Source organism: Camellia sinensis, chromosome 2, assembly GCF_055761805.1.
Source record: "Camellia sinensis isolate YWXY chromosome 2, ASM5576180v1, whole genome shotgun sequence".
Classification (NCBI taxonomy): domain Eukaryota; kingdom Viridiplantae; phylum Streptophyta; class Magnoliopsida; order Ericales; family Theaceae; genus Camellia; species Camellia sinensis.
Window position 1 is genome coordinate 170,323,395 of NC_138962.1, and position 144,179 is coordinate 170,467,573.

The 144,179-nt window shown below is 37.5% G+C and overlaps 2 protein-coding genes, 1 long non-coding RNA gene and 2 pseudogenes across 7 annotated transcripts; 2 read left to right on the forward strand and 3 right to left on the reverse strand.

The window, feature by feature from the left end:
* The first annotated feature begins 33,787 nt into the window (after positions 1–33,787).
* On the forward strand, positions 33,788–39,729 carry LOC114298951 (prohibitin-3, mitochondrial pseudogene; annotated as a pseudogene). The gene is made up of 4 exons (XR_014360217.1): positions 33,788–33,911; positions 37,652–38,165; positions 39,234–39,332; positions 39,453–39,729. The product of XR_014360217.1 is annotated as a prohibitin-3, mitochondrial pseudogene (transcript).
* Positions 39,730–47,824: 8,095 nt separating this feature from the next.
* LOC114298960 (NAD-dependent malic enzyme 59 kDa isoform, mitochondrial) lies at positions 47,825–65,707 on the reverse strand. Its single transcript, XM_082916122.1, is given in 16 exon segments — positions 47,825–48,185; positions 49,475–49,589; positions 50,834–50,896; positions 54,514–54,569; positions 54,662–54,720; positions 57,758–57,844; positions 57,938–58,009; positions 58,837–58,906; positions 59,114–59,227; positions 59,611–59,704; positions 59,828–59,934; positions 60,026–60,109; positions 60,195–60,298; positions 62,214–62,274; positions 63,025–63,218; positions 65,592–65,707. Coding segments are annotated over 15 exon segments (1,308 nt in total). The 5' UTR covers positions 63,175–63,218; positions 65,592–65,707; the 3' UTR covers positions 47,825–48,113.
* Positions 65,592–77,553, reverse strand: LOC145820455 (putative disease resistance RPP13-like protein 1). 3 transcript variants are annotated; one of them, XM_082916119.1, is made up of 4 exons: positions 73,164–77,553; positions 71,843–72,033; positions 71,690–71,751; positions 65,592–65,713 (listed from the first exon to the last, which is right to left on the reverse strand). In XM_082916119.1, exon 1 carries the CDS (start codon positions 77,446–77,448, stop codon positions 73,225–73,227), a length of 4,224 nt encoding a protein of 1,407 aa, XP_082772245.1. In that variant the 5' UTR covers positions 77,449–77,553; the 3' UTR covers positions 65,592–65,713; positions 71,690–71,751; positions 71,843–72,033; positions 73,164–73,224. The 3 variants fall into 3 exon arrangements, with proteins under 3 accessions (XP_082772245.1, XP_082772247.1, XP_082772246.1); XM_082916120.1 differs by lacking the exon at positions 65,592–65,713 and adding an exon at positions 68,962–69,589; XM_082916121.1 differs by lacking the exon at positions 71,690–71,751 and having other exon boundaries at positions 65,594–65,713.
* An 8,345-nt stretch (positions 77,554–85,898) lies between these two features.
* Positions 85,899–91,056, reverse strand: LOC114298586 (phosphomannomutase-like; annotated as a pseudogene). The gene is made up of 11 exons (XR_014360511.1): positions 90,989–91,056; positions 90,075–90,119; positions 89,855–89,918; positions 88,743–88,822; positions 88,204–88,240; positions 87,642–87,696; positions 87,460–87,559; positions 87,261–87,350; positions 87,053–87,144; positions 86,807–86,858; positions 85,899–86,345 (listed from the first exon to the last, which is right to left on the reverse strand). The product of XR_014360511.1 is annotated as a phosphomannomutase-like (transcript).
* A 12,266-nt stretch (positions 91,057–103,322) lies between these two features.
* LOC114310497 (uncharacterized) lies at positions 103,323–105,051 on the forward strand. The gene is made up of 2 exons (XR_014362029.1): positions 103,323–103,773; positions 103,931–105,051. It is a non-coding gene; the product is annotated as an uncharacterized LOC114310497 (long non-coding RNA).
* The last annotated feature ends 39,128 nt before the right edge of the window (positions 105,052–144,179 follow it).

Here is a 144,179-nt window from a genome sequence, read left to right on the forward strand (position 1 = left end):
GGTGATTTTTCTGACTTGTTTCCTTCTTGCTTCAAGAGGTAGGGTCTATTTTTTAAACTCAATATGAGTTCGGTGGTATATTTGTGGTGTATTTTAAATATATGGATCCCATTGTTCTTAGATTGATTTTTGATAATTTCTTTGTAAGTTAGGGTTTGTTCCAAATGGGATTGTTGAGGTATGGTTTAGCTACAAAAGTTTATTTTCCACTTACAAAGAATGTATATAAGTTTTTAAATGTAAAAAGCCCTAATTTGGAAAAACCCTAAAATGGTGATCTTTTGGGAAATTGTTGGATTATTTAATCAAAATGTAAATGAGAGGTTTTCAAATGTTTTTTTCAAAAAGGTTGTGATTATGAAATTGAAATTAATATATGTTGAAATGAGCTATTTCTTACATTGAAATGAATTTTCAAAGAGGAAGGGAGTTATGCCCTAAAATATAATTTTTGAGATTGTAAAGAAGAAATGGAATAAATGTTGAGAAATGTGAAATTGAAATGATGATTAATGATGATGGTAGAGTTGGATATGTATTATTACTCCCATTTGAGATTTTAGAAAAGTGTATCTTTAATGAAATTTATTTATCTGTTTAGATATATTTGTTTTAGGCTATCAGTGGAGGATAACTATAATTGTTGTAGAAATTGCATGTGGACTAGGCAAACTGGACTGTTTATAAATCATGCATATCTTGGAGCATGCAATGAATTTTGAGGATTTAAACTGTATGTTTTGGAAAGAGATTTTGGAAACTCTTGTGTTATGTTTTAAGAGCATTTGTTTCATTTTGAAAATCATATTTTGGATCACATATATTGTGCTATTTGGAAAGGGTAAATAAAATGGTAAATCTGGAACAAGGAAACTAATCTCATACCCGTTGTCATTGAATATGGTTATGATTTAATACATTGTAAACGTATGATGTTTAGGAGAAGAAAGGAGATGTACTCCATGTTTGGGAAAAGAAAGGGGATGAACTCCATTGAATTAAGTTGGCTTATGTGTCCATCGAAAAATGCGAGTATATATGGGTGCTGGTTCCCACGGACGAAATTTCCTTAAAATGGCAATTGTAGTGCTTGTATAGCCGATGTTTACATAGGTCCCGTTTGACGTTTCCCACGGACAAAATTTCCGTGAAAGGTTGTATTGGTTTTAGAGATTTACTCATTTTATTTATTATTATTTTGGTTTTGAAAAGAAATAATTTTAAACAGTTTTAGCAATATATTTGTTGTTAGTTAACGATGTATTCGTATTGGAATTGGCAATGAAATTCCCAGTTGGTATTGAGATACCTGGATTGACTTGTGGAAATGGATTTTATATCAAACTAATGTATTGAATTCGGAAAACGTTTTGAATAAACGAAAGGTTTGGAAGATTGGAAAAAAAAGAGGCTTTTATTGAGAAAGCAAATGGATATGAAAATGCATTGAGCATATTATATGTATATGTATTTCATTCATGATCATTTACACTGGTGGATCATATTTAGTTTTTGTAATATTTTCTATTGGGCTTTATGCTCACCCCACGTGATTGAAAATATTTTTCAAGTACGCTTATACGGATGTGAACTTAGACGTTGAAGTTATGTTTGGAACTGTGTAGGGTGATTCCTTTATTTGTCAACCAAGGGCTATTTATGTATTTGTTGGTCGTGTGCCATTCTTGTAAGGGTTATACCCTTTGTATATGATGTACACCTTTGGGCATCTTAATTTGAATTATAACATCTTTGTATGTTTTTATTACAGAGTATCCATTTGACTTAGATATTGTATCTAAGAATGTATAAAATTAGAATAACACATTTACTGTGTGTGCTTATATTATATACATCTGCATGAATGTTGTTAGTGATCGCCTATCGTTTGGCGGTTTACTCACGTGGGTCGGACCTTGTAAATTTGGGACGTGACATGATGGTTGGTCGCCGATAAATAAAGAAGATAAGGATTATGGGGCTAAGGTTAGGGTTTGAATAATGAAGAAGATGAAGGTATTTTTGATAGGATAGGATGTGTATTGAGCAAACCATAAGATTTCAAATTTATTAAGTGTGTGTCTAGAAAAAAGACGTGCATTGAGAGGATTTAGTGTGTGTAAATAAAATTACCCATTTAATAAGGGTGTAAAGCATTAAGTCCAAGAGATATTTTTTATTGATGAAAAGTTCACGTTTTGTGAAATAGTTTGGTGGGAAGTTTTGAAGAATATTTTGTTTTCAATTTTACCCTTTGATTTTTTTATATGTTTGACTTTCGGCTATTTGTTCAAATTTATATATATCTGTTCAAATTTTTTTCTATTTGTTCAAATTTTTTATCTATCTATTCAATTTTTTTCTCCTAAAGTATACATATCTGTTCAATTCTTTCGCTAAATTCTATTTATCTATTCAATTTTCTCTCTAAATTATATCTATGTGTTCAATTTTTTCCCTAAATTCTATTTATCTATTCAATTTGTTTTTTTCCAATTCTATTTGTTATTTTTTTTTTTATCTATTCAAGTCATTGTTATTGAAAATACACCAAGCCACTATATGTTCAAATTTTGAACAGATCTTTCTTTTATGAGAACAAATAGATGATCCATCAATGTTCAATCAGTTTTTATATGTTCAAAATTTCTATCTGTTCAAAATCCCTTAAAATTATTTTTTTTATCTATTCAATGTATAATTTGTTGATTTTTTATCTGTTCAACACATATCTGTTCTATTTGTTTTATTTGTTCATCAATACCAATAACAACAACAACAATCTTTAACAACAACAATAATCAACACCTATACATACACACATACACACACACACAAAAAAGATCTACAGATCTACCAAAAAAAGTAGATCATTTACCGATAAACCCTAATTCCTGCGAGTTACAACATTGATTCAAAAATCTGAACCCTAATTCCTATGAGTTACAACATTGAACAGATCTTTGATTCAGAAATTACAACATTGATCAGAAATAACTCGCATAGATGCGAGCTAGGGTTCAGATCTAACTACTCTAACTCATCACGATTCAAGTTAGGGTTTAGATCTTCGAAAACCATGTTCATCTCCCTTACATGCTGAATTGAGCACTCTATTGCAAATTTCTAATTTTCTCCACAAATTTCTTTAAGGCTAGAGCGTTCATACTCAATTCAGTCTAAGTTCAATCAACAACAGCAATAATAACAACAAATACACCAATATCAACCCTAATTGAACTCATAAGATATAGGTTAAAAAAAAATATTAATTTAGGACCAGAAATGAAGAGAGAGTACAAACCATAGCATGAAGCTTGAAGCTTCAACTCCAAAGTGTGCGTTGAAATAGGGAGACCAAAAGAGTACTTGATCGGTGATGTAGGGTTTGAACTCGGGCCCATCGAATTCCAATTGGAGGGCCAATATCAACACGTCGTCTTGATCGTCGGCTATGGATTCGACAACGACAACCAGTACTGTGAAGCTTACCATCGATTTGATCTTGTCGACCGCCACGACCTAGGGTTTTCAGATCCGACATTCATTTGTCGATCTAGGATTTTACCTTGCATATATCTTGTCGTGATCGTCGTGATCTGGACAGATTTGATCCGTAAAAGTAAAGGACGGTGACGGTGATGGTGGCGGAGGACGACGCACCTAAGGTTTAGACTGCACAGAGAGAGAGAAACATATGGTTTGATGTTAGAGATGTAGAGTTTGATTGTTATATATATATATATATATGGGTATTTTGGTCATTTTGTTTCTGTTTATCCTTATAGACAAACTATTTTTGTACCTGGACCTTTGATCAAAGAAAATATAATTTTGGACTTTTAGCTCGAGCACTCCTTTCAAAAACCCTCTCATTATAGCTATTCATTTTATTAAACAAATATATAACAACATCCAGGAACTAATTGAGATTTAAAACCCACAAAACTAAATTTTTAATCATATAAGTGTAATCAAAATTATTGAATTCCAAAAGACACATCAAATCTCCAAATTTCTGATATATTTTAGGGCAAAATCTTTGAGATTTTTTTATCTCTACAATTGAATATATCTATATAGCATATGTACATACATATTTGTGGTTTATATAATTTTGGGTTGACCGCTAGATAACAGCACAATAAGAAACACTACTGTGGTTGTTCAATGATGATGACAGAAGAATTCGAAATACTACATTCCGTTGGTTTAATGTCCAAAAGGATCATTAGTTTCCTTAAAAAAAAAAAAACATATTTTCCTGGATGTGAAGTTCCTTACGCACAGTAGGGGTGGGCACGGGTCGGTTGCAGTCACGGAACCTTTAATTCGCTATCCGTCTGTCAAATTTGCGGATTGGAGAAAATCAATCCGCATCTGTCCACCAATCCAGCGAATGCAGATTGAGCGGATTGGCGGTTTGGCGTATGGATGCGAATCGGTTTGGCGGCTTAAAATTTTATAAATTTTCAACATAATTCAACTTGTGCACTTCCTCAAAAAAAAAAAAAAAAAGAAGAATATTACAGTCAATAACTTAAAAAAGTATTACAATTATTGCATGCTTTATCCAAAGAAAGAAAGTTTGAAGTTTTAGAATATCACAATCACTGCATGCTTTATCCACATATTACAATCACAGTATGCCTCATCCACATAAAGTATTACCATCTGTTGTTCTTAAAATATAAAAACAATTCAAACCACCAAAACCATGAACAAAGCAATAGTAGAGATTGTATGTTTTTGTATTGTTACACTTATATATGTTTTTGAAAACAAAAACTAACCACTATATATCATATTTTCTATTTATTATTTTTAGAGTTAGATTTAAAAACCAAAAAATATAGATAAATAATACGTTTATTTTTTCAATTCAAAAAATATATTCAAGTTAAAAAAAAATTTCAACAGAATATTTGAACTCTTTTTCAATTGAAAACACAAACAAAATGTTTAAATAAATTGAAAACACAAAATCTAATAAATTACTAAGGGTGCTCGAGATTTGGTGGTTCGGTTGCGGCCAAAGGAACCTCAAATCTGCCATCCATCCGCCAAATTGGCGGATTAGAGAAAATCAATCCGCAACCGTCCGCTCGTCATCACGCATCCGTCCAAAATGCGGCGGTTCGGTTCGGTTCGGTCGGTTTTGGCGGATCGGTATATCCGCTGCTTACCCCTAACACACAGAGGTTACAAGCATATTGAGTTATCATTTAATGGTTTGTATTCTCACAAAAAAATAAAAAAAAAATAATAATAAATTGATATTGATGATAATGGTGAATTTTGATATGGTAGACTGGAATTTTAAAGTGAGGAAAAAAATGAAAAAAAAAAATTGACACTTGAGGAAGAAGATGAAGAGAGTTAAATATAAAAAATATGACCTATTTTGGCAACACAATTAAAAGCTAGTTTTTTTACTTTTTAGTTTTTTTGGATCATATCACCTCTCTATTTTTTTGTAATTTTTTTTAAAAAAATAAAAAAATCAACTTTTAACCTATTTTTCAAAATTGGCTGTGTAAAACGTATTATGAAAAAAATAATATTTTATTTTAAAATTTAATATATATTATCTCTATTAATAAATTTACATTATGATAAAATATGAACTAAAATTTGAAATTTTTAATTAGGCGCAGTGAATTATTATTTGAGTAAAAGAAGTGAATGTCCTAGGTGACTTGGCACATTCTGTGTACTTGGCCTAAAAGGCCCATCCTAACTATTCAAGCCTATTTAGGCTTAGTTTAGTCAGCAAAAGCCCAAAGCCCTGCAGGTGGCTTGGCATCTACCCAAGTTGAATGAGGTATCGTTTGGGAAGTGTGTTGGTTTTTTAATTTTTTAGTTTTTTTTATTATCTTAACCTGCATTAAAAAGCTTAGTTTGAGAAAGATTTTTTGACTTTTTGATTTTTTTAACTTTTTTTGGTAAAAAAAGAGTGTAATGATTATAGGTTGAATGTGATGTGTTTATTTTTTGTGATTAAAATAGCTTATTTTATCTTTTATAGTTAAAATAACCAAAAAAACCTCAAATAACTCTTTCCAAACGGAGCCTGACTCTCAATCTAGCTTTGTTCAAACTTCATTTGGGTTTGTTTAAGAGAACGTTTTTAGTTTTTTTTTTTGTCTTTTGGTTAATTAGCTTGGCAAATTAGTTTTGTTTGAGAAGAATTTTTTGACTTACTTTTTTTGTAAAAGAAAAAGTACAATAATTATAATTTAAATATAATATTTTATTTTATTAATTGATTTAACTTATTTTATCTTTTTGTACCTTTTTAATCCCGACTCACTTCCAATTAAATTGCCAAACGGCAAATTAGCAACAAGGCAAATGTAGACATCAAAACCCAAGTGCTTTATGGGCTTGGTACAATAGCTGGGAGTTTTTATTTATCCAATAAATTTGGCTCATTACATCTCTTTATTTTAATATTTAGGTTATTTTATTTACACTACAAATTTGTCTTCTTATTCCCTTAATTTTCAATTTTTTTTGTTACAATTTTATTTTTACTTAAAATTACTAAAAAGTACTCTAATTTAAAATAATAAAAAATATCAAAACCCTAATTTCTTATTACACACACCTTTTTCACCATCTCTACTAGTCTAGTACCACTATTGCCATCCCTCTCAGGCCATTAGCAAGTGCTGCTACCACCATTTCCCCTTTCCTTGTTTGTCAATCCCCTTCTCCTTTTTTTTTTTTTTTCCCTTATTCTTCTTGAAAATCCTAAATCCCTAACCAAGATCTAGCTAGGTTGTAGTGGTGGGCGAAGGAAGTCACAATGAAAGAAAGAGCATGGGAAATAAATAAGGAAGAGGTTTCGTGGAAAGGGGAACGGGGTTTCAATATGGGTTTGTTGGTGGCGAATGGGGAAGATAGATGACTAGAAGAAGGGTCACAATAGTAAGGGAGGAGGGTTGTAGTGGGAGAGAGTCGGAATGAGGGATCTTTGGGGAAGAGGTCGCAAGAATAAGGGGTTAAAGGGGTTGCAGTGGAAGATAGGCCGTTGGTGGAAGAGGGACTCACCAATAGAGGATATGGGACTCAGTGGAAGTGGAGGTGGAGGAGGTAATGGCAATTGCAATGGTTGAAACGACAATAGTGCTAGCCAAAGTAGTGGTTGGATGGAGGTAAGGTTAGGGTTTAAAAGGTTTTGGTGAAATGGTGAGTGTATGTTTGGCATTACAGTGCGTGTAAAAGAAGAAAATTAAAATTTTAAATTTTTTTATAAGAGTGCAATTAGAATTAGGTTGTGTAAAGAGACAAATTTGTAGTATGAGTAAAGGGTAATTCTACTTATACAACAAAAGAATCTCATTACATCAAATTTCAAGTTGCACAACATAAAAAAAATTTAAGGCTCTGTTTGGAATCGTTTTCAAATTAGTTTTTTACGTGATAGTTTGAGTATGATGTTTGGATGGAGTTGTGGAATTAATTTTTCACAACTCTGCAGAAAGCTCTGTGTATTCTGTTAAACCGAGCGCGAGTTCCAATTTTTTTTTTTTGAAATTTGGCCTAACCGGAATAATAATTTTTTTTTGCAATTAATATGTTAATTTTTATATATTCAAAAAAAATATTTTCTAAAATTTTTAAAATTTTTTATGTGCTTTAAAATAATTTTGAATTGTATGTTTGGTTATGAGTTGTAAATTTTTGTATCAAATATCAAATGTTACATCAAGAATTCTTCACTTAATTCAAAACTCTTTTCAAAACTATTTTTAAAACTCTTTACCAAACAAATTTTCCACACTCAAATCATAATTCCAAACCTCACAAACTCAAAATACTACTCATACTTTCAAATCATAATTATAAAACTCTACCAAACGCAATCTAAAATTTTGATTTTGTCTCTTTATTATTACCATAATACCAACTGTGCCCTCATCTTTACACCCCTGCCTTTCAAACCTTAATTCTACCCACCCCTAACCACCACCTCCAGCACATATTGGTGCCATCTTCGACGACTACTAACTCCATCTTCGACCACCAACCTACAGGCTCTTCCTCACCAACAACCGCCTCCATGCCGCGATCACGTTCCCAAGCCTTTATCTATCGTTGCGACTACCTTTTTAGCCCTTTTTACCATTGCAACTTTCCTTTTTCCCCTTCTCTTTTGTCATAATCCTCTCCATTATGTCCACTTCCTCCACCAATGAAGAAGAAGATGATGAGAAAAGTGGCATGGTGGGGCAGAAAAAGGTTGGAGTGGTATCGTTGACAGTGAATGATGGAGCAAGTAGTGGCAGTAATGGCAACTAGTGGAAATGGTAGTGATGGGGTGGATGGGTTGAGAAAAGTTAGATATTTTAGAATTTTGTGCTTTATTTATTTTTTTGTGGTAATTTTAGATAAAAGTAAAATTATAATTAAAAAAAAGAGAGAAGTGTAATAAAATAAAAGTGTAATGTAAATAGAATAACCTGTAAGTAGAATCACCTTTAATTTTTCTTACAATTTTATTCCTTTATAAAAGGGTGAATTACAAATATACCCATTGATATTTGCGTAAAATATAGATTGTCTCATGCAATTCTAAAAATTACAGATACACCCTTGTTAGAATAACAAAATTGAAAGAAAAAATGAAATTCCTAACTATCCTTTATATAATAATGAAATTATCAGAATTGTTAATTGAAATATATTGTTGATATCATTAAAAACTACTAATTGATTTAGGGATTGTTTGGGATGCACTAAAAAAGTACAATTATCTATCTTTTTATATTTTTTGAGTCACATCATTTCTCTATTTTTCTACACATCTTTTTTGTAAAAAGTTAAAAAGTATACTTATTTAAATCATTTCGATTAATCCCTTAATGGTTGATTAATGAAAGAAATTGTTTGTTATGCAATTAGAAATTTTAAAAAGTGAAATATAATTTTCAAAGAATTACAAATACACCTCATGAGATTTGCTTAAAATATGAATTACACCCTATAATTTGGAAAATTACAAATATCCCTTGTAAGAATTTTTTATTTAACAGAATTAAATGAAAAAATAAAATTCATAATTACTTTTCTATACAATAATAAAATTACCTGAATTATTAATTGAAATAAATTTATAACATCATTAAAAACTATTAAGTGGCTTGATGATTCATTAACAAAATAGGTAATTTGTTATGAAATTAAAATTTTAAGGAACATGATATAATTTTCAAAATCACAAAAAATAAATAATATTTTAAACAAATTTCAAAAAATATATTTATAATTTACCTATTTTCTTTTAAAATTACACAGAGCGATCAGTATTCTATGTTACATTTGTAATTTAATTTTCTTCTAGAATATCCATTTATATTTTTGAACATCTTCCCCGATAAATTTTGGTAGCATTTGATAGAGTTTTCTAAATATAATTTCATAATAGAGTTGTATTTTGAGTTTGTGAATTTTGAAATTATGATTTGAGTGTGAAAAATTTATTTAGTGAAAGAGTTTTGAAAAGAGTAAGGAATTTTTAATGTGACATATGATATATGATACAAAAATTTATAACTCATAACTAAACACACAATTCAAAATTATATTCAAAACTCATAAAAAATATTTTTATTCAAAATATAAAAAATAACAGGTGTCAATTATAAAAAAAAAAAAACAACACTATTCTGATCAACTGACCGAACATCTTGGAAGACGACCGATTATTTCAAATTTTCTCACATTAAAAAGAGTTTTCAAAGTTAAACAAACATCACGCTTAAAACAGGACTGAAATGTGTTTCGAGAGAGAACACGACCTTTTATTTTTGTGAAAAATGAAAGCAGAGACACAAACAAACAAATAACAAACAACAGAATGGGCGCTGAAGGAAAAGCAACAGCACCAGCAGCACCAGCACCAGATGCCCAGCTCTTCAGCCTTCTCTCCAATCTCCTCCAGCAGGTATGATTCCTGACATATATAATATCATTATCTATGTATTTGTACTGTTTTTGTTTGGTAGATATGAAATTATAGAAGTGGCAAAGCATGTGTAATGAATAAGTTCTAATTATTTCTGAATCTTTGATGAGATCTTTCATCTGGGTATTTGAATTTGATAGATTAGGTGATTTGGGTTTTCTCTTTTATTCATCATTGAGTTGGGATTCAATTGTTAGGGTTAGATTCTCATTCTCAATGTTCCTTTTGCTGCCATTTTATTGTTACAATTGAATTCTTGTTGGATTGAAGGATGGTTAATGATTGATTGATAACCTATTAAGCTTATCTTTCTGTAAACTTTACCCTGTGATGTAAATTGATTGGTTATGTATTTTTTGGATGCTTTTATTATTATTATTAATGTTGTTGTTGTTGTTGTTTGGTTATGTATTTTTTGGATGCTTTTATTATTATTATTAATGTTGTTGTTGTTGTTGTTGTTGTTGTTGTTGTTGTTGTTGTTGTTGTTATTATTGCAAAGTAATACACCCAGTAGCTTGAGATGTTAGGGTAATCATTGGCATTGTCAGGCACATAAAAAACAAATGACTCCTAAGAAATCAAAAACTACTATGGACAATGAGCCCAATGAAGAGCTCCTTCGATTCCCAAATTCCATAAGAGAACTCATTACTCCCTTGAAACTAGATGTAACTTTACTCCTAAGCACTATCATTGTCGCCAAAGCAACCTTGGCTTCTACATTCTTGACCTACTTTCTAATGAACTATTCCCATACTACCCACTTGTCAATGGTGAAAACCTGCTCCTTAACCAACCAAAACTCAACTGGACCAATTGGGATAGCAGCAAGAACCCTCTCAGATCATGGAGACAACCAAACTTCACTTTACAAAGTTGTGTGAAGTGAATTGAAGCTCATGACTCAGATGTATGGAAGCATTTAGGCATTAGTGAGGTAATTCGACTGTCGACCTTGAAATTTGACATGAATAAATGGCTAATTACTATTGCTATTTGTTTTTGGCCTCAATCATGTAATTCCATGTTGGATTTTGGGATGATATCCCCAACTATTCTTGATGTAGCCCACTTGACTGGACTTCCCATCCTAGGATTAGAAATCAATGCCTTGCTAGAACCTACACTGGTGACCTTCACTCTCAACACTGAAATGAGTTATACTGAGTTTATTAAAAAGTACATGGGTAATAAGAACTCCCCTATCAGTGACCAAGAAAGGGCTGTTTTTTATTTAGTTTGGCCTTGCCAATTCTTATTTTGTGTTCTTGGTTAGAAAATCACCAAGGAATATCTCCCATTAGCTTTGTGCCTATAAGATGGCCAAGCCATTGCATTAGCCCCTTACCTACTTGCTACCTTATATAAAGGCATGTTTTCCCTTGTTGACAAAAAGATATCTGCCAACTGTGGTGGGCCATTTTGGCTTTTTAAAGCCTGGTTGTATGTTTATTTTCTTGAAGTACAACCCCTAAAACCAAATATTATGATGCTAGTCCATTACTCTTATGCAGAGTATTTCTTGACTTTTGTTAATAGGTTTGAACGTAGCTTCTCTCAATACCTTACCACATTCTTCAATCTTCCATTTGGCAGAAACCGTCTTCGCTTTAGGCCATTCCACCATTGTCAATTCTCTTCTTCTAGGTAGATCATCTTTCCAAAAATCCATCCACTTTGACAACTGGCCAAATAAAGTCCCAAGTTGAAACATGGAAACATGTTCTCTCTTGTAGACATATTCTTGTTGGCTGCTTCATTTCTTCTACAAGAATGTCCAGCTGTAGCTTTGAAACCTATTGTCCAAACCAATGGACAAGACAATTTGGTCTTACCTAATGCACTCCATACCCTTACTTTCATCCCACTATTCATGAGGACATAGGATCAAGAATCAGCATCAAATACCCCTCACAAGCAAGACGGATCCAGGCAGCAAATAAAGACATTCTTAAGAACTTTGGCACCTACTTCTTTATGCGTGTCTCTGATCTCAATAAGGGTTTTGAGCATTGGTGGAATCTCATGGCTGCAGTTATCTTTTCTAAACCCCTTGAAACTTGCCTCAAGGACACATCCATTGATAATCAAGTCTCTGAACTACCACCCCCAAACCTCAAAGTTATAGGTGAAACTTAACTTTTAAGCCATCAAACTCATAGTTTTTTTTTTTTTGTAACCTCCAACATTTTTAATGTATCTACCTTCTTGCAGTCAAAATCACTTCTATGGTGCCTCCTCCGGCTACTGAGACTCTAATTACAGACCGAAGTAAAGGTAAAGCACCAATAGATTCAAATGCTAGACCAGATGCCCTTCCTCCTGTACCTAAACTCATGGGAGACTCCATCACAGCTCTCTAAGCACAAGAACAGAGGAGGGCAAGGACCAGCTAATCACCTTCAAAGGAAGTAAGTGTTAGAATTGGAAATTGTATTGTTAGAATAAGAAATTATATTCTCATATTTTATTTTGATTTGATAAAATGGGCTATAATGAGCTGGCCCATAATTCATGCCTTTTGGCACTCCTGTAATTATGCTTTATTCTTAATATAAAAGGGGATGGGATTTCACTCATTCTCGAACTCTTTCTCTTATCTAAAATCTTTATGGTATCAGAGCCACTCAGACACTAGCTACCCTATTCCGGCCATACATAGCAGCCATACCCAGCCCAAACCAGACCAGACCAGAGCTTCTCTTCTCTTCTCTAATAGCATCTCTTCTTCACTCTTTCCCACTGACAAAGACCAGGCATCCCGACCTCCTTTGCCCAGGCCTCAACAATCCTCCTGGGCTACCTAACACCCTATTAGGGTAAGTCGGCAGCCTCTTTGGCCTTCTAGAGGTCTGTCAGGAGCCCCTCTGGCTCTCTAGGTCTGTGTCGACTCACTCTATTACATCCAGGGCTTCTGTCCGCAAGCCTTTAGGGCTCTTCACCTGTGCCGACAGTCTCTCTGGTCCTCTAGGCCTCTGTCAGCTTGATCTCTTGTGCCGACAGTCTCTGTCTCTCTCTCCTATAATGTTTTCAACCTAAAATACACAAAACACAACCAGAAAAAAAAAAAGGAGTTAGTTCTTAATTCTTTATACTTTCTTTGTGGTAGTTGTGTCTTTACTTCCACTATTATCTTCCGGGTTTGTGATTGGCATTGTGTTTAATAGTTAAATAGTAGAGTATCCATGGCAAATTCCCTTAGTGAGTTCATGACTTCTCAGCCACCTAAGAACGAGAGTTCTATTATACCTCGTACTATGACTAATAACCTCAATCTTGGCCTTAAGATCACTACCTCTTTATTCAATGGTCAGAATTATCTAGTCTAGTCGCAAAGTCTAAATATTTTTTTGAAGAGTAGAGGGAAGATGGGGTATGTTGATGGAAGGATATAGGCACCCAGTACCATGGATCCTAGCTATGACCAGTGGGAGATCACCAACTCCCTAATCATGGGTTGGTTGATGCATTCTAGGTCCTTGAGATTGAAGAGGGCTATTTGTCTATGGACACTGCCCAGGATATTTGGGAGGCTGTAGCTACTACTTACTCTAGGAAGGGAAACTTCTCATAGGCTTTCGAGTTACGTTGCTCCATTGAAAGGTCGATACAAGATGAGATGACTATCCTCCAATATTTTACCTTCCTTAACAATAGGTGAAAGTGGCTTGATAACCTTTAGGATTACAAGCCTATCTGTCCTACTGATTCTTCTGGTTACCAGAAGTTTGTGGCGCAAGAGCGGGTCTTCAAGTTCTTGGAAGGCCTAAATGTGGAATTTGATCTGGTTCAGAGCCGAGTACTTGGCATGGATGTGCTTCCTTCTCTCCAGGAAGCCTTTTCTTTTGTGCAGAATGAGGAGAGTCACTGTTCTGTGATGCTTCCTTCTACTAGTACTGATTGCTCAACCTTGGTTTCTGCACCCCCTCATGATCCTGGTGGTTCTAGTCATTCCTCTGAGAAAGATAATCTTTTCAGTGACTACTGTCGTAGACCTGGACACACATGAGAGACTTGTTGGAAGCTACATGGGACTCTCTCTGGTGGCCGAGAAGACCGTTCTGGTATTCGAGGGGGTATGTCTAGTCAATCTCGCGGCCGCGGGACCAATGTTCGGGCACATCTTTCAGACACTATTAAGCCATCATCTTCATCTCTAGTTGTCTCCTCTACTGCTGATGTTTCAGGGTTATCTGCCTCGAATTTTAAGATTGCTCTTCGCCACTTGCTAGATCATCTAGCCTCCACTTCTGTTACAGGTGTACCCTCTTCTTCCTTTGCCAATTCAGGTAACTTGGTTGTCCCCATGTGCATTGCTATCTCATATGACTGTACCATGGATTATTGATTCTGGTGCTTCCAACCATATGTCTAACTCCTCTAATTTATTCTCATAGTATAACCCCTCCTCAGGTTAGGAAAAAGTGCATATTGCTGACGATACTATTTCGTCTGTGTCAGGGAAATGTTTAATTCATGCCACCTCTTCCCTTCCTTTGTTCATTGTACTCTATGTTCCCAATTTTAGTGTTAATCTTTTATCTTTAAGTCATATTACTCATGATTTAAATTGTAGCGTGGCGTTTTTTCCTGATCATTTGTTTTTTCCAAGACCTTATCATGAGAAAGAGGATTGACAGTGGTAGAGAGGAACCTGGTCTCTACATTCTGGATCAGACAGACAAGCTGGTTCATTCATATATCCAGTTACCATCCACGAAAGAAGACATTTAGCTATGGCATCGTTGCTTAGGACATCCCTCATTTTTATTATTTAAGTATTTATTTCCTTCTATTTTTGAGAAAAATAATGTGTCTGATTTTCAATGTGAGTCGTGTCAACTTGGAAAACAACACCGAGTATCTTTTGCTTCGTCTATTAATAAAAGTTCAGTTCCATTTTCTTTGATTCATTCTGATGTATGGAGTCCATCCCGTTTTGTGTTTTTAAAGTTCAAAAATGGTTTGTTACTTTCATCGGTGACTGTTCCAGGGCCACTTGGGGATATCTAATGAAAGATAAGAGTGATGTGTTTTCTGTATTCCAAAACCTTAGTTGCACAAAGCGGGAGCGGGGGCGGGAGCGGGGAAGCAGTTTCTTAGGTTGGGAGCGCCTCGGGGAGCGGTAATATATATATATATATATATATATATATATATTTTAATACACATTAGAAGGTTTTTCATAAATATTTTTATTTTAATACACATTAATTATTTTTTTATTTATTATATTTTTTAAATAATGTGTTATTGATAATTTTTTTTTATTTTATTTTACATATATGTGTTTGTGTTTTTTTATTAATATGTATAATATATACTCATATATATATATATATATATATATATTATATTTATATGTGTTAATGTTTTTATTTATTTATATATATTATAAATATTATATATATTAATATTTTTATTTTTTTAATTAATGTTTTTTTATTATATATTTATATGTATATATATGATATATATTAAATAATAATGTGTTAATGTTTTTTTTTATTATTTTAAATATATATATTTATATAAAGATTATATATGTTTTATATTATATATATATATATATATATATATATTACTTAGATATAAAGCAAAGACGAAGGAGGAGACGATCACGATTAGCAAGAAGGAGACGATCTGCGAGAGCGAGAGAGAAAGAGAAAGACGATCTGCCAGAGAGAGAGAGAGAGAAAGACGATTTGCCACATAGAGAGAGAGAAACGAACTGCGACAGAGACAAAAAACAAAGAGAGAGAGAGAGAGAGAAACGACCTTCGAAGTGATGAAAGAAGAAGAAAAACGAAGCAAAGAAGCAGGACATACCCAGAGACGACCTTCAGGTTCTTCACCTTCTTTCTCCTCTCTCTTTTTGTTGACCAATAAGCTAGGGTTTTTGTTCATAGCCACCAACGATCCTATCTGGGACAGGATCGCATTTCTCTCTCTACAGAAACGCGATTCTTACACATTTCTTTCTAAGAAACGCGGAATCGCGTTTCTAACGAAGATTCGTCACCTGGTTGCATGATTCCTGCAACTAAGTCCAAAACTTCCATAAAATGGTTTGTACTCAGGTTGGGACAGTTGTCCAAATTCTATGTTCTGATAATTTGGGGGAGGGGAGGAGAGAATATATCGACTCTGGTCTTGCCAATTATTTTACCACTCATGGCATTATTCACCAAACTTCATACATTAATACCCCTCAACAAAATGGTGTTGCAGAACGAAAAAATCGCCATCTCCTCGATATGGCCCGTTGGCTATCTTGTGAGATTCGAGTTTCTTGATCCTATTGGGGGGAAGCGGTTCTCACTGTCGCTTATTTGATTAATTGTCTTCCTACCCAAGTCATTCACAGACAGAGACCTCTTCAAGTTTTGTTTGGGTCTACCTCTTCTGAGTTCTCCCTTTCTCCTATGACCTTTGGCTGTGTTTGCTTTGTCTATAATCATTCACCCACTCGTGCTAAATTCGATACTAGGTCTCTTAAGTGCATTTTTCTGGGTTATGCTGCCACCCAAAAGGGTTATAAGTGTTATCATCCTTCCACTCGCAAATGGTTTGTTTCCATGGATGTCACATTTTTTGAGTCTTAGTCTTACTTTCTCACCTCATTAGTGTCACAGTCATCCCTTCAGGGAGAGCCTTGGTGTGAAGAGATTGTTCTACTACCGCCAGTGGTTGAACAGATTACGGATGATGAACCAACAGTTGTTGTGGAAAAGGAAGCAGGGAAAGTTTATGTCCGGGACAAGGATAGACAAAAAGTCACCTGGATGCAAGAGATTACTTTCTTTCCTTCACTGCTAACTTGTTCTCCGGATGAGTGTCCAGAGTCATCTTCCTCTCCTAAAAACCCAAGTAATTATGATCCTAATGCTCTTATTCCTGAGTTTTTAGATCTTGATGTTCCCATTGCTAATAGAAAAGGGGTTAGGTCATGTACTCAGCATCCGATTACTAATCGTGTCTCTTATTCTAATCTGTCTTTTGTGAGTTTGCTTACCAATTTTCAGGATGCCTTTTCTATTCCTGAATGGAAACGTGTCATGATGGAGGAGATGAGAGCTCTCAACAAAAATAACACTTGGGAGTTAGTAGAGTTACCAAGAGGTAAAAATCCAGTTGGGTGTAAATAGGTATACAATATAAAACACAAAGCCGATGGTTCCATAGAATTGTACAAAGCAAGACTGGTTGCTAAGGGCCTCACTTAGACTTATGGGGTAGTGCTACGTCCGACGATAAAGTATGCAGGCTCTGAAAGTCACTTTATGGGCTAAAGCAATCTCCTAGGGCTTGGTTTGAAAGGTTTGCTTAAACTATGCTGAGATATGGGTTCAAGCAAAGTCAAGCTAATCACACCTTATTTGTGAAACACTCCTTACATGGTATGACCACAACCCTTATTGTTTATGTTGATGATATTGTTCTGACAGGGAATGACGTTGAGGAAATCCCTCGGTTGAAGGAATACTTAACTAAGGAGTTTGAAATCAAAGACTTGGGTACTTTGAAGTATTTCTTGGTTATTTCAGTAGCTAGGTCCAAGGATGGTATCTTCATATGTCAGAGAAAGTATGTACTTGACTTGCTAAAGGAAACTGGGATGCTTAGAGGTAGACCATGTGATATCTAGAATCGTGCCAGAAACTAAGTGAGGATCGAGAGGGAGAGCTAGTGGACTAGGGGAGATATCAGAGACTAGTGGGTAAGCTCATATACTTATCCCACACACGTCCAGATATTAGTATTGCAGGGAGCATGGTTAGCCAGTTTATGCGTGCTCCTATAACTTTCCACTTAGAGGCCATTATGAGAATCCTGAGGTACTTGAAGTCTTCTTCTGGGAAGGGTCTCCATTTCTCAAAAAATGGACATCTCAGTGTGGAGGCATTAACTGATGTGGATTGGGCTGGATCAGTCACTAACAGACGGTCAACTTTTGGATATTGTACATTTGTTAGAGGCAAACTAGTCACATGGCGAAGTAAGAAACAGAATGTAATTGCTAGATCTAGTGCCGAGGCCGAATTTAGGGCTATGACTCAGGGTGTATGTGAGTTGCTATAGATTCGACTATTGTTGGAAGACTTGGGGATCCATCAGATCGATTCCATGAGGTTGTACTATGACAACAAGGCGGCGATCAGCATAACTCATAATCCAGTTCAACATGACAGAACCAAGCATATGGAGATTGATAGGCACTTCATCAAGGAAAATTTCACTAGTGGCACCATATGTACTCCATTTGTGAGGACTGGAGACCAACTAGCAGATGTTCTCACCAAAGAAATAGGGAGCAAACCATTTCATAACATTCTCAACAAGCTGGGCAAAAGAAATATCTTTGCACCAGCTTGAGGAGAAGTGTAAGAATAGAAAATTACATTGTTAGAATAGGAAATTATATTCTCATATTTTATTCTGATTTGATGTAATGGGCTGTAATGAGTTGGCCCATAATTCATGCCTTATGGCACTCCTGTAATTATGCTTTATTCTTAATATAAAAGGGGATGGGGTTTCACTCATTCTCGAACTCTTTCTTTTCTCTAAAATCTTCAGTAAGAACTAAAAAGAGGCAAGAAGCTCTTGATGCCTCATTGCCTAAAAAAAACTTCAATCCCTTTTTCAATGAATGGGATGTTCCACTAAGCCAATTGCTTGGCCAAACAACCCAAAATCCTTCAGATCATACTTATCAAGTACAATTCCTCACTTTTGAGCTCATATCATTCTTTGAAAAACTAACTAAATCGTAACTCCAACTTGTTGTTTACAGAGGAAAAGAAAGAGAGTTCTTTTCTCAACTAATATTGAAGATGAAGAAAGCCCCACTGCATCTCCTAAAGAGACTATTCAAAACCATCCCCAAACTTCTGAGAGTGAGCCAAACATTCCAATCATAGATCAACCTGCCCCACATACTATTCTTGAACCACCCCCTATCAATTTTGGGGATGTAACCCTTGGAGCCTTCTCCACGAAGGTCCGCTATCTTGCAGAAACTGAGCCCATCAAATTTCCATCAATTTTCTCCCAAAATCTCTCTACATCTAATTCTATTGGTTCTCAAGATGAACAACCATAAAGGATTGACCTTGCCCCATCCACAAATGGTGAATCATTTCCCAACAATCCTCACATTCCTTCCAAGGACCAATCAATTAGCCCTCCTCAATCTGAACCACCAATTACCCATGGTAGGTAAACCCTCCATTGTTATTTTATTTTTATCCCCTTTCAATTAATTCTACTAACTCCTTATTTCTCATCATGGAGGTAGAAACATCAATTGAGGAGGCTCCACTTCCTGACCTCAGTTTCACAAATGAACTTGACATGGACCCTAAAGTTGCAAACAAATAAGCTACTCCAAATGTGGATAGGAACATTGGAGTCACTCCCCTTTCAACAACAAAATGAGCCTCTTATTTCAACCAACACTGAACAACCCCAAGTCTCAATAGTTGAACAAATTCCAACTATGGAACCCACAACTCAACCTACACTTATCCCCACTTCTACTGAGGTGCAGGAAATGTTTTTTTTTTTATTTTCTTCTCACATTCTGTCTTTTCTTAACTAATACTTTCTAATTCTTACTCAATTTTGACTGTCGACAGGCTTTAATCCCTATTGCATCAACTCTAAGCATATGGGATGAAATTGTTGCCTTTCAGAAAAGCCTTGAACACATTACACCACTCCCTCAAAGGTTTCATCAATTCAACCCGGAGGTTCAACAACTTCTAGCCTCATTTCTAAACCTCATCAACTCCCACTTGGAAGAAATAGCTTGAACACAGCCTAATGAAGCTTTGGATTGCCTAACTGTTATCCAAAAGCTATCTCTCAATCCTTTCAATCCAAGTCGACTCAAATACTTGGCCAGAATCATTGCTGGATGGCCAAATATTCTAGAGATGATCCAGTGTTGTACTAAAGAGATCCAAGCTAAGAAACAATTTCTAGCTGCTACTTAGACTGTCCCCGACTCTCTAATGCTCACTTGCCAAAACTCTTCTAACTTATCTGAACTAGACAAAGCATTAGCACTTGAAGAAGCTAGACTTGAAACAGAACTATCTCTTGTTAAGTAGAAAAGACTTGAACTCCAACAACAAAAGGACCAACTTGGCCATGAAGCTAGGACTTTGTTGGCAAAGATAGGAAGTAGCCCATCCACCATTCAAACCACCAAGGCAGAACTTGACAAAGCCCAAGCCATGCTTGCAGATGTTTCCATTTATGTTTTTTCTATGTGGTTGCCCTTCCAAGGATTCCAATTGGTATGTTCCTCCTTTGAGGACCTTATGGATTCTAAAAGGCCTTTCCCAATTTGGTGATCACTTGTCAAGTTCAGGATCTTTTGTCCCCAAAGGCAAGATAGTTTTCCAAACCAAGTCACCTTCACCAAAAGTTTTGAACTTGATTTTCTTATTAGAAACTCTCTCAATCTTCTTCTTTTGAGTCATCATACAATTAAAAACATCAATTCTCTTGCCTTCTACATCCTATAATTTTACGAATATGGCCTTATTATACTCATTGACATGAATATCATGATGCCTAGCCATCCTATTAGACCTCACTGTTACCTCAAAGGGTAACACTGCAACATGACCATAAACCAACTCATATAGGGAAGCCTGAGTGCTATCCCTATAACTTGCCCAGTTGCAAACTTTTTAGTTGATTCAGCTACAAGACATAAGATCTTGTCATTCATGGATGGGTATGTTGGTTACAACCAAATCTCTCTTAATCCAGATGATGTTCATAAAACTGCATTTAGATGGCCAGGGGCCTTAGGAACTTTTGAATAGGTGGTGATGCCTCTTGGGCTTCTGAATGCAGGGGCCACCTATCAAAGGGTTATGAATTTTATCTTCCATGATTTGATTGGGAAGTTTTTGGAGGTTTATATTGATGATGCGACCATAAAATTAGATGAGTTTGGTGAGCATTTGGATCATCTTCGACAGGTCTTCCAAAGGAAGAGGACCTATTAGTCAAGGATGAATCCCTTGGGTTTTTGCTGGTGACTTCTTGGGTTTTTTGGTTCATCAGAAGGGAATAAAGGTGGGCCTAAACAAGACCAAAGCCATTAAGGCAACGCAACCCCCATCTAATGAAAAGGAATTGCAAAGTTTCCTTGGACAAATAAATTTTTGAGAAGATTTATTGCTAATTTGGCAGGAAAAGCATTGCCATTTTCTCCCTTACTAAAGTTGAAATTTGATAAGGAATTTAAGTGGGAGAGTGAGCATCAAAGAGCATTTGATTCAATAAAATATTATTTGTCCAAACAATCAGTCTTGATGCCACCTATCAGAGGAAAGCTCTTGAAATTGTACATTTCAGCAGCGGAGCAATCAATTGGTTGTTTGTTGGCACAAGACAATGAGAAAGAGTGTGAGCAGGCTATATATTACTTAAGTAGAAAGCTGAATGAAGTAGAAACTAGGTATAGTTTTGTGGAAAAATTATGTTTGGCCATGTATTTTGCAGCAATCAAGTTAAGACATTATATGTTGCCTTCACAAGTTAATGTGATTGCTCAAACAGATGTGATAAAGTATATGTTATCAAGGCCAGTCTTGAGGGGAAGTGGATACTTGCTTTAATTGAGTATTGTTTTAAGTATGTTCCTCAGAAAGCTATGAAAGGCCAAGCATTGGCAGACATTTTAGTTGAACATCCTTGTAACCTTGTCGAAATAGACTTGTATGAAGTATTTTCAGTCGAAATGAAGCCATGGAAGTTGATGTTTGGTGACTTGAGAAGGTGTAGGTGATGGGGTGGTGTTGGTAACACCTCAAGGACAAGTGTTTCAATCCTCTTATCAATTGGATGAGGCCCAAGTGCAATCAAATAACCAAGCAGAGTATGAAGCTTTGATTAGTGGTTTGGAGTTGGCAAGAAGCCTTAGAATTCCACACTTAAGAGTGTTTGGAGATTCACAACTGGTGATAAGGCAAGTTATAGGTCAATACAAGTGCAATAGTACAGTACTTGGGGAATACCTAGATCAAGTTTTAGAATTGGTCAAGGGTTTTGAATCAGTAGAATTTAAACATATTTTTAGGCTTGAAAACAAAGAGGCCAATAAGATGGCCCAAGAAACATCTGGTTTAAAAATTCCAGATTGTTCTCAAGAAAGGATTGTAAGAATTCGAAAGAGAATGATGCTTTGTGCTAAGTGTCAACAACAACAAAGTGTATCAATTTTTGTTTTAGGGGTGGCAGAGGATGATTGGAGATCATCACTGATTAAATATTTAAGTAATCCAGATGCATTAGTGGATAGGAAAACAAGATATCAGGCCATAAACTATGTCATTTTGGACGATGATTTGTTTTGAAGAACCCATGATGGTTTAGTTTTGTTGTGCATTAGAGAGCTAGAGCAAATACAAGTCATGACAGAAGTGCATGAAGGCATTTGTGGTGCTCATCAAGCTGGTGAAAATATGAGGTGGTTGATTAAGAGACATGGTTATTTTTTGCCTTCAATGAGAAAGGATTGTATTAGTTATGCAAGGGGGTGCCAACAATGCCAAAAGCATGGCAATATATAGGAGGTGCCAACAATGGATTTGCATTCAATTGTTAAGCCTTGCCCATTTAAAGGTTGGGCAATGGATTTGATTGGCCAAATATTTCTCCCTTCATCAAAACAACACTCATTTATATTGGTGGCAACTGATAACTTTACTAAGTGGTTGGAAACAGTCCCCTTGAAAGTAGTAAATCAGTCTCATGTGATTGATTTCATTAAGAACCATGTAGTTCATAGATTTGGGTTGCCACAGACTATCACTGTCGACCAAAGGCCAATGTTTAATGGTGATGAAGTTAAGGTGTTTGGCAAAGTGTATAGTATTAAGATACTTAATTTATCCCCATATTATGCCCAAACAAATGGGCAATCAAAGTCATCAAATAAAACAATTAGAGCCACATTGAGTAAGGTGATAGAGGATAACCCAAGGGATTGGCATTAATGGTTGTCTGAGGTACTGTGGGCATATAGAAATTCTAAGAGGGATAACACTCATGCTTCCCCTTATGAGTTGGTTTATGGTCATGCTGCAGTGTTATCCTTAGAGGTAATAGTGAGGTCTAATAGGGTGGTTAGGCATCATGTATTCCTGTCGATGAGTATAATGAAGCCATGTTCGTAGAATTACAGAATGTAGAAGGCAAGAGAATTGATACTTTTAATTGTATGATAGCTCAAAAGAAGAAGATTGAGAGAGTTTATAATAAGAAAGTTAAGTTAAAAACTTTTGGTGAAGGTGACTTGGTTTGGAAAACTATCTTGCCTTTGGGGACTAAAGATACTGAGTTTGGCAAGTGGTCTGTCTCTAAATTGGGAAGAGCCTTTTAGAGTCCATAAGGTCCTCAAAGGAGGAGCATGCCAATTGGAGTCCTTGGAAGGGCAATCACATAGAAAAAGCATAAATGGGAAATATTTAAAGAAATATTCCCAACTATGTGGGAGAGTTTCAAAAGAAGTTAATAAGGAAAGGCTTGAAGTATCAAAGTATCAAAAGATCAAACATTAAAATTGACGAAATTGTCAAGGATTTACAAGAGCAAAAGAACTTGTCCAAGATAATTACAAAAAGAAAAAAGAAGAAGAAAAAGAAGAAGAAGAAGAAGAAGAAGAAGAAGAAGAAGCTTGAAGCTTGTTCAAAATATTTACAAGAACAAAAAACAAAGAAAAAAAAATGTATGTAGTCTCTTGGAAAAAGTATTGCAAGAGTGCCCCATTCTGATTGGGCATCTGTAACCATGGCTTGGGCTTTGTCAAGTTCTGCCTTAGTGGTTTGAATGGTGGATGGGCTATTTCCTATCTTTGCCAGCAAAGTCCTAGCTTCATGGCCAAGTTGGTCCTTTTGTTATTGGAGTTGAAGTCTTTTTTGCTTGACAAGAGATAGTTCTGTTTCAAGTCTAGCTTCTTCAAGTGCTTATGCTTTGTCTTGTTCAGATAAGTTAGAAGAATTCTGGCAAGTGAGCATTAGAGACTTGGAGATAGTCTGAGCAGTAGCTAGAAATTGTTTCTTGGTTTGGATCTCTTTAGTACAACTTTAGATCATCTCTAGAATAGTTAGCTATCTAGCAATGATTTTGGCCAAGTATTTGAGTTAGTTTGGATTGAAAGGATTGGGAGATAGGTTTTGGATAGCAGTCAGGCAATTCAAAGCTTCATTAGGCTATGTTCAAGCTATTTCTTCCAGGGGGAATTGATGAGGTTTAGAAATGAGGCTAAAAGTTGTTGAACCTCAGGGTTGAATTGATGAAGCCTTTGAGGGATTGATGCAGTAGGGATTGAAACCTGTCGACAGTCAAAATTGAGTAAGAATTGGAAATATTTGTTAAGAAAAGACAGAATGTGAGGGGAAAAAAAAACATTTCCTGCACCTTAGTAGAAGTTGGGATGACTATAGGTTGAGTTGTGGGTTCCACAATTGGAATTTGTTCAATTGTTGAGACTTAGGGTTGTTCAGTGTTGGTTGAAATAGGAAGCTCATTTGTTGTTGAAAGGGGAGTGCCTCCAATGTTCCTATACACTGTTTTAGTAGTTTCTTTGTTTGCAACTTTAGAAGCCATGTCAGGTTCATTTGTGAAATTAGGGTTAGTGAGTGGAGTCTTCTCAATTGATGTTTCTACCCCTATGATGAGAAATAAGGAGTTAGTAGAATTAATTGAAAGGGGATAGCAATAAAATAAAAATGGAGGGTTTACCAACCATGGGTAATTGGTTGGTGGTTCAGATTGAGGAGGGCTAGTTGATTGGTCCTTGGAAGGAATGTGACGATTATTGGGAGATGATTCACTATTTGTGGATGGGTCAAGGTTAATCCTTTTTGGTTGTTCATCTTGAGAACCAGTAGAATCAGATGTAGAGGGATTTTGGAAGAAAACTGATGGAAATTTGATGGGCTTAGTTTCTCCAAGATAGAGGACCTTTATAGGGAAGGCTCTAAGGGTTACATCCTCAAGATTAATAGGAGGTGGTTCAGGACTAGTATGTGGGGCAGGTTGGTCTGTGATTGGAATGTTTGGCTCACTCTCAGAAGTTTGGGAATGGTTTTGAATAGTCTCTTTAGGAGATGCAGTGGGGCTTTCTCCTTCTTCAACATTAATTGAGATAAGAACTCTCATTCTTTTTCTCTGCAAAGAACAAGTTGAAGTTAAGATTTAGTTAGTTCTTCAAAGAATGATATGAGCTTAGAAGTGAGAAATTGTACTTGATAAGTATGATTTGAAGGATTTTTGGTTGTTTGGCCAAGCATGTGGCTTAGTGGAACATCCCATTCATTGAAGGAGGGATTAAAGTTTTCTTCAGAAAATGAGGTAGGAGGAGGTTCTTACTTCTTTTTAGTTCTTCCTTCCTTTGAAGGTGATTGGTTGGTCCTTGGCCTTCTCTGTTCTTGTGCTTGAAGTTTTCTTCAGGCAATGAGGTAGCAGGAGGTTCTTGCTTCTTTTCAGTTCTTACTTCCTTTGAAGGTGATTGGTTGGTCCTTGGCCTTCTCTGTTCTTATGCTTGAAGTTTTCTTCAGGCAATGAGGTAACAAGAGGTTCTTGCTGCTTTTCAGTTCTTACTTCCTTTGAAGGTGATTGGTTGGTCCTTGGCTTTCTCTGTTCTTGTGCTTGGAGAGCTGTGATGAAGTCTCTCACGAGTTTAGGTACAAGAGGAGGGGCATCTGGTCTAGCATTTGGGTCTCTTGGTGCTTTACCTTTACTTTGGTCTCTAATTAGAGTCTCAGTAACAGGAGGAGGCACCATAGAAGTGATTTTGGCTGCAAGAAGGTAGATACATTAAAAATGTTGGAGGTTAAAAAAAAAAAAAACTATGAGTTTGATGGCTTAAAAGTTAAGTTTCAACTATAATTTTGAGATTTGGGGGGTGGTAGTTTAGAGCCTTGATTATCAATGGATGTGTCCTTGAGGCAAGTTTCAAGGGGTTTAGAAAAGATAGCTGCAGCCATGACATTCCACCAATGCTCAAAACCCTTATTGAGATCAGAGACACGCATAAAGAACTAGGTGCCAAAGTTCTTAAGAATGTCTTCATTTGCTGCTTGGATCCTTCTTGCTTGTGAGGGGTCTTTGATGCTGATTCTTGATCCTATGTCCTCATGAATAGTGGGATGAAAGTAAGGGTATGGAGTGCATTAGGTAAGACCAAATTGTCTTGTCCATTGGTTTGGACAATAGGTTTCAAAGCTACAGCTAGACATTCTTGTAGAAGAAATGAAGCAACCAACAAGAATATGTCTACAAGAGAGAACATGTTTCCATGTTTCAACTTGGGACTTTATTTGGTCAGTTGTCAAAGTGGATGGATTTTTGGAAAGATGATCTACCTAGAAGAAGAGAATTGACAATGGTGGAATGGCCTAAAGCGAAGAGGGTTTCTGCCAAATGGAAGATTGAAGAATGTGGTAAGGTATTGGGAGAAGCTACGGTTAGGCTTATTAACAAACGTCAAGAAATACTTTGCATAAGAGCAATGGACTGCATCATGATGTTTGGTTTTAGGGGTTGTACTTCTGGGAAATAAGCATACAACCAAGCTTGAAAAGCCAAAATAGCCCTCCATAGTTGGCAGATATCTTTTTGTCAACAAGGGAAAACATAACTTTGTATAAGGCAGCAAGTAGGTAAGGGGCTAATGCAATGACTTGGCCATCTTGTAGGCATAAAGCTAGTGGGAGATATTCCTTGGTGATTTTGTAACTAGGAACACAAAATAAGAATTAGCAAAGCTGAACTAAATAAAAAGTTGCCCTTTCTTGGTCACTAACAAGGGAGTTCTTATTACCCTTGTACTTTTTAGTAAACTCAGTATAACTCGTATCAGTGTTGAGGGTGAAGATCACTGGTGGAGGCTTTAGCAAGGCATTGATTTCTAATCCTAGGATGGGAAGTCCAGTCAAGTGGGCTACATCAAGAATAGTTAGGGATATCATCCCAAAAGCCAACAACATAGAATTACATGATTAAGACAAAAAACAAGTAGTAGCAGCAATCAACCATTTATTCATGTCAAATTTCAAGGTCGACAGTCGAATTACCTCACTAATGCCTAGATGCTTCCATACATTTGAGTCATGAGCTTCAATTCGCTTGACCCAACTTTGCCAAATGAGGTCTAGTTGTCGCCTTGATTTGAGAGGGTTCTTGCTGCTATCTCAATTGGTCCAATTGAGTTTGGATTGGTTAAGGAGCAGGTTTTCGGCATTGGCAAGTGGGTAGTATGGAGATAGTTCATCTGGAAAGTAGGTTAATAATGTAGGACCTAGGGTTGCTTTGGCAACAATGATAATGTTTGGGAGTAAAGTTACATCTAGTTTCACGGGAGTAATGAGTTCTCTTATGGAATTTGGGAATCGAAGGAGCTCTTCATTGGGTTCATCGTCCTTAGTAGTTTTTGATTTCTAGGGAGCCATTTGTTTAGGGTTGTAAGGTTTGTGAGTTTTGATATGAAAATTATGAAGAAGAGAGAAATGGACTGAAAGAGTTGGAGCTTTTATAGCTTATGATGGGCCCATTACATGGTGTTATTCAAATTAAATAGATATTCATTTGGGCCTAAGAAAGAGATTTGTTTAAGTTAAATTAAACTATTTTATTAATTTAACTTAAACAAGGGGGGCATTATTTACACCTATTTTTGTCAAATTCTTGTCAATAGGTGGATTAACCAGGTGGTGACATGTGGCAAAGTCAATGTGAGAGTCTTTTACCAGTCAAGGGGACATATGGCATTAGAGGAATAGGTCAAGTGCAATAAGTGGTCTAGGTAATGGAGCAGTTGCCAGGTTAAGGTTAAGTCATGGACTTGGTGGATTGTTGTAGAAGTGAGCATGTGCAGAGTAAGGATTTGGCTCTGTCAATCGAAAGTCCAAAGTATTAAGGGACACGTGGCATTATGAAGGGAAGATGGTTTGACAGGCAGAGATGAAGAATTGGTGAAGTTTAAGGGCTTGGAAGTGAAGGAGCAGTTACAACAGTTAAACAAAGATAGTTGCAACAATCAGGGAGAACATGCAATCATGGGCCAGAGAAAGATGGGAAGTTATAAAGGCCAGGAATTGCCAGGGAGAAAGGATATATTAGCTCAACAACACATAGCTCTAGATTTAGTTTTATCGTAGGAGTACTCTTTCGAAATAGGAGTAGTTCATCATTGTAATTTGTAAACTTTTGTGAACTTCAATAGTTTTACTTTTGAAATTCCTTTTTGTTTATTTTGTAACTATCAATTGTTCCAGAGAAGTTCTCATTCCTTTAAGGCATCTGAATCAATTACACAGTTCCCTGGTTATTCTTGTTTGATTGTTTGGTTTGAATTGTTGTTTAATCCTTGTCGATTGGGAATAAGCATAATTTTTACTAACAGCATCTAAATACAGTTTCATGAACATCATCTGGATTGAGAAAGATTTAATTGTAGCCAGCATGCCTATCCATGAATGACAAGATCTTATGCCTTGCAACTGAATCAACTAACAAGTTTGTAACTAGCATAGGATATTCATCTTTAGGTGTAGCCATATTCAAAGTTCTAAAATCAATACAAACCCTTGTCTTGCCATTCTTTTTAAGGACTGGAATTATATTAGACAACCATTTCACATATCTGGCTGTTCTAATAAAACCAACTTTTAAAAACCTTTCAATTTCATCTTTCACTATAAGAGTGACTTCATTTTTCATTCTCCTAGCATGCTGCTTATGTGGCACGTAGTCTGGCTTAATTGGGAGTTTGTGTTCAACCAAAGACCTGTCTAAACCAGGCATCTCATCATAACTCCAAGCAAAACAATTAGAATAATCTGAAATCAACGTAAACTAGCTTGACTTTACATTCATTAGATAGTGAAGCATTTACATAGATAGGCCTCTTATAGGCCTCATTCCCTAAATTAAACTCATCTAAAGGGTCCTGCACATCAGCCTTGAGATCATCAAGCTTTGTAGGAGCTGCCTTTAGATTTTCATACTGCACCTCTTTATAATCTAGAGGGTGATCATCTACCACACATTTCGCCCAAAAACACTAAGGCAATATACCACCTAACCTTCTTTCTAAAAAGAAATTAAAAAAAACCTAATAAAAGTACTCCTAATTACAACTGAATCAAATTCACTTTCACTCATCTTTATCTTCATTGGTAGTGTCTTCAATCAACACTTCATCTATAGGCTTGGTCTTTAAGACACTTGGCCTGGCCAGTTCCTTGTTCATCTGTTGAAAACCCTCTTCAATGAACTTCTAAAATTTGTCATAAGTCAAACCAATTCCCCTTGATCTTAATTCTTCATTTTCCAACACCATAGGCCTAAACTCCTCTGTATACAGCATATCCTCCACATTATGGAAGTGCCTGCTTGATTTTCTTCAATCAACACTTTTGCCTAGAAAACTTCCATGCCCTTCCCTTCCTGGCCTTTTACTGTCAAGAAAATCAAGGTCTGATGAAGAGATGAGGGCACACAATTATTGGAATGAATCCAATCCCTTCCAAGTGGCAAATTGTAGTTTGAGGTGGAGTCTATTACAAAAAATGTTGCTCCCATCATTCTATTTCCAACTTGCAATTGTAGGACAATCACCCTTGTATCAAAAGAACCTCCTGAAAAATAACTCATAGATACATCAGTAGGAATCAAATCATCTACTGACTTACCAATTATATTTAAAATCCTGGTAGGCAAAATATTCATAATAGCCCCATTGTCAATCGAGACTTTTGTCAAAGGACACCCATTCAAGTGGCACTGACATATAGTGACTGAAGCACCACTTTCTCACCATTGCAAGTTTTCACCACCTGGATAGACTTACCAACTTCCTCCCTTGACTTGCTCACTTCTGTTACCATTACAGCACGCTCAGATAAGTCTTTTACATCCCCCTCAAGCTGCTCCAATTGTCCAGGTTTAGCCTTAAACTTCTTAGGCAAAGCCAAGATCATGTTAGATTATGTGTTTGGAGGAAGAGATCTAAACCTAATTGATGCTAACTTCTCACCAAAATCCCTAGAACTCTTCGACTTTGCATCCTCCTCACTGTCGACAGGAACCTCCTCCAACTTACCCGTGACTTTTCATCTTTGTCAACCATTTCCTCATCTTCCCCACTCTCCTCATCAGAAAGAAGAGCCTTAGAAATTTCTTCCAATTGCCTCCTAAGAAGTATCTCCTTAGGTGTTTTACTCATTATTACCTTCTCTGTCTTACTTGTCTCACCAACCACTTTCTGTTCTTTTTTCCTTACCCAAATTAAATTTGTTCTGATCATCTCTGTTTGGATTATCACCCTCTTTTGTTAAAAATCTAGCATGATACTTCCTTTGTTCCCTCATCACTTGTGTTCTAGTTCAGCCCATAGGTCTCCAAACTGACAAAGGAAATTTGGGATGCAAAACACCTTGCCACCCAGCATTTGTAGGAACTGGTGACCTATGAAGCATGGACATGTCAAATTTGATGTAGTGTCGGTGTCGGACACAAGGACACGCCGAGTATACGTACGGGACACGCCAAATGGCGTGTCCTTTTAATTTAATTACTTTTTTGCAGGGGACACGGCGGGGACACGCGTGTCCAAATCTGGACACAAACGGAAAAGAAGAAGAAGAGTAAAGGAGAAGAGAAAGGAAACCCGGTCGGCTTGTCCTTAGAATGGAAGAGAAGACGATGACCTTCGAACCAATCGAACCAGTCGACTTCGATGACCTCCATCCAGTCGCGTCTCTCACTCGATCACGTCTTTGACCAAATCGCGTCTCTCGCCTTCTCTCTCTCTCTCTCGCTCTCGCCTTTTCGTCAGTTTTATCTTATACATCTGTATAAGTGTATAGAACTATAAATGAGATATTCTTATAATATATATATAAGATATAATCCTTATAATATATATAAGATATAATACTTACAATATATATGTATTAATAAAAAAAAATATTTTGTATCTTATATATTTATACATATTAATAAAAAAAAACACATATATAATATAAAATAAAATAATTAATAAGAACACATTATTTAAAAAATAAATAAAATAATTGATGTATTAAAATAAAAATATTTATAAAAAAAATCAAAAAATTTGCCGTGTCCCCTGCCGTGTTTGTGTTCCCATTTTTTCGAAATTGTCGTATCACGTGTCCATATCCGTGTCTGTGCTTCGTAGCTGGTGGCTTCACCATTCTTGGTTGAATTGGTGGATAAGCTTATGGGAACCTCACTCCTTGGCCATTGAATTGACTTGGCCTAAACTGACCCACTCAAACTACTTCTGCTCCATGGAGACAAGGATAAACATACTCCCATTTGAACAAAAATAGGCCATCTTTGTCTCCATATGACCTGTCAATAGGTCCAAAATTCCAAGATCCTGTCCATCGTATAGCAACTTATCTCCATTATAGATTTGAAGATCACCTCTTCCCACGGTGTTGAACCTCAAGCCATAATCTTTCACACTTTCTTTCAGTTTGTCAGCAAGGATTGCTTGCAACTTTTCTTTCTCAATTCCACACCTTGAAAAACAAACATATCTTCATCAACTGCTTGCTTTCTTTTCTCCATTTTCTCTCTATGAATTCTCTCCAAATCTGTCAGCAACACACTTGGATTTGGGGCTTTTCTTTTAATGCTGGTTGCCATCATATGAATTGAGGCCATCTCTGAAAATGGATTACTGTCCACAGCCATCACCCCTTTGTCTTTTTCTGCATACTTTAACAATCCCTTCTGAATCAAATCCTGTACACAATTTCAAAAAGTTACATAATTATTAGTAGAGTGTCTAAAAGTATTACGCTATTTACAATACTCTTTTCCCACCCTATCTTATTCTTTTGGAATTACATGTCCAGGAGAGAAAGTTAAAAACCTGCTAGCCAACAATTCATCAAAAAAATCAAAAGAATACTGCCTAAAGGCAGTGTTAGTATTTCTTTTAGCTGGCTGAGTTGTTGTCATATTCATTGGTTTGTCTACTTTCCTCAAAGTCCAATAAACCACTGGTGTCTTGCCAACTTGTGCCACATCCACATCAATTTTTGTCTCCAAATCCACCTCCTGAAAAATAAGTTCCATATGAATTTGCATTTCTATGCTTTCCCTCTCTAAGTATAGACTCATATTTGATTTTGTTGACTAACTCTCCTCACCATTAAACAAAGAAAATTCAGGAACCCTATAGTTTCTAGGAAAGGGTTCTTCATCAACCCATTGAGGGTAAGGTTTCCTGAACCTTGGCCTCTCAGACCTTCTCACACCTAGACCATACAGGTCTTGGACAATTTGTATAATTTGACCCCTTCAAAAATTATCTATGAGGTTGAAGGCATTTTGCCCCCCAAGGCCATAATTATTAAGATTATTTTTGAAGTAATCTTGTCTATCAAAATGTAAACCCCACATAGGCGGTCTTGTTCCTCTTAGCCTTGGGCCATTTCCAAATGGGTCATAATACACTTCAGGCCTATTCATTTCATAATAAGCCGCAGAATTTTCAAAATTATTAAACCATTGGTTCCCATAACCCAAATTGTGAACCTCACCAGGCCTGACATTTTGGTTTTCAAAAACTTCATTGTAATTTCAAACACAGGATTGTTTCTTGGCCTTACATTATGATGATTACTAAATTCAGTGTTAAACTAGTTCTTATTTTCCACTCCCCTTTGACCATACATAGGACTAGAAAAAGCATGAGGCCTAAATTGCCCCCCCATGCCTAGTCTTAGGCTAATTTTTCAGAATTTTGAAATTTGGAGTTTGAAATACCTCTTGCATTCTCTCCTTAGTAGTTGGGTCCTTATAATGCACTCCTCCAACATTTGAAGACATCTTTTGTTCCTTCACTTCAACTTGGCTTGAATGTCCCATTAATGGACCATTCATCACACTCCTGACTTCTACTAAGAGAATTTGGTTCTCTTAAAGTGACTGGTTTGCCATGGCTTCTCTCAACTATGCAACCAAAACTCCTGTAGGGATTTTAGCATGGCCACTTGTTTGGCCTTGTACACTCAATGCTTGGCCACTAGTATGCCTTTTGGAGCCACCACCTGGCTCACATGTTGAGCATCTCCGCCATCATCTAAGACCAAGTCCTAGTCTACCCTCTTCCTTCTCAAACTCAATAGGCCTCTCCTCCAAATGCTTATCCTTTTACTTCTTTGCCTTAACCATTACTCCAAATTATGATGATGTTCCACTGAGCGTGCCAAAAATTGTTAGTAAAAATTATACTTATTCCCAATTGACAGGGATTAAGCAACAATTCGAACCAAACAATCAAACAAAAATAACCAGGCAACTGTGTAATTGATTCAAATGCCTCAAAGTAATCAGGACTTCTCTAGAACAATTGACAGTTACAAAGTAAACAAAAAGTAATTTCAAAAGTGAAACTACTGAAATTCATAAAAGTTTACAAATTACAGTGATGAACTACTCATATTTCGAAAGAGAAATTACTCCTAAGATAAAACTAAATCTAAAGTTAAGTGTTGTTGAGTTGATGATGCCTTTTCTCCCTGGCAATTCCTGGCCTTGGCGGGGTGTTCCCTCTGCAAGTTAGTTGCTGCGGCCGTAGTTGTTGCTGCATTCATTTCCCGTGGCAAGTTTAGATGGTAGAATAATATTAGGAATGGCGGTGCTGAGACAAAAGTACCTTCGCAACTTGACCGCTGCAAGTGTTGCCTCCGCAACGTAATTGCTTCGGTTTTCTCTTTCCCTTAGCAATTTTAGATGGCGGCGGAACCAACAATACTAGGAATAGCAATTGTATCGACAATACTAGGAATAACAATTGTATCAACAATACTTGGAATGGCGGTGCTGACAAAGTACCTCTGCAACTTGACCGTTGCAAGTGTTGCCTCCGCAACTTAGTTGCTTCAGTTTTCTCTTTCCCTCAGCAACTTTAGATGGCGGTGGAACCGACAATATTGGGGATGGCGGCGTTGAGGCAAAGTGCCTCAGCAACTTGACCGCTGCAAGTGTTGCCTCTGCAACTTCACTTAGACATTTTCCTTAGTGGAGTCTATTTAGACCCTTGGCAGGTCGGACCTGCTTCGACCTACTAGTGGTCCACTTTCTTGGGCTTTAGCCCATGCTCCTTTAGTCATTCCTGGTCGCCTTAAAGGGGCGACCTCACCACTTAGGCCCATACTTAATTTGGAGTTTAATTTCTGACCCTCTATAGTGATCAACCCTTATCTCTTATTAACAAACAATGTTATGGTCCTGCTGCAAATCAAAAATACTTATTGGATGGTGATACCTATCACATAATAACACTGTTACACCCACTATTTACTTAGACTCCGGACAACATTATTAGATTTGGTTTGGAAGGCCCATCTTCTATCTGAAATAACACAACAGCAAAAATCACAACTTTTCCATTACCTAAGGCAGTTTTCGTGCCAATTCCACCGTTAAAACTTTCGAATGTGCATTTTTTTCATTTAAAAAAAAAAAAATTCATTTGAGAATAATATTGTTTAGAAATTTCAGTTTTTGATGTCATTTGTTTTGAAAAGTTTATATTACTTTCTCGTATCAAATTTGAGCCTAAATCCTTTTTTTTTTTTTTTGGAGGTAATTTTTCATCCAACTAGCCACTAAATGGGTGGATACCAACATGAGCACCTTGCTCGATTTGATAATAGTCTTGGATAGAGATTCAAACTGTGTTTAGATCATAAATTTTAGTAGGAATCTAAAAAGAGAAAGAGAAAAGATAGATGAAATGTAATTATATTTTATTCACATTTCACCTAACTTTTCTTCTTTTTTTTCTTTGGGGCAAAATTCATTTACCTCCTTGTGATTTCGGAGCACTTTACCTCCTTATGGTTTAAATATAGTCAAAAAGTTCCCATGTGATTTTGGATTTAAGTGTCATTGTTAATTTTTCCATCCAAACTAACAAAAAGCGTTTGACACACACCATTCTTTAAAGTGAGCCTAATTTTCTTTTTTTTAAAAAAAAGAAGAAGTTGAAAGTAACACAACAAAAAGACAATTTTATCCCCCATTTTCTCCCAACCTAAAATTAGATTAAGATGTTAATTAAAATTAAATTAAACTAAAATATAATTAAAAATTGATCTAAAATATAAAATATAATTAAGGATTGATTTAAAATTTAATTAAATTAAAATATATATTAAATAATAATTAGAATTGATCTAAAAAATAATTAGATTAAAATTAGATTAAGATGTTAGGAATTATAATAAATAATTAAGAATTTATGATTAATTGTGATCTATAAAACATAATTCGATTAAAATTTTAACAATTATTATAAATAATTAAGGATTTAGGATTAATTGTGATCTTAAAAATAATTAAATTAATATTAGATTAAAAAGTTAAGAATTACATTAAATAATTAAGAACTTATAATTAATTGTGATTTAATTGAATTAATATTAGAAATTAAAAATTATGTATATGAGAGAAAAGAGAGAAAGAAAATAACAAAAAAAGCATAGAGTTCGAGGATATTATAAGCATTTCACATCTATAGTTAACAGTGTTAAAGGTTAAACTTTTGTTCAAAATCACATGGGGCTTTTCTGACTATATTGACCAATAGAAGGGTAAAATGTTTCGAGCTCAAACCATAAGGGTTATAATGATATTTTTCCTTTTCAAATTTTTACTCAAATCCATGATCCAAACACAGACTTTGGAGATTATGAAACTAATAGACTTAAGATGGTAAATGCGCCATTTAGGCTATATTTAGATCATGGATTTAAGTATAGATTTGAAAATAAAAGAGAAAATGTGAATAAAATGTAAATATAATTATATTTTATTCACATTTCACTTACATTTTTTTTCTTTTTAATTTTTTATTCAAATTTATAATCAAAACAAAGTGTCAAAATTGGCAAATAACAAGATGAATGGGAAATCGAAGCAAGCAACCATGCTCAAGACTCAAAAAACTTGCTAGGAAAACTTGTAAGGCAAGAGGTGATAGAAATTTAACTCAACTTAATCACAAAATTTTGAAGGAAAATGCCAACAAATGTTTTCATGACATTAGTTAATATTGAGAATGTATAAAAAGTGTAATGAAAAAGTGTAAAAAGTTGTAAAGTATTTTAAAATTCATAAAAAGTGTATTGAATTAATAATAGATGTTTCTGGATCTACATATATTTTGTTTTTTCTTATATCTTAGGAGTACTTGTTAGTAAGACCCAACTTTGAATTGGAATGTTGAACAAGATTTTTTGGAACATTTTTGGGATGGAACTAATATTTTTAAGTGATGAGAACATCTCAAAACAGCCAACCAAATCATTGAAAAAATCAAACAACATTCCTATGTATGAACTCAACCAGTATCAAAGTAGAAAATCTAGACTAGAGTTGTCCTAGACCTTTGCTAATTTGATCATAACATAATATTATCGTTATATTGAAATTTTACTCATTGTGTAGATGGAATAACTCTATTGTCATAAATGTCATATATATATACACTACAACAAAAAAGGCCTATGGTGATGAAAATGCATGATGAAAAAATATTGTCTCCAAATATGCATATTTTAGTGATGAAAATAAGATTTCGCCTCCAATTGTACTATTTTTAAAGACGAAAACCAAATTTCGTTACCAAATGCTTAAAATCAAATAAAATAATAGGTGACGAAATTTTATTCGTCTCTAAATTTTATTTTTCGTCACAAAACAATTTCCCACTCATAGAGAATATGGGGGAAGATTTTGCGCCATTTTGGAGACGAAATTTTTCATCACCATTGTAAAAAATTTTAGAGAGGAAATAATTTTGTCTCCAAATGTATTTTTTTAGAAAGGAAAACCAATATTCATCACCAAATGCTTAAAATCAATAAAAAAATAAAATTGAACCAAGAGATAGATCTCTCTCTATTTAGATGCATCTATTTTACTTTCTATATCTCTCTCTGTCACTCTCTCACCCATCCATCTCCGTCACACCGTCTATCATCTTTGTCGCACCGGCTAACCCACACGTCACCCAACCATCTGTGTGATTATATATATTTATTTTCATCACAATTTCAGGTGTGATTGTATATAATTTTTCAATTTAATTTTCATATAAAATAATTATTCTCATATTCGCGCCTCTTCTTCACGATTGAGATGACCATGACTCTTTGAAACACCTACCAAGATTGAATTTGCTAAACACGTATAGGTCTCTTCTCCAATTAACTTGGAATAAATTACAAATACAACCTTTGAGGTTTACTTAAGTTACGAATTGTCCCATATGATTTGAAAAATTACAAATATCTCCATATCATAATTTTTTATTTAACATAATTAATTAAAAAAATGAAATTTATAACTGTTCACCTATACAATAATAAAATTATTTAAATTATTAATTGAAATAAAATTTTAATATTATTAAAAATTATTAATTAACTTAATAATTTAATAATAAAAAAATCTATTTATTATGAAAATAGAAACTTGAGAAGGTATAATGTAATTTTTAAAATTACAAAAAATAATTTATAATTTAAGAAGAGAGTATGTTTGTAATTTACCCATTAATTTGCTTTGCCTTTTCCTTTTGAAACAAAGCCCTAGCTAATTCGTTCTTATTCACATATCTCTCTCTCTCTCTCTCTCTCTCTCTCTCTCTCTCTCACTCACAAACCCTCATCCCATGGCGCCAAAAGCCTTTCATCTTCGACATCCAAACTTGCCCGCACATCTTCTCCTCCATCTCCGGCACCAAGGACCTCCAAATGGTTAACCTAACCCTCTGTGTCCTCTCTTGCCCCGAGTTCTCTCAACTCCCCCGAATCTTCCAAACCCTAGGCCTCGAATACGACGAGAAAGTCCTTCCTTCGATCAGCAACGAAGTCCTCAAGGCGGTCGTCGTTCAATTCAATGCTGATGAGCTCCTCACCGAGCGTCCCAGCATCTCTGCATTGGTTCGCGAGAGCTTGGTTCGTCGTGCTAAGGATTTCAACATCGTTCTCGATGACGTTGCGATCACGCACTTGTTGTATGGGGCTGAGTTCTCCAAGGCCGTGGAGCAGAAGTAGGTGGCGCAGCAGGAGGCTGAGTTCTCCAAGGCCATGGAGCAGAAGTAGGTGCCACATGAATCTCTCTCTCTCACTCTCTCTCTCTATAAATACATCTGAATTGAACCTTTTCATTTGTGAATTGATCAAGTATTTTTATTCTATTTGTTTGTTTATTGTTTTATATATCTATGTATAAAATATGCGACTCTGTATGTACATCTAAATTTACGTCTTTTGAATTTTGGTGTTCTACTTCAAAATTAGAAAACCTATTTTATTGATTTTTATTTATTTATGCCTGTATTTTAGGAAATTTACTCAACCTCCTCTTGTATGATTCTTTAGTTATTGCTTTTGATTCACAGATAAGAGGAATTGAAGCTAGGGTTTCATAAACTCTTCGTCTGATTACCATTGTTTAGATTCAAAATTATAGGTGTAAAATGGAATTGAATAATCGATGGGATTACAAACACAGTTCAATTGTTATTGAAATTGGAAGTCTATCAGATGTTCTGGTTGGTTCAAGAACTTCCATTCTGCTAATGTATCCCTTGTGCACTTGATGCTAAATTCCTATGCTTCTAATGTATCCCATTCTGCTTATGTATATATCCTATTCTGTTTATTTTATAGGCTGCTATTGTTCCAATTGGTTTGATGCTTGGTTGAACCTAAACTTCATCTATATTCTTCCATGGTCATAGGTTGTGACACTTCATGAATTAAATTGTCTGATTTGTGGCACACAGAACACAAACTTTGGTTTTATTGTAAGGGTCTCTGTTTGAGTGAGCTTTTTGAATTTTTTATTTTATTTTATAAATTTTTTTCAAATATGGTGAAATAAATGGGGAAAAGTTTCATTAATTTTGGATGATTTTCTCTTTTGGGGGGTGGAAATAATTTTTGAAAATTCAAAATTATATTTTTTGGTGTTTTTTATTTATTTATCAAGCTACTCTGTTAATATGCTAATAAGTCCCTTGTTTGGTTATGGTGTAGATGTATATGTCCCAAAATGCAGGTTGCTGAATTTGTTCATAGCAGTGATAGATTTTCTTGTTGGAAACAAGCTCTCTGGCTAATTTTGTGCTGTTATATTTTTGGTTATCTTTACCTTTTGGCAGATTTGGTACTCTGTTCCTAAGCCAGAAGCTCACAAGGAAACTCCCTTAAGTGAATTTTTTAATGTAAGATTTCACAGTCCTACTCTAAAAAGAGCTTAGGTATGTTTCTATCTATTTGTTGAGAATGAATTATTATGCACGTATATAATTTTATATCTATTTGTTGAGAATGAATGATTATGCATCTGTATAAAATTCTTATCATTGATTTAATTGCAGGTTGAAGTTGTGGCTCTTTCTAGTTTTGAAGAGAAAGAAGAGCAATTTAAAGAGCAGGTACACTTGTGCAGAGTACCAGACTGATGTAAAATTATGTCGCTTATTATTGTGAGTAAAGAATATAGAATTATAGAAGAACTCTTGCACACTAGACAAAATCATGTGTTTACCTGTTTTATATCTTTATGTAATACAAAATTATAGAAGTTCAAATTTTTTTTTTTTTGAAATAATCCCATTTCAAATCTGATTTATTATGAACTTGGTGATTTTGATATTTTTTTTCTTTTTTTTTTTTGCATTTCAGTACATTTTTTTTAAAAAATTTCTTGGAAATTCAAATTGAATTAGTTCATATTTTCTAATTACCTTATTCTGCGGCATTGAATTCTCTTAATTTTTTCTTTACTATCCTTGTGAGAGGCTAAAAGACAAAAAAATGGAGTGTGAATATCATTTTACTACACAATATGGAACTCTTGTTGTGAACTACTTGCCTAAATTGTTTTTCTTATCTTCTGCTTCTTTATGCAATTGGCATGATAAGCTGATGACAAATCAATTATTGTACAATCTGTAGCATAACCAAGGACTCCGCATCCGGATTCTTCTGATGTACAGGTAAATCATCTTGGAACACCAAAGAGCTATTTACGATGATCATATCATTCTTCCTTACCATTGCATCTATAAGTCTTTGTTGGGCCAATTTAGTGAAGATATGTATGCTTGAACATAAACAATAGATTAGATCCTCGATTGCTTTTGGGAAAGATTTTAACCTGTCTTGGTCCTCATGTTCCTCTTGGAAATTATGCTACATTTATCCTACAGTTTTACATTGCTTTGCTTGTAAAATTTCTATATCTAAACGGTCCTACATTGGTTTTGCTGTTACCTCATGTGCACTTGAACTTGAAAGTCCTTTCAAAAGTTTGAGTTGATTCCTAGTGCATCATGAAGCTTGGTTTAACACTATAGGTCTTTGAACATGTTTACCTTTGGTGTAAGCACAACTTTGAGTAAAAAATAATGGGACAAATGCTACTTAATCATCAATTATATGACTGAACCTTGAAGTACACATGTCAAGTCAACGTTTAAAATTTTCATGAGGTTTCATTTAGCAGCATTGTTAGATTTGGTTCAACTTGGCTTTCTAGTACTACAGTTAAAAAAAGAAAAAAAAGGAAAAAAAGGAAAAAAAAAAAAAAGAAGGTTGTGGTACATGGGCATTAAACGATGAGGATCAGTAGAGCATTTGAAAACCGAATGGTGTTAATAGATTGATTAAATTAAAAGCTTGAATTGTCCACATGGTTCAATAAAAGTGATGTGATCTAGTTAGTGCCTGTTGAAATGTACACATCAGTTTTAGAAAGTGCTACACCTAAATATTTGGTTTTGTAGGCTAAAGCTTTTAACTGATGCAATGTATGTCTTCATTAGAAAACCTATTTCAATTGTGTAGGAACAATTATTAACTACTGTGAATAATAGGATGCAAATGAAAACAAAATATCGATGTAGATTAAAATCAATCCTGGTCAGGGTATACAACTCGGTGCCTGGGGAACACCTCAAACATCTCGGAAGGGACTATTGTAACTTGTAAAAACTTACAGAACTAGCACGAGACTCCCGGTTGAAAATTAAGTCAAAAAATGTACTTTTCAAACACTTAGGCTTGAAAATAGGCTATCTGGGAGCCAAAATCGTGTAACAGCCACGAGAAGGCCCAGGGAACATCTTGGGAGGGACCAATGTAAGTTGTGAAAACTTACGGAACTAGCACGAGACTCCCAGTTTGAAAATTAAGTCGAAAAATGCATTTTTCCAACACTTAAGCTTGAAAATAGGCCATCGGGGGCCTAAAATCGTGTAACAGCCACGAGAAGGCCCGGGGAACACCTCAAACACCTCGGGAGGGACCAATGTAAGTTGTGAAAACTTACGAAACTAGCACCGGATTCCCAATTTGAAAACTAAGTCAAAAAATACATTTTTTCAACACTTAGGCTTGAAAATAGGCCATCGGGGGCCAAAATCGTGTAACAGCCACGAGAAGGCCCGGGAACACCTCAAACACCTCGGGAGGGACCAATGTAAGCTGTGGAAACTTACGGAACTAACACAGGACTTCCGGTTTGAAAACTAAGTAAAAAAAATGCACTTTTCCAACATTTAAGCTTGAAAATAGGTCATCGGGGCCCAAAATGGTGAAACAACCACGAGAAAGTCCGAGGAACACCTCAAACACCTCAGAAGGGACCATTGTAACTTGTGCAAATTTACGAAACTAGCATGGGATTGCTGGTTTGAAAACTAAGTCAAAAAATGTATTTTTTCAATACTTAGGGCAAGTTTGGGAAGATGCAAAAAAGTCAAAAAGTCAAAAAGTTACTCAAAAAGCTAAAAAGTTAATACTATTCACCAAAAGTCAACAATTACGGCTGCACAACTCCCAATTCAAATTTTTCCCTACAAATCAATTTTTACAATTTTTTATTACACATTTTTCAATAAAAAGTCAAAAAGTTAACCCAAACATCCATATTTTCAACCTCAATTTTTTAGTCCAAAAAGACAAAAAGTGCACTTTTTTAGTCTTCCCAAACTTGGCCTTAGGCTTGAAATAGGCTTTCGGGGGCCAAAATCGTGTAACAGTCATGAGAAAGTTCGAGGAACACCTCAAACACTTCGGAAGGGACCAATGTAAGTTGTGAAAACTTATGGAACTAGCACCAGAGTCCCGGTTTGAAACTAAGTCAACAAATGCACTTGTCCAACACTTAAGCTTGAAAATAGGCTATCGAGGGCCAAAATCATTGAACAACCACGAGAAAGCCCGAGGAATACCTCAAACACCTCAGAAGTGACCATTGTAGCTTGTGTAAACTTACGAAACTAGTACAGAACTCCCGGTTTGAAAACTAAGTCCAAAAATGCATTTTTTCAATACTTAAGCTTGTAAATAGGCCATCGGGGGCCAAAATCGTGTAACAGGCTTGAGAAGGCCCGGGGAACACCTCCAGCACCTCGGGAGGGACCAATGTAAGTTGTGAAAACTTACGGAACTAGCACGGGACTCCCAATTTGAAAACTAAGTCGAAAAATGAATGTTAAATTGTATATTTAATTGATAAGATTATAATTGTCAAACTTTTTTTTTTTTTTTTTCGAGATTAGATATGGGCATGTTTGGTAATCTGGAGAGCAGGAGCTACCTCATTTTGTGTTTTTGTTAATATTACCTTACAGGTATTTTGGTTGCGCTGTAAATTTATATTTTTGTGGGTATTATAGGACATGTTTGGTAATCCGCATTTGATATTATATTTTTGTGGATCTTAGTAGACATGTTTTTTGTGGATATTAGGAGACATGTTTGGTAATCCGCATGCAGTTGATATTGTATTGAAATTCGACTGTGGTGTTTATGAAAATGAATAGATTTTTGTATTGATTTGTAATAGATATTTTATTGAACAGGTTATGGAAATGCGCAGGGAATTTTTGGTGAAAAGAAAAATTTTAATTGAAAATATTACTTCCATTTTAAAAAAAATTAATTATTATTAGCAATCTGGGTTTTAAAAAGCGGCCGCAATCGTTACGTAACGGTTTTGGTGGTTACCGCCACCCGTTACGGTCGCTTTTACAGTGTGATTGAGATTCACAGGTGTATCGGCCGTAGTGGCTGTCATAGCGGTCGTAACGGTGCCGTAACAGCCGTAACGGCCTGTTACGCACCGTTGCGTAACAGTTCTGAACTGTTTCTTTCAAAAAAAAGAAAAAGTAAGTTGAAAATGGGGGAAAAGGGAAGATAAAGAGAGAAAATGGAGCAGCAAGAGAGAGAAGAGAGAAGATGAAGGACATGTTATTGATTTGACCATTTTGTTTGTCTCTATTTATATATTGTTTGATAATAATAATAATAATAATAATAATAATAATAATAATAAGTGTGGTTATTATCTATTTGGCTTGGTTAAAATATGTATATATATATATATATATATATATTTAGGCTCTTATTTATTCTTTTATTTTTATCATTGTGTATCTTATATGTAATAGTTAGTGATTGATTTTTTTGTATAATATAGTCATTAATTATTAAAATAAAATGTAAAAAACTCAGTTTATAGTGATTTAAAAATATGAAATTTATTGGATTATACTTAAAAATTTATAAAAATTAATCAATATTTATTTTAAACCCAATAAATATGATCATGGAAAAAAAAAATATGCGAAAAATAAAAAAATTCACGGTTCCGGTTACCGCAACCGTTACGTTACGGCCTTTACACTCCGCAACCGCGCCACCGCCACCATTACGGTGATCGCAAATGCTTTTCAAAACCTTGTTAGCGACGAAAAAAAAAATATGTTGCTATTAGTTTTCAAACATCATGACAAATAATTGTCATTAATGATATAGTATCAAACAAATGTTTTCGTCACATTTGCTGAATATTTCGTCGTCAAATTAAAATATTTGGCGTCAAAATATTTTTTGTCATTGAAGAATTTTCTTGTGCTTATTTTAGTGACGAATTTTTTTGTCACCTTAATCTATATCATTGGTGAGGAAAAATTTCGCCACTAAAATCTATTTGGTGACAATATTTTGTCGCCAAAACAATTAAAATAAAATATTATCTAATTCGAGTGACGAAATTGATGTTATAGATGACGAAAAATGTAATATTTGAAGATGAAAAATTTCATCACCAAAAATGAAAAATAGGCGATGAAAATATTTTTCGTCACCATGCACTTTCAGTGACAACGTATAGGCGACAAACGTGGTGACAAAAAATTTTCGTCACAGATCACTTTGGCGATGAAAATTTGATGTTTGGAGACAAAAGGCCTTTTTTGTTGTAGTGATAGGTTCAATAAACAAAAAAATTACCAATTTTGATGATATCTTACCAACATTTAAGTGATAATTTCTAGATATGTTTTATAGAACAAAGACTAGGAATTGGCTTTTTACCTACCGTGCCTATGATGTCCGTGGTCGAGTTTTGCTAATTGCGACCTTTCACTCCTGTTGTCAAAAAAATAAATAAATTAAATTTAAAAATATATCCCCTCCCCCCCCCCCCCAAAAAAAAAAAATTTACATGTTATTTAATGGTTTTCTCAATAATTCCTTGAAATTTTTAATGAAGAATATTGAGGATAAAAAGTAAGAAACATTACATTTCAGTCCTAGTTTTAAAAAAAAAAAATTACGAATTCATAAAAAAAGATTACGATTTTAATTATTAAAATTTATAAAATTTATCAATGATTGGTAATTATTAATTATTAATTATTTATGACTGATGTAATATTATTAATTATTAATTATTTATGACTGATGTATTATTTCTCCCAAATAGTAAATAGTGTGGAATGTGGTTGTAATTAGGGATGATCATTTTAACTTGTCCTGTGGGGATCTGTTCCTACTAGATGTACCTAATCTATTGAAGAGATGGGTGATTTTCCCATCTGAAGTGAAGGTAGGGTCGAGGCCAGGGTGGGAGATGCACCATCCAATCTAAACCCGATCCGTATATAATTAATATATAATATATACAATAAAAGATTATAAGTTTAACTATTCAACTTAAAATTGGGACTTATCAAATTAGAAAATGCATTCTATTACGTATTTTTGTGATGAATATTACGTATTTTTTTGATAGAAGTTATGACAATTTGTGATTCAGAAATAAAATTAAGCATTTTATGGTAGTATTACACATTTTTTTTATACAAATATTTTCTAAGTACAAAATGTGTAACAATATCATAAAATACATTATATTATCACAAAAATGCATAACTCCATTCCTGAATCATAATTTTTTATCAAAAAAAATATAATATTTATCACAGAAAATACATTATAACCAGGGGTGGAGATAGAGAGGAGCCAGGGGGTCATGTGCCCCCGGTTTGGGCTTCTTTTTTTGTTTTATTTGTACCAAATATAAAGAAAAAATATATTTTAAATTATAAAAATATTATTTAGAGTGAAATGTCAATGGCATTTTTAAAATTATGAGAACAATAATGGTTGTTTTGATTAAAAATTAAAAGATTACGATAAGTCATATTATTATTTATAAAAAATTTATAATTTTTTTTTTTAATGTAATGGTAATATCTATTATTATTGGCATGCAAGTATAATTAATCTTACTATGAAGATATATAATTTATTAGATTGTTAGTTATATTTGACATGTGAGGTTCACCCTCCACATGTTTCTTTATTATTGGTTGATGATATCACATGTCAATGATGACGTGGTATTACCATTATATTGAATTTTTACTCAAATTTTGTATAAAAAAATTACTTTATCTTTATATAATTTATTTTAAGACTTAATATTCATAGCTTTTTTTTTATATTGTCCAAGATACATTAGTTACGAATAACATTATTTTTTGATCTTTTTCCAAGTCAATCATAAAAATTTATGTAAAATATTTTTGTAAAAAATTTCAATATTATAATTAATAAGTACTCTCTCTGATTTAATTTCTTGACTCCACTATTGATTATAACTAACGTCACAAAAACACATGACGAGATGCTATAGAATTTTCCAAAAGACTAAGGACTTTTCTTCTATTTATAAAAGTCTGAAAGTTTCCTAATACTAACTTGCAAAAGTAGACAGTTGTTTCAAACTTTTACTTTTCTCAATAGAGGCTTGCGACTCTCTCTATCTATGTGTATCAGACTTTTCACTCATTTTCCCCGTTCAGGAATGAGTTATTTTAGTTAATTTTTTTTATAGTTATTTTAATTTGATTACAAAAATTTATTTGGAATAATAATTGACTTTTTTGTAATTGATATGATAGTTGTAAGAGAAAAAATTAGAATAATTATAATTTGAATGTGACATTTTAACTTATTTTGTCTTATGACTAATTATTTTTTTTTTTTTTTTGTCATTAACTATTTTAACCACTAAATTTTGACTTTATTACTTATTCTATTAAGTTGAAGTAACAACTTTGGTTTAGAGAGGGTGTTTGGCATGTGATTTTTTTGATTAAAGTAATTAAAAAATCAAAATATTCAATCGCATCACTATCTCTATTTTTTGTAATTTTTTTTTTGGAGAAAGTATCAACTAAAATAGTCAATTCTCAAACGAGCTTTTAGTCAGATGAACAAGGTGAGTTCAGATGTACAGGGAAGGAAAGAAAAACTCCGCCTGGTAGCGGGAGTGAGGGATGAAATAGGGGTGGTGGTGGTGGTGGCAGTGGCGGGGGCGGGCGTGGTAATAATAAATCTAACAAAAAATGAAAGTAAAATATTTGGTGTGACATTTAGTTTCCCTAGTTGTGACATTTGGTGTGATAAAAAATGAAAGTAAAATATTTTTCATAATTAATGAAAAATAATTTATTTGAGTCGAAAACATTATTCACTTTTTTAAAATAGAAAACATTTTTTAGACTACACACTGGCCAACCTTATCCAACCGCGCTGCATACCCCCAGTGGGGGTCGCGCCCCCACTGGCTGAAAACTTAAAAAAAAAAAAAAAAAAAAAAAAAAAAAAAAAAAAAACAATTTTTTTTTTTGGACCAATCCGGGGCCGACACCTCACTGGGGGTCGACCCCCAGTGGGGGTAGGAAGCATTAATCCAACCTTATCACACAACCATCATCACCATCACCTCTACCCCTACTACCACCATCACTTTCATTACCACCTCCACCACTCCACTACCATCCCACTATCACCACACCAACCCAATAGTTAAAACCACTAATATATTAGTTTTAAGATCACAACCAAACATGTTTGTTTGGATGTTTGATTTTAGCTAAAATAGCCAGGGAAGACAACAAAAGTTAAAATAACGAGTAAGGCAAAATGTTATATCTTATACATCAATCAATTATTTTTTCTCTTCCAACCATATATCTAACTACAAAAAAACCCACAAATCATCCCAAACACACCTTTTTTCATCTCATAAAATAGTCAAAAGCTACTAAAATAACCAAGTTCCCAAACAAGCACTCTGCTTGATTTTGATTTTTCAAATACAGTTTTTAAAATTTTTAGTTTTTATATTTCATATTTTGTTGTCTATAATGAATCTTTTTTATATTTTAATCAAAAATTTTTTTTTTATAAATATTTTTGGATACACCTAAAAGTAAAATATTTGTGAATAACTACATCTAAGTTAGATACATCTAACAGTTTAAAAAAAAAAAAGTAATTAAAAGAATAAAAATGGAGATTTATACAAAAGGACTTAACATTATTTTAAGGTATGATTAAAATTTAGGTTGAAATACCAAATTAAAGTAGGCAAAAAAAAGGAGCATACATGAAACATCAATAAGTTTTTGAAAAAACTAAAAAAGAGACATTTTACATGATGTTCATTACATCAATAAGCAGATTTATACAAAAGGACTTAATTAAAACTGCAGTGGCATTATTTTTCAACTTATACGAGCCTTGTCTCTCCAGTTCTGTTCTTTCACCCATATTACTACTCTAGGCATCAAAACTACAGTTGCATCATGAATGGCTGTAGAACGTTGGGACGGTGTCTGAAGAAAAATATCCTTCCCACGCCCGCGCGCACACACAGAGAGATGGTCGGAACTTTATTTCTCATGAACAAGAGGGCTGTAAACTAGATACAACATGTTGCGTTTGACATATTCCAGTGTCTCCTCCTGCATCCAAAATGAGAAAAGCCATAGATTATTAACAACAGTGGCGGCTCCAGGAATCAATGATTAAGTTCTACAAATTCTATAAGGAATATTTTTCACTCTTATCAATATTATATATAACATTTGTTTTCTATAAATTTTAGTGCATTCATACTATTCTTTTTGTTAAAAAAAATGTAATTACAAAAATTTCTACAGTTCCTCTCAATGAATTTCCTTACTTTGGTTGGAGAAATTTGAAGGATATTTGGTGATTGGTGGAGTGGACTCACTGAATTCGTTTTTGAACTTAGAGAAATCTAGTCATCTTTGGGACTTGAACAAATATATAGATGACCTAAAAAAAATTTAAAGGTATGATACTCTATGCTAAGTGCAATAAGGTCTTTTTTTTATAAGTTAATAAGGTCAATATTATCCATATATGATATATATATATATAATTTTTTTCAGTGATTTTTTAATTTTAGTGGTGTCAATTGACTCATACCAATGTATGTGGTGCGACCTATGGGTGCAACAAACAAATGTATTTTATTTTATTAGCACTGGGGTGTCTGGATCAAAATCCAACTAAACCCCAGGATTGCACAAGCGCTCGGCAAGGAGTTTCCCGCAAGTGTACCAAGCCCCAAGGAATGGCTAGCACTTAAGAGGTTTCGGTGGTGCTATACGCATCAATTAGTATACTAAATTAGTGTACCAACATAGTTATGACATTGTCATTTAAAAATTACAACCCCACCCATTATATAAATTATAAAGACCTAAAGCCTATAAAATTCTGACACATCATCCGTTAGTATACTAATTAGTATGCCAATTGATTCATAAAGCATTATTCAAGAGGTTTCGATTCTTGAATCTTGGAGGGGCACATTCCCAAAATCCAAGACCTTGCCACCGAGCCAATCTCTTGGGGTTTGCAACAAACAAATGTATTGATGCAACCAACAAAGTAATCGGTGCAAATAGACAAAATAAATATTTAAAATATATTTTTAAGCAAATTTTCAAAATTGGCAGATGGGGTCAATTAACCCCATACTCTATAGCGTAGCGCTGTCCCTGATTAACAATGAGAATAACTGAATAACTAACTCGCTTAGTTGAGTTGAGTTCAGTATTTCTGAATTGGTTCATTTTAAGGTTAAATGTGAGGTTGCTTTCATTGTCAAATATTAAAGCTTCTTTTTCTCGTCCAGATGTGCTTGTGTGTGTCATGTCATGGCTATTTTTGCAAAAAAGAGACGCATTTTTCTTGTAAGAAAGTCGAGAACTATCCATACTTTTGACATCTACCTGAGCTCTTTGGGTCCCACATCACAGCGTCCTTCTGCCAGTTCTTCGGCAACTGCTGCTCGAACAACAACAGCTCCAACCTCTGCTGTTATATCTCAAATACTGCAATCATAAGTAGGTCATAGCAAAAACAAATTAGTAGAGGTTACTTTACCTTTATTTTACTAATTCATTCATAGGAAGTCCCCAAATGGAGAAATATTTTCTTTGCAAATTTTACAAGACCTGGTTAGGGATATATGATGAGTAGATCCAATTCAGGGATATATTAATGAGTAGATCCAATCATCCAACCCATGAAATCAGAGGTCTGATTTGTTAATTATGGATACTTTAAATAAAGAGAAAAGGAAACTTGATTGTAGTATTAGCCATACAGTCAAAACAATTTGAAAAGGCTTTGAGGTTCACACACTCCACAAGGTCAGAGTCAGATCCAATATCAGTGGGTATGTCGTTTTTGCATAATGCAAACTAACCTGATTAGTGATTATTGATCGTGCTTTAACAAGCTATATCCAAAACCTATTGACAAGAGAACGACTTTCCGTAGGTAATAGGTTGAACCTTACCCACTAGAAGAAAATACAAGTATATGAGCTAGCTATGAAGCACTGACACATCAAAACAGGTGCAATAGCCGTGTTAGATATGTACGGGACATGGACAGGGATAGGGATGTGGTGGGGACACATATGGGATATGCCACATGACGTGTCCATTTTTATAATAATTTTTTCAGACAACACAACAGGGACACCCAAGGTTTTAATTTAATTTTTAAAGCTAATTTTGGGGGTTATATTATAATCCTTGGAAGTTGGAAACGTGGGAGTTGAATTTTAAAATATAGATAAAGAACTCATATCAAACTATCGACAACGCAATACAGATCTAACCACAAGTGCAAAATTGAGAAATTGGCTTCTAATGATCTTTGGAGCCTAACGCAAAAATATATCTAGTCTATGGATAATTTACATTTAGTATTTCTTTATATATATATATGTCAAATTAGTGTTGGTTTTTATTAATTTTAGTTGTTTGTGAATGTAATATTTACGTACATAGAAAACAAAAATATATAAAACAATTATATTTTTTGGTCGTATTCTCACCGTGTGACCGTGTCTGTGTTCTGATTTTTTTGAAATTGTCATGTTTCGTGTCCTTGTCTGTATCCGTATCAGTATCAGTATCCATGCTTCCTAGTGAGCTAGTGTCGAATTGATTTCTAACTATGTATGAAAAGGTGATCCGTGCTTCCTAGTGAGCTAGTTTACAAGTGACTTACAAATATATATATGAAAATTTTAATGTTCCAATGGAGCTAAGAACAACAATACCTTCTCGTAGGAGGATACAAAATAGCACTCTGAATCTCTTTGTTTGTAATATATGAAGCAAGGCTACAGAGAAAAAATATATTAGCAAAAGTTAGCTGATACTGGGTTCAACACCATGCAAACATTTTTCCTCCTCTATCAAAAATTGAACCAATAACTATATAATTTAATCAACAATAAATAAGCGAGTATAAACCAATAATTACAGAATACAAGTCTGGCCGGAGATGGATGCACCTCTAGCCCCAACACTCTTTTTATAGCACTCAAAAGGACTCTTTTAGACCCGACACACCAAACGAACATATGGTCTTGTAAGTGTGGTAGGTAGAGTTGAGTGTGTTAGGTGAGAGTTGAGTGTGGTAGGTAGATGTAAGTGTGTTAGGTGAGAGTTGAGTGTGGTTGGTAAATATGTTTTTCTCTTCTATATATAGGAGAGTCATTGTATACAAACTGAAATCAATCAATAATACAATTCTCTTTATACATTAAATTTTGACATGGTATCAGAGCAAGGTTAAGAAGCTAATAATTCTGCTTCACCGGCGGGTGGCAGCCTTACCTTGGCCGCCCGCCGGACCTCCACACATACCTTCACTCCGCTGCCACAAATTCCACATCTCTCTCTCAACAGTCAGTGCAATCCCTCTCTCTAGATTTAGTATATACAGAGAGCTATGGAGTCTAAGCCAAGCTTACTGAGGAACATTCTGGTTCGACTCTTTGTCTTCGGTGTTCTCATCATCGCCGTCCGATTCGCCTACGTCGTCACCATCAGAGGCGAATCCTGCGATCTCGGAAGCTTCTGCTTCTTTTCCTCGCCGGAAAATCTCAACCTCGTGATCGGCGTCCAAAATCGCAGGTCATCGGCGATCATTACAAACGACGCCATCAACTCCGGTGGGACGCCGTGGTTGATGATCCTGAAACATCCGCCACTCCATTATTGCCCCGGTCTTGAATGGGCTTATGATGAGTTGAGGCGTATCCAGCAAGAGAGCACGTCATCAAGCGAGGCCTCTTACAGTTCCGAAAGATTGAAGTCCATCTCATCCCCCACTTCCTGTATTACGGAGCATCTTTCATGCCGTGTCTTATATTCCTGTTGTCTGACAACGGACATTGGATGTGTTTGCCTTCTTTATCTAATCTGCTACTGCTGGATACTGCTAGTTTTCTCTTTCTCTCTCTCTATGAGAGCCATGTTTGTTTCAAAGCAAAAACACACACAAAAAAAAAAAAACAAGTGAGTGGATCTGACACTCCACTTCCTTTTCCTCTCCTCTTTTCCGTTGCTCAGCTTCTTCAACCCATTTTTTTCTTTTTATTTATTTATTTATTGTTTTGCTTCTCCCACCGCCCAACTTTTGTCCCCCTCTTTTCGTTTCTTTTTATTTTTATATTATTCCCCCCCTCTTCTTTTCTTTAACAAAATACCACCCACCTCTGCTTTTTCAACTCTTTCTTTTATTTTATTTCATTTCCTACACTGATGTTTTTCATCTAATCCATCTACCAATATTTATCTATTTTCTTTATCTCTTGTTTTCTTTCCTTTTATTTTTATTTTTACACCAAACACTATCAACAACAAAAAAAAAAAAAAAAAAAAAAACAAAACAAAAACAAAAAAAAAAACAAAAACAGAGGAAGAAGACGAACTGCACACCAAACTCATTTTATTCATGTCGGGGCTCACCCCGATCACCATTTTACACCAAAAAAAAAAAAAAAACAAAACAAAAACAAAAACAAAAACAAAACAAAAAACAAAACAAAAACAAAACAAAACAAAAAAAAAAACCAACACAAATCGGCACAGTGGGATTTTTCTTTTCCCTTCTCTACTCTGCCGCCGGTCTTTTCTTCTTGCCTCCGTCTTGGGCGGCCCTTGCCGGTGTTGCCTCCGTGTTTCCCACTCCACTGGGCATGATCACTACTCCCTGCTCCTCCACTGCAGAATATGGCGGACCTCCAAAACGGAACATCACGGTAGCCTTCCGCTTCAGCTCCTTATTTTCCGCCTTTAGCACACTTATCTCTGCTCGCGCATCCTTATACATGCGTTGGAGCAGAGCCAGCTGGGAGTTTAACTACTGCACCTCATTTGCCCTACTCTGCAGCCGGTTCGACAAGTTTGTAACCGCAGTCATGGTTTCCATACATGACTTCAATGTATACTGATTGACTTCCACATCCGACTGCACTGCCATTCTTTGCTCCACAGACCGCATCGGAAAGTTCAACGGAGCAAACTCCGGGGCACTTGGTTGAGGTTCCAGTGCCACCGCACCAGTTCTCTCTCTTGTTGACTCGTTGAGGTCGGGAAAGAGGGTGAGCAGACCGCGGGACGACGAAGCCATTTTCTGGGCAACAGCGTGTTACAGAATATTACCGAGTTTCTCTCTCCGACAACGAAGAGTTTGTTTTTCAGAGTTTTTTCTCAGTTTCTTGTCTCAGCCTCTGCCTCGGCCTCCGCCTCCGTCTTGGTTAAATAGCCGGGGCAGCCACGCGTATCGCGCGCCACTTGACGCCAGACGACAAACGGGCGCGCCAGCCAAGGCACTCACGTGCCTCGCCATCATGTCCGGCACATCTTTTTATGACTTGGGCTCGCCTTTTGATGGCACGCCTTTTTATGGATTGGGCACGCCTTTTGATGGCACGCCTTTTGAAAAATTGGGCACACCTTTTGAGGGTGCGACTTTTTAAGGGTCCGACAAGACTCTGTAAACTGTCCCGACATTGATTCCGGTTAGCTCCTTCATGGGTCCGACAAGACTCTGTAAACTGTCCCGACACTGATTCCGGTTAGCTCCTTCAGGGGTCCGACAAGACTCTGTAAACTGTCCCGACATTGATTCCGGTTAGCTCCTTCAAGGGTCCGACAAGACTCAGTAAACTGTCCCGACATTGATTCCGGTTCGCTCCTTCAAAGGGTCCGACAAGACTCTGTAAACTGTCCCGACATTGATTCCGGTTAGTTTCTACAAGGGTCTAGCAAGACCCCATAAACTGTCTTCTACATCGGTCCGACATGACCCCATAAACTGTCTTCTACATCGGTCTGACACAACCACACAGTGTCTGCTACAACGGTCCGACATGACCCTGTAAACTGTCTGCTACAACGGTCCGACATGACCCCATAAACTGTCTGCTACATCGGTCTGACACGACCATACCGTGTCTCCTATCCTGTTTTATTTTATTTATCAGTTTACTTTCCTGTTTTGTTACTCTCTCCAAACTCAAGTTGGTTAGTTTCTATCCTCCTTGAGTTTGAGGGGGGCTGTAAGTGTGGTAGGTAGAGTTGAGTGTGTTAGGTGAGAGTTGAGTGTGGTAGGTAGATGTGAGTGTGTTAGGTGAGAGTTGAGTGTGGTTGGTAAATATGTTTTTCTCTTCTATATATAGGAGAGTCATTGTATACAAACTGAAATCAATCAATAATACAATTCTCTTTATACATTAAATTTTGACAGGTCTTACTTTATTCTTTACTTCACATGACTCACTTACAACACTATAGATATGGCAACACACATGATGACAGTAACAAGTGCCACCTCATTTAATGAGGGCACAGTTAACAATCCAATAAGAATGGATGAGCACGACACTAATCCATAAAAGGCTATGTTAGAACAAAGAATGAAGCTGTCAAATTGTGTAATATATACCATTTAGAAATTGCTTGCGACATTCCATCTGAAATCAAATGAGCACCTGAGAGGAGCTCCCATCCCAATCCTGAATCAAGTCAAAAAGGTTTACGATAGTAGTCATAAAAAACTAAGCACAATATATCAGTGACGTGAACATTAGCACTAACCCAAGAAATAGATACATGTTATTTGCTTGATTTACATGACCCACTTTTCCATTCCCTGACAACAAGTATATGATTGGCAAAGGTCAGAGTAATTGAACACCACACTAAGTAAGACAGGTCTAGCATTTGTACTCTTTTAAAACATTTGGGAAGTGTATTTGAATCCTTTATTTTATTTTGGGGATCTTTGGTGTCGTTGTAACTTGGTTTTGGGTGAGTGAAAATCGATTTAAACTTGTTGGGATTGTTGGTTCACGCTTGCTTACGTTGAAAAGTTGTTTAGGAACTTAGAAATCTTGTTCGGGGGTCGACACCAATCTTGGTGGTGTCGACACTTGCCTTTTGTTGTTGGCCTTAAGGGTCAACACCAGTTTGGGAAGCGTCGACCCTTGTATATTGCAGAATCTGTGTGTTAGTAGCTGTAAATTAGTGTCACCCTTCCTGTCTAAGGGTCGACCCCCCTTGCTTGCTGTCAGATTGTCTTTTCTACCTGAAGGGTTGACACCTCTGCCTGAAGGGTCGACCCCTGCGTGTTCTTTTTTCAGAATTTTGGGGTTCGAATGGGCCTTACTTTTGGGGGTTTTGGACTTGCCCTTTTTATTTGACTTTAGGGAAATTTTCTACTACTATAAATAGACCCAAACCACTTTCCTCTCATTACTTTTTCTCCTCTTTTCATCTTAAACCGTGATTTCTCTCTTCTCTCTCTAAAACTTGACTTTTCGCACCTAGATCTCTAGATCTACTCACTTAGAGTAATCTTTTCACCATGGTCCTTTGAGAAAGATTGTAGATCTCGTCAAGGGCTTCCTTTTGGTCAGAATAGTTCGTGGTTTCGTCGCCGATGAATTTTGGGTTGTCATCTCTTCACATCAAGAGATAGGGATTTCTTTGCTCCTTTCCAATACTTCGTCTATAGATAGATAAGTGGTAGATTTTATTGCATAAAAATCATATTTATTATGGATTTTCTTGAAAACCAGGAAAAGGGATCTAGAGTTTGATATTTGTGATTGGAGTTGTTAAGTTGTTTGTTATTGGGTTATTTGGGAAATGATTTATTATGTTTGTAAAGAGAGGGAGGAAAGCCCTAATTTAATATTATTGATATAATGGATTTAAAAGGAAGGAAGTTGAATAATCTTTATATTTTACTAATATGGGTTGTATAATTGTGTTTATTTCAAAAGAAAATAAAAGGAGAAGTAACCACGGTGTTGGTATTATTTTAGTCTAATCACGTGAAGTTGAGTTGAGTTATGGTTTTGATACCAATGGAATTGGTTTTGTAAAATAAAGAGGATGGATTTGGTTTTGGTTTTGTAAAATGACGAGAATGAATTCTTAGAAAACGGTTGGAGTTGTGTAGATTGGAAAATAAAGAACAAGTGGTCTTTTTGAAAGAAAATGAAGTCATCACCCTTTATAAATTAATAATGAACTTGAGGTCAGATTTTGAAACCTTTAGATATTATCACTTTTATTGGACTGAAAGTCTTGCGAGAATTGGATTGTTGTCCCACGAGTATTTAATACCTTTACTTAGAGGTTTTGTCATTGGTCATCGGTGGAGGATGACATTGTTGTGTTGAAGAATATCGTGTATGTATTATGGATTGTTGTCCTGCGAGTATTTAATACCTTTACTTAGAGGTTTTGTCCTTGGTCATCGGTAGAGGATGTCATTGTTGTGTTGAATAATATCATGTATGTATTACACTTGTGTTATTATGCATTCTAGTATGTTGAGACAGTTGGGAATGTGCTTGCGCTTCGAATGAGAGGTACCATTACCTTCCAGCTAGCGCCTGGAGAATTGGCCGCGCTTAGAATGAGAGGTACCAATACCTTCCAGCTAGCGCTTGGAGAACTTGGCAGAGGTACCATTACTTTCCAGCCGGTGCCAGGTAAATTGGCATTTCGTTATGGAAAGGTGTATCCTTGGCTTGGCATTTTGTTATGGAAATGTGTATTCTTGACTTGGCATTTTGTTATGGAAATGTGTATTCTTGACTTGGCATTTTGTTATGGAAATGTGTATCCTTGGCTTACCGTGCTTAAGGTAGGTAGAGCGGAACTTGTTTATCATTATTGTCTCAGTATATTTGTGTATATTATGGGTTATGATGGTTATGGTTCTGGAAGGCCGAGTTGCCTCATTTGTTGAGTAGATAGTTGTTGGTTCTTTGTTATTTTCCCTTTGTACTGAATGTATATATGTAAAGACATAAATGTGTTGGAAACAGATTCGTGTTGGAAACGGACGTAAGTACTGTATTGAGATTGTGAATAATGTGAAGGACATCGGATACTTGTGAACATGTTTCAAAAAGGCAAATCAGGTGTACGTCCTGAAAGTGGGAGAAAACGTAATAGGCTTTGTGAAATTGTTTTCAGGAACTTGTTATTGTCATATGAATTTTGAAAAAGGTAACATGAAGAAAGAAAAGTAAAATGCTTATGCTGTTGAACGAAATGAATGATTTGGAGAAAAGTTCCTATATAAGTATATTTCTGTATAAACCGTCACATTATGAATATGATATGATTTAAAGCATTCATGATCATAACTATCTGTATGTTGTTATTGTTTAGGATCATATTGGGATCCCTACTGGACTTTATGTTCATCCCACGTTGGTAATCCTTTTTCAGGTGAACGTTGAGAAGGATTTCAAGATCGTGGATCTTCTTTATGTGTTGGCCACGGGGCCTTTTATTTGTAGGCAGAATGCCATTGATGTAAAATGGTTTAACCCTTTCTTTTAATTTAAAAGATGTAAGCCTACGGACAATTTATTTATTTTTATCTCATGTTGCATTCATTTCATATTCGAATGAGAGAACCTTTAATGATAGTACTCGTTAATGTATTAAATTTCTGCACATGATCTCTGAAATTGTGTTATAATTAAGATTTGATAATGGTATCTGTTGATATAAAAAGTGGGGCGTGACAACAGGTATATAGAAACTACAAAACTGTTGGTTGCATTGGCTACATAATGAGAGAGCAGAGTGAGACCAATTAATTTATTGATACTGTGCAAAAAGACTCCACAACAATTAGCACCAATATAAAGAAACCATACCAAGGTCAACATTTTTGAAAGGGCTCCCGCTTGCAAAAACTATATTTTCTCCAGCATGATTGAAAGCATCAACAGCAGTGCATTCAGCTGTTCCAGTTAACATGGAAAGACAATGTTCAATAGAGAAATAGTGCATTCCACAATAAAATACAGATAATTTAGAGGGCTTGAAAGACAAACCATTCACCGTCAGATTTGACATTGCAAAAATGGCAGGTTTAGGGAAATCTGACTCTCGCATGGCCTAAAGCACTTGATTTATCAAAGAAGACATACCCTTTACCAAGCTCAAAAAGAGGATACACTTTGCCATTGTTGTGCTTAGTGCCTTGCAGCTAGACACTAAGTGGCGAATGGTTTTTCAAACATAACCAGCCATAGTTACTTATCAAGTAATAGGTATTTCAAAACGAGATCTACCTATACAGTAATGGTAATTTAATTATGAAAAAGGCCAAATTTGTGCATGAAAGGATTAGTAAATTAAGGAAAAAACACCCATAAAAATAGAGTAAACAAAGTGTCGTTAAACACAAGAGGATAGTTAAAAACAACGAGGGTTGATGCAGTAAGAAAGAATGTAATTGCCATGGATTTAACTGAGGAATTGCTCTATAGAGAGCATTTTGGGAAAATATTCATGTAGTCAATTCCAAGAGGTTGAAATTAGGTCTTTGTTGAGTTGAGCCAAGTGGGTTTAACTAATAGTGATAACAGCAAATGACATCTTGATGAGGTATGCTCCTTTATCCTAATAATAAATAATTGTAAGTTTTTTTTTGTAAGAATTGGATTATTTAGCAGAAGTTGGGAAAAAGTAAAATGATAAAAGGGTTAATGAAGACCATCTCTAAAAGGTATTGCCTACATCTAGGAAACAAGAACAAACAAACTTGCAAAGCAAAGGAGTTTCGGAGGGGGAATGTTAATGTATTTTCCGCAACTAATACCATTTATCAACAACTAACCAAATAAATAGTACAGAACAACATGCCTTCCAAATAAAACTAAGCCAACTTCACTGGTTCATTATGCTTCATTTGAAAGTAATAAAGAACAAAGCAAACTTAAGGGGCTACCCACCTGCTCATTGAAGATACCGCCAACTCCAGACAAACCAAGAAGCACATGAGGCTTCACTCTTTTAACCTAAACAAAATCCATTCCCCGCAATTAGTTTTTCTAAATTATGAAAGCATACACAATGTTTTGAATGATAACATCAAATATCCTTGAGACAATTGCATGTACCCAAGAAGCAAGCTAAACAACCAAAGGTTTCTTTTCCACACAATATCAATCTATATCAGCCCTGCATCAACATAAGCTGCCAAAAAACACTCCAGTAAGATTTACCACTTCAACGAGATTTGCTCCCTCCCTAAGCCCCAAACCCTTGATCTCCCCAGGGGTTTTAGCAAATGGTGTAGCTGCTGGATCAGCACCCTCCCTTTCCGTTGTAATGAGACCCTGCATTTAAAGCAGTACTTCTCAAAAAAAGATGAACCAAAAGTCAAATGGATGATTCCCCGAAAATGTAAATGAAACAACAAAGTTCAGATTGCCATATTATGAGTTTTTCTTCTCAATCCAATGCAGATTCATTCCCACTATTCATTCAGTTACATGCAGATAAGTAATTGATTATCATTACTTTGAAAAAAAGGTGAAATTCAGTTGATAACACTAAAAAAAAAAATCAAAAAATCTCCTTCTTTACAAATATGTACAAACATATGTTCTCCACATTTTATTAGAAGATAAATACCCAATAACACATAATAAAGGCTAATACGGTAATTGACATTAGGAACAAAAAAGTTAGAGAGCAAGCAATAGCTGTAGAACCACACATCTTTATCAAGTAGGAAAAACTGAGGACTTGCTTCAGCTCCTGCCATTCTTGAAACAGCCTTTGTAGCCATGTTAAAAACATCAAGCCCTGCACTGAAAGACAGAAAAAAGAATAAGAAGATGCAACTCACAGCTGATATTACCAACCACCCTAAACCATAAAAAAGTAACAATCAAACCAGGAGTACAGCCATTACAGTTGAACTTCGTCAGTACCTTCCAGCTCCAACTACAACTATCTTCTGGTTCACATAGTCAGTCAATGCTCGACCTTATGCCCTTACGCTTCCAAGCAGTCCTGCCAGTGCAACACCAGCAGTTCCCTATACAACATGATGACAAGCGACAAAAATGTCATTATAATAGAGTCACCCTTAACAATCTTAAAGTACTTTGTCTTATTATATTCTTCACCTGCATGTCATCATTGAACATGCAGAACCTTTTTTGATACCGTTGCAGTCTTTCAAAAGCCCACTTCATTTGAAAATCCTCAAACTGATAATATTCGCCAAGCATCAAGTAATCAGTATGATATTGGTTACACATCAAACAAGATGGCATATTTCTGAAAGAGTTAAACCTGCACAATAGCCTTGGGCCGACGGGCGTGAATTGCCTCCATAAATTCATCAACAATTGATAGATACTCCTCTCCTTCCAACTGAGGGTGCCGAAGACCCAAATCTGTCAAAGTAAAATCAAGTGAAAATAAATCCTCATGAAGTTTGTTGGAAAAAATGGGTTTACAACCAGTTATGTAGTCTACTTACTCTGCTTAAAGACTTGAAAATATGGAGAACGAAATAGAGTATATTCAGCATAAATGAATGTTAAGAATGGATAAGCATGAATGAACTTCAATGTTTAAAATTGTTGGAAGTCCAACCTAAGGTGTTAGTAATGAAATTTAACAAGGGAAATCCTACTTCATACAAGTAAATAGTCACTATTTTCAAATCTGAGAGGTTCATGATGTCTTTCTTACAAAATGAGAAAAATATGAAAATAATTGACAAGAAACAATTGTAAACAAGAAAAGATTAGACTTGAAACCTTTGTGATGATGGAATTTAAATGGAAATCAATATTACAACACATGGAAGTATAGTCTTTATTTATTTTATTTTATTGTTTGATAAATAATAAACAACTCCATTTGAATGATAATAATTTGGTTGTAATAACTAGACACTCTTGGGCATTATATGTACACTTATGTACAGTCAGATTGTTTCCATAATTCCGTGGTTTCTATTTTCAGTGCATTTTCGTTTCTAGTTTGTTTAGGTAAGGTCATCCTAAAAAACAAAGATATATATGCAGGTACATATCTAATGAGGTGATTCATATTTACATCTCTAGTTTTGTTAGACTTTAACTTCAAGTTCTGTTGGATCTAAATCTGAATTCACACCATAAAGAGTAATATTAAATAATTAAATCTTAGAAGTTTTATCCATGTTAAAGTTGATTCTAAGTATTAATTATGATTATCTTTCGAAAGCACCTCTGGATCTGCAATTAGCACCCTCACAAAATGAAGTGCTTAATTCTATCAGGATACAATGGGTATGCTTGGTTTGTGTTTGAGAGATGTGTTTTAGAGATAAAAAGTACGAAAAGTTGTTTGGTTTGGTTTTTTTCAAAAGATATTTTGAAAAATTATTTTGAGAGAGAGTTTTGGAAAAAGTGATTGATTTGATGTGTGTGAGAGAGAGATTTGTTTGGAAAACTCGTTTGGTTTACAAATTTTGAGAAATTTTTTTGGAAAAATTTGTTTGGTTTGATTACTTTTAAAAACTTATTTGTAGAGAAAATTTCCCAAAAATTTTTCAGAAATACAAACCAAACGAACCCAATGTCTTCTAGTTGAATTTAAGTTAAGAGAAATGAAAAATATACAAAGTGCTACATCCACTTCTATATTTGTTTGATTATATAATCTTTTTCAAAAAAATTTGTATTGTTGCTTTCATCAGCAAGGACTTTAGCAGTTCTACCAAAACCCATTTCATAGTCACTAAACATTTGCTACATCATAATTTTTAATATAAAGTCACACTAAGACAGTCAAATATGGCCTAGGACAGGTTGCCCGACAATCAAATTTTGAGTAATTTTCGGAATGCATTAGATCAATCCATATTTTTCTATTGCTTAATAAACAAAAAAGATCCTATGCTATCCTAGTCACTTTGTCTCAAGTACATTACTCAATCAGGGTAATTTTATTTACGTATATTACATAATCAGCACCAATGAAGCTTTATAGTCTAATTGGCATAGTTCATTTGCATAGTACCCTCAAAAGACAACAAATACTTGTCCAGGCTGACAGCAACTTTATTTGACAAGAATATTCTACCGAGAAAATTTTTCTAAGTTTCATGGAGTTCTCAGAATGAAAAGATATGAGCATGTATATCTCCATCAGCAAAACACTTTTATTGTATAAGCTAGATAATATTATATTTACAAGGGAACAAGCATATTGCTTAAAACATGTGCATATGACGCCAAAATAATCACAGATATTGAGAAAGCAGACAATCAAATGAAGGAGATGCATGAAACTTTAATTATCACAAAGCAACTTCACCTCTCCTCTCTGCATGTGTTAAGAGAGAGAGAGAGGCATCCAGTATTGCAGTATTCAAGGCCTATTACAGTCCGTAAGAGAGATAATAATCAATCATGTTAAAGAGCAAGTGATCTGGTTGAATATATTCAGTCCCAAAAATGCAGCCTTTAAACTTCTATGAAGTATGAAACAATTGAAACAATAAAATATTAAACAAAGAGAAGGAACCACTGAACATAAAATAAACAGCACAAAGTCAATAGAAAGACAGTCTTCAAGAAGCTTTTGATTGTTTGTATACCAACATCAAGCATAACTGGAAGGATCTGTCATAGATGAACACAGCTAGATTGGTATAGAAGAAAGCATAATGAAAGGGTAAATAGTTAGTCCAAAACTGGATATAAATATCATAGTTACTAGTATCTTTGAGATCAGGTGGACGAGAAATTACTGTCAGTTCTCCACGTATCTAACCTTCTATCTCATATATATGCACTTTCATCAATATAATATCCACATTGATGAAAAACAGCCAATAGAAATATGTCTTGCAAAGCATGAAAATATAACAACACAACCAACATATAAGCAAGCATAGGTAACCTTCAACACGCATGATACATGCAATAACAATGTGCTATGATCCATATCAAGCATGGTAAACATCTGTGAGTCAGCCCAGTACTAAATGTGTATTTACTTGTCAGTGTGCGCAGGGGTTTATACATTGACACACACTTGTATACCAAATTTATTTTAGTGCACACCTGTTTGTGCAATGCCTACATGAAACTGTACATAATAAAGAGAGATAAGTAGAGCATACTCTCTGTGGATTGATTCCAGCAGCAGCGACATACATATCAAGATTTCCAATGGGTATTCTAGTTCCCTGGACCCCAAGATCACCCGGACCAAGAATGCGACTACCATCAGTCAGGACAATCATGTCAACCTGCAATACAGAAGAAGTCATATACCCATGATATGTCAAGTGCAATGATGAACATAACCTTTAAGCTGCAAGGAGTGCTGAACCAATTTTCATTTCTAAGCGAGCAAATGTGCTCATTTTGTAATGTATATATTCATTATTCACAGCAAACAATAATGCTACACTGGACACATTTTTTTACCTTGCTTTGTTTACCATCTGATCTGGTACAAGTACAAAGCACTCTTAATGTATCACCAAGAAGTAGGTAAAAGCAATAAAGAGAGCAAAACTATACATTAATGCATTTTAGATTTCCAAAATACCAGATGACCAGGCCAGTTATAGATCATGGACATCATCTCTCCTTTATCTTTTGCACTGAAGTACATTCCCCATGGGCGTCTGAACAACCCTGAATAGTTTTGGCAAACCAATTCTACTGTAGGAGTATATATTATTGGAGCAAAATCTTCAATGTTATCAATAAGGACATGGAGAGAAAAGCAACAGCAATGCGTCATTGCCTCAAATTATTTCTGTCTAGCTAAAGAGAAATTATAATTAACTAAAACTACAAACACAAATTGCATGGTCACAGACAACTTTATTTTCATCTGTGTATTTTTCTTTACTTCAGAAATCAATCTAACCATGGTGTGTTCTCGGCACACTTGGATTCAATTGTAAGAGCGACTACCCGATATAAATTAGACAGAGCACACCTAAGAAAAGTCTGAAACCATACAGCATGCCAAGTTCGAAAACAATCTACTCCTCACCAGCCAAGATTAAGCAGCAAGAACTATGCTTAAGAATTTGGACAGCCAGATGTATTACTTGATTTCTCTTATCTTCACCTTCACTAACAATTCAAGGTGTACATGTCAAGTGCTATGACTCAGACATAATGCACCAAACATCAACATAATGTATACTCTTCTTCCCACAAAATTACGACCGTAAGTTTCATTTCCAGGGTATTTTATTTTTTCATGTTCCATTAGTTAACAATTCATTGTTTACTAAAACCATAGAAAAGAAACCAAATTAATATAGATAGAAGTAATACTGAATTTACATTTTAAAGATCTGTTTCAAGACTCTAGTTGAGATGGAAAAATCTCCTTGCTAGAACTAAAGGAATACAAGACCTTTTACTGGCACATTAGTTCTTTCAAGACTTCTTTGCTGCGTTTTTTACCTCTATTTTTTCAAATTAATCTGTGATCTTTCCTCCATTCAGTAATATATAGATTAATCAATAGTCATTAATAAAAACATTAATTCAACTTATTTATTTTGGAAGAGAGGAATCATAAGCGTTAAATGGTGTGTTTCAAGGCCTACATCCAAGGTTCTAAAAAGCGGTTGCGGTCGCCGTAACGGTGGCAGTGACGCGGTTGCGGTTGCGGTTGCGGGGTGTAAAGGCCGTAGTATAACGGTTGCGGTAATCGGAACCGTGAATTTTTTTATTTTTCGCACAATTTGAAAAAAACTTATCGATACGCATATTTTTTTTTCCATGATCATATTTATTGGGTTAAAAATAAATATTAATCAATTTTTGTAAATTTTTAAGTATGACCCAATGTATTTCATATTTTTAAATCACTATAAACTGAGTTTTTTACATTTTATTTTAATAATTAATGATTTTATATTATACAAAAAATCAATCACTAATTATTATATATAAGATAAACAATGACAAAAGTAAGAGAATAAATAAGAGCCTAAATATATATATATATATATATACATATTTTAACCAAGCCAAATAGATAATGACCACACTTATTATTATTATTATTTTCAAACAATATATAGATAGACGCACACAAACAAAATGGTTTAGTGATAGCAGCTAAATAGAATAGCATAGGTGAAGTAGCTTCAACAAATCAATAACATGTTATTCATCTTCCCTCTTCTCTCTCTCTATCTTTTGCTCCTCCATTTTCTCTCTTTATCTTCCCTTTTCTCTCTATCCCTCTTCCCCCATTTTCAGCCTTTTTTTGTGTGTTTTTTTCGAAAGAAACAGTTTGGAACTGTTACATAACGGTGCATAACAAGCCATTACGGCTGTTACGGCACCGCTACGGCAGCCGCTACGGCGGACACACCTGTGAATCTCAATCACACTGCAAAAGCGGCCGTAACGGGTGGCAGTAACCGCCAAAACCGTTACGTAATGGCGTTACGTAACGGTTGCGGCCGCTTTTTAAAACCTTGCCTACACCTAATATATTATGAGATCCCAAGGAGACAATGTAAATTCCATCATTGCAGCTGCATCAAATATTCTTGGTCCATCGCAAAAAAAGGCCATCAAATTAAGTTTAAGAGCTCAAATCTAGCACTTCATAGAATGTTTGAATGAAGTACAAGATCATTTTTGCCGACCTAAAAGCAAGATAAACTATAAAAGCCAAAACACATGGAGCACGAAAAGTGACCTTTTGGACTCGGAAGCTTTTGCAAGCAGCATGATGTCCCCATAGGAATGAGATGTTTGTACAGTTATAGTAACCAATCAAGACTCAGCAACAATTCAAGACCAGACTAGAGATATGTTGTCCTACAAACCAAACAAGTCAAGTGTTAGTTCAACTTGTTGTAACTGTAAAACCCAAGTTGTGTATAGGATTATTTTATTGGATAGGTTAGTAATTAAATTAATTTATATGGGTCATTTATTAATATCAAAGAATTAGTTATGAGATGACATTATATTTTCTATTACTTAGATGGGTAATTTTGTAACTTTGAGAAATTAGGTTAATAAGTCCACTTGTTATGGCTTTAAGTCTTGGGAAGCAAACAAAACAGAGGCTGGGAATTGCTCCATAGGTGGCAAGGGTTTGAGAAGGTAAAAGAAAAGAAAGAGAGAAGAGAGGTTCAAGTGAGGCTGCAATAGGGATTGGAGGCAGCACATAGGGTGATTTTGGGACACCCATTGGTTGGGGTAAAATCTGCCTTTACTGTTGATTATTGAGTTTATGTTGAGGAATTAAACAATCAATGCATTAAGGGGATTTGAAAGATCTATAGGTGCCTACTTAGGTTTTGAGAATTGGGTGCATTGTGTGAGTGTAACTTTGGGTGGGTAATAGAAACAATGGAGTTTTGTATCATGGGTAAGGGTGTGTTTGGCTATAAAGTTGGGTTGAATGGTTTGATTACTTGGATATTAAAGCAATACATTAATCTAATATGGTGGGGCTTTTGTGGGTCTATGTAACACGTAAAAATATTAATTTATTTGAGATTTTATTTATTAGGTTTGTGTAATTGAAGTGGTGGAGCTGGGTGTTTGGAGTTGGTGTTGGAATATTATTTCTAAGCGTTTAAGGTAAGTAACCCTCTATCCCTGTTGGTACATTTTCATTTCCTATTGAATCGTTTAAAATTATAAGTATTTATTCATAGCCTTCATGTTCTCTTAAAATAAAATATGGGTCAAGTATAAAACAGTATCGAATATTATTATGAAATTATTTGAATATTTTATGGAACTATTATGAAAATTGTACTAAATGTTTATTTTGAAAATATCGAATATTTTATTTAAAAGTTGTTTATTGTTTAAATTTTGAGCATTACTCTAGTCTGATTATGATTTGGACCCTAGCCAATGGGGGTTATTTATTGGCACAGAAACTAGTTTCTTTTGGGGCTTTACCACCGGCCTATGTGTGGTTCTGGGCCTTGTCACGGGTTAAGTGACCCTAGTCTCCACGACTTGGGTTTTGTGAATCGCATCATTGAACCATTGAATATCGAACCATCAATTTTGAACAACGAAATTTCGTTGAATTACCTCATTGTCTTTTCAATTAAAATTTATTGCTACACTGTTTATTTTCAGCTATGAAACCATCTTACAAAATAATTGTTCATTTATTGAATGGTAGCAAAGAATATATTTATTGGTTATCGACTATTTTTTTTTTTATATACTTGATCCAGCTAGCAGTGGTGGTTGGTTATTTACTGGGTTGTCTAGCTTACCCTTATTTTATTTTTTTCAGATTCTGAGGAATAGAGCTGCGTGGGGTTTTTACTTGTGGTAGTGCCAAGAGTAGGACTATGATTTAAGTACTTGGATTTTTTTTTATTTTTTTATTTATTAGTGGACTTGGTGGATAATTTCATACGATGAGAATTATCTATTTGTATGGTTTTTAGCATTATGATATTTAAGGATTTAATTTGAGTATTTTACATTGTTGGTTATGTGTTCAACTCTTAGCCTTGCATGCTCAGTTAAATGAGTGTGCGGTGTTGTCACGGAGCTTGGGGCGTGACAGTAATAGAGTGAGTTAGGTAGATATTTTCATTAGACATTTTGCAAACATGTTGAGTGTATATAACGTACTGTATCTCTGAGTTTTCAATCTAATAAAAATCATTCAGTTTCAATAACTTCTTCATGTGTAAGATTAAGAGAGGTAGCTATAGCATGGCTAGTCTGCATATATCCATCAGGGATGAATTGATAGATTAAAAACTCAATATCCACAAATAACTTAGAGAGAATGATATATATACTCAAGGCAGCTCAAGTGGCAAATCAAGACAAATCCAAAATGGAGTGTGCTGTTAGATATCATCAAGTTCACAAAAATAGGATTCTTCTCCATATTAGTTCTAAGAATCAACCATTGTAGAGCCAGAAACATCCATTAAACAATTCACCACTAATATAAACCTTCAATTATACATAATGTACACTAATAAACTTGTGTAATACACAAAACTGGATCAAGTAATTTATAGTTACCAAATAACAAATACCATAATGAAAGCAAAAACCACAATAGTTAATTTTTACAAAAATCTAATAAATGACCGCTTGCATCACTAATACTAAAATTCTATAAATGCTAATAAAGTTAAACAATTGATTCCATAAATCATAAATGTATAATATTTTCCATCACTAAAATTTTGAACAAATTTAATTCAGATATATCCTTTGAACATAACGTTTGTCTAGTTAATTAAGTTGAAGAAAACAACACCCACTGTGTTTGTTGACAATTCCTTTTTAGGGGGATTTGGTGATAGCCCCCTCACTATCTAATTTGTCTTTCAAAAGGACAAAAATTATATAAGTACTTTCAAAACCCCCTAATATTTTAAAACTTGTTTCTTTTACTATATTACTCTCATATCTATCAGCTCTCCTATTAAGCCATCTTCACTGTGTATTTCAGAGTAAAATTTTACTCTGTATAAAAGTAAAATTTTACTCTGAATAAGACTAAAATATTACACTCTGAAACTAAAAGTAAAATTTTACTCTGTATAAAAGTAAAATTTTACTCTGAAAAACTAGTAAAATGTTACTCTACACAAAAGTAAAATTTGACTCTGTATAAAAGTAAAATTTTATTCTGAAAAACGAGTAAACTGTGAGACTCTGAAGCTAAAAGTAAAATTTTACTCTATATAAAAGTAAAATTTTACTCTGAAAAACTAGTAAAATGTTACTCTACACAAAAGTAAAATTTTACTCTGTATAAAAGTAAAATTTTACTCTGAAAAACGAGTAAACTGTGAGACTCTAAAGCTAAAAGTAAAATTTTACTCTATATAAAAGTAAAATTTTACTTTGAAAAACTAGTAAAATGTTAGACTCTACACAAAAGTAAAATTTTACTCTGTATAAAAGTAAAATTTTACTCTGGTTCTGTCAAATGAAAAAAACAGAGCAATAGAACCAGAGTAAAATTTTACTCTGGTTCTGTCAAATGAAATTAGATCAAAAACAACAAAAATAAATCCAAAAAAAACAAAAAACAAAAACAAAAACAAAACGAATTAATCAACAAATCAACATATCTAATTGAGAAGAAAAACTTCTAAAACTCGATCAATAATCACAAATCTCAATGAAAAGAATACATTTATTCAACAACACTCATACACACAAATATATGTATATATATATATACACATATATTCAAAACTCAAATATGTGTTTAAAAAAATATGTATAACCAAACAACTCCACCAAACATGCCTTTGTCGCCTCCTAGAAGGGAGAGGGAGGAACCGGAGCTTTCAAATCTGTGTTTCAGCGATCAATTCATTGCTCTTCGGAGTAACAGCGATCAATTCAGAGACGATCTGTTTCTCCTCGTAGACGATCTCCTTCAATTCCGGCACCGGAGGACAATTTTCCGGCCCGTAGTTGATTTCGTTCCCGATGTTCTTGATGAGTTCATCGTAGAGATCGGTTTCGACATTATTGATCGTCGGAGTTTCACTTGATAACTGACCGGACTTGGCTAGGAGAGTGATGACGATGACATTGCTGATTATGAAGATGAAGAGAGGACTAAGCCACCGTCGGCGACGGCTTGTCGACGACCTTCTGCTGAAGCTTGGAAGACGCGACTATGGTGATTATGATACAGTTGATGACGAAGCTGATTATATATGCAGACTTTATAATAGTTGAATTAGTTGAGGGTATAATAGTCATATAAAATATTTAAATAATAAATTTTGTCCTTTATGCAAGACTTTATAATTATGAGGGGGTTTAGGAAGTATAATTTTTTTCTTAGTCCTTTTAACAATGAAAGGAAGGTAAAGGGGGTTTATTGCTAAATTTCCCTCCTTTTTAATGTCACAAGTTCCCCTCTCTTTTTTTTCCCTTTTTTTAAAATGTAAGCTCAAATCCTCTCCAAAATAATGCCGTAATGATCTCCTTGGATATTAGGATAATAGTGATGTATAAGGTAGGTAACAGGTGAACATCTACAAAAGAATTCAAAGAAAGAAGAAAATGAAAAAGAATAACTAAAATATTCGAAGGAAAAATGGGGTAACATGATTATATTTTAATCTCTATGCTTTATGAAATTAGTTCATATTTTTTAGTGTACAAGATTGACCTCATTTAAAATAAAATTTTCAAAAAGTCAGAATAATAATTTCAGATTTACAAATCTCCAGTGAGGTCATTTGACCCAACTTTGTTATACATGGTTCTACCCCTAAGAATCAAGACAATACACCAACAGCTACTAAAAGAATACAAAAGGGACAAATTTCCCAAACTAAAGACAGACAATAGGAAACTATTCCTCCAATTCTAATAAGTTAACATAGTGCACATAGAAGACACGAGGGCTGTTGCATGTGCAGTTACACCCAATTTTAATAGGTACCATATGCCATTTGTTTGGAACCAAATAACATGAAAAACGTAGACAACACATGAATGAAAAACTTTTTGACATGGATTTATCTTTAACATATGTGAGGAAAAAAAAATTCGTTTGGTTCCATTGAAATGGCCGAAATGTTTCCATTTCCCAAGAGACCAAAACGAAACACTAATGGAATAATAAAATTCTAGTGTTTTCATTGAAACACATCAAAACATAGTGAAACACACCGAAACATAGTGTGATATACAAAAAGAGTAAATTGTATCTATACAAATTTAGAAATTTTCATCAACATTTATTATTGCTGCTTAAGTAAACTTTTAGTCCTTATTGGAAACTTTTGTTTAATAAAATTGAGTTATTTAACAATACTTAATAATTTTTAGTTCATAGTAACATTAGTTTTTTAATTCTTTTACGTGAATGACTATTTGAATCTCAATTTGTTTAATTAATCAATTATTAGGCTTTTGTACATTTAGATATATTTCAATTTATATTTTCAAACATTTCCATTTTATCTTCATTTCATAAAATATTTCTGAGATGTTTTTGTTTCTGTACTATTTGAAACAACACACCGAAACGAAATTTTGATCTTTGTATATATATATATTATTATTATTTGAAATCCCAAGACCTGGAATCATTAATTTGCTGATTCTTTGAGCACAGATGCGAAAAAAAAAAAGGGCAGACTTTCACACACAAATGCAGTAGACATAACATCACACAAATTCAATTACAATATTTTTATGGTGTGTTAAACATTCACTAGTTCTGAATTGCTCAGGGAGATTAAGCATATGAAATACAAAATCTGTTAATAACATACAAAAAATTAACAAATTGTATGTAATGTGCCCATTAAAAACGTTGATGTATAAGAATATACTTAATATTAAAATATCAACTAAAGCCAACAAGGCAGCAAAGATTAATCAAATAATGTCGATTCACCCTCTGAGTAAAATGGGTAACATCATATTTCTACTAATTTTCAAGGGGTAAAACAATAGGAAGATGCTCGACCTGTACAATTTAATAAATGACTTCATTCAACTTTTTACAACATACAAGTTATCCAGTAACCAAAATTTAAATTATAATTTAGTCAAGGACACATCATATAAATGCATGTACATTTAAGCTGATGAATAATCAGTATTGATGATCTGCGAGAGTGAGTTAGTTATCAAAAGAAAAATAGCAAATTGGGGCATCACTATAACAACCTATATATATGAATTGCCACCTCATACAACATACTACCCAAAAATTTTACAAACAAAAATACTGGGGAAAGCCAAGCTCACTACATTTTCACTATATGCAACTATAGATAAATAAAAAATCACTCAACATACCTCCATGAAATTGTGAAACTATGAACATTTTAAGCATGAGCTTTCCCAAAGCTATATTTCCCCTAAACAAAATGAAAGGCCATATGATGCAAGTTAGGTAAACATATTACAAAAGACAACACCAAAATGGTTTCAACTCAAGAAAATTCTTACCAGGATTGGTCAAAGTGTACATGGGGATAGCGAACAATCACTAGATAGACAGGATATCCAGGGACAAATGCACCAAGTTGGAAAGGAATGTGAACTCTTCCATTTGTTGTGGTTGCCTCATAAATAAAAGCAGACAAGGAAATCTATCGGAAAAAGCCTTTCTTTGTATTCAGATTCTTGAAAGCACATTTCTGTATCAAATAATCCCTCATAGATTGATAAAACTTAATACTCTAAATTTTTCATACAAAAAATGTAACAACTCCAGATATAAAATTAAAATTGCTTTCAGTTTCCGTATTTATTAAACAACTCACAAAAATGAAATTTGGACACCTGATATGCGTATATTTGTTTGTAACTTTTTAAGTTAGCTCTTACAATAGCAATTTTTTTTTTTTTAATTTTTCTAAGCATTTGCAAACTACTTACATCACAACATTTCCTTGTCTTTCTTTCTTTCTTTCTTTCTTTCTTTTCTTTTCTTTTTTTTTTTTAACATTACCCTCATCTGACCGGCCAAAAAATTCTCCCTTCAACAAGAATTTGTACCAGCTTAATCACTTTCAATCTGACTTTTCCCAGTCACTATATAGGAAACAACTTAATAATTTGTAAGTTTCAATCCATATTTTACTGTTTTTAGTGAACTTTTTAAGTATTTAATCAATGTTTTTCAAGTTTTTAGATCCACTCACCTAAAACGTATAAAATTAATGAATTTTTTTTAAAAAAAATCACTAAATATTAACAAATATGCAAATTTAATACATTTTCGTATGTATTTTGTATTTATTAAATTTTTTAAAAAATTTTTAATTTTTAAAAAAAATTTAAGTACATGCTGATTAGATGCATCTAAAAAATAAAACAAATTAGCCAATATATTAAAAAAATACGAATTAAAAATTTAAAAACTTTTTTTTTGAAAACTCCAAAACCAAACAAAATTTTAAAAATTATTTACTCATTCCATAATGGTCCTCCAAATTTAAATTTAACATATTTTTATATGAATTTGCAAATAACTTGCTCATCCAAAAAAATTTGATTAACTTGAAAATATGATGTACTGCATACTTCAACGATCCCTCATTCAAAAAAAATTTGAAAATCAATAAGCAAAAAGACATTAAAAATTAGCAATGCTGGAAATCTTTACTATCAATTAGATTGTTTGATTAAGTTTTTTAAAATTTATAAAAGTTAAAAAAATAAAAATGAAAAAACACTTATTGTTTTTCATATGATTTTTTGTTTTTAAAATCTGAAAATATTTTTTAAATGTTTATATTTATAAAATTAGTTTATGTTTTTATACCTGGCAATTTGAGTGCTTGTAAAACTGCGGTGGGAATCTCCACAACAGAGCTTATCACTCATCAAAAAACATCGACTTGAGGTAAGTGAGCTAAGTGGGGCCAATATTTGCCTTTCCCCTTTTCACACTTCCCTGTTAGTCTGGGACATCTCTCGATTCGCAAGCTTATAAGTGAGGGAGGCAGCCTTTGCACTGGTAAAGATTTGAGCCTAGGGCAACCAACGATTTCAAGGCATTCAAGAGAGGCGAGGTTTTGAAACAACTTAGAAGATAGCTTCTCCAGATTTCGAAAATCCCAGATCCAAAGACAGATCAGAGAGGTGGGCAGCAACTTCCCATCTATCGGAAAGCTGGACCCCGCTACACCTTCTTCTTCATCCTCTGCCACACTAATTGGGCCTTCAATCAACAGTGTTCTAAGAGAGGATAACCTGTGCAAACCAATCTTCTTGAAGTTGCTGTTCCAATGTGGAATATTCATGCACAGTGATTGAAGAGAAGTGAGGTAGTTGATGCTCTGCAATCCGTGTGGTAGGGCCTTGAGTTTTTTGCATCCCCTGATATCCAAATGTGCCAGATTTGTTGCGGAGTGGAACCATCCTTCCAGAATGTACTCCAAATTCTTACACCCACTCAAGTACAATCCACTGAGATTCCTGAGATTATTATTATTATTAGGAAGGGCATCTGGCAAGTATTTGAGCCTATCACAAGACATGATCGAAACAGACTCAAGAGATGGACAGTTAATTTCCATCCCCTCCTCTACTACTAGCAGTGCCTCCAACTTTTTACACCTCCAAATCTTAAGCTCTTTGAGTGTGAGTGGTAGCCCCCCACCTCTGCACGATATCAAGCATGTGAGGGATGGACAATCACGAACATCCAACACTTGAAGATTACTGTCATTAATCTGTGTTAAACACCGGAATAAGGATTGCAGAGCCTCACAACGACGTACCGTGAGTGTTTTCAACGTGCACGGAAAACCTGTCTTCGGAAAAGAGCCGAGACTCGGACACTTATAGACGTACAACTCTCCAAGAAAAGTGAAGTTATGTAGCAGCCATGGTAGTTTCTCCAGCTTTTCACAATTATGTATTGTTAGATGCTCAAGCCTCCTCACTATGCAGGGGAGTCCCTCTTGCTGCTGCTGCGGCTCATGTTGCCCTTTGTTGTCTTCATCCTCATCTTCTTCAAACAATGAAACAAGCTGGGGGCAGCCTTCAATTTTCAAACGTCGGAATGCAGGGAGACAGTGTTGCACTCTCTCCTCATTCTTCCACAGTGTCTTGAGTTCTTCACAGCTTGTGATCTCTAATGCTTCGAGTTCCATCAGCCCATGAGTGACCCATTTCGGCAAGAGCTCGAGTTTCTTAATCATCCCAATGCTCAAGGAAGTTATTGAACTCGGATGCTTAGACTTTGCATTTGCCGATATCACTTCATCATTAACCATACTACTCATCTCAAGGACCGCTTGGAGGCTTGTTAGAGGAACGTCATTCATAGCTATAGAGGTGAGTGAAGGGTGGACAACCCTGGAAACTTCAACTAGCAATTGCGGGCACTGTGTAATCTTTAGATTATTCAAACAAGGTAGATCACTTGGCAACATTCCAACAAGTTTAGGGCAATATTCGATGGAGAGCTCACTAACATGAGTAAATGGTTCAACTTCCTTATCATCTTCGAAAGTATACCAATACTCCCATTCCGGCATATCCTTAAAGCTTAGAGTCTCCAGTAATTGAAAGGGTTTTGCACCACCCTGCCCATAAAACTCACGACCAACATGCTTTAGTACACTCATTCCTTCAATGTAAAGCTTTTTGAGGGACGGTAGTTGTCCTAGTGGTGGCAAGGATGCACAATTTCCACAATTATCTAAACTTAGGTCAATCATATTGGAGAACAGGGGATCTCCTATCCAAGTTGGAAATCCTGTACCAAGATAGTCTTTGATATGGAGCTCTTTTAAATCTTTGTGAGGTTGTAGCATGTCAAGCACTTCTGTTTCAACTCTTCCATCTCGTGAATTATCAGAGTAAATACTCCATTTCATTGATAACACATCTAACCCCTTCTTATCATTTAAATTCGCCTCCCTTGCATCTAATGGAACCACCACATTCTGTAACCCAGATAGGCAAAGCTTCCCCCGAAGATAAATTAAGTTCCCCAACTCTCTTAACTGCTGCCCATTGTTTTTAGTAACAATGAAATTGGACAGCGTTTGAAGACTAGCCAACTTACCTATTCCCAGTGGCATTTCTTTTAAGGAATGTGCATTTGTAATATCGAGATGACGTAGGTCAATTAGGTTTCCCAAGTATGTTGGCAACTTTTTCAGTTTTCTACATTCTCTTAACATCAATGTTTGTAGATTGTAAAGAGAGCCTAGTGATTTAGGTAATTCTTTAATGGAGGTGTAGGATAGGTTAAGATACCGCAGATGTTTCAAATCTCCAACCGAATTTGGAACTTCTGTGATGCGATATCTACTCATACTGAGCACCCTCAAGCGTCTTAACTTTGGCAATAGATTAACGGGAACATTGCTTGCCAAATAACAATTCAGGGCATTTTGTGTGTTAAATGGTAAGAAAGTTCGTAAGTGCATGGCTTTGTCAAAGATCTCAAATTTTTTCATGCCCTCATAGTACTTTTGCATGTAGGATGAATGTCGAACTTTTTTTAGATTTTGGTACTGCTCTGGATCTTTAAATTTATCATCCAATCTTAAACAAGTATCTCTTGCAACAACCTGAGCCAAATCATTGATGAGGTCATGCATCACAAATTTAGAGCTTTTACTCGTACTTGATGGTTGGAAAAAAGACCTTGAAAACAATTCCCGAAAGTACTCACCTCCAACATCTTCCATTTGTTTCTTTCTTTGTTTTTGAATGAAACCCTCTGCCATCCACAACAAGACCAACTCCTCTTCCTCAAATTCATAGTCGTTGGGTATTATGGAGCAGTATGCAAAGCACTGCTTCAAATGTGAAGACAGATGATGGTAACTTAACCTCAAAGCTGGAAGGATGTCACTTTCTTGTGGTAAATCCCATATTTTACTATGCAATACATCTTCCCATTCCTCATCTCGTACTTTGCTGCGTAAAAGGCCACCGAGTGTCCTAGCAGCCAGAGGCAAACCTTTACATTTCTCCACAATTTCCTTACCAATTGATACCAATTTTGGATTTGCATCAATACTTGTATTCGCAAAGGCATGTTGTGCAAACAATGACCAACAATCCTCCTTTGATAGGATCTTAACCTCATGAAGTTCAACAGTTGTCATCATTCCTGCAACTTCTGTGTCACGTGTAGTCACCACAACTTTACTCCCTTCGGCTCCATCATTGAAAGGTTTCTTCAAAACATTCCAGTCACTGTATTTTTTGTTCCAGATATCATCTAAAACAATTAAGAACTTCTTTCCAGCCAAAGCCTGCTTTAGTTGAACTTGAACTTGGTCCAAGTTATTAAAACTAAATGTCTGGGAAGTCACTGACTCAAGAATTGCTTTTGTTATTCTCATAATGTCGAAATCATCTGACACGCAGACCCAGGCTTTTAGAACGAAATGCTTCTGCACAGTTTCATTGTTGTATACCATCTGAGCAAGGGTGGTCTTGCCAATCCCACCCATACCCACAATGGGAATTACACCAATGTTGTTGTGACTTGATTCATCCCCCCTTACGAGCAACTCAATTATCTTTCTTTGATCATGTTCTCGGCCATAAATGCGAGGTTCATCAAATAAAGATGTAGAGTCTGGTCTTTGCCAAGTCTTAGTCGTAGGTGTAGGGGTGGTTCCAACAATCTTAACCAAATTAAGTTTCAAACATTGTTCAAAACTATTGTGCAATCTGGTATTGATCTCCTCAATCTTGGACTTCATTTTGAAATTAAACATAACATCTCTTGGCTTGAAATTAAGGATGGGATTCCATACCTTGCTGGAACTAGCTTGGGGCGGCTTTGCCTTGAGCTTGTGTCGCAAAGCTTCGGTGGCGAACTCATCCACTAAATCATCCAAATCATATGCCAGATCCTGGAGATCGTCGAGCCACCGTTTCACGGCTCGATCGGTCAACTGCTTCTTCTCCGCATCAATCAAAAGATCTTCAATTTGCGATAGCATATTGGTCCAATTGGTCAGCTGGGTGTCAATACCTTCAAAGGTGGGTAATTTCGAGGAGGCAAAAGAGGTCAACTTCCCAAACAACAAATTGACGAAGCCAGAGACAAAGATCCCTTCTATAGGCATTGTTTCCGATTACAGAAGGAAAAGAAAAACCAACATATCAGAAGCAAAGCGAAGCAAAGCGAAGCAAAGAGGTTGTTTACTTTTTTTTCAGTGAAAAAAGCTTTAGCAGTCCCATTTTAATATTTTTGTGAGGAGAAGAAGAAATTATTGAGTTGCGAAGAAGTCAAAAGTGAGTCTCCATTCATTGGCTCCCTGTCCCTCTGCGAAAACAACATATAAATTAAAAATAAAAATAAAATACTCAAAATAAAAGAACCCAAATATTATTGAGTGCTGAGAATAAAGTCAAAAATGGCGTCTTCTTCTATTGGCTCCCTTTCCCTATGCGAAAACCACCAAGGATCCTCTAGAGTGAAATTTTTCTAAAGTTTCCTAAAGTGCTACATTGTGTGGTTGAGATTTACTGGTAAGCCACATCAGAAAAATTAATGTGACTTGCCAATAAATCTCAACCACATAATGTAGCACTTTAGGAAAAAATTACTCTAGAGGATCCTTACTCTGCGAAAACAACATATAAATAAAAAAAATAAAAGACCGTAGGTAGAACGCAATTACTTTCTAATAAAATAATATTACGGATCATAAAAAAAATATCATAAAATGCTTCATAAAATTTTTGTATCTTTTTATTAGTGTGTGGTATTTTTTTATATGTATAATTTAACAGTGAAAAATTTTTTATGATATTTTTTTATGATACCTGATATTACTCTTTTTAATATATTTTTTAATGAATTCATATCTCCATCATGATTTTTCTCAGTTGGTTGAGAGTGGTCTTAGAAGTTTTTCAATATTTACCCAACAATATGGGGTTTTAGTTAATACATTTTTAATTTTGTTTGCATTTAAAATGAAAAAGTACTATGAGTAAAATAAAAGAGGGACTAAAGTAAAATTTAAAATCAATTATAAGAACTATCAGTGTAACAAATCTATTATATTATTGGTCTTTATAATTTGTTTTGAATTTTATTTTGATTTTTCTAATTTTGCACTTAATTTTTTCTATTTCAATTGTTAACAACATTTGATGGAGGGCCATCTTGTAATAAAATTTAAAATGTTCGGACCAAAATGTTCAAATTAAAATTACGATAACTAAAATGACACTTTACTTAAATTATAGAGACCAATGATTTAACTTATAATTCAATTAATTTTTGTTCTCTCCTTTGTAAGAGATAATTGGACAAGTATTCTAACATGAATAATGTAGAGTAGTACTCTAAAAATACTAAATAATGGAAAATTTAAAATAATAAATGAATGGTTTAGATTATTATAATGAAACTCGTAATAAACTCTACAATACTCTTCAATACAGATCGAGGACTAAATTTTTTATTTTTTTATTATTTTTGTGAAGATTTATCTGACAAAAAAAAAATATATATTCTTTTTCACAATAGAATTGACTTGATTTTGTTGTTTTTGTTTTATTTTCTTGTCTTCGGTTGCAAGTTGATAGTTTGCCAACCAGTAGCCTTGGATCTTCCGTGGAATTAAGATAGGGTGGGTAAAATTAACTTAAAGTGGTAGTTTTTGTATTTTGTCTCATATATCATTTTGATTCATACATTTTTAATTGATTTGATTTGAAATTTTATATTAATTTGATTTAATTAATAACGCCAATTAGTGTTTTTGAAGTAAAATTGTTATATGATATAGATTGACTCACTTAGTTAAGAAAATTTATAATTTTATTTTTAAAAGCGTAACTCATGCTAATCATGTGTGCACTTTTCATAATTTTAAAAGAAAAAATAATGATTGCAGTCAATTAGGTTAAATTGAGATAATAAAAAATTTAAGATCGAAATTAAATTAATTAAAATTATAAAGATTGAAATGACACCAAAACTATAAAAATTAGTGATTAAAATTTGCAGATGTTTATTTTCTTATTGTAATGAGTAATGAGTAATGAGACTTTAGACTTAATTTGATTTGATTTGGTATAGTTTGGTTTGGTTAGTTTCGAATTAATGTTCGTGAAAAGAAGTGTCAAAATTCACAAATTTTTATCAAATGATTTTGTATTTTCAAAATAAGAAAGTGTAAATGTTTACACATTTTTTATTGGAAGGATCTTTTAATTTCACTATAAAAAAGGATTATTCCCAAAAGTAATTATCAAAAACAGTTTATTAAACAAAATTTTCATATCAACTTCCAATTTTCTTTTTTTTTTTGTTGACCAAACGAAATGTAAAATGGTCCAATTATTTAACAGGGTCTTTAATCAGGAACAGATTCAGAATTTAAACTTTAGAGGATAAAAATATATGTAACTTTTCATCAAAAATTAGTATTGTAAATTTTAAATTTTAATTTATACCAACACAAAAAAGTGAATAATATTAGTATTAATTGAATATTATTTATCAACATAATTGAAAACCAAAATATAATCAGACATATATTTTTTATTTACATTAACTTAACAAAAATCTTAACTATTATTATGTCTACTCTCCCTCTATTAAAGTTAGTTATCTGAAAATATAATTTCTTTTTTTTTTTAACTCAAAAATTTGCTAGTGAAGTGTAGAAAAATGATTGAGAAACTGCGAAGAAAGATTATGGGCACATATAAAATACACTCCATTGTTAAAATTTTTAGGGAAGAGACTTGCTCAATGTTTTTTTTTTTCCGATATATATATATACATATATATGTATTTTTATTGGTAATTGTTTTGTCACTACTCTCCTTATATTGAAGTTAATTATCTAAAAACATCTTCTTTTTTTTTCCGAACTTGAGAATTTGCTAGTGAAATGTACATAAATGATTGAGAAATTGAAAAAAAAGGTCATGGGCCACGTATAAAATAGACACCATTGTTATAATTTCTAGGAGAAAGACTTGCTTAATACTTTTTTTTCACTATTTTTTTTAATTTTTTTTATTGGTTATTACTTTGTTACTACTTTCTTCTTTCCGTGTGAGACCCACCATTATAATTCACTTCCACCTTATTTTCACACTCCATATTGATGTTATGTTCGTGAATATCAAATAGCATAAGAAAAAAAAAGGGTTAATTACAAAGATAATCTCAAAATTTAAATCTCAATGTTTCAATTTCGACAAATTAAATTACGGAGTTCTATCCATATTTCAATGTGCCCCTTCCGTCCATCTTTGTCTATGTAATGTAACGGATAATTATTTTGGGGTTTAGATTGAAAAATACTAGAGTTTAAAGTGAAAAACGCGTGAAATCTTAGAGTTTTTTTTTTTTTTTTTTGTGTGGTAATTAAACCAAATATTTATTTATTCATTTATTTTTGTGTATATATATAACTTACATATCTTATTCTATATGTACATATGTGCTTGTATATATGGTGAAATTTTTTATTCAAATTTTGACTGATACTCCCTCCATTCCATTTTATTAGTCCATTATTATATTTTTTGTTTCCCAAAATGTATGTCCACTTTGAAAAGTCAAAATTTTAAAATTAAAAATTTTCAAAATCATTCCTTGTAAATAATTGTAAATATATTTAAAAATGAAAGCACTTGGTGGTGATTTTGATTTAAACTCATCAAAGGGGTTGTTGGTTTGAACATTGGTGCTCACGGATTGGTGTTGGTCACTGGTGAAGGCGGGGAACATGGAAGAGGCTTTGGATAGTAGTTTGTTGAGAGAGATTGGTGAAGGACATGAAGCAAGTGCAAATGTGAAGGCAGTGATGGAGAGGTTTTTAGTTGTTGGGGTTTTGTGCACTCATGCAATGGTTTCTGTGAGGCTTACCAATTTGGACGTGATTAAGATGTTGGAAGAAGATGTTGAGGTTCTTACTGTTTCGGAGAGGCCAACACGTCTTATGAAAAATTAAAAATCCTAGTGCATATGGTCTACATAACAAATATCATGCAGATATGTAAGATTCGGTGACATTTGTTGTTTTCATCTAGTGACAAATATTTTTAAGACATATTTGTAACTTGTATGAAATAGTTAGAGTTGGGTAAATTACCCTTGACATGCTGCACTCGATCTCATTTTGATCTCTTATTTTTCAATTACAACAGTTAACCCATTCCAATTATTATCAAGTTCCAATGTCACTCTTCTGTTAATTGGGTGTTGAGGCATCTTTTAGGGTACCTATGCAATTTTACTACATTTCTTCTTCATTTCTAAAATGATTTTCTCAGCCAATCCTTCCATTCCTTCCCCCACCCTTTTCTCACCACCCATAGTCACCCCTACCCCTTCGCCCATCCATTACCACCCCATGTCACCAAAGCTGAATGTGGCGAGGTTAGTGGCATCACAGGCTTGTACAAATGATGCACCGTCTATGCTAAAAGCTATGCACATGTTGGGCATCAACCCAGCTAAGCCACCTGATGCTTGAGAAGATTGAGGCCCCAGACACGGAATAAAAAGTTTATGATGAAAAAAAAAAAAAAACCCATAACACAATGAATAACTGTGACCTAACCAAGAATAAACAGGTGGTATACGAACCCATTGAAGTTCACCATCAATTCTCCAAACGATTAATGATGGAATGTCTATATTGTACTTTGACTAAAAGTGTAATGGATTTACTATTGCAATTAGAAAAATGAGAAATTAAAGTGAAATTCGATGTATAATACATGGATGCCAAGTATAATTTATCCTACAGAGCCTAGACCACGGGTTGGCTTAGTAGAAAAGGTGCTCCCTTACCAGGTGTGAGTGATATCTGGGCTCAAATCTTGTTATTTAATGCAGTTTATCGTTTTCCTATTCTGGTCCTACACATTCAATTAAATAATAATAATAATAATTTACCCTTAAAAGTTACCCGAAAAAGAAAACAGAAGAAAATATTTTGCATAAAAAAATTGGAAATCAAATAGATAGAAGAAAACTTAGGATCTATCTGAAGAAAGAAACTTTACATTTTCCATGGTGCACTTGTATTATTACTAAGAAACCCGTATGTGGAATCATTCTTTAATGCTATATCCTCAAGATGAAGAACTGTCCGTAAAAATTATGCTCAGTCTTGATTGACAGATACTTAGCAACAATTTTGGCCAAACAACCAAACAGAAAATCAAACGACTGTGTAAAGGTTCTAAAATGACTTGAAAGTACAAGGACTTTTTTGAAACAATTAATACTCAAAAGAGTGAAGTATCCAAATAAATTATCTAAGTTTACAAGAACTACAAGTCACAAATTTTAGAGAAAACTACTCCTAAAAATAAAGAAAAGACTCTGACGAGTTTGATGATTTCTTGATCCCTTGCTTATTCCTTCTTCAGCCTATTTATAGGCTTGACATTGCCACAAACTGTTGTTAACCATGTTGTCACAAATTGCTCCACCATGATAATAATAATAATAATAATAATAATAATAATAATAATAATAATAATAATAATAATAATAATAATGTGGTCATAATAGGCCTTTAAAAATGATTTATGGCCTGAATCGATAGACCAAAATCAATAAACCATAATCAATGAGATTAGATTTGGCCATGATCGACAGGTCACAATTGATAGGCCACAAGCAATAAAATTATATTTGGCCACAATCGATAAGCCACAATCAATAAAATTAGATTTGGCCATAATCAATAGGCCATAATTGACAGAAAAAATATTTATGGTGCAAACAATGCTCCCAACTCTTTAAGAATGAGATGACTTGAATTCTTGAAGAGTTGTAAAATTTAAACTTGACTTATGAAAAATACCTTCTTTTTTTTTTTTTTTGTGTGTGTGTGTGTTTGTTTTGGGGGGAGGGGGGGGGGGGGTTGGATGTTTTGAACCACTTATGCACCAATCAACAATAATTTCTTTTCACATCGTTGACAGTATCATATGGCCAATAAACTTTTCAACTGCCGATATGATATCTAGACTCATAAGGTCAACTGGGAAAACAATATAAGCCCATAATTGGCCATCTGGATTGATCGACAATGACCTGATTTTGAATATTTGAAACCCACAAAAAGAAAACATTCCAACAGTATGAGTCTTCTTTCTTTGTATAATATCTCTAAACATATTTTTCCAAACAATATTGGCTCATCAACCATTTTATTGAAACCAAGTTTTGGTATGATCCACATATCCAACAAAGATTTTGAATAACAAAAGGCATAGATGGCCTTAAAAACTCATACATGTTGACATCTTAAACAATGTCAAAAATTTTATTGTTTGAAATTTTTGCCAAAATCAATTTTTTCTTGTAAATATAAATTTTCATTCTCACGCCAACCCATTTCATCTTGTACTTCATCTTGCCTTTGAATTCTTGTCATCATTCCAAATTAGAAAGATGTCCCACTGGGCGTATAATAATAATAATAATAATAATAATAATAATAATAATAATAATAATAATGTGGTCATAATAGGTCTTTAAAAATGATTTATGGTCTGAATCGACAAACCAAAATCAATAAGCCATAATCAATGAGATTAGATTTGGCCATGATCGACAGGTTACAATCGACAGGCCACAATCAATAAAATTATATTTGGCCACAATCGATAAGCCACAATCAATAAAATTAGATTTGACCACAATCAATAGGCCATAATCAACAGAAAAAAATATTTATGATGCAAACAAGAACAGAACACAATTTATTAGTCTACTAGAAAAAAGACAGCTTGTAGAGAAATTTTGACTACTTCACAAAAATGAAGGAATGAATTGTAGTGTTTACCTATTTGGTAGTGTTTTTATTTTCTACATTTTGGTTTTTTGCATAGTAGTCAAATAGGGATCGAATCAAGAATCGAAATGGGATTGTATTGCATCGCGAATTGAATCAAATCATGGATTGTAAAAATTCAATCACCTTTTTTAAATTACATAGAAAAATATATCTACACACTTAAATATTAAATATATCTATTATTTATGAAATATTTAGACTTAAATCAATAAAAATATTGTTTTAAATGATGATCATGTGGTCTAAGTAAAAAGTTAACACGGGTGCTCATATTTACTAATTCACATTTTTCCTTTTAGGTATTATTTCTTATCAACCATTCTTAATAAAGAAAGCAAACAAAACCAATTAGGCCTAGCCTAGCCTAGTTGGCCACCATGTCTTCCTTAGGGCTTAGTCCCAAGGAGGTCATGAGATCAATTCCCCTCAGGGGGTTGAATTAAGAGAGTGCAAGCATTTAGGTGCTTTGTTAAGGGATGGGAGATTTTCTCGCATAGGTGTTAATCTAACAACTAACATTTGCCGATAAAAAAAAGAAAAAGAAAGCAAACAAAGACAAATTTTCATTTTCCAAGTAATAATAACTCAACAACAATGTTTTTTAACTTTTTACAAAGTTAAAAAATCAACTTCAATTTTTTTTTTTTTAAATCTCAGTTGATGAGTTTAAAAAATTCATTTTGTAAATTTAAGTACTTAGATAAAATTAAATATGTAAGCCTAGAATATTGTAGAGAGAGAGAATCTTTTTTTTGGGCTAAGGTTTGAGTATTTGAGAGTAAATTGGGAGGGAGAAATTTAAAAGATGCCATATAGTAATCCAAAAAACCTTAAAAAGGTTGTGTGAACCCTTTTCCAACAATAAAAAAAACAAAAAAGAAAGCCCAACATCGATTTTAACAATTCACGATTCAACGATTTGGTTCACCGATTCACCTACAATTCATAGCTATTTGCGATTCACACAACCTGTTCGTATCGATCACTCACTGAATCAAATCGAATCGTATGATTCTAATAATAGAGGTTTTTTGTCTTTTCAGAAGCAAAAACAACAAAAAAGTTTTAAAATACCCATCATTTTTATTTCATTTTCATTTTGCTAAAAAAAAAATAATTTTCAAACATTCAAAAACATTTTTTTTGTTGTTTCCTAGAATGTGGGTTGCTTTCAGAAAATTTTTCTGAAAACAGTTTCCCAAACAAGTTTCTATATTTTCTAGAAGGTAAAACAGACAACAGAAAAGGTTAACACAACCAAACATGTGACGATATTCTATTGCAGGAAAAGGTGGTGTTAAGGGTCCGAAATGACAACAAAAGATAATGCAACAAAACCACAAGAAGATAGTAGGCGTACCAGGTAATCTTGCCATTGATGCAGTAACACGCCCAACTTACACTGAGGAAAAATATTGGGTTGCTAAAAAGGAAGAGGAAACAAGAAGGACATGTTAGATTATTGCAAAGTGAATCTAATTGTTACTTGAGGATTAGAGTTTGTGGTATTTTCATTTGGAAATTTAAATACACAAAACAATCTATTTGTTAGAAGATTTATTCTTTTATGATGTTTTATCAATTTCAGTAATGATCATTTGGAAATTTAAATACACAAAACAATCTATTTGTTAGAAGATTTATTCTTTTATGATGTTGCATCAATTTCAGTAATGATCATCATTACTTAGAAGAAAACCTGCATAATCCCCAAAATTTTATTCCATTGCCAGAATAAAGTGCTTTACTAAGATATCCAAGACAAAACAGGAAACAGAAAAAGAAAAGGTAGAGACAGTAGTGCGTATGAAAGAAATCTCAAATGACATTTGGGCTTTAATAAGCTGAATACAAATAATTGGATTCTTATTTCATACAAAAATATTGGCTATGTCTATCAATCTCTATGATCTCATTCAAATAACAGATTGAACCTCTAATAAACACTGGCAACATGAAAATAGCCATCACTTGAATACAGAAATGAAGCCTGTGAAGGGAATTACAGATTCAAACAGATATTTCTACTACCCATCATTCTTATATCTATAAATTACATATGGCAAATAATTGAAGGCAACAAAGTAGAAATAACCACAGGGACCATTAAACCTGTTTGCTTAGGAAGAGAGTTGTACACTGCTTTACAGTGTCCTCAGGGTTGGTAACTGGGAATAGAACAAGAAAAAAGTTCACATTGCCATGATTATAAAATTAAAATGGCAAAAGAGAAACATTGATATTGATATCCATTTAAAAAGCATTTGGGTACTCAATGAAAATGAAATTGTTCCATCTCAACTTTCAATATTTAATCCATTTTGTTTTCCATTGCATTTAAAACGAGTACAGCCTGTTTTATGTACAAAATCATTCGGAACATTATAAGAAAATATCATCAATTTTATTTCTTTTGTTGATGGATCCATTTTCTTTGGTAATTATCCAACTTTAGCAAATGAAAAAGATGCATGTGGATGCTATTGAAAACAAAATGAATTGACTTGATTGAAGATTTTAGATTTCTTTGCAAATGGGACCATATTAACAATGCATTTGGTTCTCTAGATGCTATGGCAATGGAGAACTCCATGGTGTATTGAAAAATAAGCTGAAATATAGAGCAGACCTGTGTGCCCCATGGTTCACTCTGATTCATATATCTCATGGTCATTTCTTCCAGATTCAGGCAACATCCAAGCCCTTCGTTTAGTCCCAACATAGTACCAAAAACTAGTCAACAAAATAAAAAATGAACTAATACAACACAAGACATCACTACAGGGAATTGAACTTTCAACCAGTTAGTGTCACATGGCAAATACCAAAAAAGGAAGGGAATAACCAAACTGAAGAGAGAAGACAAAATTGTTACCTTGTAAGTTCTGTCTCCAAAGAAGTGGATTTCATGAAAATCATCCACATATCTCAAGCAATAAGTCTTGTCCCAACCTTGAGGGAAAACATGTTAAAACATGCAAGCATTACGCCTAAACATAAATTTAACTGCAACGACTTGTTATCAGTTTTTTATCAGCGTAAGAATCATCAAAGCATAAACCAAGAATAACATTCACTCACATCAAAACTTATTTGTCCCCCAAAGGAAAAGGTGAGATTAAGGTGAGCAAATTTTCGCGGAGCACAACATCTTTAGGGCGTATGTTCAGAACCTGAATATAATTTCAAAAGAGTAATTTTCAAGAGGTCCAACATCAACTGTGTTTCTTATAGAGACCCAAGTTTTGAACTTATTCTTAATCATAATTTAAGTTATTGTACCTTATCATACTTTTCAAACTTGTCCCGTTCTTCTGGGCTGCAGTTTCGGCCTATTGGAGATACATTGAGCATCCCGCTTTGGAACTCTATAAATGTTCCTCTAAAGAAGAAGTTGAATAAGAAACGGACTCAGAAGCTTAACATGTATGGATAATTGCAACTCGTGCTTGCACTTCACAAACCTCTTTATTGGAATATCCAAGTCGGCAATGTAATGCAGCGTAAAATTAATAAATCCCTGCAAATCATTTAAAAATGTCATATCCATAAACTAATAATGCACTATAAATGTTTTGTACACATATAGACGAAGCCTACCATCCAATGGCCACAGCATAACTTTTTATACCTATACTGACTTTGACAACAACAACAAAAAAAAAAAAATCAAAAAATTTATAAACAATTTGGAAAAAAATAGATGTTTCCGACAAGCATGTTGATCTGTAATCTTACTGAAGGATGGAGATAGGGGCATATTTTATTGTTTCTACCCTTGATAGTGTAAAAAATATATGATCCTAACTTTTATAATTTTATGGGTCCCTTTGGCTTCTTGCAAATTACTTTTTTTTTTTTTTGACAGGTAAGTTATAAGAAATTCGAACTCGGGTCATGCCTAAGCTGCTAGAGTGTCCCCTTGGGGGCTGGGCTTTTTGCAAATTACTAATTAATAACAATGCAGTTGCTTAGTGAGTTACTGTGCGTACTCAGGATTTAGCAAAGAGTAGGAGAAGGGTCTGATCTTAAGTTTTTCTTCTCCAAGATATGATCTCAAGCTCTGCAGAATTACGAATCCAGGAAGAAATTAATAAATAAATAAATAAAATTAAAGTAAGCAAAAGAACAAAAAATGGAAAAGATAACAAAGTGGACCCAAAGTGTATAAATATGGCTAAAGGCAACTACAACCTTCTGCAAAAACACATTAAAATGACAGTCCACTACTCAAGAACTTTAAGTTATTCAAGGAGATTAATTAGCTGACTTAATTTAAACAATATTGGAAATGTTAGCAAATATTTATTGTTTCTCTACCTTTTTCAGACCTAAAATGGCTCAGAAGAGAACCTAAAGAATCTGTTGTATCAAGGCATAGCATTTTCCATTGAAAAGGCCAAATTATAAACCCAATTTTCCTACTTTTTGTATAATTATGTCTAAAATATTCAAGACCTTAGTTGTTCATAAGAACAGTGTGAATCATTGTCAACATATTATAAAAGTATCATTTGAATCTTGGACTTGAGATAAATAATTTTGGGTATAGATTTAGACAATACCTGGGTCCCAATGAGCTTCCCATCCTTATAGGCCACAAGACCATTTTCCGCAAATACATAGTCATAGTCATTTATAACAGCACATATAGCGAACATGGAGTAAAATGTCAAGCAGTCAGCCACAATAATACTTCTAAAGAACTTTTGAAAGATAGAATGTTGGAAGACAAAGAAGACTAAAACGGAAAGCTTGAAGAAAATGGAGCAGTAAAGTTTATACTGCATCAAATCATATAAACAATGTGATCACCCACAAGGCAAGAACATGCAGTTCACAAGAAACATTACCTTATTTGGTTTCAGTGTTTTTTATTTTCAGTGTTTTTTTGTTTTTAGTCAAAACTTTTAATATTTTAAGATTTTTTATTTTTTAGATGCACATAACTTAAAATATTTAAATTTTTGACTAAAAAAAAAAAAAAAAAACTCAATTTTTAGAAAATCAATCAAAGCCAAACAAGGTAATTGAATTTTCCATAATTTCACTTGAAATTTTCGGAGTAAAAGTTTTTTACCTAATCTGAGACAGATTTACAAACTGATTAGAATACACACTGGCATTCTCCATTAATGTTTCTATGAAGTAAAATGTTTCCCAAGTGGTGTTTCCTACTAGTATGGGGTAATAAATATCAACTAATTTTTCAACTTTGAGATTTCTCTTAAACAATGGACATGCACATCAAAGAATAATTAGCAAACAATATTCACACTCATCACCTTATTATACTCCAAATTTTTGGACAATAGGTCATGGATAAAAAATGCAAATCCTAGAAAACCAAATCACTTAGAAAGTAAGCAAGATCCAAGAAACAAATCACCAGCACAATCTCTTCTATTACTTCCTAAATCAACCAAAGCCTAATAAATAAAAAATTAAAACATATTGACACTTATAAATTCTATTTACAACATATTGCTGATGAAGAAATGAAACCTTTGAAAACTAATTAATTCACAATGAAGAAAAAACTGTATCTTATTACCACATGAACGAAGTTGAAACATGAGGTTTGGTTTTGGACAAACTACAATGATCTAGTCGCACATAGACACAACTAAAGACACCAAAAACTTTCCAAATTCTACAAGCTATTGTAGCAAACCTGAGTTCCCAAGCTGCTCTGATATCTTAACAAGGTCAAACCCTCCAACAACACCAACTGTAACAACCTGCAGTTAGACCAAGCTGTAAAGCTGTTATCATTGTACAAAACAACCAACATAAGCAATATTTTGCCACTTGAAAGAGAGAGAATGAACCAAAAAGGCCTTATGAAAACCACTCCACGTTGCATTCAGGGGTTATCACAATAATCAATGAAGTACCTTCCGAAGTTCCTGCACGAATTTCAGCATATCCGAAGTAACAACCTGAAATTGAAATAGCAAATGCAAATGTTAAATAAAAGGGAATTCCACCAAAACAACTAAAATCTCTGTATCGATCGAAGACAGCCTAAACAAATCAGATAAATATGGCAGGTTCCATATGATCATAACCACTTGGGTCTTGCTAAATTAGAAGCTTAACCATCTTTAGAAGATACAAAAAGACAGGGATACGAGCACTTTTTATAATTATTTTGCATAAAATTAGGCATCAAAACCAAGAACTTAATATCATTTTATGATGATTGACAAGCTTAATCACTATTAATAGGCTGTCAGCTACATGGATCCATGTTTCAAATAAATAAGCTTCCACATTGAAGCAAGTAAAAAAGAAACCAATATGTACTTTCTTTTCTTTTCTTTTCTTTTTTCACAAACAAGGAATAGGGGTAGGTGTAACTGCATCACACAGTGGTAAGACTTGAATTCAGATATTGGATAGAGAGCACCTCATTCACTAAGACAGCCCTTGATCTCCAAGAAACCAACAAGAAATTCAAACATTGGAATAGGGGTAGGTGTAACTGCATCACACAGTGGTAAGACTTGAATTCAAACAAGGAATTAGGCATCAAAACCACTATTATGTATCTTTAGACTGTGTTCAGATCATAGATTTAGGCAGAGATTTGAAAATGGAAAGGAAGAAGCGAGAGAAATGAAGGGGAAAAAAATGTCATTTACATTTCCCTTTTCAAATCCAAGATCCAAAGACAGCCTTACAGATTATAAGAAATATCACTGTATAACAAAATAAAACCAAAAATAAAAAATAAAATAAAATTTTGGGTACAAAATTAATAATGTGCAAAAATGAAACAAGAAGAATAGGAGAAGGAAATTGGCACCTTTGGGGGAGCGGTAAGAGTGACATCAACATCAAACAAAGCAATTAATCAGGCTTCCTTGCTGCCATTTCAGTATACAGAATTTTCTGCCATTAAAACAACAAGCTCGAAAAGCGTCAATTCAAATATTTATAATTAGAAAATAAAAAGAAAAAATGGGCAAATTATGCTTCTAAGAGAAATAGAGACAGTGAGAGAGTATGCATTACTCTCATCTCATGAAGTTCCACAAATTCTGTGAGTCGACTCAGTTAAAGTCGAAACACCCGTTTGCTTCTGAGGAAAATCATACAAACAAAAATCTTTCCTGAGAAAAAAATTACTTCTATAGATTTCAAGCTGAGAACTCTCGTATTGAATTGCAATTCCAAATTGACATAAGGAAATACAACTAGATAAAATACAAACAATGAAGAACCAATGAAAAAGTGCGATTTCCCTGGGGAAAATTGGGTGAAGAGTCAAATTAAGATGACTTATGATAGAGGGTGCGGATTATAGACTTCGTTTGGGGATGGGTCGGCTTTTTTTATTTTTTGTTTTTTATTTTATTTCAGTTTGGTTAAAAGTTCATTTGGATTTGGTTTTTTAGTTTTATTTTAATTTTTAAAAGAGAAAATATGTAATAATTATAATTTAAATGTGACATTTTATTTTATTAATTTTTTAATTTATTTTATCTTTTCATAATTAAATTAGCTCACTATTTAAAAAAACAGCTCCGCTACGTAGCTCGAATATGTTGTGGCTCGAGTGGCCCAATTTTGAGTTTCTATCTGGTGTGTGCATGTGCTCAACTCAACTCCCATTTCAATTAGAAAAAAAAAAAAATACAGAGTGAAGACTCATTCCTAACCTAGCGACAGTGCCACCGCTACGCACCGATCAGAGTGCAGTCGTTGAGCACCGATCGAAACAATGAGAGGAGCGGAACAATGCCGCTGCACAGCACTGATCTGGGTGTTGCTGCTGTGTGTATGCCGCAGCCGCTGCTACTATGTGTGTGTCGTCGCCACTGTTGCTGTGTGTGGACATCAACATTGTGCTCTGTCCATAGTGGAAGAAGATGAGGAGCCCACCAAATCTTTCTATACTGACCGAGTATCTTCCAAGGTTGATATCTACTTTTAATTTGCATTAGAATTTATTTTTCAAGAACGGATGATTTTTTCTCCTTTTCATCAAATGTTTGCCTAAATATTGTTAACTGTATCATGGTTTCAAACTTGTTTTCTATATGGTACATATATATATATATATATGGACAAATAAATAAGATGGAACTGTATTTGAAGGTGCAAGGCACCACCCAATTACAATCAGACAAAGATCAAAAACTATTCAACAGTGTTGGTATAAATTTCAGGTGGTATAAAATTGGGATGAGAGATCTGCAAGGCAAGGCAAGGGTGAGAGTGATCTTCAATGAGAGAGATCTACTAAGAGCTTTTGTTTCAATGGCCTTTGACTTTGAATAGAGACAGAATACAGGGTATGAGGAGAGAGAAAATATTGATATATTATATTATATTTGACTGAAGAGAGAAAATCTAAATTTGGATTTTGGGCCATCGAGCTACAAGGGATTCGAGCTATAAAGCTTTTTCCCTAAAAAAAAAAGGGGTCAGAATTCTCCATGGAATGTATATGCGGATCCATTGACCTAGGTCTAATACAAAATTAGTGATTTTGGTAACTATTTTTTAATTATAAATAAATAACACATAAATGTATGAATCAAGCAAAAGAAATTTGGGGAAATTGTAATTTTTTTATTAAAATAAATAAATTAGTGGTAAATTTTATTTATTTTAAATAATTAAAGTTATAATTTTTTTATGAATTTGTAAATATTTGTGAAGACAATACTAGTATCACATTTTTTTTCCAATTTTTTTCTTCTTTTTTTTATTTTTATTTTTTATCTTTAGTAATTTTTGTTTTTTTTAAATTTGTGTCAAAATTTTTTACTTTTTCAATTGCTAGTGTAGAATAATGTTAAAAATTGAAAAAATCCAAAAAAAAATAAAACAAGTCAACTATTTTTTACTTTTTTCCTTTTAGTTTTTTGTAATGCTCTATTCCTCAATTTTCCCCCCCACCCTCCCCCCAATGCCATAGCGAATAATAATAACTAATCAACTCTCTTCAAACTCTTATCTCTCATTTCAAAAATGTTTAACACATCATTAGGAAGAGTTTACAGGAGAAAAATTAGGGAGATGTAGCATGCTCATTTTTTAGGAGGCTCCTCTAGTAAAAATTTAATTTTTTTCGAAAAAAAAATATTACTAAATACAATAAAAAAAAAGCCACAAAAAAATTCAATTATAAATGACAGAAGACGAAAGATGCAAAGAGCATCATAGCAAAATTAGACAATCCCAACTAGGTTGGCACTATCTAACTAACATAATCATATGTTAGCCCCAAACCAAGTTGATAAGACAATAACCCGCCAAAACAAAAACATAGAATGTAACGCCCCCAAAATAATTTATATAAGAAAGGTTCATATTTATTTATCAACAAGATCTAAATCCAAAAGTAGTAACTCCCATAACATATTTATATATATATATATATATATATATATATAACATAATGTTTCATCCATTGCATCCTCATTAAATCTTTAAGATGTGTACTCAATTCATTCCGGAGATTTATCATAAGTGTTCCACATGCAACTATACATTCAACATTACATAAATATGAATTTATAGCATATGGCATCACAAGTCAACTACAAATAAATGCTCCCAAGGCTACAAATTTCAAAGCTTATGCCTGGTTACACAAAAATGGTTATCAAAACCCATATATTTTAAGCCCTTGGCTTGTCCAAAACAACAACAAAACAAGAGTCATATGCCCTCAACACTTCACGCCTTCAATTTGGTGGAATCGCTACATATTTCCCTGCACAAAATCCACTAGGGTGAGCACAAAACCCAGTAAGAAATTCTTAACATAGTATATACATTTTTACATAGTCTCATGAGATAAATGCAAATGCCATGTCATGCTCAAAATACATATTTTTGCCTTTTGGAAAATCTTGTGCATAGTGCCAATTTGATAACACAATGATCCAACAAATTCAATGTAATTTTCAAAGGGGTGATAAATATGACTTAGGTAATCCCTAGGTTGGTATCTGCAAGTAGGCATTACAAGCACTACCAATCTCCACTTTACCGGTCTCTCACTGGAAGGCACATGGTATTTCCTCCACACGTGTTTTCGGTCTTTCACCATGGGCACTTAGGCTAACTTAACCAATACCAAACTACACCCCCTATCCGGACTTATCAACATATTTGCCCCAAAACAATTCAATATGTTCTTGTTTCACAAAACAATTTATTTCTCAATGCAATAGTTTTCAAATTTCAATTTGATTCATAACAACCAAATGAAATGGAATGTTAATACAACATATGTATCAATGCATTATAATATGTTTCCATTTTCAATTTTCACCACACAATCTACCATTGTGATAAAAATCTCCATACTCATTCTCAAGATAATTTCACAAATAAATCTAGCGAGAGATAAATAATAATAGCACATTACATGCTTTCTCCACATGTTAATCTCTATTTTTCCACTTGGTCATTTCAAGACCAACAAAAAATAAGCTATACAACTAGCTTCAATATTAACCATTTCTCATTCTTCTGTGGAATTTCCTCTTCATTCACAATTATAGAAATTTCTCAATCATATATTCATCATAATACTTGACAAGCATAGATTTCACTTACCATTTTCCCCAAAAAATCCCCAATCTCTAGGGTTTTCACAAAACTAGGTTTTTTCCTTATTTTTGAAAGGACTTTTCTGAGACAACATTCCTTTTTTACAATATAGTTCATACCCTCAAGAGTTTTTTTAAAAACATTGAGAAAACCCATTTTTTAAATCATCAAGAACTCATGAGCCAAAATCCAAGTTTCATTACTACAAGAAGAAGTTCCAAAATCAATATAAATTTGCAAAAATGTATATATAACTTTAAGAGAATCCCTACCTCAAGCTTTGGAGAAGAAGAGAGAAGAAAACCCCCAAATTTGACGGTGTTGAAATCCGATCTCCACCACATAAAACGTAGCCCTCGAAGAGTTCTCCAACTTTAATGAAGGAACTAGGGTCACAGCTCTAATGGATTTGGAGAAATCAAAAGATAAATTTGATTTGGTGAGAGTAATGTAGAGAGAATGAGGAGAAATGTGTTTGAGAGAGAGAGAGAGACAAGAGAAAAGTGAGGTGGGTGCTCAGCCCAAGAAAAGAAAAAGAGAAAATTTTCAAACACAGCACATTCCTACACGTGCGGCACCATTTCCATACGTGCGACACGTACCTTCCATACGTGTGTCACTCTCCCCCGTACGTGAGGCTCACTTTCCGCACCTGCCCTTCGCTCGTGCATTTAAAATAGTGTTGTACCATCAACGACCTCACCTCACCGCACATGCGACCTCGCCTCCCGTACCTGCGGCCTCATTGTCACACGTGTGGTCCTACCTCCACCCAGAAATTGCACTAGCTGAACTCGAGACACCCTTGATCCAATTTCATACCTTCCGAAGCAAGCATAACTCAACTCCAGAATGAAATAAAGATGAGGATCCGAGGGAAATTTCAAGAACGATGAACTCAAACGGTCGACAAGACCTCAGATTAAATCCTGACACTCCCAGCACGAGCAAGATAATCACAATTAAAGGAAAACGAGATGGGTTATATGCCCAGGCATCACATAGGATAGCAGACAACACCCAATAGTGGGCTACCAAACAACAACACTAGCAAAGACTTGTTACCTCAAACCACAAGCCTCCTACCTTTACTCAAACAATTTCTAATTTGCCTCATGTGGAAAAGAAAATATGAATTGTGAAATAAGTTCCGTAAACACTACTTAGAACCAAAGTGCAATCTTTACTTTTATCAGATCACATAAACCTGCCACATTTGGGTTAATAGCCTTGAAAATGCACTCATTTTGATGTTCTCATAGAGACCACAACATAGTAATAGGTAATGATTTTCACATCATTTTCTCATTATTGCTAAGACTTTCCCTTGCCCATCAGTTAAGGAGTTCCTCCACTGAGTTTGGTAATGCACCTTGCACATCCCACCACTTTAACATCTCTGACCAAAACCTTCGGGGGGAAAAAAAAAAAATCTCTGACTAAACTCTTTAAGCAATTGGGCAATACAATAAACACACTACAACAAAATTAACTATTTACTGCATCATGTTTACAACATGCATTAAATGCATGTCGTAGTTAGTACATTTTACCACATTTTTTTTTTGCAAGCCGTTAATGTTTTGTCAATAACAATATACATACAATGTAAGTCGTTAATTCATATATTTATGGCATGCAAAAGTATGCCATAAAAAATGTATGTTTTTACGACTTACAAAAATATGTCGTAAAATATTTGCACTTAAGATGACATATATTTTATGTTGTAAAATATTATAACTTTACACGACATGCTAATGAATGTCGTGAACACTTCTACCAAAAAAGAAATCAATCCGATTTTTTTATGACATGCAAAAGTATGCCATAAAAAATGTATATTTTCACGGCATACAAAAATATGTTATAAAATATTTGCACTTAAGACAACATATATTTCATGTCGTAAAATATTAAATTTTATATATTTTTGAATTTAGTGATTTTTTTAGAAAATTAAAAAATATTTTCTTTCTAAGTATATGTAAATTATTTGAATTTAAAAAATAAAAAAAAATTATTTAAAAACTTACGCCACACTCCCATTCATTCTAGATCTATACATGTTTTTGTCCCTAACCCTCTTATTCTCTACAGGAATTATATTTTAATTATAAATAATAATAAAAAAAATCTAGATGTTCTTAAATATTTATAAATTTCTAGTAGATATGAGAAATTTTTATTTTTTTCCCCAATAAACTAGATATTCTAGTTAAAATCTAGATTTTTTTTAATACAAAAATAATTTATATACTTTCATAACTTGTAAAAATATGCCGTGAAATATGCTTAAGATGACATGCATTTTGCGTTATAATATATCATAATTTTACATGGCATGCATTAGTATGAAGTAAAAATTCTTACTAGAAAAATTATTATTATTTTTTTCACTCTCAAAAAGTCATAAGCTTATAAATCAATAAGAGTTTTTTTTTTAAATTTTTTTTTACCAAATTATATTTTAATTATAAAAAATAATAATAAAAAAAACAATTCTAGATGTTCTTAGATATTTATAAATTTCTAGTAGATATGACAATTATTTTTATTTATAAAATCTAGTAGATATTCCATTTATAATGTATAATTTTTTAATACAAAAATAATTTATAAACTTATACTTAAAATCTTTTTATCTAAAATTTTTTACTTCAATTTTTATTTACTTATTAATATTGTTAAAGTCACACATTCTTTACCTTCCAGATTTTTTTTTTATTTGTTTTTGTAATAAAAAACGACGATCAATCGAAAACGACGCCATCGATTGCCTCCTTCTCGTCCATTTCGATCTCTCTTCTCTAATTCACCAGGTAACTAATTCGTACTCTATAGAGAGAAATGAGATAGCAATTGTTAATATATAATGTACATTAGATAGTACATTCGCTAGCTGTATATAATATACATTAGATAGTACATTCGCTAGCTGTAAAGACTGTAAAGGGCAAACACCACTACCACACTTTCAGCTTTAGCATTATAGCTTTTGTATTTCTTAATGTAAAGTATGTTTTTCCTTTATGCTTTCGGTGCTCCAATGTATCCCTCTCCTCTCTATAAAGAGAGTGCATTCTCTTTGTAAATGAGACATATAATTACATATTAATACAGAGCTATTCAGTTGCTCTCTCTCTCACTCTCTCAAACTATTGTTTCATGGTATCAGAGCCCAGTTATACAATTCTGGCATTCTTCAATTTTGGTGCTTAGTCCCGTACACAGTGGCACTACACCAAACAGCTCGGAATCTCCTTACGACTCCAACGGCACCACGCTCGTCGTCAGAAACGCCCTTACGCGCTTCCACGCGCTGCCTTTGTGATCGGCCCGTCTCTGCTTCCGTTGCCACTCTCACACGCGCCTTCACGCGCTTACAGCTCTGCTCTTTCGTGCGCCGTTCTTGCTACCGTGCACCCGCGTGCGCTATCTGTCTACCGTGAGCCGCGCCTGCGCCGTTCTGCTATCGTGCACCCACGTGCACCATTTGTCTACCGTAAGTCGCGCCTGCGCCGTTCCGCTATCGTGCACCCGCGTGCACTAGCTTGCTACCGTAAGCCTCGCGTGCGCCGTTCTGCTAACGTGCGCCGCTGACATCATTTTTACATCCCGCTGACATCATCTCTGCACAGCCCACCTTTCCAAGCTATTTTCGACCTTCCGAACTCACTGGTACACTCTATTTTACCTAAGTTTGCTCCTACAGGTCTATTCCTATCGATTTAGCCCTACTCAACTATTATTATGGATCGTCATGATGCCTCCCATCCCATTTCCGTTATTTTGAATGGTTCCAACTATGTTCTGTGGGCCCAAGCCATGTCTTCCTTCCTCAAAGGAAAGAAGCTCTGGCGAATTATCACCGGGGATGTGACCCAACCGATGAAAGACACTGATGCAACTACTGTTTCTACTGCTACTGCTACATATGAAGACCGACTTGAGGAATGGGACAGTAAGAATTACCAAATCATTACCTGGTTTTGAAATACCTCTGTTACCTCTATCAGTCTTCAGTTTGGTCACTTTCAGCTTGACTCTATAACTACTCCTGCAAAAGACATCTGGGATTTTTTGAAAGAACGATACCAGACTACTGGTCTTGCTCATCAATATCAACTTCAGAGCCAACTTCATCGGATGCGCCAAAAATCTAGTCAGTCCATCAATGACTTCCTTTCCCAAATGTACTCTGTTTGGGACCAGCTTGCTCTTTCCGAACCGACTTGGCCTCACCGAGAATATGCTGTTTTATTTACTATCTATTGTAATTAGCAAAGGTTGGTGCACTTTCTCATGGCTCTCACTTCCTCTTTTGAGCCCGTACGTGCCTCTCTTCTTCATCGCCATCCTTTGCCTAATCTTGAGCAAGCTATTTCTGAGCTGCTATCAGAGGAGACTCGTCTTGGTACTCTCCAAACTCATCATGTGGACTCTGTTCTTGCCACTCCTCCGTACCAGCCATCATTTACCCAGCGGACCACTGCCTGCCTCTATTGTCAGAATCGGGGCCTTCCTTCAACACATCTCTTGGTCAATTGCCCCGTCAGAACCAGCCGATACTGCAACAAACTTGGTCTTGGTCATCTGCAACAGGATTGTTTTCGCAATCCATCCCGCTTATCCTCCAATAGCCACTTTTCTCACGGTGGTTCTTTCCAAGAGAGCTTTCGTCGTTCCGGGAATCAGTCTCATCACACTACTACTGCTGCCTCTGAGGGTTTTTCTGAGTCTCTTGCTCCGTCTACCCCTCTCTTTTCTCCAATGGATGTGGAGGCCATGTTCAAACACCTTCTCTCCCCTTCTGGTACACCTCCTCCTACTGCTTTGTCTGTGATTCCAGGTAACTCTTCTTGGTATTTTGACTCTGCCTGTTGTAATCATATGACCTCTAGTTCTACTATATTTTCTTTCATCTCTTCATCTCCTCATATTCCCTCAATTCAAACTGTTGATGGTTCTCTCTTGTCTGTTCGTCATGTTGGTACTGTTTCCACATCTTCTTTATCTTTACCTCAAGTTTATCATATCACTGCTCTCACTTTAAACCTTATTTCTATTGGTCAATTATGTGAACTTGTTCTAACTGTCACCTTTTCTGCTACTAATTGTTTGGTGCAGGACCCTCAGACGGGGCAGACTATTGGGATCGGCCGTAAGCACGGACGTCTCTATGAGCTCATTCACCTTCATGTTCCTAACTCTCCTCAGATCGCTGCTCCTGCATCTGGTTCCTCATTATCTCCTTTTCATCTTTGGCATTGTCGCTTAGGGCATATTTCTGTTAATCGCTTAAAGTCTTTGGTTTCTAGTGGATAATTGGGTCATGTAATTCCAGATAATTTCGATTGTATACCCTGTCAACTTGCCAAACAACCTGCTTTATCATTCAATAAAAGTACTTCGGTTTCCTGTGCACCTTTTGATCTTATACATTCGGATATTTGGGGCCCCTCCCCTACTACTACTATGGGGGGATCTCGTTATTTTGTTGTTTTTGTTGATGATTTTTCACGATTTACTTGGATTTTTCTAATGAAAACTCGGTCTGAACTTAAACACCTTTATTATAGATTTGCCCAAATGGTCCACACCCAATTTTCCAAAACCATCAAACTTTTTCACTCTGACAATGCTATGGAATATCAGGATTCAGATTTTCTTTCTTTTCTTCAGAATCATGGTACGCTGCCTCATCATTCCTGTGCTGGCACGTCCCAGCAAAATGGCCATGTTGAACGGAAACATAGGCATATTCTTGACACTACTCGCGCTCTCATTCTCTCTTCTTCCTGCCCTGAAAACTTTTGGGGGGAAGCTGCCCTCACTGCTGTTTACACTATCAATTGTGCTCCTACCCCTGTCATCCATAATCAAACTCCCTTTGAACGTCTGCATGGCACTCCCCCTCTATATACTAATCTTCAGGTTTTTGGCTCTGCCTGCTTTGTTCTGCTTCAATCTCATGAACACACCAAGCTTGAACCTCGTTCTCGTCTTTGTTGCTTTCTTGGGTATGGAATTGAACATAAAGGCTTTTGCTGTTGGGACCCTCTCTCTAACCGTCTTCGTATCTCCTGCCATGTCATTTTCTAGGAGCACAAAATGTTTTCCTCCCTATACTCCTTTCACTTACCCGCACTTTCCACTAATGTACTGTTTACTAATCCTTCCATAGATCTCTTCTCTGATGATTTTGATACAGGTTCGTCCTTCATTGAGACGCCCTTGCTCACTCCTGATCCCGTCCAGACTGCTCTCCCTAAAGGTCCACCTCTCACTCCACCGGTTCTTCCTCCCACCGATCCTCCTACGGGTTGACCACACCAGGTAACTCAACCTCCTATCCATCTTCGTGATTATATTGTTGGGTCTGCTGCCTTTTCTACTTATGAACCTACCTCCTATCGTGAGGCTTGTACTAATCCTCTTTGGCAGCAAGCTATGACTAATGAACTCCAAGCTTTGGACAAAACTCATACTTGGGATCTTGTTAATCTTCCTCCTGGAAAAACTGCGATTGGCTGCAAATAGGTTTACAAAATCAAGACTCATTCTGATGGCTCTATTGAACGCTACAAAGCTCGTCTTGTTGCCAAGGGTTTCAACCAGGAATATGGGATTGATTATGAGGAAACCTTCTCCCCTGTTGCTCGGCTTACCTCTGTTCACAGTTTACTTGCTGTTGCTACTGCTCGCTACTGGGAGCTCTTTTAGATGGATGTCAAAAATGCTTTTCTCAATGGTAATCTTCTTGAGAAGGTCTACATGCAACCTCCACCTGGGTCCACTTTTCCACCTCATAAGGTTTGCAAACTACAGCGTGCCCTCTATGGCCTCAAGCAAGTGCGCCGCGCTTGGTTTGCTAAGTTCAGTTCTACCATTCATGACTTCGGGTTCACTTCTAGCTCTTATGACTCTGCTATTTTTATACGAACTACTCCTCATGGTACCACTCTTCTCCTTCTGTATGTGGATGATATGATTATCACTAGTAATGATGCAGCTGGTATTCTCCACCTCAAACGTTTTCTCCACCATCAGTTTGAGATGAAGGACCTTGGTACTCTTAACTACTTTTTAGGCCTTGAAGTCTCTCATAATTCTACTGGTTCCTATTTGTCACAAGCCAAATATGCATCAAATCTTTTGGCTCGTGCTGGTCTTACCAATTGCAAAACTACCTCTACTCCAGTTGATCCTCAGATTCGTCTCACTCCTCTCGATGGGGATCTCCTCTCTGATGCTACTCTTTATCGCCAGCTCGTCGGTAGTCTTGTCTATCTCACAGTGACTCGTCCTGACATTGCCTATGCTGTTCACATTGTTAGTCAATACATGTCGGCTTCTCGCACTCCCCACTATATTACTCTACTCCATATCTTTTAATACCTCAAAGGCACTCTGTTCCATGGCCTTCACTACTCTGCTTCCTCCTCTCTTGAACTGCGTGCCTTTTCTGATGCTGATTAGGCTGGAGATCCTACGGATCGATGTTCCACCACGGGATTCTGTTTCTTCTTAGAGGATTCTCTTCTTACTTGGCGTAGCAAGAAACAATCTCTCACTGCCCGTTCTAGTACCGAAGCTGAATACCAAGCTCTTGTTGATACTGCTCAGGAACTTCTCTGGCGTCGCTGGCTCCTTACTGATATGGGTGTTTCCTCTTCTAGCGCTACCTCTCTTTATTGTGACAATCAGAGTGCCATTCAGATTGCTCACAATGATGTTTTTCATGATTGCACCAAGCATATTGAGATTGATTGTCATTTCATTCGACAGCATGTTACACGTGGTACTGTTCATCTTCTCCCTATTGCTTCTGCCGATCAACCTGCTGATATTTTCACCAAGGCTCATCCTCCTGGGCGCTTTCGTGATCTTGTTTCCAAACTCAACTTGATGGATGCCTACCCTCCTTGAGTTTGTGGGGGGCTGTTAATATATAATATACATTAGATAGTACATTCGCTAGCTGTATATAATATACATTAAATAGTACATTCGCTAGCTGTAAAGACTGTAAAGGGCAAACACCACTACCACACTTTCAGCTTTAGCATTATAGCTTTTATATTTCTTAATGTAAAGTATGTTTTTCCTTTATGCTTTCGATGCTCCAATGTATCCCTCTCCTCCCTATAAAGAGAGTGCATTCTCTTTGTAAATGAGACATATAATTACAGATTAATATAGAGCTATTCAGTTGCTCTCTCTCTCTCTCTCACACACTCTCTCAAACTATTGTTTTCGCAATTTCATATTTGATCGAGCATTGGCTTGGAGGAAATCGAAACCCTTAGATTTGTCTGAAATTGTTGTGTTTTGTTGTTTTGTTTCTGCATTGATTGACTAATAAGATCTAGGATTGTATTTATTTATTTATTTATTTTTTGATTTCATTGATTCACAATTTGAAATTCATTGATTCACTGATAAGATAGCAATTATTATTATTATTATTATTATTATTATTATTATTATTATTATTATTATTATTATTATTATTATTATTATTATTTTAATTTCTCTGCATTCTCCATTCCATTTCTAGATCTGTCTATATTGATTTTGCTTGGTTACTTCTTATTTGTTATCGTATTGTAGTGTGAATTTTTGTGTGTATGCTTGATATGATTTCAATTTGTGTTACTGTTAGCTACATATTACCTTGAATCAAATTTTCCAAACTTTCGTTGGGAACTCATGCCAGAAGAACTCAGCAGGGCCAAGCAAAATTCAGTTTCGAGGCTTCATGACATGGTTGAAGAGGTTAAGGGCGTTTAAGGAGAAAAACAATTTAGTTGAGACAGTAAGATAGAGCAATTTTAGGTGTTTGGGATATTTTGATGCAATGACATCTGATATGCGGCTAGGTATGGCACAAAGTTTTAGAACAAGCAGGTCTTCATTCACCTCTAATAATGGATATGAATCTCCTTCACTCAACCTTGCTAGTGTCTCGAATGGGGAAGAATATGACAGCAATGGTTCCAATTTTGCTCCACCGTAAGTTTCTTTCATTCCTCTTGTATTATGTTGAGATTGTCAGCTCTTGGGCTTAAGCTAGCTTGTTAGATTCTATGCTATCACAAGGTTTTGCATCTTGTATAGCGATTTGTAGACCCTAAGATTAAAGATGATTTCCATTTAATGTATCTTGCAGTTCACCATCAAGCCTGTCAATGGTTGTTCCGCCAGAACTAGCTGGTGCTATACCCTTGATTAATAAATTCCAGGTGACAAGATACGCTTGTGCTTTTAATTGTAATATTCATAGAGAAAATTTCTTCTCTGTTCAATTTGGTTCCCATCTTTCTCTGGCCCATGATTGCATTGATTCCTGCAATTGTCTTTGTTTAACTGTTGCAACTGCTCCTTTACTTCCAAGCCCTCAAACTTCACCAATTCTTCATCTCTACATGTCAAACCACCTTTCCTTCATGATGCCACATGTCCCTCAATACTTTAGACATGCTCACTTCTGCATCAGTCCACTAAGTCTATGACTTAACCTAGTAATTGCTCCATTACCTAGACCACTTACTACACTTGACTCATTCCTCTAATGCCATCTATCCCCTTGACTGGTAAAAGACTCTCACTTTGACTTTGCCACATGTCAGCATCCGGTTGATCCACTTGTCGATAGAAATTTGACAAAAATTGGTGTAACAAAGTCACAAGTTTCTTAGGTGTAATCTTGTGAAATGATACAAGGACAAGGGAATGATTTATTCGAGCACATAAACTCACCCCTCACAAGGGTTTTGTAATATTTCACTGAGTATGTTGACCTTGAGCAAAGAACAACCAACTCAAGTGACATAGCAAATGATATGGTGGCATTGGTCTCAGGAAATGAAAAACTCAAGGTTCTGCCAAAGAGGATGGGGACATTTGGTGAGGAATTGAGACTGAGATTCAGCACAGGAAGTTTGGATAATGGATTGGAGTAGGTCAGAGAAGGTTTCAAGAGAGAAAAGGTTTGGTTGGGTGATCCAAGGGAGAAAATAGTTTTTGAAAATATTCCAAGTATGGGGCATCTTGCAGCCCTAGTCCCTTATTTTTGGCTTTTACGTAAATAACATGGTCCATAGACAGATATTTATGGTGGTAGGAATTGATAGGGAAAGGAGTACATGTTATATGTACTCAGTTCTATTTAAAAGCAGTGCTTTTCATTAGGATTTCTACTGTGACCGTATTTACATTGTTTTGTTGGGGTATACATTCCAGCTGTTATTCTATGAATAAATGGGAGGCAAAGGATCATCTTTTGTTGAATGGATGTGTAGACGTCCCTGAACGTCCCGGGAGGGAATCCCCCTCGTTTTGTTCATTGGGTTCACTACAGTTCAGGACTCAATGTCACGGTCCTGTATCTAATCTCGCAAAGTGCAATGCAAGACCGATGAATCATCAAAGAGTCCAAATCCGGCAAATCGTTTTTGAAAATAGATTTTTTGAAAGAAGTGCCAAACATGGACTACTTTTCCAGATACAGAGTCGCCACCTAAATGTTTTGTTTTGGGGAAATTTAGGAAACCCTGACTCGTTGCCTAAGGCCACGTGTCCGTCATCACCAAAGTTGCCTCGGCTCGGGAACTTGGGTATGATTGGGAAAGGTCACTTCGTGAGCACCCCCGCTCGCCTGATCAAAGATCGGCTTCTACTAACCGTGATATCTAATTTTGAAAACATTATGCGTTCTTATTCCGGTTATTAGCCTAGATTTACTATGTGATGCGCACAGCATACAAGTATAGACTGGGTCGCCTGAATTGGAACGAAACATCTCATGTTTGTTTTAAAAAATGGTTTGCTACTCGCAAGTAGGCTAAAATGTGGATTTGCCACCCTCAGGTGGGCTTAGAAAACATGATGATTTGCCACTCTCTAGTGGGCTTAAGACTCACAATTGATGAATTGTTCCAATTCGGATAACCCAACCTTCACCCACAGGCATTCAGACAGGTATATCATATAAGCACATAGCCTCATGGTAAGCATGCTATCATGGCAGTCACTCACACACATGCAAGGATGCTAAAGCATAAAACTTACCGAGTACTCCAAGCCAAAACAGAAGCTATGTTAGAAATTTATGCATGATCCTAACTATATAGAAATGCCTAATGCAACACGTGCAAAATGCAGCTAAGATAGGCTCGGCTATTCCAAGATGGCATATGAAATGCTACAGCTAACACGTATTCAACTTTGGAATTGAAATACAAATGCAGTTAGTATGGTACGCCGAGCCTGGTGCATGCAATACAGATGAATGATGCAAACATGCTATCATACTGTATGCTAATTGAAATATGCCCTAATCTAACCATCATAAGCAGGTAAATAAAAGGGAGAAAGACGTGGGGTTGGAAGACATACATCACACTCACGCACACTTATTACAACATTGTGCCCTCGCTCGGAGGGTCCGAAAGAATAATACAGTCCGAATGAATAATACAGTCCGAATAAATAATTAAATATTACAAAACCCTAATTAATTAACAAATTAACTAGGAAAGCGATAAATCAGCATGCAAGCCTATGGACTGCCTCAACTCTATTCCGAATGATGGAAGATGCATGCTTGAGTTGTCTGGCGCGGAAATCCATTGCAATGCCCCGATTCGCCTCTGTTTACAATTGTTTTCGGAATGCTGTGTAAGGCTTTGGAAAGCTGCTGATTTCTAATTTGCTGCAACAGAGAGCAACAAAGGGGCATGGCAAAGTATTTCACATATGTATACATGACTACTCTTTAGGGAGTGTAGTCCTCGATCCTCGTGCCACCAATCACGCATATCGATGCATGATGGCCAAGGAGCCGAATTGCACGACTCAATATGAGATGAATGCACATGAAAACACAACAAGACCTAAACTCCATCATGGGTAATCTGGAGTGCCGGTGACAGGGAATTGAGACACGTTCTGTCACTCGGAGTACGAAACGTCCCTCGTTTCTCGTGCTCGGGCTAACTCCTATCCCAAACACGATGAAAATAGGATGGCATACACGATGCAACTAACATACAACCTAGAATACGCAATGCTATGAAATGGCATACACAATGCTCGATGTAACATGGCATACACAATGCTCTAACATGCAACATAGCATACGCAATGTTATGAAACAAAACGGCATACACAATGCATAATGGACTTACACCAATCATGAGTGGACCTCAGCCGCACTCACATCAGTGGCCATTAGATGAAAATGAGATGATCGAAATACGTGCACACATGCACGCAAACCAAGGACCGAACCTAAGGCATAAAATACCACTCTACCAAAGCATGGCAAGGATGAAGCATGGCATTCAAATATGTAATTTTCAGCACTGAAACATAATGCTAAATGGTCCCGAATCATGCAAACATGGCACCCGATGCATGGAGTAAGCCCTGAAACTCAAAACTAGACACATGTATTGACTTGTAGCTATACAAAGCATGCATTATTTGACCATGAAGCACAAAGACAGAGCCAAGGTAGTCCCAAAACATGAACATTTCTAGTTCAAATCATGACCAAAAGATGCTAGCATGATGGACTAAAATAGCATGCAACTTTGACTAGCAAACATGGTTTACATGGCATGCATATGAATCATATGAAATCTCACCAAACTAGAAAAAATAAGTGAATAAAACATGCCAAAATATGTCCAAATAATCATTAAAATGCAGTCAACATGTGCAAAAATGAGGGGCTTCTTTGGAAGGTCATACAAGGGGTAATTAAGCACATATAAGATAGACACTTAGCATGACCAAACCAACTCTGGAAATGAGTTATGACAGCCTTAAAACTCACAAAATTGGCCCTGAAATCAGTCTAGGAAACATTCAATGAAAGGCCTCCTCAAAAGGCCTTGAATGGAATTGTTCTACGCATGCATTGTAGACATAAAATATGATCAAAAGGGCCCCGGACAGACCTAAGGTAGACCCCAAAACTCACAAAATTGAGCCCAAAAAGTGACTTCAATGCATGAAAAATAGGGTCCCTTTGGAAGGCCCAAAAGATCCCCAAACAAAACAAGGAGAGAGGGGGTCACCCCCCTCTAATTTTGGCCCTCAAAAATGCATCAAAGCCACTGAAAATCTGATGGATTTCAGTGGCTAAGAGGCCAAACCATGGCCAATGCAAGTGCTCTAATGCATGGCCCTAATCATGAAGAAATGGGGCATGCATAGGGGAAGATGACCCCAAAAAGAGAATAGACCTTAATCAAACATAAATATGATATCAAAACAAGATTTTTTTTAGTTTAGGTCGAGGTCTAAAATGGCTCACAAATAAGGCTAATGTATCATGCAAAAACAGCCCTAAAAGAGAGATTGAACAAACAGGGCAGAAAAAGGCCTCAAATAGAAAATATCCCTTCAACAAAGTTAAAGAGGGGCTCAAAACAAGATACTTTACAGTTTATGACAAATCTCGATTATGCTCACAAGTAAGGCTAAAATATGATGCAAAAATAGCCCTAAAAGAGAGGGAAAGGGAAAGGGGAAGTAGAAGACTTCAAACAGAGAAAAGTCCTTAATCAAACATGAAGATGAGCTCAAAATAAGATTTTTTTTAGTTCATACCGAAGCCCAAAAATATAAGAAAAAGGGGCTAAGATATAGAACAAAATATTGCAAGAATGGGGAGAATAGGAGCTTACCCTTGTAGCCTAACTTTCCAGCAGCCTTTGGTCCAAGGAAAGGAGCTTTCAACCTTTGCAAATGACTTCCAAGGAGCTGGAATGGATGATGGTGGTGTGGTGCTATGGGTTGTAGTGTAAATGGACCAAGGAAGTTAGGGTTTTGGAGCTTGGAATGGTAGCAATGGAGGGAGAGGTGTATATGCCTTGGTCAAAAGTGTCTAACCTTTAGATACAAAGAGGAGGGCCTCTCTTATAGAGAAGAGAGGCCAAAGCTTCCCTTGGAAGCTTGAAAGATCCTCCATACACGTGTATGGAGGATGCCCCAAATGATCTCCAGCTGGCACAGCTGGATTACACTCAAAAAGAGGGAAAGCAATAAGCAGGCCGGCCAGTTCAAGTGGTCGGCCAGCCACTCCCCCTGGTCAGTCGACCAGGGGTCAAAAGATTCAAGAACAATTGCTGGTCGGCCTACCCAGAAAGGTGGCCTCCCAGATGAGTATAACATAGCCCTGTGGAGAAAAACCAGAAAATGTGACCCTGGAGAGAGAAAAGCTAGCTTTTAAGCTAGGTTCAAAAGGGTCAAAGTGAATTACTGGTCGGCCTACGCATATTGGTGGCCTCCTGGATAAGTAGATCACCATGGTGGTATGAAAAGCCAGAAAATATGGCTCAAAAGTGGGAAAAACCAGCTTTTTGTCAGAAAAATTGGCTTTCGGAGAGAGAAAATGAGAAAACTGGCTTTTCAGGGGAATAGGTGGCCGGCCACTATCCTACCATCCTCCTAATAGTGCAAATAGGGTCTCTACCAAAAATGGACCAAAACGGATGCAAAACGAAGGCTCGGGGGCCAAAATGCGCGGTTCGGGGCCCCGAAAACAGGCTGTTAGGCACCAGAAGTGGCGTATGACCACGAAGGTGGTCTCCTGGGCCACAATGTCCCTCTAAAGGGAGGAAATAAGGTGTGTGCCAAAAACTGGAGCAGACGGAGGTAGTTAAGCGGTCCCGAATCGAGGCACACGGCCGACGGCTCCGAAAACCAGAAACCGGGCTCCAAACGGGAAAAATGGCCTCGACCACGAGACGTAGCCTACGGCCACTGAGAGATGGTCTACGAGACCTCTCCCTCCCTTCGGGAAGAGAAAACAAAGAAAACAGGACCTGGTTCGCAAACCGAGGCAAGGCACAAAAAGTGCCCCGAAGTCTGGAGACAAGGCTCGCAGCCTAGACTCTGAAACCTCAGGTCGAGCACAATATGCAACATCACCGGGCGCTAAACTGGTGACGTCTGAGTCTTAAGGTCGGTCAAAAATGGGGTGTCTACAGTTGCCCCTCCTTGACAGAACTCGGAAGTCATACATGACGGGAGTGAATGTCAAAGCCCAGAGATGACCCATTTTTGACAAGGCCGAAGACTTAGACAAACAGGCAGGATAACACAGATGTGCCCGCAGGCAAGGGCAAAATGCAAAATGATATGCACAACGCCGGATGTAACTCATGATCATGCAAAGCAGCAAGCTGTAATGAAGCGCACACGCAACAGTTTTAAGCAAGAATGCAAAGCAACAACTACATTTCATGCAGTTTAAGAATGCAGAGGATTGTTCGATTCTCGCCACGTCTCACACGGAGAAGATACAATACCTGCGCGATTCGTCTGGTCGTACCAGCTTCAAATGAACTGTACATACAATATCGTGCCTGAAAGAGGAAGAAACTTAACAAGTACAATATCATTAGCTACACATGTTCAACACTACATCGAATGCAGACAAATAGGGTGCCGATGGGAAAGTGTGTCGCAATGCGAGAGACACGCGCGTGACAACGCAAGTTAAAGATAGAGGTATGACAATACCAATGAAACGCGTACAACAATGCAGGTGGTATGCATGAGAATGCAAGTGACGTGCATAACAAAGCAGGAAAATTCGAATGCGTGCTTGACGCGAAACAACAAGCAAAGAAATGCAAATTTCGACGAGTGCGACTCAATCGCGACCTCCGGTTTACCTCCCGGAAGGGTCACAGCGTGCTCCAAACGGATACATCTTGCTCTTGACGAGTGATGATGAAACACGCATCGAAAGTTGGAGTTGGCATTCCCGCAGAGGGATTTCGCGAAAAAAAATGCACTTTTCTTGTACTTTCTCGGGTGCTGAGGACTCCGATGACTACCAAAATTTGCAGAGACCTTGGAGACCACCTTGGGAACACCACCGACCAGGTTTGGAGTCCAGGGGAGGCCACCGACCAGGTTGGAGTGCAAGGGGTGGTCGGCCTACCAGAAAAGGTGGTCGGCCGACCACATAACTCAAATCCGGGGCAGTTTAGTCTTTTTGCTCCCATTTCTTTAAATATACATAAAGCCAAACATCTTTTGCTCATAACATCAGGTCCGAAATCAGTCCCTCTCCCTTCCTAGAGCATTTTCTTTCTCAGATCTACGCTCTATACGCGTTTTCCAACGCCCCACGCCAAGTTGTTTCGCGAAAACTTTCAGTTCTCTTCACTTTGAACTGATTAAAATTTGATTTCGGAGCTTCTTTTCTCATTTTCACCACTTGAGGTAAGTTTGTCTCAATATTTGGAAGATTTTCTCAGGAGTTGACTTTTGTTGACTTTTTAATTTCCCGAGAGTTGACTTTTGTTGACTTTTTCCAATTTTGGCTCATTTCGCTCGTTTTTGCTTCTTTTTGCAGATTTCTTGAAATGGTAGGTCAATTTTCCCACGGCGAAGGTTCTCCAGGCGCCGGAGGCGAGCCTGACATCATGTCTTTGCATCCGAGGGTTTGCCCCTTCATCCCCGAGAGGTACGATCCTACGACTCATGTCCTCCCTCGGGCGATTTTTTATCATTTTACCGACTTCGACCCTCGAGCTCCTGTAGACCTGCTATTGCGGAAGCCGGAGTCCCATCTCTCTCATGAGGCGCGAGAGGTATGTACTTCACTTTTTTACATTTCCTGCCTTAATTCTGCATTTCCCTTGCATCTCATGTTATGTATGCCTATTGCTCGTTCTGAACACATTCGCATGCCATGCTTCTGCTCATTTTAGCACACAACTTTTTCTGCACGTTTAGTATATAACACAATACTCCGTCTTGAACACATAGCTCAAATCACTTGAATCCCTGAAATCTGAACACGCAGCCCAAATTTAATTGTAAACACGCAGCCCATATTTGTTAAAAGTTGAACACGCAGCCCAAACTTTAAACTTCTGAAATCTGAACACACAGCCCAAATTTGATCGTGAACACGCAGCCCAAACTTCAAATTTATGAAATCTGAACATGCAACCCAAATTTGATTGTAAACACGCAGCCCAAACTTTAAACTTCTGAAATCTGAACACACAGCCCAAATTTGATCGTGAACACGCAGCCCACATTTGATTGAAAGTTGAACACGCAGCCCAAACTTTAAATTTATGAAATCTGAACACGCAGCCCAAATTTGATCGTGAACACGCAGCCCACATTTGATTGAAAGTTGAACACGCAGCCCAAACTTTAAATTTCTGAAATCTGAACACACAGCCCAGATTTGATCGTGAACACGCAGCCCACATTTGATTGAAAGTTGAACACGCAGCCCAAACTTTAAATTTATGAAATCTGAACACGCAGCCCAAATTCGATTGTGAACACGCAGCCCACATTTAATTGAAAGTTGAACACACAACCCAAACTTTAAATTTCTGAAATCTGAACACGCAGCCCAAATTCGATTATGAACACGCAGCCCACATTTAATTGAAAGTTGAACACGCAGCCCAAACTTTAAATTTCTGAAACCTGAACACGCAACCCGAATTCTATTGTGAACACGCAACCCACATTTAATTGAAAGTTGAACACGCAGCCCAAACTTTAAATTTCTGAAATCTGAACACACAGCCCAGATTTGATCGTGAACACGCAGCCCACATTTGATTGAAAGTTGAACACGCAGCCCAAACTTTAAATTTATGAAATCTGAACACGCAGCCCAAATTTGATCGTGAACACGCTGCCCACATTTGATTGAAAGTTGAACACACAGCCCAAACTTTAAATTTATGAAATCTGAACACGCAGCCCAAATTCGATTGTGAACACGCAGCCCACATTTAATTGAAAGTTGAACACACAGCCCAAACTTTAAATTTCTGAAATCTGAACACGCTGCCCGAATTCGATTGTGAACACGCAACCCACATTTAATTGAAAGTTGAACACGCAGCCCAAACTTTAAATTTCTGAAATCTGAACATGCAGCCCAAATTCGATTGTGAACACACAGCCCACATTTGACTGAAAGTTGAACACGCAACCCAAACTTTAAATTTCTGAAATCTGAACACACAGCCCAAATTCGATTGTGAACACGCAGCCCACTTTTAATTGAAAGTTGAACACACAGCTCAAACTTTAAATTTCTGAAATCTGAACACGCAGCCTAAATTTGATGGTGAACATGCAGCCCACATTTAATTGAAAGTTGACTTGATTAGCACACAACACATTTCCTTTATTTGCATACAGTTCATTCATTCCATTCTGAAACTGAATACATGTGCTCGTTATGAATACATACATCCTCCCGCGTGACGCGGGGATACGGTTCTATTGCTGCGAGGGATTGGTACACGAAGCTCCTGGAGGCTGTCCGCGATTGGGTTGATCTGGCAGGATTTAGGCCTTTTGTACCGGGATATCCCGTTATCCAGCTAGCCGGACATTGATGGGCGCCTTGGTAGAGAGATGGTGGGACACCACCAACTCCTTCCATTTCTCAGCTGCCGGGGACATGACCATGACCCCATTTGACTTCGCTGTTTTGACGGGCCTTGACTTGGGAGGCTGGGCGATCCCTTACGACGAGGACATGGGCGAGTGGGAGGCAACCTGGATTCATCTGTTGGGAGCCCGCCCACCGGTTGACCGATCTTCGGGCCGAGTCCGATATACCTGGTTTTCTGCACAGTTCAGGGGGACCGGTGGGCGGGCTCCCAACGGTGTTCCCCCTGGCTAACCACTCTGTTCGCCGACAGGGGGAACACCGTTGGGCTATATTTGCTGAGTGCCTTGGTAGACCTCACACAGGTTAGTCAGTACGACTGGGGTGGCGCCAGCTTGGCTACCCTCTATTGCTATATGAGTGCGACCTCCCGCGGACGGGGGAACATAGTCGGCGGCTATTGGAGAGCCTGGGAGGTACCTTCTGCCCTTTTGATTTACATTTGCTTTTCATTATCTGTACATTACACACACGGCACACTTTACATTCTGTACTTGTATTCTGCTCTCAGCATTCTGTATTCAGATTCTGCACTCAGCATTCTGTATTCTGATGGCTTTTGCCTTGTTTTCCACAGTTATGGGTCTTCGTGTACTTTTCGACGCTAGCCCCGGAGCTTGAGGTGGAGGCCCCTCTCATGACCCCTTATTCGCTCGTCTTCGAGGGCCAGTACCGGTCACGGCCCCGGGAGACTCTCCCTTTCCTACGGCAGTATTTTGACACTGTGCGAGCGACCAAGGTATGTTAGAACTCTCAATTCTTCATGTGATCTTTGATTTATTTTGCATATTTGCGATTTCTAACTGACTTATGTATTGGTCATCCGCAGATCTCATGGTAGCCCTGGGCGCCTCTGGGTGGAGATCTTCGATTCCAGTTTGCCGGAGGATGGGCCTCCTCCCAGTATAGGATCTTATTTGAGGGGCCAGTTGGTAGGGCCTGGTTCTTGGGGAAACGCTTTCTTCGTCAGACTATGGGCTTCCCTGAGTCGAGTGTCCTTTCAGCACCCCCAGACGATATGCGGCTCGCTGATAGGCTTACTCCCCAGGGTGTCATTAATGCTAGGCTGGGCATTGATGTACTACTGTATTTGGAGGACGGGGAGTACGCGACCTACCGTCACATCTACTTGATGCCTCCATTGACAGGTGTTCGTACTCCCTCGAGGAGGTCTACTGGCATGCCGTCTTCGAGTCGCACCCGAGCCAGAGACATTCCTTCGGCCGGTAGGGCTGGCACATCCAGAGGTGGGGCTGGACTGGTCCCCCCGATTCCCCCGACTTATCATGATGTCGGATGGCTAGGTATCCCGACTGGGTTGACGGGATGGAGATACAGGGCTTCCTACCCAATTCCGCTAGAGCCTCCTATGCCAGATCATCCATACACCAGAGACCCTGACTCACCACCGGTATGTTTTACAACTTTGCTTTATCACTCAAATACTTGGGCATTCATTCATTCACTGATGATTTACATTTGCATCCGCAGCCTACCACAGAGTATGCTGAGGGGTTACTCGGGTTAGTGGCCTCGTTCGAAGGCATGGTCTTGCGGAGAGAGGCGCAGCTGTCCATCATGGGCATCTCGGTACTATTTAGTTTTCTTGCATTTATCATATTTCTGATGACATGCTGAATTTGAACATTTCACTGCATTGATTGACCGACTGTATGCGGAGAGCACATCTGACACACACCGCATCCATGTACTATATTTGCATACATCCACTCCATGTAGCTTTTTATCTGTACATCCGATATACATATTTTGGCTAATGTATTCAAATTGCACTCTTTCTTTTCAGATGCCTCCGATATATACCGGACGACAGGCCGGGCCATCTGGGCCTTCCGGAGGAGCTGGGCCATCTAGGCCTTCTCGGAGAGCCGGGAGAGAGGAGTCGTCTCGTGGACGAGGCGGGCACAGAGCACATATTATTGAGGAGGAGTCCAGTGAGGAGGAGGAGTCCGCGCATCGTCAGTCAGAGACATCTGCTGGCAGAGAGGATGACTCTGAGTCTGGTTCTAAGGGCGGAGATGGTGCCGAGGAGGATCTCGAGGATGATAGCTATGACTCAGATGGCGATGATGGTGCTGAGGTTGTTCCGCAGAAGAGGACGAAGAGGGCCTCTTACTCCTGTGCTAGAGAGCATTAATGCAGCTGTTCCCTACTTTATTTGCCTTTTTTACTAGCAGTTGTAGCACATTGTACATTATTAGGCAGTTTTTATTTTCTGTAAAACTTGTACCCTTGTTGTAAAATGTTGTAACAAAGGAAGCATGATGGAATGAAACAGCTTTTGTTCAAAAAAGTGTTGTATTTTATGTTCTTGCATTGCATCGCATTATTTTGCACAAAAATGAGATTGAATGGAAATCATGCATTGAAAAATTGCCAAGTCAGGTAGTGAACCGACGCAACAATCAAAGCAACTTAACTTACTAAGAAAGGACAGAACCTTAGCAAGTTTACAACTCGATAAGCAAGACACAACAATGTCGATAAACAAAGAGTAACAACTCAATACACAAAACTCGTCAACTCGACAAAGCTTAACAACTTGGTGAACTTGACAACTCGACAAACAAAACAACAACTCGATAAGCAAAACAATAACTCGATAGGCAAAACAACAACTCGATAAGCAAGACTAAACAACAACTCGATAAACAAATACATTTCGGACGATCTGGGTGACGGAACGCATCCGAAACAGAGGAAAACTAGCCCCTTTAAGGCCCCCAATGCATGGAAATGCTTGGAACTTTCTTCTAGAGGCTAGAACAAGACTAAAGCCACCCTCCCCTTGATGGCCGACCACGTAAGGGAGTTGGCCGACCAGCTTTTTGCATTGGAGGGGAGAGGGGTGGTCGACCTGCCAGAAAAGGTGGCCGGCCGGCCACTTAGCTTGGCAACCACCAAACTTTTGACACGTGTCCTCCGAACAGTGCCTTATCCTCTTTAAAAACTCCAGCCTCGTGGTTCTCTCATTGCATCTTAGTTTTGCACCAAAATGGAAGCATTTCTCACCCAAAATCTCACAGCTTGGATTGTTTCTCTAGATGGCTCAGAAAAGTTGAACTTCTGGGGCTTTGGCTTGAATGCACTATTCACGCTGAGCCGTACCTTGCTGCACATTCCGTTCCTCCATGCCGCGGCGAGGTTTTGGAATCCGGTAACACACGTCTTTAGCTTCGGCGGGCAAGAGATGTGTCCGACCTTCGAAGATTTTCAAGTTTTGATGGAGTCCGAGCGCAACAAGGAGATTTTGTCCCAGCGTCGCTTCGGTCACGCCCAAGCTTTAGGACAGATGTGTGGGCTCACCATGCACGATGCTCGGTCTCTGATCTGCAACGAGGAGCTGGATATCCTTGGCTTGATTCATCGTTTTTCTGATGCCGGTAACCGCGGCGACCACCATTGGCAAGGTTTTTGGCAACACGCCCTTTGCTTGTGCATGCTATCTCACTTTTTGCTTACCCCGGGCTTTAGCGGATCTAGCATCCGTCTGATTGAAGTTGCTCAAGGCTTGAAAGAAGGAAAAAGATACATTGCCATGACATTGGCCGAGAGGCTGATGGGCTTGGATGCTTTCTATCGCCGAGAGACGACCAGATTCGCGGGGAGTCCACTACTGCTGCAGGTAATGTTTTCCACCCTTTCTCACATATATATTGCTCACATCACTCGGCCCTCAGGCTCGGTTTTTCTCACAAAACCCTTTTCTTACTTTTCCCTCGTCGTACATCTCTCTATTCTTTATTCTCTCATTTTTCATCCCTCCCCAGGTATGGTTGATGGATAAATTGCAAGTTGTGGACTCTTGTCCAGCCTACTCAGCTCGCGGCTACTTCTTCCGACAACGACTAGTCGATGCCCTTGATGAGGGATGGTGGTTCGACTGGATGTGCAATTTGTCTGCGGATCGCATTGCTTGGCGCTGTCCTTGGCTCAATCTCTCGGCAATGAGCTATAGCATGTCCCGGCAGACCGGGATCCAGTTGATTGGTCTGACTCACTGTGTGTTCTACTTTCCGTTCCGGTTCCGGCACCAGTTCGGCCATGATCAGACTTGCCCGACAGAGGGGATAGAGTATCCTGCCGCTTTCCCGGTTCGAGGCTCACAGCTTGCCCAGTATGCCACAGCATGGAGGATTAGAGAGCTCCTGGCCCCTGTTCCCACTTTTAGTTGCATCTTGCCTAATGAGTGCTTGGATTGGCTTAATGAAGAGGCATAGAAAGGGCCCACTTTGGCATCAGAGGCTTCGACCAGCTCTGGGAGGGGGCACAGGAACACCTGACTTAGCTATGCCCCGGATTTATTGCTTTATTAGAACTTTCAAGTTTTCTTTGTGATTGTAATAAAAAGCAACTTCAATTTGTATGCAAGAGCAGGAGAACTCTGTATTGAAATCAATGAAATTGAAGGTTGTGGGTACTGAAAATTTTCCGCTTTGGTCCAAAAATGGTCTAAGTTGTAAAAAGATTAATCTTGAACACAGTCAACTTTTATTAAAACTTTTCAAAACCATTTTCGATATGGAATCAGAACTGGACATGCCTGAGATCTGTCACTGAGATGCACAACCCCGGATCCCTGCAACTGGAAAGTTGCCCCTAGTCTGAAGAGTACCGCGGCACATACACAGCAACGAAAAGTTGCCCCTAGTCTGAAGAGTATTGCGGCATTGCACAGCAACGGAAAGTTGCCCCTAGTCTGAAGAGCACTGCACCGAAGATCATAACTGAATTCTTGAATGTTGAATAGACAAAGATGGCCGAGATGATCAAATGGACAAAGTTGATCGGGGAAAAGTTTATGGCTGAACTTCAGGATGAAGTTGCCTACGTATCCCAAAGATAGGAATCAAGCCTTACGTAGTTCAGGCTTAGGTTCACTCGAGTATTTTCACTCTCCTTTTACGCTCTAACTTTTTCCAAGGCTGCCCTTTGCGGGTTTTCAACCTTGCGAGCTCAGTTTTTATAATTTCAAATTTTTCAATGCTCTAACTTTTGCCTAGGTCGCCCTTTTGGGTTTTCAGCCTAGCGAGCCTCTCAGGGGTAATATTTCTTCAACTTGTCCAAGTTGATCGGTTGCAAGAACTCCAAGCCATCTAGGTCCATTAGAACCACAGCTCCACCTGACCAGATAGCTTTAATGATGTAGGGACCAGTCCAATTGGGTCTGAACTTGCCCCTTGGGTCGTGGATGGGAGCTCGGTTGTCCTTGAGCACTAAATCTCCTTCTTTTAGATTCCTGGACTTAACTTTTTTGTTGAAAGCTCGGGCAATTCTGCGCTGATAGCCTTAAACATGGTACAGTGCTTTCAGTCTGCGTTCGTCAAAAAGCATGAGTTCTTCAAATCTGTTCTGTTGCCAATTTGCTTCGGCTATCTAACACTCGGCCAACACTCGCAAAGACGGAACCTCAATTTCAATAGATAGAACGGCCTCCATCCCATAAACTAATGAATACGGAGTTGCCCCAGTAGAAGCTCTAATTGAAGTCCGGTATCCCCACAGAGCAAACGGCAGCTTGTTTGGCCAATCCCGGTAAGTTTCCACCATCTTCTGCAATATGTGTTTGATATTCTTGTTGGCGGCCTCGACCGCTCCATTGGTTTGCGGCCGATATGTAGACGACTTATGAAAAGCCACGTTGTATTTCTCCAACAAGTCTATCACTTCCTTCTTGAAGTGAGAACCATTATCTGAAATGACCTCGTTTGGGACCCCATAGCGACAGATGATGTTGTTCCTGATGAACTTTGCAACATGCGAAGCCTTCAACACCGCATAGGATTGGGCCTTAACCCACTTCGTGAAATAATCTATCGCGACCAGGATGAACTCATGCCCGTTAGACCCCTTCGGAGTGACAGCCCCGATCACATCGATTCCCCAAACTGAAAATGGCCATGGCGAAGTCATACGATACAACTTTGATGACGGGACGTTCATGCGGTTTGCATGGATCTGACATTTGTGGCATCTCTGAACAAAGCCGATATAATCCTCCTCTATGGTGGACCAGTAGTAACCCTGTCTGAGGATCTTCCATGCCAGCATTACCCTGTTCATATGCACACCGCATTCTCCTCCATGGATGGCCTCCATCAGGCGTTTTGATTCTTCAGCTTCAACGCACAGCTTATGCATTCCCAGATGACCTCTCTTATACAATTTACCTCCGCAGATGATGAATTGAATAGCCATTCTTCTGATTGCCTTTTTATCCTTGGCATTTGCCCCTGGTGGATATGCCTCTTTCTCTAAGAAGTTCCAAATGTCGTAATACCAGGGGTTCTCATCTTGAACCTCGTCTACAGTAGCAATTGACTCGTAAGCTGGCGCAAACTTCTAGTCAATAATGACTGGATGCATCCGGACTCCGAATGAGATGTCTATCATGGAAGATAAAGTTGCTAGTGAATTTGCGAACCTGTTGTTCTCTCTTGCTAGATGAGCGAAGTTTAGCTTCTCAAACCGAGGAATTAACAAGTCCAGGGCCTGATGATACATCAACATCTTTTCTTCTTTGACTTTCCAATCTCCTTTTGCTTGAGATACAACAAGGTTCGAGTCTCCGATGACGTCCAACCGTTTTGCCCCTAGTTCCATAGCTGCTTCTAGACCGGCAATACATGCCTTATATTCTACTTCGTTGTTCAAGACTTTGAATCAGAGCTTGAAGGCTAGGGGGATACGGGAATTGTCGGGTGCTATCAGCAACACTCCTATTCCATACCCATACTGGTTGGACGCTTCGTCGAAATACATCGTCCAAAACTCGTCGTCGATATGCAAAATGGCCTCATCTGGGAATAAGTACTCAACTGCTTCACCCCCTTCCACTGGATGATCGACTACGAATTCTGCGACTACTCTTCCGTTGACCGACTTGCGTGTCACATATTTTAGATCGAATTCGGAAAGCAACAACAACCAACGAGCTAGCCTACCCGTAAGTGCCAGTTTCTCGAAGAGATATTTGATGGGATCTAATCTCGAAACCAACATTACAGAGTGAGCTAACAGGTAGTGTCGCAGCTTCCTGGTAGCCCATACCAAGGCTAAGCAAGCCTTCTCGAATGGTGTGCAGCGAGTCTCATACTCCAGCATCTTCTTGCTCAAATAATAGATGGCCCTTTCCACTTTGTCCTCTGATTCTTACGCGAGCATGCAGCCCATTGTGGTCTCAGTCACTGACAGGTACAATATCAACGGTCTTCTCGGTTCTGGTGGTGACAACATAGGTGGGTTCTGTAAATATTCCTTGATCTTTTCAAAAGCAGCTTGGCATCGGCCGTCCCACTGGAACTTCTTTCCTTTCTTCAGGAGATCGAAAAGTGGTTCACAAGTCAAGGTTAATTTTGATATAAACCATCTTATGAATTGCACTTTACCCAGAAAGCCTCGCACCTCCTTTTCAGTCCTTGGTGGTGGCATTTCTAAGATGGCCTTGATTTTGGAAGGGTCGACTTCGATACCTCTCTGTGTAATGAGAAACCCCAGCATTTTCCCTGCTGTGACACCGAACGTACACTTTTGAGGATTCAGCCGCAACCGGAATTCTCTAATCCTTTGAAAGAACTTTTGCAAGGCGGTGTAGTGGCCCTCCCTTTCTTTGGACTTGACAATCATGTCGTCCACGTACACCTCAACCTCTTTGTGGATCATGTCATGTAATATCGTGGTCGCGGCCCGTTAATATGTAGCTCCAGCGTTCTTCAGCCCAAACGGCATTACTTTGTAGCAGTAGGTCCCTCACGGGGTGGTGAAGGCAGTCTTTTCTTAGTCTTCAGGTGCCATCACTATCTGGTTGTAGCCTGAGAAGCCATCCATAAACGAAAGCAAAGCATGCCCCACTGTGAAGTCCACTAACTCATCAATGTGAGGCAAGGGAAAGTCATCCTTTGGACTAGCTCTGTTCAAATCCCTAAAATCCACACGTACCCGGATCCTACCATCCTTCTTCGGCACTGGAACAATGTTGGCCAACCAAGTCGGGTATTCGGATACCTGCAGAAAACCTGCGTCAATTTACTTGGTGACTTCTTTCTTAATCTTGAGAGCCCAGTCCAGGCGGATCCTTCTGAGTTTTTGCTTAACGGGTCGGGCCTTGGGGTCAAGAGGGATCCGGTGCTGTACGATCTCAGGATCGATTCCAAGCATGTCTTCGCAGGACTACGCGAAAACATCTTTGAAATCTTTTAATAAAGCGACTAAGCGCTTGCGTTCTTCCGAAGACAACGTGGACCCGATCTGGACCAGCCGCGGGTCCTCCTCCATACTGACATCACGGTAGTGATTTCATCCATTAAGGGTTTAACAAATCTTTCTTGCTCTTGATCAATTAAGCGTTGCAAAACCAGAGGAATTTTTTCCTCGTCGTTTTCATCAAAATTTTGAAAATCTGAATTAATGCAATAAATCAAGGGCACAGAAAAGTACTCAGAAACCACAGCTACTTGATTCTCATTAAGCACATCTAAATCGTTCGATTCCTCGATTACAACAGACTCAAAAGAGAAAGAAAAAGACGACCTGGACAAGACTGTGGCATCCGGATTATCATCCCCAGGATTACCAGACTCATACTCAGTCGAGCTGGAACCTGATTTCGACTCACAAGATTCGGTGGAATCAAATTACGGCTCACTACCTGACCCGGTGCTGCTGGACAAAAATCCCTCTTCATATTTCCAAATGAGAGAGGGTGCGATAGATGCATCCAAAATGTTTGCTAGTAGGCGCGCAGCCATTCCATTCCCGATCATGCATACTGAGAAGTTGTCCCCCAAGCACTTCTGTTCGATCGGAGGATCTGAAAGTAGACATTCCAGCGTGTAGACGTGCCCACGTGAGGCCTTACGTGCTACAGTTCGGACTCAATTTGTGTCATGGTCCTAAATCTGAACCAAAGAGTCCAAATCCGGAAAATCATTTTGAGAAACAGATTTTTTAAAAGAAGTGCCAAACATGGACTGCTTTTCCAGATACAGAGTCGCCACCTAAATATTTTATTTTGGGAAATTTAGGAAACCCTGACTCGGTGCCAAAGACCACGTGTCCGTCATCACCAAAGTTGCCTCGGCTCGGGAGCTTGGGTACTATAGACACCCCATTTTTGACCGTCCTCAAGACTTGGACGTCACCATTTGAACACTCGGTGATCATCCATGTTTGTGTTTGTTTGGAGTTCCCGGAGGTCTCGGCTACGCGCCTTGCCCTAGGATCTCCAAACTTGACTGTTCAGTGTCTGGTTTTGCACCAAACACTTGCATTTTTCCTTGGAGGGGGCAAGGAATGCCTTGTGAGGCATCCCCACACACCACCGGCCATAGCCAGAGGCCACCAGCTGGTGTTTGCTGCCATCGGCAATGTATATTGCCGGTCGGCACTGTTTATTGTCGGTCGGCATTGTGTTTGGTCGGCCGGCCATTGTTTCTGCTCAACCGGCCACTTTTCCTGGCCGAGACCTTTTCTTGAGGAGGCTTGACCCTTTTGAACCTTTTTTTAGCTTCTTGAGGAAGCTTGAACCTTTTTAGCTTCTCCAAGAAGCTTGACCCTTTTTTTAGCTTCTCCAAGAAGCTTGACCCTTTCGACCCTTTGTCTAGTTTCTCCAAGAAGCTTGACCCTTTTTAGCTTCTCCAAGAAGCTTGACCTTTTTTAGCTTCTCCAAGAAGCTTGACCCTTTTTAGCTTCTCCAAGAAGCTTGCCCTTTTTTTAGCTTCTTGAAGAAGCTTGAACCTCTTGACCCCTTTGCCTAGCTTCTCCAAGAAGCTTGGCCCTTTTGCTCCAAGCTTCTAAGAGAAGCTTGGCCTTTTTGGTCAAAGCTTCTAAGAGAAGCTTTGCCCCATGGTTTCTCTATATAAAGAGAGCCTCTCCTCCCCTTTAGAAGGTTAGAAAAATCTGATATATCACATATATATCACTCCCTCTCTATATCTCCCTCTCTCTCTACATTTGTGTTGGTTAGAGGGTTCAAAAGGGTCTAGTTCTTGGCCATTTGAACTACAACTCTTGGCCTAACACCTCCATCATCAAACTAAGGAGCTTGGAGGCCATTTTCAGAGGTTGAGGGTTGGATTTTTGGGTCTAGAGGCTGCTGTCCCCTTTTGGCTACAAAGGTAACCCATTTTCCCTCTTTATTCCCCGTTTTTGCACACCATTTTAGCCTATCTTGCTTTCGGATTTGGGCTTTGTGTATAACACAAAAAAGTTCTATTTTTTTGTGTTTAAGATACTTCATTAAGACCACTTTTGTGTTTGGGGTCGTTTACTCCCTCTTAGGCCTTGTTTGGCCCCATTTTGTGCTATTTTTGGTGAGTTTTGGGACCACCTTGTTTGGGCCTCCTCACCACTGAAATCTTGAGGGATTTCAGTGGTGAGGATGGTGGTTTAAGGTCCTAAGAAGGAGAGGGTCATCCCCTCTCCTTGTTGTCTTCAAAAAGTGCCATTTTAGCCTCATGTGTGAGCACCTTTTTTAAGTTCATATTGGCCATGTCTTAAGTGTTATTTGTGCTTATTTTGCCATGATATAGCAATGTTTTTAATTGGTTTAGACACACCATGCATGCTTAGCATACTTGTCTTGTAATGCCATGAAATTGCCTTAACATACTTTATGCTTTGAGACTTGTTTCTAGCATGATTTTGGCTTAGCTTTGTGAAGCTTTTGTGCATGTTTTAGTGTGCTTAAGGTCTGTTTTTGGTCATTTGGGTCATCCATGCTTTGCTTTGTATAGCTACCACGCAATCTCCCTTGTAGGCCTTGAGTGTTGACCCCCCTAGCATGCTTTACTTGCTTTGTTTCAATGGTTTGGAACCATTTATCATGCCATTTCAGACCTTATACCATGCTTGTATGCTTGCATTTGATGCTCCTTTAATGCTTTAAAAGGTTGGTATCTTATGCTCCATGTTTGGCCCCTTTTGTGTGCTTCCATGTATAGGCCATTTAGATGCCATCTAGGTGTGTCTTTGACCTTAATTTGGCATGATTTGGGACTGTTTTGATTCACTTTGATCATTTGCTTCGTGTGTCATATGATCATAGTTTAAGTACTTGGGCTTGGATGCATGCTTTGCTTGCATTGGTAGGTTGATTTGGCATCATCTTCTACATGTTTTTCAAAGCTTATCATGTATGCTATGTGCCAATGTTTGCCCCTTTTAAGTGTGCTTGGAAGTTTCTTCTATATGCTTAGGTATTCAACCATGTTTGCATGCATGTTTGTATGCTTAGGTACTTGGCTCATGACATTTTGTTGCATGTTTAATTGGTGTTGCATTTGGCATGCATTTCTTGCTAAGTTTCCTAACATGTTACATGCCTTGCATGTGTGCATGGTTAAGATTACACTTTGCATGTTTGCTAACTTGTATACTTGTCCTCATGTTCATGTTGCATACTTAGCCTCCATGCCTAGGTTGCATTGCATAGAGCATGCGTGCTTTGCCTCTTGAATTGAGTATGATAGGGGTTGGGCCTTATGTGTTTAATTGGTTTGCATGTCATTTGAAATCGAAATGCACAACTCGGCTTCTTGGGCCATCATGCATTGAAATGCGTGATTGGTGGTCCGAGGGTCGAGCACCATACTCCCTTGAGTCTTAAACATGATATGGAGTGTGGTGGTGTGCACATTTGCTTGAAATGCATTGTCATGCCATGTTTTGTTCTCTGCTGCTGTCAAACCAGTTTTTGCAGGAAGATTTGGCCGGCCGGCAATGTTGAGTGCCGACCGGCAAAGAGTGTTTGGCCGAGAGTATAACTTTTAGCCGATAACTATTTAAAATGGCCGGTGATGATCCCACTCAGCCGGTGGTGTTCCAAAACACTCAGAGAAGCAATCTTGGAAGTTGTGCAATTTTCATAGAAGCAGAACAGTCAAAGCAGAGGCAAACTTGTGCATGGCAATGACTTTCCGAGCGGAGCCGAGCGCGCATTGCATTGGGCCCTCTTCCCAAGGCCATTTACTGCTTTCATTAGATTAGTTAATTTGTTAATTAATTAATTGGTCTGTAATAATTAATTAGCTTGTAGGTTAATTAATTTGTATTATTCTTTTGGTCCCTCTGAGCGAGGGTGAATTTGTAATAAGTGTGGGTGCGTGTGTGCATGTCTTCCAACCCCCACTTGTTTCTACCTTTTACTTACCTGTTTTTGATGGTTAGTATTAGGACATGTTTACTTTAGCATACCTTATGCTATGCATGCGTGCATCATTCATCAGTATTGCATGCACCAAGCTCGGCGCATCATACTAACTGCATAAGTATTTCAAATCTAACTTGAATACATGCTACTTGTGCATTTTCACATGCCATGTTTAGGTTAGCCGAGCCTATTCTAATTGCATCCCGTGTGTGTTGCATTAGTCAACTTGACATGAACTAGGACACGCATGTTTGCTAACTAGTTTATTGTTTTGGCACGGAGTACGATGTAAGTATTTATGCTTTAGCATACCGCATGCGTGTGAGTGTTGCCATGACAGTATGTTTGCCATGCGGCTAGATGCTTATATGAGATAAACTATTTGAATGCCCGTGGGTGAAGGTTGTATTGTTTGAGTTGGAAAAACTCGTTGAAATTCGTGTTTTAGCCTACTTGCGAGTAGCAAATTCTAAAGCGCTTTTCAAAACAAACGGATATGCAATGTTTCTTTCCAAATTAGGCAATCTAGTCTATACTTGTTTGCTGTGCGCATAACATAGTAATTCTAGGCTAACAATTGGAATAAGAACACATAATATTTTCAAAAACGGATATCACGGTTAGTAGAGGCCGATCTTCGGATCAGGCAAGAGGGGGTGCTCATAGCTGACCTTCCCCAATCGTACCCTAGCTCCCGAGCCGAGGCAACTCTGGTGATGACGGACATGTGGCCTTCGGCACCGAGTCAGGGTTTCCTAAATTCCCTATTTTAAAATATTTAGGTGGCGACTCTGTATCTGGCAAAGCAGTCCATGTTTGGCACTTCTTTTTCAAAAATCTGTTTTCTCAAAACAATTTGCCGGATTTGGACTCTTTGGTTCCAGATTAAGAACCGTGATACAAAATCGAGTCCGAACTGTAGCGGGGTCCCTCGCGGACGCGTCTACAGGTACGATTGGGGAAGGTCAGCTATGAGCACCCCGTCTCACCCAATCCGAAGATCGGCCTCTACTAACCGTGATATCCGATTTTGAAAACGTTATGTGTTCTTATTCTGGTTATTAGCCTAGAATTACTACGTTATGCGCACAGCAAACAAGTATAGACCAAATCGCCTAAATTGGAACAAAACATTGCATATCCGTTTGTTTGGAAAACACTTTGGAATTTGCTACTCATAAGTAGGCTAAAATACGGATTTCAACGAGTTATCCCAACTCAAACAATCCAACCTCCACCCACAGGCATTCAAGCAGTTCATCAAATAAGCATCTAGCCTCATGGTAATCATGCTATCATGTTAATGTTCATACTCATGTGAGATGCTAAAGCGTAAAGAGCTCACCTAGTACTCCGAGCCAAAACAGAAACTAGTTAGTAATCATATGCATGATCCTAGTTCATGTTAAGATGGCTAATGCAACACATGCAAGATGCAGCTACTATAGGCTCGGCTAATCTATGGATGGCATATGATGATGCTACAACTAACACGTATTCAACTTGGAATTGAAATACAATGCAGTTAGTATGATGTGCCGAGTCCGGTGCATGCAAGACAAATGTATGGATGCACGCATGCATAGCATAAGGTATGCTAAATTAAATATGCCCTAATACTAACCATCAAAGCAAGTAAGTAAAAGGGAGAAATAAGTGGGGGTTGGAAGACATGCACACACGCACCCACACTTATTACAAATTCGCCCTCGCTCGGAGGGACTGAAAGAATAATACAAATTAACTAACTCGCAAGCTAATTAATTATTACAAAGCACCTAATTAATTAACAAATTAACTAAGCTAAGAAAAGCAATAAAAGGGGGCCTTGGGAAGAGGGTCCAATGCACGCGTGCTCGGGTCTTGCTCGGAAGTCCACTGCCATGCACAAGCTGTCTCTATTTTCCCTGCTCTGCTCCTCTGAAGGCTGCCAAAGTCTCAGGATGTGCTCACTGGATGTTGGGGAATGCCACCGGCTGGAGGGAATCATCATCGGCTGTGATTTGGTGATCATCGGCTAAATATGAATCCATCGGCCATCGATGGATTGCCGGTCAGCACTCTGTGCAGTCGATCGGCAAAAAGTTCCTGCAGAATCCGTTTGACAGCAGCAGAGGACAGAGCTTTGCATGGCAATGCAATTCAAGCAATGTATGCACCAACCATATCCCTTATCATGTTTATGACTCAAAGGGACATGGTCCTTGGTTCTCGGACCATCAATCGCGCATTTCAATGCGTGATGGCCCAAGAGACCAAGTTATGCATGTTGATTTCAAATGCAATGCAAACCAACAAACAAAGGCCCAACTCCCATCACTAAATCAAGGAACAAGGCATGCATGCTAGATGGAGTGCAACCTAGGCATGTGAACTAGCATGCAACATGGGCATACAATGCATTTATGCAAGTATGCAAGCAAACATGCAAGGTAAGCATGCAAACAAGCAAAGGATGGACTTAAGCTCGTTTGGGCAGCCCTTAAGGAAGCCCAAAATAGTGGCCATCAACCAAGGAAATGAGGCCAAATGCACATACAAGCATACATGACAACATGGACCAACATTTAAGCACATAAAGGCAACTTTTAAGCGCACTTTAAAAGAGGCATAGCATGGACAATTAATATGGAAATGAAGCTCTGAAAATCATGCTATAGGAGGTGCCAAACCAACTAAACAAAGCAAGCATATCATGCAACCAAGCCCAACGCCTAAGGCTCACCAAAGAGGCATTGGACTACACTTATCAAGACCAAACATGGCGTGATTTAAGAAACTAAAATCAGGGTTTTAGCATGTCAAAATGAACCCCAAAAACCACTTAGATGACATCTAAATGACTTACACATGGAAGCATGCACAAATGCATTTTCAAGGAGCATGAAACACAAACTCTTGAAACATCAAAGAGCCATGAAATGCAAGTATACAAGCATGCTAAGTGGACTGAAATGACATGGAAAATAGTCCCAACTCACTAAATCAAAGCAAGTAATGCATGTTATACACTCACATACTTGAAGCCTACAAGCTAAAATGCAAAGGGGCTATGCAATGCATGCTAGAATTGACCCAAACAAATAAGGACAGACCTTAAACATGGAAAAATAAACATGAAAGCTTCACAAAGCTAAGCCTAAAGCATGCTAGAATAATGGTTTACAACCTAAGGCATGTTAAGGCAACAAAATGGCATTACAAGGCATGTATACTAAGCAAGAATGGTGTACCAAAACCAACTTAAAACAATGCTATATCATGGCATAATAAACATAAAAAACAGCCAAGGCATGGTCAACATGAGCCTAAGCTAGGTGCTCCCTCAAGAGGCAAAAAAAAAAAATGATCTTTTTCAAGGACAACAAGGAGAGGGGGTGGCCCTCTCCTTCTTGGGACCTCAAGGCACCATCCTCACCTCTGAAATCCTTCAAGATTTCAGTGGTGAGGAGGCCCAAACACCAAGGTCTTGGAGCTCACCCAAAATGCCACAAAATGGAGCCTTACAAGGATTAAGAGGGGTCAAACAACCCCAAAGCTTGAAGCAACCTTAAACAACTATTTAGAGGGCCTAAAAAAAGAACTTTTTTATGTTATACACTAAGCTCAAAAACATATTTAAGATAGGATAAAAAGCTATGCAAAAATGGGGTAAAAAGGGACAAAAGTCTTACCCTTGTAGACCCTCTTCACAAATGGTGGATCAGCAGTCTCCTTAGGTCCAATCCAGCTTCAAAACTTCAAAAACAACCCTCTAGAACCTCAGTTCCAAGAGAAAGGTGTAGTAGTAGGTGTTTGTGTACAAAACTAAGGCTTAAACACACACAATACAAGAGAATGAGAGATATAGATATAGGATAGATATAAAACCCTAAACCTAGAACCAGAGCTTCTCTAACAATGTTTTCTAACTCTAATGCCAAGAGAGGAAGCCTCTTCTTCTAAGCAACTCCCTCTTGTAAGGCTTCCAAAACAAGCCATCTAAGAGGGAAATCCCTCCATACACGTGTATGGAGGGGAACAGAGTGGGTGCCAGCTATCACAGATGGCACAAAATATCTACTAAAAGTAGATGAACAGTGATCGGCCATCCAAAATTGCCATTTTGACAAAATAAATGGCCGATCGGCAACAAAGAATGCCGACCGGCAATATATATTGCCGATGGCATAAAATCACTGGCCGGTGGCCTTGAGCCATGGCCGGTGATGTGTGGGGATGCCTCACAAGGCATTCCCTACCCCTCTAAGGCAAAACACAAGTGTTTGGTGCAAAAACTAGACACAAAACAGTCGAGTCGAGAGATCCTGAGGCAAGGCGCTCAACCGAGACCTCCGGGAACTCAAGACGAACACAAACATGGATGATCACCGAGTGTTCAAACGGTGACGTCCAAGTCTTGAGGACGGTCAAAAATGGGGTGTCTACAGTTGCCCCTCTTTGACAGAACTCGAAAGTCATAACAATGATGGGAGTGAATGTCAAAGCCCAGAGACGACCCATTTTTGACAAGGCCGAAGACTTAGACAAACATGCAAGACAGACAAGATATGCGCCCGAAGGCAGGGGCAAAATGCAAGACAATGCACAAAGCCGAACATAACTTATGATCATGCAAGAAACATAAGGACGTATCCCGGTATTTCAGAAATGTATAAGCGTTGGAACGTATTCCAAATGCTCTTAACCAAAGAGGGAGGAACATAGGGACGCATCCCTGTGTTTTGAAAATGTATAAGCATTGGAACGTATTCCAAATGCTCGTAACCAAAGAAGGAGAAACATTAGGACACGTCCCGTTGTTTCGGATTGAGTGAGAAACATAGGGACGTATCCCGGTGTTTCGGAATGGTGTGAGCATTGGAACGTATTCCGAACGCTTTTAACCGAAGATGGAGAAACATAGGGACGTATTCCGAAGTTTCGGAAGGAAAGAGAAACATAGAGACGTATCCTGGAGTTTCGAAAGGAATGAGAAACATAGGGAGGTATCCCAGAGTTTCGGAAGGAATGAGAAACATAGGGACGTATCCCGGAGTTTCGGAAAGAAAGAGAAACATAGGGACGTATCCCGGTGTTTCGAATTGAGTGAGCATTGGAACGTATTCCAAATGCTTTTAACCGAAGGGGGAGAAACATAGGGACGTATCCCAGTGTTTCGAAATGAGACGAGAAAACATAGGGACGTATCCCGATGTTTCAGAAAAGTAAGAGGAACATAGGGACGTATCCCGATGTTTCGAAAATGAGAAGAAACATAGGGACGTATCCCGATGTTTCGGAAAATGAGCGAGAAACATAGGGACGTATCCCAATGTTTCAGAAAGGAATGAGAAACCTAGGGACGTATCCCAGAGTTTCGAAAAGGAATGAGAAACATAGGGACGTATCCCGGAGTTTCGCAAGGAATGAGAAACATGGGGACACATCCCGGTGTTGCGGGAAAGGAAAAGAAACATAGGGACGTATCCCGGTGTTTCGGGAAGGAATGAGAAACATAGGGACGTATCCCGGTGTTTCGGAAAAGGAGAAGAAACATAGGGACGTATCCCGGTGTCTCGGAAAGAAGAGAGAAACATAGGGACGTATCCTGGTGTTTCGGAATGAAGGAGAAACATAGGGACGTATCCCGGTGTTTCGGAAGGAAGGAGAAACATAGGGACGTATCCCGGTGTTTCAGAAAGGAATGAGAAACATAGGGACGTATCCCGGTGTTTCAGAAAAGGAGAAGAAACATAGGGACGTATCCCGGTGTCTCGAAAAGAAGAGAGAAACATAGGGACGTATCCCGGTGTTCCAAAACAAGGAGAAGAAACATAGGGACGTATCCCGGTGTTTCTGAATAAGAGAACGTGCATAACAATGCAAGTGGAAAGTGCGTAACGACGCAAGTGAAGAGGAGCATGACAATGCAAATATAATGTGCATAACAATGCAGGTGTAACGGTGCATAACAATGCTGGATAGATGTGCATAACAATGCAACGAATGGAGTGCGTAACAATGCGAGAAATGGTGTGCATAATAATGCGACGAATGTGCAACTTCAAAAGCACGTTTGAAACAAAATGCCGAATGAGGAAATACAAGCCTTAACGAGGCCAAATCCAAACGTGACCTCCGATTTACCTCTCGAAGGGGTTTGTAACACACTCCGCTTGAAAAGGGTACACCCTGTTTATATTGGCGAGAGATAACATCTGCAACTGCTTTTAATTGCTATTCTAACTTGAAGCAGGCTTAAGCTTGGAGTAGAGGCACACTCATTCTTTGGAGCACTGACAAGGCCTGAAGAGGTGCATCCAGAGTGCAATCACGAAATTTGCTGAAGGTGAAACACACTCAGATGCTTAGGTTTTCCCTCTTTTCTTTTGCTTTGTAGTCTGGAACCTATATAGCTTCAAATAGGTCCTTGTTTTACTGTTCTTGCATGACCTGGGTTGAACCCTGCGGTTTTAAGAAAGAACAAATTCTTGTTTTGCACAAATGTGAAGAATGACACAGCACTTTGAGCACAAAACGATTCATTTTTGAAATTGAGAACGAGTTCTCGATCGGGTATTGAGCCTACGACTGAACACAGCGCACTACGACTCAACTACGGAAAACAAAAGGTAAAATAACCTAAACACAACGAGACACACTCGAAACGACTCAAAACAAGATTTGAGACAAACAAAACAAAAGACACGACATACAGACGTGCACAGGGAGCCTGTTTCTCCGGGTATTGTTTCCCACCCATTCTCCGTTTGTGATTCTCACATCACTCGGCCCTCAAGCTCGATTTTTCTCTCAAAACCCTTTTCTTACTTTTTCTGTCAGCGCACATCTCTCTATTCTTTAATCTGTTATTATTTTTTTTTTATCCTTCCCCTAGGTGGTTGATGAATAAACAGACAGTTGTGGGCTCTTGCCCCTAGCATTCCGCTAGATTCTTCTTCTTGTTCACAACAGTGAACTTCTTCACAGAGGGGTTGTGCTACAAGCAGGTATGTAGCGAATCCGCAGTTGACATCGGTTGACGATGCTCTGTTGGGCAGTTTGGACGTGATCAGATCTGTCCAGATAAAAGAGTAGAATATCTTGTCCCATTCCAGTTCGTGCTTCGCACTTGGCTTGATACCTCGTTGCTTGGAGGATTAGAGAGCTTTCAGCCCTTTTGTTGTTAACCTCAGTTGTGCCCTTCTTGGCAGGTAAAGTGCCCTTTCTGGCAAGTATGTTGACAACGGGAGAAAGACGGAACACCTTACTCAACTGTGCCCCTATTTCATCATTTTGACCATTTTTTGTTTTTTCTTTCTACTAAAACAATTTTGACTAAAATGAGAGTTAGATTAACATGCTTGTTCAATTTTTGATTTGAAATCATGCAAGTCAAGTTATGAGTACTGAAAATTTTCCTTTTTGGGTCCAAGGAAATGGTCCAGTTTTAGAAAAATAGAATAATTTTTGAGAGAATTAGTCAACCTTAGTAAAAATTCTCAAAAACTATTTTTGCAAACAGCCAATGCTCAACGAGCACGGAACCTACTCTTGAGATGCACGACCTCGGGTCCAAAACAATGGAAAGTTGCCCCTTGCTCGAAGAGAGCTGCATGGCAACGGAAAGTTGCCCAATGTTTAAATGGCACCGCAGCGCATTGGCAACGGAAAGTTGCCCCTTGTTTGGATAATACCACAGCACGTTGTAATCAGTCTTCACAGTAAAGGTCACAACCAAACTCTCGAATACAGATAAGGCAAAGATGATCAAAACCATTACATGGACACAATTGATTTGGAAGTGTTTGTGGCTGGACTTCAGGATGAAGTTGCCTACGTATCCCAAACATGGGAATCAAGCCTTACATAGTTCCGGTTAAGGTACACTCGGGTATTAACCTTCACTTTTTAGGCTCTAACTTTTGCCAAGGCACCCGTTGTGGATTTTCGACCTTGCGAGCTTTATTCTTCTTTTCTTTTCAATTCTTTTGTATTTTCTTTTTTTCTTTTTCATCTTTTCTTTTTATTTTCTTCATTTTTTTTGTCTTCTTTTTTTTTGCATTCTCATTTTTTGTATTTTTCTCTTGCTCTAACTTTTGCCTGGGTTGCCCTTCCGGGTTTTCGGCCCAGCGAGCCTCTCAAAGGGTAAAAGTGTAACAAGTCCATGTCAAATGGTTTTGAGATCCCGAAGTCATCTGAATCCAGGAGAATGGTTGTTGTTCGCTGACGATGCAAGAGTCCATCCAATAGGGGGTTGAATTTGCCCCTAGTGTTGCGGATAGGAATTCAGTTGTTCTTCAGCAGAAATTGTCTTCTTTGCTCCCTTCTGGGACTTAGCATTCTTGCCGACCTTCTTTGATTTGTGGAATGATCCATCTTCGGCTGCTCGAGCACATTTGAAATCCTTCGCCCCTAGTTCGAGGGGTGCTTCTGATCTAGCTTTGCAAGCTTCTTTTGATGACATCTGATCTTTTGAGGGCCTAAAAACAGAACTTTTTTATGTTATACACTAAGCTCAAAAACAGATGCAAGATAGGCTAAAAAGCTATGCAAAAATGGGATAAAAAGGGACAAAAGTCTTACCCTTGTAGACCCTCTTCACAAATGGTGGACCAGCAGTCTCCTTAGGTCCAAACCAGCTTCAAAACTTCAAAAACAACCCTCTAGAACCTCAGTTCCAAGAGAAAGGTGTAGCAGTAGGTGTTTGTGTATAAAACTAAGGCTTAAACACATACAATACAAGAGAAGGAGAGATATAGATATAGGATAGATATAAAACCCTAAACCTAGAACCAGAGCTTCTCTAACAATGTTTTCTAACTCTAATGCCAAGAGAGGAAGCCTCTTCTTATAAGCAACTCCCTCTTGTAAGGCTTCCAAAACAAGCCATCCAAGAGGGAAATCCCTCCATACACGTGTATGGAGGGGAACAGAGTGGGTGCCAGCTATCACAGATGGCACAAAATATCTACTAAAAGTAGATGAACAGTGATCGGCCATCCAAAATTGCCATTTTGACAAAATAAATGGCCGATCGGCAACAAAGAATGCCGACCGGCAATATATATTGCCGATGGCATAAAATCACTGGCCGGTGGCCTCGAGCCATGGCCGGTGATGTGTGGGGATGCCTCACAAGGTATTCCCTACCCCTCTAAGGCAAAACGCAAGTGTTTGGTGCAAAAACCAGACACAAAACAATCGAGTCGAGAGATCCTGAGGCAAGGCGCGCAACTGAGACCTCCGAGAACTCAAGACGAACACAAACATGGATGATCACCGAGTGTTCAAGCGGTGACGTCCAAGTCTTGAGGACGGTCAAAAATGGGGTGTCTATACAGCGCTACCCCCATTTCACTTTCGGCGTCCTCAGATTCCACTTTCTTGCTCTGCTCAACCTCAGCTATTAGGTATGTCTGCTCTCTGGCAACGTCATCCCCGGGTAACTGCAGGTCAAAGAACATCTCAAACCCCGGCACGCTCTTCTTCTCGGTGTTCAGCCACGGCTCTGGGAAGCCACAGAATGGAAAGTCCTCCCCCTCCTGGACGAAGCATCCGTTTAGGGTACCCTGAATGGGCCGGTGCATTAAGTCAAAAGGTTTCCCCGCCTTCTTCGCTCTGGCTCTCCCAGCCATCTCCTTACCCTTCCTTATACAATCCTCTTTGGTGGGCAAATAACCAAACCAAAGGTATGTGGATTATGTGGCACCTCGGTCGATGCTGCGACACCCTTCCTACTGCTCTTTCCCAATCCCATCCCGGGGATATATCGAAGCTTGTTCATGAGGTATACCGATTGAGCACTGACATACACCCCCTCATTAACAGCTAAGATGTTCTGCACAACCCAGGCCTCAGCTAGGGTAAAACCGGATAAGAACACATCCTCCATACCGTGCTCAATTTCCAAAACTGGCGTAGATACTTCCAGCGGTGGATGGATCGATGAATTCCCAAAAACAATGGCTACTCCCTTTCTATGGGGGTACTTCACCATTTGATGTAAGGTAGAAGAAACTGCCTTCACTTGATGCAGCCACGGCTGCCCCAAAAGCAAATTGAAAATGGCGGGAACCTCTAGGATGTGAAAGTCAATTTCATGCTGCCCTGGCCCAACCTTGGTTTGAATTTTAGCTGTCCCCATGACTCCCCTGCTTGTATTGTCGTAAGCCCGAATCACCTGGGCTGTTGGCACAAAGTCCGCGATCTTCAAGCCAATTGCATAGGCAGTCCTCGCTGGGCATACATTGATGGCGGACCCTGTGTCAACAAGAACCACGGGTATCCATTTATTTCTGCACTCCACGGAAATGTAGAGTGGCTTGTTGTGGTTCGCACCCTCAGGTGGCAGTTCTTTGTCAGAAAAGGTCAACATCGGGGTAGCTCCTCCCGAAAAAACTAAGCCCACCAGCTGTTCGGGCGTGGTGTCTATAGAGAGCTTGGCCTTGTCCATGGCTGATAAGACAGCTTGCCGATGCACTCGCGATTCCATAAGCAGTCCCCAGATGGAGATGTCTACTTGTATCTTCTTTAACTGCTTCAGTACAGCCTCTTCTTCGACTTGCTTCTCTTTCTGTCTCTCAGCTTCCTTATCTTTCCCAGATGCCTCTGGCTGGTCTAGGTGCGGGGGCTTAAAATACCGTCTGCTTCTCGTCATATGATCGACCTCACCGATATACCAGATATCATCTGGCTGATTACTCGCCCAATCCTCGTCCGTGTGGGCAAGACATAAATCATCGTCTTCCCACTACATTCCGTCGGCAGCCAACAGACACCTGTCTAGCTCCGGTTCAATTGCACTCGCAGTACTCTCCGTCCACATGCTCGCAGCATTCTCTATCTTCGTGCACACTGCACTTTCAGTCCCCTCAGGGCCCTTAGCTTTCCTTATTCTCTCGGCCTCCTCAAACCTTTCTTGTTCCAGCTGCAGTACAGCTGGTTGTTCAACAATTCCTGTATTCATAATACCCAAGTCTCGAGCGGAATTCTTAGCACCAGCGCTCTCCGGCGATTCATTCTGACTTTGGGCCCTTCCGGTCACCACTGATATGCTCGCCCATGTCAGGCCCTACTCTAACTGAGCTTCGTCAACAACGTCTGGCACGTCATCAAGCCACCCAGTAGCCTCTGCTAATTCCTCATAATCAAACCAGTTGACTGCCGCGTCTCCTGGATCTTGATCATTGAAAAAATGGAGGTTGGCCAAGTCCTCTTCCACAACCGTCAAATCATCTGTCCCCTGCTCAAATCCATCTCCTCGGATCACACACAGCTCTGCCCTCTCTGGCAATTCAATATTGGGCTCAAACTGGCCTGCTGGCAGAATGTAATCACTTGGATCGTAGGCTTCCTCAGCGACACTCCCAGACTGCTCAAACCCTGATTGAACTATTCCATCCTCTTCTGAAATCTCTTTTGTTCCATCTTTGCCAGTCACCACCATTGGCTCGGGTTGGGTTCTGGAGATGTCCAACATGCACAAAGAGTCAGTGCAGTCGGGAAGGAGCACCTCCGGCTTAGGCAGGTGGGAAGGAGTGATATATATGCTGGGATCACAAGACACGACCCCAGTCTAGATGAAGTTGATTCTTTTGGGAGGTGGAGCTTGGTTGTGTGGTGGGAGAGGGTTTGTTGTGACATTGGGTTTTTCGGGAGGTACAATCACCTGCTTGTCAATGAGGTCTTGAATCTCATAACGCAATCTGAAACATTGGTCAGTGTCATGACCGTGTTGTTGGTGATATGCACAGTATTTTGCAGGGTTATGAGAAGGAGGGAGTGGATTTGGCAATGGCCTCGGCTCCAGGGGCTTTAAGTGCCCTTTCTTCATTAATACCCCTAGAGACTTGGACAGGGGCATATACAGTGGGGTGAAAGTTCTTTGGCCTCTGGGTTGGAATCGAGTGGTTTGTGTGTTACTTCCGGACGCGCCGGAGAAAGGTGTAGCTGCCATGGGTCTTGGAAGGGGAGGGGGAATGGTGGTGACTACACTTACTTCTGAAGCTCTGGCATTTGTGGCATTGCTGGTGCCTGTGTTGTTGTTGCGGTTGAAAGTTCTTCGGGGTTGCTCTCTATCTTGGTCAATCAGACCCTGTTTCATTGCATCTTCAATTTGTACTCTCATTTCATGTAGATCTGAAAAAGTGGGAAAGGGGAGCACAATCATCTTTTGCATCAGTTTTGGCTGGAGATTGCGCACAATCATCCTGATTTGGTCTTTGTCAGTAGGCCTCAGGGTCATCATCGAAGCCTTCGCCCTCCACCGAGTTACGAAATCCGAGAAGCTCTCCTTAGGCTCTTACCTCGTTGTTTCGAGATCTCGGGTTGTAATCTCGATTTGGGTATTGTAAGAATATTGCGCGACAAAGGCCTTAGCCATTTCATCCCAACTCCGCTTGACATTGTCCTTTAACTTCGCATACCAGACAGCGGCCACACCCGACAGGGTCCGGCCGAATAGTGAAAGCTTTTGTGGTCTGGTGAGGCCCATTGGCCGTAGTATATCTGAAAATAGCAAAGATGCACCACGGGGTCTCCAGATCCATCAAAGCGATCAATCTGCGACATTTTAAACCTATCTAGCAGCGTCACAGCCACGTCGGTATATCCGTCCTCGATATCCGGAATAGCCTTTACCCCTTGGGATTTCTTGAACAACTTCTCAAGCTTGCTCAATTTCAGTGCTGTATGGTCTACCTCGAACTCGAAGGGAGAGTCCGGTTGATTGACAAGCGTAGGTGCCTTAGATAGCTGGGGCAGAATTGGGGGCAGAGCTGGCCCCGTTGGTATGTCCGTATCTGCCTGGACATTTGGCGCCTCTTCGGGTGCTGGGATTCTTGGTGGGGGAGGAACTGGATGTGAAGCAGATGCTCCGACTTGTTGTTGCAATCTAGCAATTAACTCTACCTGCTGGGCCATGATCTCGGCCTGTTGTTTAACAAATTCATCCCGGCGAACAGCATCCTGCTGCATGGCTCTCATGGTGTCCTGCATCTGATGCATCATTTCCTCAACTCCTGTCGGTCCCGCCATACTGCCCTGATCTGTCTGAACTACTGGCAGGTCTATCTCTATAGCAATAATTGGGATCTCAATCCGACTGTCCACTGATGGGGTAATCCGCTGCTCCGGCAACCTCTGCTCAGATACACTACGCCTTTTCGGCCTCCGTCTGATAACCGGAGGTATAGAGTGGAACACTGGTTGTCCGTCGACCAGATCCTCAGATCGATTGAGTCGGCGACCTCTTGTTCAGAGTGCTCGGGGAATATCTGCTTGGTCTGGAGCAATTGTGCTAAACTACCTAGCAAAAAGATAAATAAAGCAATAATAAGGAAATAAACGAGTAGACAAACGGACAGCATAACGGCGTAAATAAACACAACACACAGTCGGGTATAATTAAAACGCAATTGATGCACTGTTCTCAAAGACCGATCATTATTCCCAAATCACTATTCCCAAATCACTGTCCCCGGAAGCTGAATCTGATACCCGCAGATAACTGATTTCGAAAATACTGAACTGGTGCCCACAAGCCTGATACCCAGAAATACTGAATTGATGCCCGCAGGCCCTGATGTCCAGAAACACTGAACTGGTGCCCGTAGGCCCTGATGCCTAAACTTGCAAACTGATACATGCATTCGTATAGAGACGCACTCTAAAAGCACATAACAAACAAGTGAGAGCCAAAACACCCCTATGTTGTGGTAAGGTTTCCCAGTCCTACTTTGTCAGGAACTAGGGTTTCACTACGCACGCAGCGGTTTCAAACAACCTATAAACGGGTAAGCAACCTGTCCAAGTTTGGAATGGTCACTATGGATTCCGAATATGCACTACGTCGAATGGTCAAAAAAGGTGCCCCGGTAAAACTGGGATTTGTGCTCCCATACTGGCAGAGCCCGTAATCGGTCAGCCTTATGGCATGCTTTGACAAAGCAAGCCTCCGGCAAACTGTTCAGGAATAGCAGATGGCAAACACGGTGTCCTAGGTGCACCAATGCACATGCAATGCAAAGAAACACATAAGTGTAATCAAAACAGGATATCATGAGTTCGAGTCAAGTTCTCTAATTCCCCAACAGAGTCGCTAGAAACTGTAGACGTCCCCGAACGTCCCGGGAGGGAATCCCCCCCCCCCCCCCCCGCGGTTTTGTTCATTGGGTTCACTACAGTTCGGGACTCAATGTCACAGTCTTGTATCTAATCTTGCAGAGTGCAATGCAAGACCGATGAATCATCAAAGAGTTCAAATCCGGAAAATCGTTTTTGAAAACAGATTTTTTGAAAGAAATGTCAAACATAGACTGCTTTGCCAGATACAGAGTCGCCACCTAATTTTTTTGTTTTTGGGAAATTTAGGAAACCCTGACTCGTTGCCTAAGGCCATGTGTCCGTCATCACCAAAGTTGCCTCGGCTCGGGAACTTGGGTACGATTGGGAAACGTCACTTCGTGAGCACCCCCGCTCGCCCGATCAAAGATCAGCCTCTACTAACCATGATATCTAATTTTGAAAACATTATGCGTTCTTATTCCGGTTATTAGCCTAGATTTACTATATGATGCGCACAACATACAAGTATAGACTAGGTTGCCTGAATTGGAACGAAACATCTCATGTTTGTTTTAAAAAATGGTTTGCTACTCGCAAGTAGGCTAAAATGTGGATTTGCCACCCTCGGGTGGGCTTAGAAAACATGATGATTTGCCACTCTCTAGTGGGCTTAAGACTCACAATTGATGAATTGTTCCAATTCGGATAACCCAACCTTCACCCATAGGCATTCAGGCAGGTATATCATATAAGCACATAGCCTCATGGTAAGCATGCTATCATGGCAGTCACTCACACACATGCAAGGATGCTAAAGCATAAAACTTACCGAGTACTCCAAGCCAAAACAGAAGCTATGTTAGAAATCTATGCATGATCCTAACCATACAGAAATGCCTAATGCAACACATGCAAAATGCAGCTAAGATAGGCTCGGCTATTCCAAGATGGCATATGAAATGCTACAGCTAACACGTATTCAACTTTGGAATTGAAATACAAATGCAGTTAGTATGGTGCGCCGAGGCCGGTGCATGCAATACAGATGAATGATGCAAACATGTTATCATACTATATGCTAATTGAAATATGCCCTAATCTAAAGGTAAATAAAATGGAGAAAGACGTGGGGTTAGAAGACATACATCATACTCACGCACACTTATTACAACATTGTGCCCTCGCTCGGAGGGTTCGAAAGAATAATACAGTCCGAATGAATAATACAGTCCGAATAAATAATTAAATATTACAAAACCCTAATTAATTAACAATTAACTAGGAAAGTGATAAATCAGCATGCAAGCCTATGGACTGCCTCAGCTCTGTTCCGAATGATGGAACATGCATGCTTGAGTTGTCTGGCACGGAAATCCATTGCGATGCCCCGATTCGCCTCTGTTTGCAATTGTTTTCGGAATGCTGTGTAAGGCTTTGGAAAGCTGTTGATTTCTAATTTGCTGCAACAGAGAGAAACAAAGGGGCATGGAAAAGTATTTCACATATGTATGCATGACTACTCTTTAGGGAGTATAGTCCTCGATCCTCGTGCCACCAATTACGCATATCGATACATGATGGCCGAGGAGCCGAATTGCACGACTCAATATGAGATGAATGCACATGAAAACACAACAAGACCTAAACTCCATCATGGGTAATCCGGAGTGTCGGTGACAGGGAATTGAGACACGTTCCGTCATTTAGAGTACGAAACGTCCCTCGTTTCCCGTGCTCGGGCTAACTCCTATCCCAAACACGATGCAAATAGGATGGCATACACGATGCAACTAACATACAACCTAGCATACGCAATGCTATGAAATGGCATACACAATACTCGATGTAACATGGCATACACAATGCTCTAACATGCAACCTAGCATACGCAATGCTATGAAACGAAACGGCATACACAATGCATAATGGACTTACACCAATCATGAGTAGACCTCATCCGCACTCACATCAGTGGCCATTAGATGAAAATGAGATGACCGAAATACGTGCACATATGCACGTAAACCGAGGACCGAACCTAAGGCATAAAATACCACTCTACCAAAGCATGGCAAGGATGAAGCATGGCATTCAAATATGTAATTTTCAGCACTGAAACATAATGCTAAATGGTCCCGAATCATGCAAACATGGCACCCGATGCATGGAGTAAGCCCCGAAACTCAAAACTAGACACATGTATTGACTTGTAGCTATACAAAGCATGCATTATTTGACCATGAAGCACAAAGACAGAGCCAAGAAAATCCCAAAACATGAACATTTTTAGTTCAAAGCATGACCAAAAGATGCTAGCATGATGGATTAAAATAGCATGCAACTTTGACTAGCAAACATGGTTTACATGGTTTACATGGCATGCATATGAAGCATATGAAATCTCACCAAACCAGCAAAAATCAGTGAATAAAACATGCCAAAATATGTCCAAATAATCATTAAAATGCAGCCAACATGTGCAAAAATGAGGGGCTTCTTTGGAAGGGCATACAAGGGGTAATTAGGCACATATAAGATAGACACTTAGCATGACCAAACCAACTCTGGAAATGAGTTATGACAGCCCTAAAACTCGCAAAATTGGCCTTGAAATCAGTCTAGGAAACATGCAATGAAAGGCCTCCTCAAAAGGCCTTGAATGGAATTGTTCTACACATGCATTGTAGACATAAAATATGATCAAAAGGGCTCCGGACAGACCTAAGGCAGACCCCAAAACTCACAAAATTGAGCCCAAAAAGTGACTTCAATGCATGAAAAATAGGGTCCCTTTGGAAGGCCCAAAAGATCCCCAAACAAAACAAGGAGAGAGTGGGTCACCCCCCTCTAATTTTGGCCCTCAAAAATGCATCAAAGCCACTGAAAATCCGCTGGATTTCAATGGCTAAGAGGCCAAACCATGGCCAATGCAAGTGCTCTAATGCATGGCCCTAATCATGAAGGAATGGAGCATGCATAGGGGAAGATGACCCCAAACAGAGAATAGACCTTAATCAAACATAAATATGATATCAAAAAAAGATTTTTTTTAGTTTAGGTCGAGGTCTAAAATGGCTCAAAAATAAGGCTAATGTATCATGCAAAAACAGCCCTAAAAAAGAGATTGAACAAACAGGGCAGAAAAAGGCCTCAAACAGCAAAGGTCCCTTCAACAAAGTTGAAGAGGGGCTCAAAAAAAGATACTTTACAGTTTATGACAAATTTAAAATATGCTCACAAGTAAGGCTAAAATATGATGCAAAAATAGCCCTAAAAGAGAGGGAAAGGGAAAGGGGCAGTAGAAGACTTCAAACAGAGAAAAGTCCTTAATCAAACATGAACATGAGCTCAAAATAAGACTTTTTTTAGTTCAGGACGAAGCCCAAAAATAAAAGCAAAAGGGGCTAAGATATAGAACAAAATATTGCAAAAATGGAGAGAATAGGAGCTTACCCTTGTAGTCTAACTTTCCAGCAGCCTTTGGTCCAAGGAAAGGAGCTTTCAACCTCTGAAAATGACTTCCAAGGAGCTGGAATGGATGATGGTGGTGTGGTGCTATGGGTTGTAGTGTAAATGGACCAAGGAAGTTAGGGTTTTGGAGCTTGGAATGGTAGCAATGGAGGAAGAGGTGTATATGCCTTGGTCAAAAGTGTCTAACCTTTAGATACAAAGAGGAGGTCCTCTCTTATAGAGAAGAGAGGCCAAAGCTTCCCTTGGAAGCTTGAAAGATCCTTCATACACGTGTATGGAGGATGGCCCAAATGATCTCCAGCTGGCACAGCTGGATTACACTCAAAGAGAGGGAAAGCAATAAGCAGGCCGACCAGTTCAAGTGGCTGGCCGGCCACTCCCCCTGGTCGGCCGACCAGGGGTCAAAAGGTTCAAGAACAATTGCTGGTTGGCCTACCCAGAAAGGTGGCCTCCCAGATGAGTAGAGCATAGCCCTGTGGAGAAAAACCAGAAAATGTGACCCCGGAGAGAGAAAAGCTAGCTTTTAAGCTAGGTTCAAAAGGGTCAAAGTGAATTACTAGTCGGCCTACCCATATTGGTGGCCTTCCAGATGAGTAGATCACCATGGTGGTATGAAAAGCCAGAAAATGTGGCTCAAAAATGAGAAAAACCAGCTTTCTGTCAGACAAATCGACTTTCGGAGAGAGAAAATGAGAAAATTGGCTTTTCAGGGGAATAGGTGGCCAGCCACCATCCTACCATCCTCCTAATAGTGAAAACAGGGTCTCTACCAAAAATGGACCAAAACGGATGCAAAACGAAGGTTCGGGGGCCAAAACGCGCGGTTCGGGACCCCGAAAACAGGCTGTTAGGCACCAGAAGTAGCGTATGACCACGAAGGTGGTCTCCTGGGCCACAGTGTCCCTCTAAAGGGAGGAAATAAGGTGTGTACCAAAAACCGGAGCAGATGGAGGTAGTTAAGCAGTCCCGAACCGAGGCACACGGCCGACGGCTCCGTAAACCAGAAACCAGGCTCCAAACGGGAAAAATGGCCTACGACCACGAAATGTAGCCTACGGCTGCTGAGAGATGGTCTACGAGACCTCTCCCTCCCTTCGGGAAGAGAAAACAAAGAAAACAGGACCTGGTTCGCAAACCGAGGCAAGGCACAAAAAGTGCCCCGAAGTCTGGAGGCAAGGCTCGCAGCCTAGACTCTGAAACCTCAGGTCGAGCACAATATGCAACATCATCGAGCGCTCAACTGGTGGCGTTTGAGTCTTAAAG

Coding starts and splice junctions, on each gene's coding strand:
- LOC145820455 (XM_082916119.1), bottom strand. CDS start 77,448: ATGCCTATAGAAGGGATCTTTGTCTCTGGCTTCGTCAATTTGTTGTTT.